This window comes from Gallinula chloropus (assembly GCF_964237585.1).
Source record: "Gallinula chloropus genome assembly, chromosome: 5".
Taxonomy (NCBI): domain Eukaryota; kingdom Metazoa; phylum Chordata; class Aves; order Gruiformes; family Rallidae; genus Gallinula; species Gallinula chloropus.
The window spans coordinates 30,586,933-30,721,628 of record NC_140090.1 but is presented as its reverse complement, the minus strand read 5'-3'; the positions used below and the strand labels follow the sequence as shown (position 1 = coordinate 30,721,628).

At 41.0% G+C, this 134,696-nt stretch overlaps 1 protein-coding gene across 1 annotated transcript; it reads right to left on the bottom strand.

The window, feature by feature from the left end:
• Positions 1-17,671: 17,671 nt before the first annotated feature.
• Positions 17,672-118,197, bottom strand: BMPR2 (bone morphogenetic protein receptor type 2; the record flags this gene model as incomplete). Its single annotated transcript, XM_084265369.1, has 13 exons — positions 17,672-17,922; positions 19,747-21,026; positions 22,137-22,309; positions 25,779-25,915; positions 26,872-27,019; positions 28,721-28,881; positions 30,472-30,586; positions 34,021-34,251; positions 36,244-36,335; positions 36,841-36,951; positions 63,492-63,671; positions 64,952-65,125; positions 118,122-118,197. The coding sequence occupies 13 exons, from the start codon at positions 118,195-118,197 to the stop codon at positions 17,672-17,674; spliced, it is 3,129 nt and encodes a 1,042-aa protein (XP_084121495.1).
• Positions 118,198-134,696: the final 16,499 nt, after the last annotated feature.

The following is a 134,696-nucleotide window of genomic DNA, read 5'->3' as shown; positions in this document are numbered from 1 at the left end:
TTAACCTGGTTCATACATTGGAGAACTGAGCACGTGCGTGCAACAGGCCTTCATTTGTATGTCTGGATTATTTAGATGCTAGATAAATACACTATAGCACCTTCAAGGCATGAAGGAATCATTAGCTCCTCTCTGTCTTTATTGCCTGTTCTGGGCTACCAGAACCTTCCCAAATTCTTTTCAGTATTGCTCTACAAGTTGCATGTTGCAATTGAATGCCATTGATATGATAAAATGGTGTGACAACAAAGTACATACTGTCTCTCTTCAGCTTGGTTGTGCTTGGGCCTGTGGGGTTTTTTTTTTCCTCTTCTCCTTTCTCCTTTGCTATTTCTGAGTGAAGCCTACTTCACTTAACCCCCACCCCAGCTTCCCCTTTGAAGAGCTCCTTCCTTGTGGCTTACAAGTTTTAACAAATCTGAAAAGCAAGATCATGTGCACATGCCCTTCTTAGGCATATCTGGACACTGGTCCACCTAAAGCCTTGAAGGTTAAAGCTCTTGTCAGAGTCAAGAGCTTTTAATGAGAAGTCAAGACTGGCAAAAGAGAACAGGATGGATGCATTTCTGGTGGTGAGGTTGCTATTATGCTTGCTCACAGGTACTTAAAATACTAGCACTGTGGCTTGCAGGATAGCCAGATGGGTCAACCAAAACTACAAGAGACTGTGTTTAGTCTTGAGAATTATCCTGGGCTACCTGTGAAAGTGGTGACATAAAGGGACAGGCACCAGAAGCCTGGCAGATCACCATCAGTTTATTGTATCCATTTCTTGAAATGTAAGATATACTTAAGTCACCTTACAAGTTACACTTCCCACTCCTTTTCTTGTACCCATCACAAGTGCTGCTAGTGCAATGTGTCAAAACATCAAAATCCCAGATTACTGAAATTTCCACTTAATTATTGGAATATCTGGGAGATAGTGCTCTCCTCACCAGGAATAGCTGAGCGGCAGAGGACGGTATGCGTGCCAGAGGTGAAGGGATCTCATAATTCCCTCTGTGACTCCATGTATGTATTGAAAAAGAGAACCTGAACTTCACAGTGCTCCATGGGTAAATGCCTGGGAGGTAGAAAACAAGCATCCTGGCACTGGAGAAGTAAGTGGAACCTGTCTGCTGCTTTCTTGGCAGCTCAGGACAGCACAGTTACCCTAAAGCGGGTTAACCTGTGCAGCATTTACTTCCCTTCTTTGTTGCAGTTTTCAGTCAAGAGCAGAAGATACCAGGCTTTCAGCTCTTGGACAGTCTCCTCCCCAGAAATTCTGGGGTTGTTTGGAAGCAGTGTGCCATAAAGATATTTGTAAAGCATAAAAGATTCTGAACACATTCTGATTCCCGTTACTGTTTTGAAGAGGCAGAAAGTGAAAGGTTTTGTTTCATATTTATTTGCATGATACGTGCTATGGAGCCAAGTCACGACTTTGAATGCAAAAGATATCTGTGACAATTATAGTACTTCCCACATTTTTGTCACACTGCAAAAATGGCACTGCTCCACACAGTTGTTAAGAGAATATAAAGCAAATCATTTATAGTATACTGCTGATAGCCAGTTGTAGTGCTTTACAGGCACTGAGTGTGGAAGTGCAACATGTAAAGACATGTACTCAGACGTAATCAAACACCGTGTACTTCATACATTAATTTGTTTAAACTGTAACAAATGTGTTACAACAGGATCTTACTCCTACACCTTATGGAAATAATGGAAACCACTAGAGCAGGATTATGAATTACTTGAAAACAGTTTTGAAAGTTTGTTTTAATTGCACAAAAACACCCAAAACAAAACCCCAGCCCCGGATAGCTTGAAATCCAGATCGCCCAGACTCTCCTTGTAATTCTCACCTCCCACTCTCCAGGTTTTGTTTCAGCTGTCACACTCCTTAGTGCCTTCAGACTTTGACAAACGCTGTCCAGGCCAACCCTGAACAACATGTTTCATACAGTTTTGTGTGGAACCTTTAGGCTGCTTTTTTTTCACATCCATGACACCCTTACTCTGGCCATAACACCTAACGTAATGGTGCCAAGAGTGATCCAAACAGTAGGAATGAAACTCATTGTCATCATGTGTCACAGTTTAGCCCTGGCTGGAGGCCCGATGCCTACCAAAGTCAATCTATTACTCCCCTTCTTAGTTGGACAGGGGAGAAAATATATATTAAGAGGCTCAGGAGTCAAAATAAGGACAGGGAGAGATCACTCTGTCACCAACGACGTGGGCAAAACAGACTCAACACAAAGTGAAGAAGAGAGAAACTACTCTACTTTATTACACTACACTACAACGAGCAGTGAAGAAACCGAAGTTGAGAGCATGAACAGATCTTAAAACACTTTCCCCCCACCATTCCCTTCTTAGCAGACTTTAGTCAGGATTATGCTCCCTTCTTCCCCCCTGCTTGCAGTACAGGGAGGGGCAGGGACTGGGAGAAAACGGGGTTCTCGGTAGCACCTTCCCCTCACCCCTCCATTCTAAGCAGACTTCCCTTTAGCCATGATCTTGCTCCCTTCTTCCTCCTGCTCGCAGCACAGGGGGGCAGGGACTGGGAAAAAATGGGGTTCTCAGTTACTTCTTCACGAGCTGTTTTCCTTTTCCAGATCTTAAAACACCTCTAACCTCCCCCCGGCTCCCTTCTTAGCAGACTTCACTCTAGTCATGATTTCACTCCCTTCTTCCCCCCGCTCGCAGCACAGGGGGGCAGGGACTGGGAGATGGGGGCTTCGGTCAGTCCCCTGCAAGTTGGTTTCCTTCTTGGCCAGGGGTGGGGGGAGGGGGCATTCATTCCACACCCTCCCCCTGCTGCACCGTGGGGTCTCACCCACAGGAGACAGTCCTCCACAAACTTCTCCAACATGAATCCTTTCCCCAGGTCTTTATCTATTCACCAGCTGCCCTGGCGTGGGTCACTGCTATGGCAGGCAGTCAGAAATCACAATGTCTCTCAGTCCCAGTCCTCTGTGGGGTCACCAGCCTCCCCCAGCAAACCTGTTCTGTTGCAAATCTCTCTCTCACTCATCTCTGTGTCTGATTCTCCTCATGGCTGCAAGTGCTGGGCAGCAGCTTGTTCCAACATAGGGTCACAGCATCTTCTCTATGTCTCCACCTGCTCCATCCAGCGTGGAGCCCCTCCACGGGCTGCAGGTGGGGTCTCGGCCTTTTCCATGGGTTTCTCCATGGGCTGCAGGGGCATCTTTCTCTCTGGCACCTGGGGCACCTCGTCCCCCGCCCTTCTCCAGACGTGGTGTCTGCACAGCTCCTTACATCTTCTCACTCCCTTCTCCAGTGGCAAAATGCAGCTGCTTCCGGGTTGTTTTCTCCTATATGTGATTCTCAGAGGTGTTCAACTATCTCTCAGGCCGTGACTTTGGCCTTGAATTGCTCGTTGTTTATAGTTTAGGCTGGCAAAAAACTAACTGCTGCTTAAAGAAACCGTCTGGGCAGCATAGCCTCACAAAACTGCAACATCATGGAAGCTTGTGAGGCTTCTACCAGTATCACTCGAACCAGCCTTTTAGTGACCTCGGTCACATCAGTGATTCCACACTCACCAGAGTCAGGTGAGATCCCACATGCACAGGAGCCATCTCTGTCTTAGCTCCTCTCTACCCAGTATTTTAATCAGCTCTGCCACCATACCTCTCTCTCTCTGCTCCCATACCACGCTGCCGTGCCACCCCGCAGGTGACCAGTGCTCCCAGCAAGGTGTTGGTTTACGCTGCGTAGTAAAAGCTACAGATACAAACAGACCAATCCGAATGTTGGAAGCATATCAAGAGTGCCCTCAAAGGCAGACTGGTAAAACACTCAGAGCTGCACATGAACAAATTTGCAACCTGCTGAAAATAGGGATGTAGAGTCAGGGAAGTGGTGAAAACAGTAACCTTGAATGAAAAGCAGAGAAACATGTCAAAGAGGTTTAAGTTTACAGGCCCAAATCTTACTCTATGGCTATCAAAACAACTAATACTTAAGAGAGTTTTGTTGTACTAAGGACTGGAAGTTTATGAGTAGAACCACTCACTGCTCATAGTAATATATATGAAAAATGTACTGTTAATAATAGCAAAGCTTATGGGAAATGACTGTGCTCCAAGTAGATTCAAATATGTTCTTGTCTTGTTCCAGAATTAAATTAATGCAAAGCAGCACACGTAAAGGAGCAATCTACTGCCTGAAATCTTTTTTTTTTAACCTACTGTTGTTGCAAGAATATTGAAGGTTGAAAGACTAAAGATTCTGGGAGTCTAATCTAAACATTAGATTATGCCCCGGGATATTTCACTGCATTTCTCAGCTCTCCCCTGCAGAGTGAGTTTGTTTTGCTTGTTTATGTGGGTGTTCAACATCAACAGGAAGACATTTTAAAAAATAGGACAAATTTAATAGAATTTGCTTCACACAAAACCTGTAAGATCCTTGTTAATATTCGAGAATATCTGGAGGGATTTGAGCAGGCAAGCAGATTGAAAAAAGGTATTAAGATTAAAACAATAAAAAACAACAGATGGGACCTTGGACATAAATCAAACTACATGCGATAAGCAAAAGACAACTTAGAGCAAAATGTGCTCCTGCCACATTTTATAAAGTACAATCTTTAAGAAAAGTTGTCATATCAATAACATCCTGAGGCTTCAGTGCCTCTTGGGCACCAGGATAACACGTTTGTGACAAACCCTCTTCCTCACTGGAACAACACTTAAGGGCATGCTTGAGACATGTTTCCACTGCAGGCTCACAGCACACGTAATTACCTACGGGGTTAATTTCTTTTGAAGCCAGCACTAAGTTCACCTACATGCAACAGCTTTTTCCACACATGCAGAACAATTTTCAGGAACACATTTAATGACACCAGCAGCAGCAAGCAATAACCTCATTGTGAGCGTCCAGCCACTGAGTGAAAGGGGCGGTTGGAGTCCAACCTGGTTCACCAACATGAGTCCTCTCTTGCCAGCTGAGAGCCAGCTGGGCTTAGGTTCTGTCCTGGGCAGAGACTGAGGAGCAGGAGGGGCATGCTATCCCCCACATTCCCGAGTCTTTGGTTTCAGTAACATTGAGAGAAGTGGCGCAGTTCATGTAAACAAGACACAATTTAATCTCCCTTAGGTATCCTGCAAGAAAGATGCTGAATGATAATTTGCACATCATTCCTCCCCTCCAACAATAAAACTCCTTCCTTTTAGGAAGCAAGTAGTTTTTCTTCAAAGTTATCTTTCCAACACTTAATACTTTTAGCACAAATCTACAGAGCTTGCAAATATAATTCAGAGTTTTGTCTGTGTAGCGTACAGAGATGTAACACATGTTTCTGTATTTCTAGTCTCAGGGCAGAAGAATGTGTATGAGGGATGGAAGGAAACTTTTGATTTATGAACATTAAATACTGATTCCTGCTACAAGCTACTGGCACAATTTCTGTCCCGTGAGAATAATGGAACTGTATCATTTAAAATCTTTATTTCAATTGTTGACATCAAAAAATAATTTGATAAATAAAAATATTTCAATAATGTAGATTTATTGCCCTACTGTAGGATGATAAACATCCTGTGTAGGTGATGAATAAGCATATAACTACAGACACTCTTCATCTAAAGAGCAGAAAGGAGAGATTGCTCTGATTCAGGCCTACAATCTTGTTTTGCTTCTGATTGTTTTTATAACATTTCTGAAAGCCAAACAGATGATTAAAAACATTTTGTCAGGGCTTATTCATGCACTGAGAGGCAGTGACAAAATGATTTTGCTTCTCCTTCCACACAGATACACTTGTCCTGCAATTAAATTAGGCTATACCCATCTCCCCCAAGGTGAGGGGAAACAGTCTCAACACACATGCCTCTTGTCTGCATGCTGAGGGAATTCTCAACATGCAAGAGGTGCTGCTCAGCTCTGCCACAGGCCAGCATGGAGCCAGAGGGGGCATCCCACCAGTGGTGGATCATGAGCCAATCTGCCCTTCCTCTGCCTGTCTCCTGCACCCCAACCTGGAGTAGATGAAGGCTTCCCAAGTCTGCAGCCGTTGGCCTCTGCTGGTTTGCAACAGGAGAACCTGTGAGTACCTCCAGTGGCTGGCTGCTGTGGTAGGGTTAACACAGCGCCCAAATCAAACCTTCTTGATACTGCTGCTTGCTTCTGTTTGGCTGCAAATGCCCTATGTTTTACTTACAGTCTCAGTACATGGCTTATGTCAGCAGATGGGAACTTCTGCTTGCCTGTGCCTTAAAAGCACATTTCTGTCCCTCATGATCACAGGGTAAAGCTCAAACAAGCTTGACCTGCATTCTAGTTTTCTAGAAGCAAACAATAAATAAAATTAGCCTGCTTAATAGTGATTTTAAGCCAGCTGTTTCTGAAACTTGATTCAGAATTTTTAATAGTGCTGCAAGAAAATTCTTGGCCTGGCAACAGAAATGCAGGTTCCCAATAAACACTTCCTACCTCAGCAGAGATCCAGCAAGGCCTCCCTCTTGCAGGAGATTCTCTGGCCACCCATACAAACCTTGGCTGCACCAGTAAACCCAGTGTATGCAGCAGCAACGCCTGCCTCATGGACTAGAGTCAGACCTACAACTTGCTACAATTATTTGTGTTCAGATCTGATTTTGGAACTGAGCTGGAGACCTAGAAGTTATTCTTTACAACCTGTCTTCAGGGCTCAATTATTACTATCTTTCCAATAAGAGGAAATGGGGAGGGGGAGACAGGGAGATAGAGATTGAGAAAATGGGTATATTTTCAATATTATGGCAGACAGGAAAAATATCTGACACTGCAAAAAAATACAGGCTGTCAGTAACAAACCCAGAGGCAGAGCACAAAGTAACCTCACTTATTATACACACAGTTCCATCTGCATAAAACCTTATGAAAACCATATTTCTGGTCATTCTGATTAGGAAATCTGATGACATGAACTTCTCGCAAACAAAAGCTGCACTAAGTGGGAGAGGGAAGTAAAAAGGCCTGTACTGTTCATAGGAGCTACTTGCAGGCCTGTTACAAGCAGTGACACTGATGATGCAAGCTGTGCAACCTCTGTACCCTCTTTATCACAATGCCTTACACTACCCTTTCCTACTAGCACTTGACAGGGACGACAAAGAAACAGAGACAAATGCCAAGTCCTACCATGTTGCTGATGCCTGAAACGAGTATCTCTACACTCCCCTCCACGTTCTTTCTCTTCCTCAAATCCAGCTCATTCACTTGAAATACTGCTCACTGGCTTTTGACCATTATCTGCCCATGCCTGCTTGATACGGGTGTACGTCCTCATTCTTAAAAGCTGCTTAAATGTGATAGAGGGTCTTGGGAATCTCCCAGCCTTCCATCAGAAATGGCAATGCATCTGGATCAGGCATTTCCAATCTCTTTTAGCATTTGCATCCTTAACGTTTTTCCAGTGCCAGTGCAAGCCCCATCTAGAAATGCCCTTTGCTCAGACGCTGCAGAGTAAAAACAGACTCACTTGCCTTAATCATCTTCCAGAGACTACTCCCCACAGACAGGGCTGCTCCAGAGTCTACCAGCTGTCCTCGGGCAGCCTTATCTGTTGCCTTTGTAAAAGAGACATGAGTGATCCCCAAAGCATGACTTCGGCTCAGATCACCATTTGTGGATTTCTCGCAGACTTTCCCTGTGGTACTGAGAGCCAGAAGAAGATGATCCTCAGACATTAAAGCAGAAGATTCAAACATGCCATTTGCGTTTTAGGAGTCAAACCATTTCAACTATTTGTTGTATAGAGAATGCCAACCTTTCAGGCTAACATGAAAAGCTGAATTTACAAGGTACAAATATTTTTGTATAGTCGAGTTTTCCTGCCTGTGGAAATTAACCTCCTTATCCAATAGAACGTGTTTTGGGTCATGGCAGTGAGCAGATGTCTATAATCTCCTGCACGTGGAGAATTTCCATAACATCAGAATTAGCAAGAAATAAATGGGTAAAAAAAAAAACCCTGAATGGAAACAAATGGAAGACTGACATGGCTACGTTCCACAAAGTACGCTCTGCAGCTGCATCACTGCTCGGGAACAAAGCGGATATAATTATTGTTGTTTTACTTTCATTTCCCATTAGCAAAGCAAAGGGCAAATAAAAGTGGTTGTTATTTCTACAGGAGAGCGCTGGCTTAGATAAGTGTATGAGGTCACACAGGGAAATCTACAAGGACACTATTTCTTAAGCTTGAGTAGCTCACACACCCAGTAAAAAAATCTATCAGTAAAATTCACAAGTAACACTTTGTTATTGCAGAGCTGGGTTGAGGATTCTCAGATGCCCTGAGGATGGTAACTCAGCCACACCTGCTGGGGCAGGGCCAGGCTCCACTGCTCTTGCTGTGGGCAAGGAGTGATTATTACTGGGGGTGTCTCTCCTCTTTTTGTCACTGCTGCCCCCACACATGCTCCCAGCCTTCCTTGGTGGCTGCAGGCCCTCTGTCCAGGGCACCAGCAAAGGTACAACTGTTGTTCCTATGTTGATCAGGTCAGTACCCCTCCCCAACTTGCTGCAGTGCTGCCACCCACTTCTCTTTACTCCAGAGGCAGAGCTGCAGCACCGGGCAGGGCAGGAGGGAACAGGCCTCTTGTGCCCCAGGGAAATGAGAGCTGCAGGTGGTTCCCAGCACTCCTGGGACCCTTGGCCCCCACTGATTCTCTCTGGATACAACCTTACAGTAAACCTGACTTTCTTGGAGCTGTTCTTGGAAGGACTTCAGAGGCCTCAGGCTCCCAATGCCTTTGAGATCTCTGGATCAAGGGGAATTGTAGGTCTGTCGTTAAGGCCCCACAGGTAGGTAACAGCTAGCTAGCCAGCCTCACTTTGCTGGGAGCTGGTGTCGCTCAGCCAACTTGAGCCCAGACCAAGCCACTGCATGTAAACACAGGGCTCTCCTTTGGGAGTGACCTTCTCCTTGTCACTAACTGTCCTGTCCTCCTAATCCTTTTCTGAGGCAGAAAGCCCCAAGGTAGCTGCAGATCAGCTTGGAACATGGATCCAGCCTGCCTCTTGCTCCCTGGGGAAACAAGGGCTGTCATGGTCCCTCCCTGTAGGCAGGAGTTTCTGGGATCATTTGCAGGGCTGAAGTGATTTGTCATACAGGCAGGTACTCAAGCCATACACTACTTGCCTCAGTTTGTTGCTTCCTCCTTATTTATGACAGCAAGAAATGAAGCTCCTCATTCTGTCTCACTCCTTTCCTTGCATTTTGGACGTAGTTCTTTGGCCATGGAAGTATAAAACTTGCACCATTTTACTTGCTTGCACTGTGAACTGAGAAAAATAAATTTAACAAGAATTCAGTAAGGAGGTGAGATACAAACAACAAAGCAACTGAGGTGCAGGATGGGTCTCACTAATCTGTGTACAATGGAAAGTGCCAGAACCGGGGAGGTCCCAGTGTTTGATGCTTTAAGGTGCAAGATGTGTCACAGCACTGGAGGTCCCAGTACTTAAGGTGCAAAATGTGTGTCACACTCGTGCTACGGAGGCTGGTGCTAACATGGAACCACATCCAAAGGACAGGGCAAGCCCAGGGACACTATAAGTGAAACCAAATAAAAGAGCAGGTCACCACTCTGGTGACATGGCACTAAATCTAGTTGTACTTTGCCTCAAAGCTGTGGTGAGCATTCCCCAAGTCAAAACTCCTTCAAAATTAAGTCCTTCCATCAGGAGCAAAGGAGACCACAGTGGAAGACAGACCTGGCTTTCCCCAGCACCTTACCTTGAGAAGGTATGGCAGGCAATCTCCTGGGCCAGGCCATTCAGCAGGGGAGGTTTGCAGGGTCCTTCTACTGACTTAATTCATCTTTTTCAAGTTCTGTTGGACAGGACACCAGCTCTGTGCTAGGAAAGTTCCTGCCTGAAAGAACGCCATGACATGGGCCCCCTCATCGGGAAGGCAGAGTGCAAGAGTTTGCGTGGGAAGGATAAGGGGTTGCTATTTTAATTCTTGATCCACATGCAAAGGTTATAACTTGCTGTATTCCTCACATGCCCGTTTGCCATCAATCCTGTGCTCTACCCAGGTGCAGACCAACCAAAAACAAAGGAGAAAAGTATTTAGTTTAAGGCCTCTTTCTCCTGTTCTTTTCCCCCTTTCGTTTTTCTGTATGTAAGCACTTAGAAGGCCGACAAGGTGTGACAAGAGGCCACGTAATGCCTACTGCTCTGAAACACCTACAGAGCTGTATTTAATTGCCAATACAAGCATCTTAACTGGCTGAGCATTGAGAGTGGGCAAAAAAGCAGGCCCCAATTACTCCACACTGTTGTGTGATAAGGGTGCAGTGTGCAGCCTGTCAGGTGCCTCAGGTGCCTGAAAATCCCACTCGGCCTGTAGCAGTGAAGTAGCTCCTTTCCCTTCAACTGACACAGCTGCAGCAGGGGTTTTCCCCTTGTTCCTGGGAGCATGCCTTAGTACTCATGGCCAAGAGCACCATGAAAAACCCACAAAAGACCATGCTTTTTTGTCATTAATATGATCTTTAATAAATGGAATAATGCACCATTTTACAGCAAGCCTTTTCTTTTAGACCTAAATAATAGCCTTTTAAATGTTCTTCTCCAACGTCTCTGTATCAATACAATCTCTTTATTTAGGTTTATATATAACAAAGCAATTCTTACAAGTATTCATAGAAAACTCTGTAGTGGCTTTAACAATGTCAGCTTTCATAGTGGCATCCACAGATGATTAAAAAACAAAAATTAGCTTTTTATTTCATACTCACACTGTTCCATGAAACACAACTTATACAGCATAGCAAGGGTATTGGGCAGCTTATACAAAAGAAATAACTGAAAGCAATTATTTATAAATTCATACATGATATTTCCTCAGCCATTTGAGAGAAAAACCAAAAATACCCGTTAACAAAAGGGTTCTGATGAGAATCCATATTCTAGAGTTTCTCCCCCTCTTCCCCAGAAAAGCTCGCTCAGAAAGTGATGCTCTCTTTGCAGTCTTTCATAAGGAAAATGGCCGCTTCACATCTCCTTATTTCAGTTTCTACAGAAGACCAAACCCTAGAAATCAGTCTTTGCCATGTTCATTTTCCTCTTAAACTGCATTTTGGGGGAAAATAATCAACAGCAATTGTAAAGTATGATTCCAGCTTATATAAATGTAAATAGAGCACACTTTCTTCAGAGACAAAAAGCAGACAAGAAACATTACATACAAACTTTTTAAATACATTTCAACAGTGTGAAAGAGAGAAGAGTCACAAATCAGAAAAGAACAACTGAAAGTCAGCTGTAAGTTGGATTTGCTTGTTTCTTTGTTCTTGTGACTTTTTACAAACTACAAAAACATTAGCTACTTTCTTTTGAATAAACAAGACGGAAGTGTGATACTTCATGATACAGTTCTGAAGCACAAAAAAAGTGAATCAAGTGCTCTAGAAATAAACCTCACACATTTTTGCTCTGTTTTAAAAACAAGTGAACAAACTAAAAAAATTGACTTTTGGGAGACCTTGAAACTAGGAAGTTATAAAGGCTCATTATTTCTGCTTTAAAATAGTTACCAGGCAAGATGCTAGCCCCTGACAGATGGATGCTCCTGTAATGTATCTGCAGAAGCCTGCCAGAATTTGGAAGAAACCCTTCCTTACTGCGACAGTTCCTGCATATGCGTTGAAGTTAACCAACTGAATGACTTGCAGATTTACACAATTGCTGATCAATAGGCTTTTAAAAATACCTGACAATTGCAGTATACATTAAACTCAGCCTAGTTCCTCCTTATTACACACATATGCATATTAAACCACAATGAAATAAACAGAAACAGCCATAAAAAGCAATTTATGTTACTAACACACCACAGCTGCCACTAAGTCAGATCTGCATGAAGCCCAGATCAACATTAAAGGGCTTTGGTGTAAATGAGGGTGTATCTTGAAACCTTCCTCTCCCACTCCCTGCAGCGTGGTTCCACTTCCTGACAATAACCGTGGTTGCCCTGGTACTGGTGAAGCTGACAGCCTGAACCGGCGCATCAGCTATCGCATCGGCAGCCAGGGTTCACCCACGCAGTCCCACGTTCCACCTTAGCTTTCCCAGGGCTAGTCCTCAGAAGACATTTTTAAACCACTGCCAGCAGAACCCAACCCTGCTTTGCTCATCATCAATGGCAGATTCCTCTTTGATTTCAACAGCATTCGGCTCAAGCGCTGACTGAGTGGATGTTGACGTCCTCAGACATGCTTGTGCCAAGCCTAATTCCCACACCAAGGCAGGAGTGCCTCAATCTGTTACCCACAGAAGTGGAAGTTCTGCGACCAGTTTTAGTCAGTACAGAAGAGACTTCGAAATGAGAAATTGGATTTGTTACTATTTCACATCAAAACTGAACCTACTGGGGGTGGTGGGGTGTGGGATCAAAAAAGGGATGTATTTCTACAGCTATAGTTTTATATGATAACACAGAAGCCTAAAATGTAATTGGATGTCATGGACTACAATACTGTTTTAATGGCAACCACACACATAACTGTAGCTACTACATAAAAAACCTTGTAAAAATGATCATGTATTAAGTATTTTGGGTTATTTTTTTGATCTTTAAGAGAGGTACCTTAAATTACCCAACTTCAGATGAAGTTTGTCAAGTGCATTCCCAGCTTTCCTTCCTTCCTTCCTCCATTCCCTTTCTCTTTCTCTCTCTCCTTCATAAATTCATTTCACCTAAAAAATCAGTAACAAGTCTGTCATGGGACATCTTGCAATACTGGACTATATGTCACAGTTTGATCCCAATTTTACTGTGATGCACTAAAGACAACTTTAAAATGGCATATGAAAAAGAACATTATACTTACTACCAGTGCTACCATCTGATGCTGCAACTCACAGAATTTAATCCTGGAATTTATGTACAACATTCACATGCATCTAAATAGATACAGAGTTTACATAAAAAAATATATATTTGGCTTCACTGCAGTATGTGTAGCTTTTTAACTGAAGAAAGGCTTGAAGTTGAACAGAAAATAAGCAGCACATTAAAAAAAAAAAGAAAGATTAAAAGGTTTAACTGTTAAAATGGATAGTGGGAGGCCAGAGAGAAAAATGCAAATAATCCAAATTTATGCAAAATACTAAGTTGTCCAGTCTATAACCCAACTTTCACAAACTGATCTGATTTCATTTTTCTTTCATACAGTGCTCCAAGTTTTCCAATTAGAGATCAGGTCACGTACATGCTGCTGTGCTTGGCAATTATTATTTTTAAGGCTTAAACTCAGCCTGTTTAAGGAATGGGAATTGTCATAATCTTTATGTAATTACACCATAATTAATTTCTCCTGTATTGGCTAAATATGTGAATTTTAAAATTCTACCTAATTAGGCTGGAACTTCCCATAATAATGCTTCAATGGCAGAATGACAGTGGTCTGAATATTTTTCATGACAGAAAATAATAATCTGAACATAGACTTAGTAATGTTGCATTAGTGGACTTTAAAAAAAATTTCAAAAAGAAATGCTAGACCAAAATGCACTGAACACTGAAACTAGGCACATACAATGTATACGTACATATTTTTAAGTAACAATTATTACAAACTTTGGCCCAATAATCTATTCCATGATCACAGAACTTCTTTATTCTCCTGAGGCAGGAAGGATTAAAGATTTCTTTCAGAGGAAGCTGACAAGTGGGTCGATACCTACTTTCTAAAGGTATTTATAAGGTGGGGGTTTTTTTTGTTGTTTTCTGAAACCTGCCAGTATCCACTTGCACCGTTTTTTTGTCCTCAGTGCACAGAAAAAATGAAACTCTCTTGCCTTTGACAGTTAGGCCATTTTCTATATGGAAACAAGACACAAATAAGGGGCAGTAAGAATGCAAAACACATACAGAGATGTTCTTTGTTTCTGAGAATATTCTAAAGGTGGCAATATCAACTGGTTTTCTTTAAAATTAAGAACTCCTTTACCTTTAGCTGTGTTATTTAAGTGCATCTTGGCGTTTGAAGAAAGGCATTTTTAACACTGTTTAGCACATGAAGCTGTAGAGCCCTGGTAGCAAATGTGGGGGAAGTGTTGCAGGTAATCTGACTTGTAAATATCAATTTTAGAAGAAAATAAATCTGACTGTGAGGCATGTCTGTTCAAATGGTTAGAATTCACATCCTAAAAACCGTGTTATGTTGGTATTTCTATTATAGGAAACAAAAAGCAACAATGCATTAACCAAAGCAACTCTTCTGGTTTCTACTAGCAAGTCATTTTCTAAAACCACTTAAGATTTTGGATTTTGGCTTATATATACAAAGATCACAAATGTTTGCTCTAACTTTTTACTTGAATTACACTTTATAAATTACCATAGCGAATACTCTACTGTTGCCTATTTGACAGTGGCACAAATCATAGGTATTTACACTATCATTCTACTTTCATTTTGCTATATTTACCTCATCTGCAATATACATGAGAAATTGATAGAAAATTATCAACTTTCATAATTATCCTTTTTTTCTTTTAAAAAAAATAATTAAAAAAAAGCTGCAAAGAACTAAAACACATTTGTCTCCCCTGATTATCATGTGTCTGATCTGTGGAATTCTCTCTCTTACATGTATTTCGTTTGGTTAAGGACGATCCCCCATGGTACGAGATACAACAATTCAGTATCATTTAATTTACAGAAAAGGATTCTGTGGAGATTGGATTATGAGCTGTGAGCAAAAAGAGAAAAAGGCATTACTAAATGAAGCATTAAAACCAAACTGCTAATCTGATCTCAGCTCGCTGTACAGAATTACAGGATTTTGGTACCTACTTAACAGTTGTTTAGAGTGGCCTTTAAAAACAGTTTTTCTCTACTTAATCTATAGGATGCTTTGTGATAAAGTACATATTTCTATCATGTTACAAATTCTATTTATCCATGGCAGCCATTGTCTTCTACTCATTGCAATTAATCCCAAATGCTTTCCAGCAAGAGATGGAAATAAAGGAAAAAAAATTTCTGATGTTTGGAGGAAAACTGCAGAATAACATTTTCCTCTGGCATTAAAATGGTTTTTGTTGCATCAAGCATAAAAAATGTTTGATTTCTCACAAAGGACTGGTCTGAAAAGGAAGGGTAGAAGACTGGTGCAAACGTGTCTTTGCAGAAAGAAGCAGCAGTCAGAGCTAGTAACTTTTTTCTCCACAGAGTGTTTCAAGTTAGGTAAGAGTGTCCTAAATACTCTTTTCAGCCCACATTCTGAAATGCTGATGGATGATACATGCAAGGCAAAGCCAAAGGCCATTGGGGAAAGAGTGAAGAACCCTCAATATGATACAGCGACCAACACAAAACAACATCCTGTACTTCAAACGGAGACTCAGAGAAGGCCAAAAGAGAAGAAAACCACTGCCAGCATCATGAACAGAATGCCAACAACTCTGATACCCAGCTGAGGAACTGGCACTTTTCAACATCTGGGATGCGAGATTGCAGCAGATGGGAAGCTGGAGAGTGAATTAAAAGTAAAGCCAGAGGAAGGCTATATTCTTGAAGAGGGGAGCTAGAACTCTGTGTATTTATGCAATAGGGTAACAGAATTATGCCTCAGAGACCAACTGCTCCCTATCGAACACAGGGAGCCCAAAATGTGTCTCATGGGTTCTAGTTCTTTAGCTACACTTAATCAAAGTCTGGATTTATTGAGTTATCTCTTGGAAATATCTAGGAGAAGCTAAGAAACATTAAGCAGCATTACAAGAGAAAACCAACACAATGAAACATAAGGGGAGTTTGGGAAGCAGCAAGAATCAGATGCAGCAAGTTCTGTCATCAGTATTGAAGAACAGTGTTGGCAAAGTTTACCTCAGGGGCAAAAATAATCTAACAGCAAGGAAACGAATGAGCTTGAATGCACAGAGCGTCTGTTTCAGTCAGCTGAAAGGAGACAGTCTGGGGGAGGCAATTGTTTGCTGCCAGTATCCTGCCACAGGAGTTTGACAGCTGAGTGAATAGATTTTCTTTCTTTGAACAGCACCAGTGTTCAGATACAGTGATAAAACTTTACTCTGTAACAAAGATTGATGCGTCATATCTTTTTATCTAAACAGTTTTTTGCTGAAGTTTTTTCAATCAGAAAGAGTATTTCTCAGGTGGAATGATATTTTTTGGTCTGAAAGAGGTCATGACCAATAAGGAAATTAATTTTCTTTCAGTAGATAGTAAAAACAATAATTCTAAAAAAAAGGTAAGATTTGAGATGCTGAAAAACCAATTAATCTCAATAGATGTTGCATTCCTGTTCACTGACACCTAAAATCAATGTGCATACAAACTGGAAAAAGGGTCTAAGGAGAGAGAAAAACACCCCAGTCCTCCCCTGCAAACACTTGTAACCAGGAATTTTAAAAGCATGCAATACATTTTAAAGAGATGAATGAGGGGCTTGAAAAACTCTAAAGGGAGGAAGAGTTTCAACTCAACACAGCAACAACACTCAATTCGGATGCACCTACCTGCATAAGTAATCAGGCTGATTTTACCCCAGGCTGTCTGTAAGGAGGTAAATCAGGAAAGATTTGTGACTTGCAACAAAACTGATTTGTGCCAAGTAAGATTAATAATTTTTCCTCTGTGTAAACAAAATAAGTTTGCAACCTATCTTCACTAGAGCTTACAAGTATGACAGCTATTAGGATTTCTGAATAAAATGTGTATCGTTTTCAATATATATAATTAGTGATCTAAACAGGGTCTTACATAAATATGGGGGGTGAAAGCACACAAAATGAAATGGTAAAAACAGCTGACATCGTTTCCTTACATTTGTTCAACATTTTGTTATTCAGAACTTCACAAGCTGGCATCTACTACTATAAAGGAAACACATTTTGATTTGGAAGGATCAAAGGAAAGGTACTGAGCTCAGATTGTTGTTGTTCCTTTTTAAAAGCCCTTTCAAGTTGGGGAAAATTCATGCATTGTCACCTCAGAGCACAATATGATATAGGCAGCTGCTTCAGGCTGGCTACGGTGTGCAAAGTTCACTGTCATGACTGGCTGACTGCTCAACTGTTGGGAGAAAAATTAACAAATACAAAAAGGGGACCGTGTGGCAGTTTCAGAAACACACTTTTCAATAAAGCATACTGTGAACTATAGACTATTGCACGTTTCAACATGACACAAGAAAAATAGGGGGTACAAAAGAGAATATACTTTGTAACATAGAAATACAGACTAGCTTGTGCACGGAAATCAAAACATGGTTACAAGACACCACTGCAGTCAAACCTGTCTTAGAGTCTGCTTACGATCTTAGTGACCTTAAGAAACTGGTCCAAACTGATTATCAGCAATACTTTTTCTGTTACTTTTTTTAAAAAAATATTTTGAGACCACATTTTTGATACACATATATATATTCCGTGGTCAAAACAGACAGACTTAACCTTAGCGATACTAAATAAAAGTGCAAAAACGTTCAAAAAATAAAACAAAAAATAAAAAAATATGGAAGCATAAGCTAAAAATTTTCTGCATAGCTGAAATCTATTTAAAGCGAGTCCTTGGTAGGGGGTGCTGACAGGAGGAAAAAGCAGTTTTTTTTTTTAAAATGTCTTCTGCGTGTTTGTTTCAAATAATGCAAAAAAAAGGTCATTTGTCGGCTTTCCGAGCGTTTCACAGGCAGTTCACCCCCGCGTCCTTAGATACCATGGTGGTGGCAGTGCCTCCCTCCGCCAGGTAAACGGCGGTGCTGGATTTGGAGTGGGCTGCCCGGTCGCCGCCGTTGTTGTTGACCTCGCAGTGCAGCGGCTCGGTGGAGATGACCCACGTGGAGGGACGCCACCGCTTCAGCGAGTAGGGAGTCTTCACGCGCTTCTTGATCTTCTCTCCCGAGCCCGATTTGCCGTCCTGTGAGGCGTCACCTACTGAAGGAAATAGGAAACAAAAACCGACCAAAAATAAAAACCAAACCAAAACAAAAACCCAAACAGCAGAAAAGAGTATTACAAGGAGGGTAAGATTAGACCGGCGAGTCCGGGGTGGTTACTCATGCAAACCAGAAAAGAACAAAATCTTGTCACACAAAAGCAACTGCGTGGCAGAGGCACGACAGGTGTATCAACTACAGCAACTGCCACTAAAACGAGAGGTGAGATTCTGTTCTGTCAGAAATTACTTCAGCGAAGTAATTTGTGTTACCTTGAATGCACATTGGCATCAAACAGCAGAATCAGCATTTGACATTTGAGAGGCTTTTGCAACCATAGTACCTTATATTACCTGTAATGGGAGGTACAAAAAAATGTCGCTACTACGGGACGGCAAAGGCTGAACTTTTAATACATAAGTAAACCATAGGTCCCCTAATCCTACTTCCCCTGGCAAAGCATTTCACCTGGAGACAAAATGGTCCATTCTCTGTTAAGGTCCTAAGTTGGGATTCGGGATGCTGGGTTGCAAGACTGGCAAATGATGATGAAATTTCAGCAGTAGAAATCTGACTGTTAAAACCTTTTCACGTCACATACCTTCAAACCCTTGCTTTTAACTCAGCCTTCAACTAAGCAAAGTTGCTACAGTAATATTTTTTTCTTTACTTCAGCAAAATTTCAACTCAAGTCAACATGTTAAGACAAAATTAAGGTTTCCTACTTAAAAGGGAGGCTTAAACATTCCACTGCTGAATATTCAACTACATTTCTTAAAAGATCTGTTCTGGTTTGTTTCTAAACCTTTTCTTTCCAAACATGCCTGGCGCCTGGGCTTATTTCACTAATATCACAGCGTCTGTCTAAACAGAGTCAGAGGTTTGCGAGCACCTTTCAAAGACTGCAGCACGTTCTGGAAATGCATTCACTTAAACAGGCATACTGGGAAGCCGCTCCAACAGCTCCAACAGGCCCAAAGACCAACTCAGAGGATGCAGCTAATTAAACTCCATGATTACATTCTTATGTAAAACGGAGCATGCAGTTGTAACCTCTTAAATCTTTGGCTGTAAAGATCTGCAAAACTCAGGCAGTTATTCCAAAGGAGTCAACTGCAATAGATTCCTTCTCTAACCACTTTGATTAATTTTTAATACAGAGGTGATAAATTGACAATGGATTGTTATAACTGTTGGAGCTGAAATAGTAGAGAAAGCCCGACCCTCTGTTTAGGCTGGGCTTACAAAGTAAAATCATTGCTTTAGAAGTAATGAAGCATGTAAGTAGTTATAATAAATTATTTTAATCAATGTATCTTCGAACCAGCTACTTTTCAGAGAATGGGGAAAAGGAAGAACGCCTGAGTGATATGTCCTAGGGAGCTGCTTTGGCAGGGGGGCTGGACCCGATGATCTCTGGAGGTCCCTTCCAACCCCTACAATTCTATGATTCTATGGTTCTACAATGTGCCCCTGAAGGAAGAAATGGGAAGCTTTCTCAACATGCTTTGCAGTTGCCAAGATAGGTCCCTTGAAAACAATAATTAAAGTTAGAAATTACTCTTCCTAGAGTAAGAGTAGACAGGTAACAAAGGGGCAGATTTATTCCATGTATGTGGAAGGACAATAGTGACCTAACGTGCTGGAGTTGATGGACTTTCAGAAGACTGAAATTGTGCTGACAGCAATTAAATTTATATGGGGTTTAGTAAGCATGCTTTGAGGAGGGACAGAAGACAGAACTATTTTCTATTCAAGCAGATATACGTGGTTGTAAGTAAAAAAATATGAGGGAAACTGTTGAGGTTCTGCAGGCACTTACACTGCATGCTACTGCTATCCAAACTATTCGTGGCTGATAGATCCAGAGAATTAGGCCTCTGTGCTCTTCTAGACTGAGTCTGCCCAGGATTTCTCACTACATTCTGGATGCTGACTGTAGCTGTGTCTTGCCCTGGACATGGATTACTGTTGTTGTTGTTGGCATTTGTTCGGCCGTTATCCAGTGGTCGCTCTCTCCTGTCTACTAGGCGGTCCAGAACACCTTCATCATGGCCAACCTGCTGCTCCCGCCTCAGCAAGGGTTCATGCTCATCAGGGCTTGAATTAATATTCAGCCGGCTATCCTCTCCACTGAATTGGTTCTGAAGCATTTCCTGGGCTCTCTGTGCTACTGAACTGGTGGTCTGCCCCGACGGCACTGTGCCATTGGCATACTGGGTTGTGCCAGTATGAGAGTTTATGCTGTGGCTTCTCCCAGCCACTCCATTCATGGTAACTGTCACGACATGAGGTTCGGCAGCATTGATAGTGTTCATCTTGGCAACGCCTGTCTCCACTTGTTTCAAGTTTGATTTGTGCTTGCCACCAAATTTTAATCGTGGCTCCTTTGTTGAATTTTTGGTGTTTAGGGGGAGGCTAGTGGGCCTCTTCGGAAGGTTCTGTTGCTTGGGTAGAGGATAGACCTGAGCAGATGGGACATCTGGAATCAAACACGCTTGACCGTTGCCAGCTTGCGTGAAGTCCTGTTGTCCTGTCACCTCTACTGCGAGTTTTATCAGTGGATAAAGCAAGCTGGAACTAGTGCTGCTGAGTGGATCTGGCCCGCTAAACTGCTTAAGCGAATGTTCCATCAGATTCTCATCAGAGCTTTCTTTCAGGTTCTTATCCACTTCTTTTGGGTCCAATTTATTTGTCTCCAAGTCCTCCTCCGTTAGCTGCAGACAAACTGGGGTGGGCCCACCTGGCTGCATCACATTTGCCGTATGTAAGTTTGTTTCATCCGAGTAAGGCATTTCGGATATGGTGGTCATGCCAGTGCTAGGAGTGAGGCCAGTTGTATTGGTGGTGGTAGTATTGGTGGATAAACTGGTGACACTTGTCTCAGGGCTAGGGATGCGAGCTTGTGCTTGCTGCCGCTCATAGTTAATGGAGTTTCTGTTCTTTTCCCCTGAAGTCAGTGGTGTAGTGGACATTGAATGCTCAGAAGAAATGTTCTTCACTATGCTGTCAGTGTGGTGGATCGAATCTTCAATGTACGAAGAGGAGGAGTAATCTGGATAGGGCCTTATTTTTGATACACGCCTGTGATGCGACAGATTCCTTTGAGAAAAAATAAGTGACATTAAGATCACATATGTAAAAATCACTTCATACTATAAAGCCTCTCCTTTAAGAGAGCTGAATGCCTGTTTCTTTTCATGCATAAACTATGGACAGGTACTGTGCAAACTGAGATCCTTCAGTAACTTCCTTGAAAAGTCCTAAGCAGCAGAAAATTGGTTTTACTAGGACAGCAATTTTGTCACAGATGTCATTTACACAGCTAAGTCAAGTTACAGTAATTTTCTTCCATTTGTCCAACATGCTCTTTGTCCAGCTGACTGCTAAAGTACTGCTTTAGATGCAGAGAAGTGATGCTGGAGGGCAACAAGAACTCAACACACAAGAATTCAACACACAAGATGTAAAAAGCAATGCTGGGAAAAAGTCACAAAGTCCCAAAACCATTAAAAATCCGTTCTTCTAACAATTCAGGTGTTCTGCGATTTGAACGTAATTCTTTTCATTACAATAAACACTGCCACATACAGCAGCATTACTCTTCTCTCAAATCCAGATTTCTAGAGAATTCTATTAAGCACTAATGTCAGTTCTGAAAATTCTCACTCTCTCTGGATTACATATAAGCAGAGAATGCACAGCATCTCTCTCACTGAGGTCAGAATAATGATGACATAAGCAGTGACCCCCACGGCTGTTTAACCAAAAAGCTACAGGTCTGAGACTCAATGATTTCCTGAACTCCTACTACCTGCAAATTCACAGTTTTTCGAAGAACATTTTAAACAGAAGTTTTATGCATCATTTAGCAAGAGTCCTTCACGACAAACCATCATCACTTCCTAGCTTTGCAAGCCTGTTTGGACAGTTTGCCTAAGTACAGTTTAAAAGGCCCTTCTGTTAGAAGTACTGCTGTACTGCACATAAATGGTGCCTGACTTCTGGGGGTGGACAGGAGATCTTAAGAACACAAGCCAGCAGGATCATGTCATACATTTACCCATATGCAGACCAGCTCCTGTAACACAGACCCACTTCATGGGTGCAGAAACCTTAAGCTAGTGCGTGTTCTAGCTTCCTACCTGGAGTGAGCTGAGCACAGCATCAGGCATTTGCCACTGATTGAAACTAAATGCTTTCCCTTCTTACCGCTCATTCTGCATGGCAGTTGACATAGGGTTGACCGTTGGACTAACTGATTTGTTTCTCTCCCAAATCATCATGAGTTCTGCCATCCTCTCCTCAGCACACTGCGCTGTTAGTCGAGCTTCAGCATCTTGATCCCAACAGTCTTCAATTGTTTCTTTAAGTGACCTCACAGCCTGCCAGGAAACAAACAAACCCCCTTTATCTTAACTTATTTTTCCTTTGTATCATGCTCTTAATTTACTGGCTTATGACATCATTCTGTATGCATGAAAATAGCCACAGGCTGGTGAGAGAGAGAAACAGAAGATACACAGTTTTGTTCAAAGCTAGTTTACTCTAAAACTAGGATTAATAATACCATAGCTCACACATACATCACTAGGAAAACAGTTATTTAGGAAATGCTACCGTTGGCCACTGCCCATAAACATTCTGCCAGCCCTCCCTCTCTGATGTGTGCAGGCTCAGCTACTCTCCCTGCCTTACGAAAGCTGTGTGCTAAGGATTGAGGATATGCTGGGAACACTGCCATTGTTATCCACACAATTCAACTAATGGTCCCCGCCTTGCTTCCCTGCACTGTGTGCAAATAACACAGCCTTGCTCATTTCATCTTACTTTTCTTCCACTGTCACTACTGTTAATATCCAAATGCCTCACAAATATCAGTGAATTTGTCTGTGCTATGGGAGGAGACTTATTGCTGCCCTTGATTTACAGATGGAGAAACAGTCACAGTTTCCTGGATCACCCTGTGGGTGAATGGTGCAGTCAGGATTAGAACTCAAGACCTCCAAAACCTGCTGCCATATGGTCAGAGACCTGGAGAGGAGACAACTGAAATTAAGAGCACAGAACACTTCTGCTTCCACTGTACCCGCAGTACAAACAACAGGCAGCCATTTATTGGCCCCTGCTGCCAATTTATGGCCCATGAATACGATATCATTTGCCAGGAGATCTCAGATCTACAGCCCTGGCTTTAGCCTCTCCAGCACCACTGAGTGTGCACGGTCCCAGCTGGTGTGCCACATTCGGTGGGCCGCTCTGACTACCTCCGTGCCAGAACTGTCCTGCTCACCTGTGGCAGCGAAGGCCAAGACCAGCTCTACAAGCTAGCCAGGGGCTCCAGGCCCACAGAGCAGGCTTATGCTTCATGATGCAGCTATGGCTGCGTAGGTGGGACAAGCTACCACACAAGCAAATCTTCTACCTCCCTTCCCAGAGATCCAAGAGGGACTGAGCAACTGCACCTCTCTTTGCTGAGGGATGTAAGTCTAAAAGCACCCTCAGGGGCAGTGACTCTCCCAAAATAAAAGGCCTTTGGCTTTAGGACTTGATGCAGCCACAATTTAGACATATCTAAGTGTCAGTGGACACGCTGATCTCCTGTCTTGCCCCTTGGTAAGGCTCTCCCCTACAGGTTTCACCAGTGATTAATATTGTCTCTCTCCTAGCAGATCCTTTGCCTTCACTGTTGTAAGGATCATGAAAGGAGCATGCTGATGACTCTATAGATACGTAACAAAACTGAAGTTCTAGAGCCTCACGTTTACCACAGTAATGCATTTTCTATTAATTTCAAGTTCAAAGAGATTTACACTAAAATGCACTATTTAGAAATTCGAGCACCCATAAAAAAGATAGAAGGGACAGGAACTCTGCATTAATCTGTTATGCTATTAATATCTTTCAGTCCTAACCACTGAAGTCAAGCCTGGGCCCTGCTTTGGCAAACGAGACAGGAATGCTGCTAACATCTCGGCTCAGTTTGTAGCCCTTGGATTATTTTATGCACATCATCTGCTCAGCTTGTTGATTTATACTGTGAAAAACAATACTGCTTGTCAAGGTCCGTACCATAGCACATATGTTCAAGGAGCAGACTGAGGCTGCATAGGCAATCATAAATTTAGGATTCTATGTCTTTTGAGTGCCTTAATTACGTGACATAAAAAATAAAACAATGCTTTTTATTTCTATTTCTCAAATGAAAAGGGCAAATACATTTCTCTAAAAGAATTTGCATCAAAGTATTATAAGCCAGCATGTCAGTCTAGCTTTAAATAACAGACAAAAGTTTTCTATCCCATGCACTAGATACAGGAGGATAGGACCTGGGTCCAGGGCAAGGTTATCTGGAGCTTAGTTTTCTACAATATCTCCTCCCTGCAGTGCTCATTCAGATATTATCCCAGGGTAGAGCAGGTTGTTTGATACCCATGTAGGAACTACAGATTGTTTATTTATTCTTCTCTTAAAGCAATGGTGTAGATCTACCCTGAGAGACAGACTTATCACCATTGTTATTATTATTTTGAATTTTTGAAAAAAATTAGCAACAACACAAAGGATGTGCTTGGCAGTTTAAACATGGGGATCATTATCAACTCAGTGTCTAATAATGCTTGTAGGAACATAATTAAATAGTAGTCTGCAAAACATAACTAAATCAGCTCAAGAAGGTTTGTTTTAACTGTCTTCAAAGCCAGCTGTCAAGCTTGGTTCTTCCAGTGCTGCATTTGCCAACACAGCTATAGTTAAAACCAGTTGGGGTGTTGATTTTTTTTTGTGTCCCCCAAAGACTGGTCAAAATTGTGTAATAAAAGAACCTCTCTACGAAGCTTTCGACTCAGTTACAACATGTTTTACAACAGTGTTAATACTGGAGGCTATGTTCCTCTCTGAAAATGGTTTCATAGATATTTACAAGTACCAGCACAGATGAAGCCTCAGGCTCCCCACTATCTGCACAGTAGCCACATACTTATCAACTAGCAAAGTCTCTGAGTATTGAAGGGTATAATTTCAGTACAGGAATAACTAGAATTATCTTTTTTAAGGAAGAGTCAAATATGTCATTTTCATACTCGCTATCAAGCTATTTTGCTTAAACAAGTTACCAGGTGTGAGGTGAAACCCAGTAACTCTTTGCATTTCACTTTGCTTGTACCAAAAGACAAGAAACCCCCCCAAGCTAAGAGGACTCACATTACCTCACCTTTGCTGCCGATGAAAGTCAGCACATAGACTTACCAGAGTGCAGCTGACTTGCTGTGACTTGTTGGCCTGCAGAGCAAGCAAGGCTCTAAGCCACAGCTCTACCAATTCAAAACAATGAACATTACTGTGTTTATAGCCTTGAATACAAAAATTGCAGCTCAAATGAAGCCATGTAAAATTTCTAATGTAGTTATAATGGAATGATTGCTGGAAGCTGTACCCTCTGCAAACTCTGAGGACTACACTTCAGAAAGAGTGTTTATAGATAATAGTTTTGGAAGAGTATGTTTACATTTTTGCCAGCTATTTTAAGGTGTTATTAGTTTATAACATGTCAAAAAGTAGAAACTGCCTTTATGTTTCATGCTGAGCATACAGAGCACACATGGGCACTTCACCCATAATACCACAGATACTAACGATTCATATATAAAAAATTATAATCGGAGTAGTTTTCTCTGGAAGAAATCTAGCTTTCATGTCAATGGCTGTTTAACAACTCAATTCAGTATTTAAGAAGTCCAGACAGAAACAGCTCCCAATCCTTGAATGTTACCAAAAATTTTAAAGAAAGAGCAAATTAAAAAGTTGCTTTTAAGAAGTGAGTACAGAGTATAGCTGGTTTCTGTTCTGTCTCACCAGGCTGTTCTCCTTCCATGCTTCTGGGAATTTTGGTCTTTGCTTCTCTCTAGACACTAAGACTTGCATATCTTCAAAAGTGGGATGGTTTCCGACTTCTGTCTGGAAAGCCATCTGGTACTCTGGCACAGATTCCCCTGTTAGCAATAGTAAGAAGGAAAGAAAAAAATCCACAGATTAAAAGGCAGAGCAAGGGCTTTCAGGTGCTGAAAGGTAGTATCAAAGTTGCTGTCTCTTGAGATGTTCCCCACTTTCCCCCAAAGTCTTCACAAAACCCCTGAATTAAGTGCAAATGAATGAAGCGTTGTTTGGCAGCCTCTCAGAGGATGGCATCTCCAGTCTTTGCTGGCTGAGTGGCACATTCAGAATGTCTCAGAGACTGAGGATGACACCTAATTTCTATGAAACGTCGCTGACTGAATATATTCATGTACTTCATTTGGGAGGAAGCCCAGCAAGATTACAAGTTTCTGCATATAAAGTGCAGCTGTGACTACAGAGAGAATGCCATGTGTCAGATTAACTCCATGTGCTCCACCCTGGGAAGAAGATGGTGGCCACAACACAACCTTACACGTTAAATTTAGGAGTCCAATTCATCTTGTTTTATATTACAGGTATTTCCCTGATTATGTTACAGGATTTTCCTGAATTTTCAATGTCATTAGCACAAGTACAACTGACTACAGGCTACATTAAATCCGCACTTTCCCACCCATTCTTCCATGGGGGAAATCTGAAAGACACTTCAGGCACTGTTATCAGTTCTAAGAACTGAAGTACTGCCTTTGCCATCAGCCCAACTCACAACGTTTGTAAATTCTGGATAACAACAACGCTCAAATTGCACATAACCATGAGGCCTGCAAACTGCTTAAACAGGTAATTTGAAGTCTCAGCATGAACCAGCTTCACACTCAAGCACACTGTACTGACAACCATCACTTGAACGCTAGATGGCACCGACTTAATGGCAAAAACAGCTGGGAAAATTACTTCCCTTCTCCACTTTAAAAAGCCATGGCTAGCGGTGAGCTTTGGTTGCTGGCACCACTTTCTACTACTAATATTTTTTCCCAGTTCTTTCAGTTACCTGGAAAGAGGTCTGTACATCTCATAAATATCTCCCAGTAGATAAGGCCTAGTGCATACATATCAACTTGTTTCAAAGCAGATTCACAGTCCCTCAAGTTCACTGCTCCTTCAAGCACTTCTGGGGCCATGTAGCGGATTGTACCGACCTGGAAAAACATAAAATCAAAGCTTCAAATCAGGAAACAATTTCCAAATTCAACTCCTTGTGTAGAATTCAACTTTTTTAGTACTATGCTTTTTTATTTTCTTCAGCTAAGGACAATGTTGTTCTCTTCTAATCAGCGTCCATGGCTTCTAGATGCTTATCAGGAGTCCAGTCATAACAAAACTCTTCCTCTACTCTGTTCACTTCTTTGAATGTACAAAAATAAAATAATTTCATCCCTTACTCCAAGTTCTTATATGCAATATATACAGCAGAAATGTTTCTTTCTCCTGAAATGACTCTACACCAAGGTAGATATCATATGGAAAATGATGCTGCTGAAGAATAAAATTGTTCTTTTTACTCCTGGACTGTCAGTGAGGAACTTCCCTACATCTTCCACAGTCAGAGGTTATTAACCACTTTGGAAGATATCTATTCATTTCCACAGGGAAATATATGAGATGGAGCAATCACTCATCAGTACCTGCAGGACAGCAGTTTGTGACAGGACTATTGCACATCCCTACATTTTAAGCAGTGGTTTCCCTATTTCTTTGTTCAGTGAGGAGAGATGTAAAAAGAGGACCTGTGCACTAGGTATTATTAATGCAGTGCTTACTAATGGAAGGTGATTGGCACTGCGAAACATGTTCTTTGAGTGAAATGCAAAGGTTTTCTGTAAATGCAGAAAGATGACATATACTGAAAGGACTTTCACTCTTTGTTTAAAACAGTCTGGTCATATTTCAGTAGCCTTTATCCAGGTGTCAGTGTATTTATGCTTATACAAACAGAAAACAACAAAAAACCCCTAACTCTCTGGATCGCAGCATCATAAAAAAGAAAGCTCAAGAAATTAGTTTCTTCTTTCTGCCAAGGATCCATTCTAACCCGCTCCTAGCAGATGTTTTCTCAATCTGTTCCTTAAATTCATTAAATGACGCAAATTCTGTACAGCCTCTCTCAGCAGCCAGACCTTCCCGGCCTTCTACACATTAGAAAGGTTTCAGCATAAGTAACCTAAATTTTCCCTGCTACAATCTAATCCCATCATCTCTTGTGCTATCCACACTGAACACAAACAGTTTATTCCTTTCTCTTTGTAGCAGCTTTTGACATATTTGAGGAGTTGTATCTGTCTTTACTTCCCTAAGAAACACTCATTTTTTCATGTGTTTCCATAAGGTGTTATTTCAAGCGTCCCCTGTTATTTGTTCCATGTCTTCCTACACTTACTCTCCCCCATATACCCCATTTAAAGTCCAGAAAAATGCAGATGACACTCAGAGAAACGGTTCTAAGATGTAAAACACGGTATATCACCATTTTGGAAATACTAAACACCAAAACGACTGAAGAATGTTTAGTCTTCAGTTAATTCTCGCAGTACAAGACCAAAGAGACCTGTATCACATAATCAGAAACAGCATGGCAAACAAACCTACCTTCCATCTTCTCATATATCACGTGGAAAACTTCAGTCTCCAGGGCTGCACACTTATCACATTTCACATTTGTTTCTGAGCACTTTGAGAATAAAACCAGTTTCTTCCTATCACAGTTTTGGACACTTCTCACCCATATTGCAGCATTTCCCTCTTACGGGAATTGTACCACCTTCACATTTACCTTCTAACAGAAACAACTGTTTCCCAGCATTACTTCCTTTATACAGCAGTTTATCCCCATTTGTACTTACCTCACTAATAGCTGCGTTATCCTCCTCACCTGGGCGTACCAGTCTGTTTCCAGTTAACTTCATGGAGAGTCCAAAATCGCTGATTACACACGTTCCATCATTCTTTACGAGTACATTGCGGCTGTTCAAGTCACGATGGGATATTGCAGGTTTGTAATGGTCTAGTTGGACATATGGAAGTGCCTGTTAATATGCGAGCAGTTCTACCCTTTGGTGAAATGAGAGAACCTCATGATGTCTGCTCAGCTATTACAAACAGAAAATCAGCTTATCTTTCAAAAAGCTAACATTTTTGTCTCTTTATAATGAGCTCCAGAGGATGCTATCTATAGAAAACTGACTGGCATTCAGAGTTTCATTGTATCTATATTAGGTTACTGCTATATACAGGCTTAGTGTTTGCCAATACACTTCTTTCCAAGGGATATTTCAGGTTTTGGCAGGGGAGATAGCATGTACTTAAGCACAAACCTGCTGCCACAGCCCTGACAGCCATTCCAAATGCGCTCTCTCATATCCACACTCCTATGTCAAGTACAGCATCAACTATTTACATTATGATTGGGATTGGCACATATTCAGAAGAGATGTAGACAATATTATTCCAGAGTCTGAACATGTTCATCTTGCAGGGGATTTGATCTTTTCTGAAGAATTATCTCAGTTGTTCCTAGTTTACATGCAATTTAGTTAGTAAAGCAGCCAGCACTATAGAACCGGTTTTACTATGGTTCCTTCCTAGCACTCATAGACCAGCCTATGGCTGTCTCTTCTTTATGCTGGAAGGTTTACATAGTTTCTGGCATGTAATGGACACATCTGTCTGCACATTTCGAAATGATGAAGTTAAGATGATGTCTGCAGTTTCAGTGGTACACAGGAATATTGATTTAGGCATCTTCAGCCTTGCACTTTTAACTGCATCTTCAGTTCTCCATCTTCACTAGAGTTGATGCTTAACACCAAGATACATAGTTTGGAATTTTAATCCAAACATTAGCACCTTAACACAGAACTAGTACCATCCTTTTATTTACTGCAAAAAGCTAGCGTGTAGCGCCAGACCATGTTCTGCAGCCTAATACGTCACAGACCTCAGAATATCTGCTTTACAATCATGACATTTCCGCTGCAGAAATGCTGGCTGAAGCACACAGGCAGATGTATAAAGATATAATCAATATGTTGTCACACCCAGTGCTCTAATAAAGCACTGAAAGTCCAGCAGTATCATTTGTACACAGTGAAGGCTAGGCTCACACCTCAGACAAAAATCAAGAGGTACGATAAATAAAGCTAATACAGTGGAGTTAAAAGATGTAATTATTTCTCTTTGTGTATACAGTTCACACACAAACTAAAAATTGCTTTGGTGATTTGTGTCTGTACTGCAAAAACAAACACAACACCCCATCTGTTTGCTCTCTGCTAGTCAGACATCCAGTGCTTCAGGTCTTCAGTAATCTGTTGCCATGATACAGCAGCACTGCACAGCTCTGCCTCCTCCTCTCACCCTTCTCTGGGGCTCTGCTGGCTTTTACTCCATGTTTTCATACAAATGTCACAGACACAGCCCACATCATGAGATTGTTCAAGAAGTAAGGAACGTATCAGAAGTTCTGAGTAATCTCTATTTGCATTCATCATTTCCGACTCACCGTACTGTCACGGAGGGAAAAGAAAGGCAGGAATCCACTACCTGACAGAAATACGAGGTAACTTGAACATCCTGGCATCCCTTCTGGCCTTACCTCCTCGAGGCAGCTCCGTGTGCAGGTACGCCAAGCCCCTAGTTATAGAGTGTGCCAAACGGCATGAGCTCACCCAGTCACTTGTGTGCAGACTCAAATATTTGCACAAAGAACCCTAAAAAAAAAAAAAAATTCATTACTGAGTTGAGTAACACAAAATCTTTAAGACAGTTTTATCCATTGCTCCTGAACAGTGTAATCCTGTGGCTGTTTCCAGGTGTTCTAAAGCACAAGACTGTACCAACGTTTCATTTATTTCTAGTGCTGCCATTTGGTTTATATAAAGAAGTGAAACAGAAAATTTACTACAAAGTAAGAGGGATTGCCTTTAGGAATAATGTCATTAATTACAAAACAAAATCAAAGCATGTACTTGATTTATTCTTCCCAAAGTCTTGTTGAACAACAGAAGAAGAAAGATGTAACAGCCTGGGTTACTAAACAGTGGCCATTAGCACTTACTGAAGAACACTCCACATCTCTCACTGGCATCTGCTATAACCTATTTGTGTAACAAAACAAAAATACCCCAAAGGCAATTCTGAACAGGAGTGAGTCCACACACACACTGAAGAAACAGGAGAAAAGAATGCAATGTTCCTCTTCACTTGAAATTAAGTTAAATGTGATAAGTGGGGAATTTTAAACTAACTTGTGGTGGAATCCCCAAGAAAATCAGAAAGAAGGAAGTGACAAGTATGACACTGAGAGTTTCTAGAAACTAAGACTGCTATCTGAAACAAGAGCTGGATCCTTTGAGAAGGTTTAATGCATAGTCACTGGTGACGTTATACTTAGTTTAAACACCCCGAATCCCAGTGCATGAAGAACAAGGCACCCAGTTACCTCTGCATGGATAGTACAATATATTCATGACGACTCTATTTAAATCTGCAATTTTAAAGATGTGCCAATGAGTTAAAGAATTTTATTCTTTTTTTTGGTTGTTGTTTCTTCTTTAAAGCTTTTTAAGAAATACAAACACTTACTAGCCTCCAACTGCCAGTAGCTTGGGTTCTGTGACAGATTTTCTTGGCTCAGTGGGTTGGGATTCCCGCTCATTCTAACAGAGGCCACAGGACCATTGTTGTGGTGTCCCTGGGAAACACTCACTGTACAGAGATCCCAAACCAACTTCAAGATCTTTCTGCTGCAGCTCTTGCTAGCCACCTGATGCTTTGTAAGCTAGCCGAGAGCTGTGCTCTTTTGCTTTTAGTGAAGTTCAATATAAATGACAAGTGGAAAAAGTTCTAGTCAAGATTTAGAGATGTGTGTTTGTAACTAAGATTATTCTTGTCAGAGTTGGGATTTACATGTTGAATTGACATTTGTTCTGATTATAACTTTAGATAAAATTGATGGTTTATCTTGTAAGAGTCCTAAGATTCTACAGTGTGTGTTATAACAATTTTTCCATTATTCTAAAATGAAGATTAATGTCTGACTACTGGGGTTGATAATTCTGTGGCTCTTAGATATTTCCTACTATGTCATCCCTTGCAACGTACTCACTGTTTATTCACTTACACACCTCAGAGTACCATCACGCTGATTGATAAAAATTTACACGTGTCCATTTATTACTTGCTGGCCTGCTTTTGTTTTCTGAAGGCATGTTTGGATAAACAACACAATTTGGGTGAAATCCACTTGTCTTACTTTCACTGTGGATCACCAAGAACAATTTTCTGGGTGACTGTTCCTATTTCCAAGAAGGAAAGTATTTTGAGGGAGAATGCTGTTTCAGATGGGGAGTATTTCACCTGTGCATCCATAAGAGTTACTCCTTATTGAAGTAAAATTTATGGCTCCTGTTTGAACAGTGCAATTTGCTTTTAGTAGAGCTCCCACAGCAGGCTTCCTTCTCTGCTGTTAGCTCCACATACAGCAGAACATCTGCTTGCTGAATTAAGGATCACACTGTGCATTAATTACACCTGCTGTGCACTTTTTCCAGTGACTTCCAAACCACCAGCGGATTGATTTTAGACAAACCTCGCTGTTCTTCTCCATTGAGAAAGAACCTGATAGAATGATCTCATAAATCTCATCTGTGCATTTAATCAGATCGTGAACAGATCCTGTTTATTTGAGCAACAAGACACAATTTTCAATCAAATTACGTTTCAGCTGAAAATCCTTTCATTCAAGAAAGCAGCAAAACCAGATCACCTTTAAGACAGTTATGCTATGCCCTCCCAGGAGCAGAACACTCCCTGGATTTCACTTAACTCAATTAACTGGCAATAGGCCTACTCCGCCAGAGCAGGCCCAAGGTGACCTGCTTTGCCACTCTCCATCTGGTAAGGGCATGACTGGGTTATTTCTATGGTCATTTGTCATCTCTGCAATCTCTCCTTAGATGCTCTTATAACCTAACATGATTATGTGTGTTCTCACTTAAAACTTTCAGTTAAGATACTCTATTTGTCAAGTGCTATGTTGCCTTAGATTTTTGTATATATTTAGAAATTTATAGACATATGCAGCACTTAACTTCCAACACAAGCCTAAGTCACCCTAAGACGGGCTGTCATTACAACTATTTATTACTGTTCTGGGGTTTTTTTGCTACTGTAATGGGCAGCTTTTGTCCTAGTGTCCCCATAACAAATCAGGCTTCAGCCATCACCTTTACACACCAGACAAAATAGGGGTTTGCTTACTTAAGAGCAAAGAACTGATTAAAAAAATATTTAGCTGAACAATTAAAGTTCACAACACAAGCCCCAAGATAAATTGTGAAACATAATTTTTAGCATTTTCATATATATAACCCCCCATATACACTGCAATTTATGCTTTTTCCTGAAAACAATTCACATTTACACTGTGTATTTTTAAAACTTCTGTTTCCATGTATGTGTGTACACACGCACAGAGCTTTAGGAACTCAAATCAATGAATTTGAGGGATGTAAGCATTCAGTTAGCTACAGAGATCTGAAGATATGGTTCTGGAAGGTAAGGCTGCCTTCTTAAGATTTGTCCTACATCATCAAGATACAGTACAGCAGAATTAAATATGGTATGCCACAAAAAGCTTTCAAGCAGATAACAGAATAAAAAGTCAACATGATTCATAGTACCACAAACTAGGTTGACAACAATATTGGCTCTACTATGCTTCATTGTAAAAAAACCCCACCATTTACAGCTACCGAGTGAGGTCATAACTACCATAACAGAGATATGATGTCTTAATACTAACAAGTTTAAAATTTATTAAATTACTTTTAAGCAAAACCAACCTTCAAATTCTGTCCTTGAATATCGCACAATTGACTAAAAAAAACCCTGCACCATAACCAAGAGCAAATACTACAGCTAAGAGTTTCTAAGACTACTTTTGATAGCACTAGATGGGAAATCTTAAAGGATATTACAGTAAACCACACTGAGGTTCTCTAAAATTGCAATTTATATAGATTTTTTTTTAATTATTACAGTGCAAGAAGCAGCAATGAAAAACTCCAGCAAAGTACATCCTTTCCATGGGGCTATTTTTAGGAATCTAAAACAACATGATTGATTTTTTTGAAGCACTTACATTGGGGTAATACTCCATCACCAATAAATACTCCATACGGCCATCTGCAGTGAACCTCTCATCCCCCACAATGAAACGGGCAATGTTGTCATGTTCCATCAGTGGAATCCTGTATATGCTCCTCTCATTGACAAAGTTCTGACGATTAGCAAATGAAAACACTTTCACAGCAACTGGACGCTCATCTAGGGAGCCTTTATATACTGCTCCGTATCGTCCCCGGCCAATCAACTGCAAAATATTTTAAATAATTAGTACAGTAAATAATAAATTAGGAGAAAATAATCCAAGTTTTCACTCTATAAAGATTGCATGCCAACTTTTATACCAACTAATACTATAAAAATTACTGAATATAGCGAACACTTTGTATTGAAAACTAGAATTGGATTACTGTCATAAAAGCTATTGGAGCTGGAAACCTCAGCGTAGGCCAACTTAGATCTTATGAAATGGATCAATAGTCTGAACATCCAGTAAAGAAATAATAAAGAATCTATTCAGCAGTTTTATGTACAAAATCAATAAAATCCATGTGTTTTGTGTGTATTAAACTTTTGCCTACTAAACATTTATAACTTTTATGTGATCGATTTTAATTAACTCCAGAGATCACAGGCATTAAGCTAAACACTTTAGGTTTAGGACAGCTTTATAAGCTGTACCTTCTAGGTTAATAATAACAATATATGCATTTGTAGTGCAAAAGAGATACCAAAAGAGGTAAACAGTTTTTAGCAGAAAGGAATAATTAATTCCTGACTACCTGTGAGTCTTTATTCTAGCCCCCACTATGTTAGACAGTTTTCACTGAACAGCCTTTCCCATCTCCATGGCAACTGAAGAAAGATGTGATCTCTGCTTTAAACCAAAACGTAGGGCCACCACCAGGAAAAGTCCTTATTTTTAAAGCTCAACAAATTTTAACTACAGAAGAATTTAAGCATCTATTAATTTTCAGGAAGACCCAGTTCCAAACTGCAAGGATTTCATGGCCCAGTATATTTTTATATTTTTAGTATTTACAAATGGAAGAGGAATGGAAAGCAGAAGTAATGATACTAAATGTTATAAAATTGTCTCAGAGGAAAGTTTTCATCAATAAGTATCCTGTAACAGACTGACTTTCAGTTTCCCAGTCCTTTCATGCCCATGGATTGCGAAGCAGCAGCAAGTCACTTCAGGGTACAAACCTGGAACGTGTTCTACCCACAGAGATGTGAAAAGACAATTTGTTCTGCAATATCCTATGATTGGGAGTGACGAGTCAACTCCTTAGGATTTAAGAAAGAGGACAGAAGTCTCCATGGCAGATCTCTCCACCAACAAAGTCACTGCTTTTCCCAAGACTACATGTCAATATGAGTAATTTCATCTGGGGCTTTTCACACTTCTACAATACACATCCTTACACTCTTACAAACTATGACTTGACTCTTTTTTATTGGCAGAAGGCACCCAAAATTCTCTGCCGATTAGTCTGCTGACATAATTGGCCCAGACCACACCGGGTGCCTGCAGTCTGCATTGCTAGGTGTGATTTCTAATGGGCAAAAAGAAGAAAGTATCACACTGAATCTCTCAGTTCCTCTACTCATTTATATCTGGCTAAAAGCTTTTAAAAATTCCATGAGGTCTATTAAGCAGACCAATTGAAAGCATAACACTTTGCAGTTTTCCAATGACACACGTAACACCAAGCTGAGCAGAAGGTTCTGGTTGGCCTCTAGTTGCCATGGAGATAGAGTGTACCCCACTGTGAAGAATGGCTATACATAAATGCACCACGGCTAAAACATACTGCTCTACCTGCAGCAAAATCTTTATTCCGATTGTGTTACTAAAGCATTTCAAATGACTATGGTAGGACACTGTACTAGAAGTGATCAAAGCAAAAAGATGGACCTTTTGATGCAATACTGGAATACAGAACATTCCAATTCCTCCCATTACTTCCCAGTGTTTTGTACTTTTTTTCTTAAGGTAGAACATGTTCTAGCTAATACCAACAATACTACTAACAAAGCCAGGCAAAACATAACTGTGACAACGCTTTTGGTTGGGTTTGGTTTTTTTCCTTCTACCTTTCAGTTCTTCTTCGTGAGTTAGAAGAAAACATTATGGGAGCCCTGTAATGAAGTTTAACTATACCTGAGAGGCTGTGTGACCATGGGTGTTACATTGAATAAAAATGAAGATTAAGTATATCAGATGAACATTTACCTCTAACAACTTCAGATTATCCAGATCCAGTGAGGGCTCCGATGCTGCTGCCTCCATCATGTTCATACTATGCAAACCTTGTTTACGGTCTCCTGTGGAAAGGGGGGTGGGAATCAGACAGTTTCCCTTTTTTGCCATGCTACCAGGGAACACAATACAACTTACCTGGGACTTGGCAGAAATACATACTGTAGGCAAGGACATAACAAGAAAAAAGCATCTTGTAAAATCTTCTTGGGAGTCGGTAAAATCAGCAGTGAAGATGCTGATAGCTATAAACCCAGGGCTATCTGCTACACAACTATTTTGACAATTGAATGTCACTGGCAATAACTATAAATCATGTTCACAATCTCACGTAAGCTGTGTCAAGCAGAGGATTTGTTGAAGAAAAGTGGGTCCCAAAACACCAGCCTGGAGAAACCATATATCTCTCCAGGCTGTTATGAAAAGGCTATCACCATAAAGTGTCAGAGAGCAGAAAGGGGAGCATTACGTACAAGCATACAGGAGGGACTGGAGACAACAAAAGGCATAAGTGTAACTATGAGGAATACTCAAAAGAAGAATTAAAAAAATAGGATCATCAAACCCTACCTGCAAGCATCCTGTATCCAAAGAACAGAGCAGCAATCAAAACAGCCAGTACAGACACAGATGCAAGGGCAATAACTATAGTCTCATCTCGATGAAAAGAATGAGAAGAATCTGAAAGAAAACAAGATGAAGACTCTTTAATTGTAAATTTGAAACAATCTGCACTGTAAACCATGTAATTGTTATTACAACAATGAGGGGGAAAAAATTGTACTCCGGATTGTAAGACATTGCACTAAACTCCTCTTCCTCTTAAAATCTAGGAATGGCAAAGAGCTGATGAGCTCACATGCAGCTGAGCACACATCCATCATCAGCTTTTCCCAGTCTTCCCTGCAACCACAGAGAGAGGCACCAACAGCAGAAAGTGAACCTTCTTTCTAGCTGGCGAAGTCCAGCCCAGCCACACAGGGCCAAGCTGACGCAGCCCTGTGCTATCTGTCCCTTAATCCAGTTTCCTGGTATGAATCAGGTTTGAAGCATTTATTTCTCCCAGAATTAAAAATCTCCAAAAAGTTTACTAATAACGCAGCAGATGTGATGGATATTGAATGCTTTGTATTCAAATATCTACAACATATATTAGAAACATTTCTGTCCGTTTGTGCAAATAGTTTCAAATGCTTTGGGGTTTTGATTTGTTTTGTGCCAGTGCTCAGTTAATTTTTAGCACAATTGCCACTCCTTAATTCACAAAACGACAGAGACGTCTCCACAGATTGCAGCAGAGTATCACGAAGCCTGATACAACAATAAAACACTAAACAAAATTAAACAGCTAGCTTTATTAACCCTTCTTAAAAACAGCTTTTTTTTTTTTTTAATGTAGTTTGTTTGTTACTAGGGGTTTTAGGTTTTTTTCTTTCACTGAGGGGGAAAAGTTTTCAGAAAAAAAAAAATCTGTATCTTGAATGGCAGCTTAGTGCTTCTCCGCAGCAGACCCCAGCCTTGCTTCTTGCAGGCATATAAAAATTCAGTCACTTTAATATAAAAATTTATTACTGCAAATATTCCTCTGATGTCAGAATCACTGGAATGTGGCACTACAAGACCTCATTTACCTTGGCTTCAAAACCAAGTTTGGGAACTATGTTTAAACTTGTCTGATGTATCGCTAAAAGTACTCCTTAAAAGACTGTAATGAGACCTAACTATGCTAAAACCACGAAGTAGAAAATGCACACAAGGCTCAAACATTGGGTAAATTTTTAGGTGAGACTGAAATTTATCCCAGTCTACACTAGCTGAATAAACTCACAAATTCACTTTGCTTGAACTGCAGTTAAAAGAAATTAAATATGATTCACTTATTCCAGTTCCCACTGTGGACAGACACAAGAGAGCCCGATGAGAAAGCAAATTTAAAAGACAGCAGCTTCCATTTTTACATAACCATAATGGTAAGAGGAAATAATAAAAACCCAGTAAAGGTAAAACAGAATACCAGAGAGAGCATTTCAGCTGTGATACAACTATGTGAAAAATCACCCACCAAAACCAACATGCAGCTCATATCTGATAAACCCTTTAAATAAGTGGCAGCTTGTGATAATCGCAACACCATCAAATTCAAATTTGTTCCATCAAAAGAAATACCATCACTACCGGTTTTGGTGAAACAAGTTTCACTAAGAAAATAAACTACTGCCACAGAGCACAGTGCTGTGGAATAGGAGTTCCATTGCAAGGAGATAGAAAGATACACGTCACTGTTCTCAGCTGAATTCAAAACGTACACATACGTATGTATCAAAAAACACATCATCATAAAGGAAACTGTTACATCATACAAAGCTATAGAAAATATTACACAGGTATATAAAGTTGAATAATGGCTGGCAGGGAAAACAAACTTTTCATATTTTTGTGAGTGGAATTTACATTTTATTGGCTTTTCTTCTAAAATACACAGTAGTTGTGGTGGGGTTTGCACCAGTTCAAGAGGGTGCCTGGCACGTACTGAGGAAATGCAGGTCTGCAATATTCTTTGGCCACAAAACTGGGGCACAGTCATTTAAGACCTCCCCATTCCTAAACATAGAGCAATCTTCCACCCTTTGCCAAAGGCTACCTAATGCCTACGTTTGATTGCTGTACTTTAGCTCTTCTTACAACCAAAGGGTTAGCAACATGCCTCCATCCTCAGGGCTCCTCTCTACCCAGGAATAGGATTTCGCTGTTCCTCCCCTCCTAGCAAGGCCCAGGGCAAGAGCATCTTGAGTACCCGGGTTATCTGGGTTGTTTCACAGCCCTGGCTGCATTGGCACACTCGCTCTTTTTCCTGTTAGAAGCTTGTGAATGGTGGCATTATGCAGGCTGGAGAGCTACTATAAAATCTCCAAATAACAGCGTTTTTTTGCCAATCAGCAGCAGAAAAACATGCAGAGAAAACGGATCAGTGCTTTCTCGTTCCTTGATGGACCATCATCCCCTCTGGGGCCTTTTCTCTACAGCAGGTAGCTGTGCAGCCTGATCTAACCTCAAAGAACTTCCCTGGCCTCCAACAGCAAAGAATCTTTTCATTTTTTCTAAGCAGAGCTGTTTCTTAGCAAATCTCAGCTTGGCTTATCGTGAACTAATTTTTAATTCTTATAAACATTTTAAAATAATGTCAACTTTCCAACAGCCAAGTCAGTCCTACAGCGTGAGTTACTTCTGTCAGGCGGTTCAGCAACAGTTACAAATCTAAGAAGAAATACAAGATTCTTAATAAGGGTAACTGAGCATCTCAATGGAGTGGTAACAGGCAGCAAATATGAGTGGGCAAAACACTGCACGTGAAGGCCACTCATTTCCCAGCAAGGACAGTTTTATGATCTTTTACTTGTAAATCTATACAAAAAGAAAAGCACAAAGCAAACACAATGAAAAAAAAGCCTAGGTGGACCCCAACCCCCCCCAAATCTCCCAAAATGTTTTTTCTATCTGCTTTGTATGACAAATAACTTCTGATGCCAGATTATCAGTCTTTTTTAAATAGAACTGAAGTGATATATCAACTGTTGACCCAGATTTAAAACCTTCCAAAGCTTAACAAGACTCTTATTAATATATTAATTTGTTCAATCCATCTCTTTCTTTGGATCTATTTCATCTTTAGCCTTTTACACCAGACTTGCCTTTAAAAGTGCAGATGAGAAACTCTAGCAAAGTCAAAACCAAACACAATCTCTGAAGGCATTTGCAGAAGTTCACATTTTTGCTTTCATCTGCTTTTAAGTAAAATAATACATCTTTTATACATACATACACACACAAGCCATACTTCCTTTGATATTATTTGGAGATGCATTTTAACTAGCTCTCCAAACGTCACAACTACATTGGTCAATAAAAGTATTTACTGACCTTTAAGCAAGGCAGTTTAATAAGAATGCAAAATACACAGGTATACAAATTTATTTTCATTTTCATGAATTAGTAGTCCTGTGTGAAACAACCACAACTCCTTAACATTAGGAAATTCAATATGAAAGTTGATGTGACACTTCCTATCAGTAGCTCTAGATGCAATACAGAGCACCTGGAAAAATTTCTGAAGCAAGGCTTTGTTGGTCTGAAACTGCTAAGAACCCCATCCCCAAATCAGCAGACTCTGCTTTTAAGGTTTATTTGCAACGACAAGACACCTGTCCTACTGCTTCAGGTTTTTTTGTCATGTCATAGTACTAACTGACTTGAAACAAACCTAACTACTATTCCACAATCTCACTTGAGTTTTTGGGATCATTGCCAATATTTGCAGCATTTCTTTAGTGAGAAATACAAACTGGATGAAAACCAAACTGCCTGACACTGGTTTCAAATTTTGGTTCAGGAACACTGATTTCTCACTATTATTCCCAAGCCAATGTATAACAGAAAAAAACCAATAGCATATGCTGAGCAGAATTAGCTGCAGACTCTAGAAATTCCAATGATTAAGGAGTTTACTGCTGAGCCAGATTCTACCTACGCTTTATGCAGAAGGTATCAGCAAACCTTCCTCTTACTGTAACTCAAAGCAGAGGTTAGCATAGTTGCTTGTTTTGCTGCTATTTATATGTGAAGTTTTTATTTCCAGCTTCCACTCGGGCTCCCAGATCTAAGACAAAATCTGCCAAAACAGAAACTAAACAGAATTAAACAGAAACTTCTGTAATGCCCCAAATATCTTAAGAGCCAACTTTGTATCCCACTTGTACAGGGAAGGGAGAGCACTGCTCACATGGGTACCGACTCTTAAAGCAGCAGTGTGAAGACACCATTCAGAAGGCACCCCAGCATGTGCACACTTCTGTCTTGAAACACTTCTGCCAGCAAGTCTGATACTCGCCAACATTTTTCTGAAGTCCGTCAATACAATCACAAAGGAATATCACAGTAAATAGACCAACAGGTTTTTGGTTTGGGTTTTGTTTTTAAATGAGAAAAAGAAACAAAGCATGACTCATTAAAACAGGGACAACCTCCTTCTGGCTGGGGAGCAGCTGGTAACCAGCAAGCCACCGTTCCCAGAAGCGTCCTGACCTCACCATCAATAAAGAGCTTGTTTTCAAGTTCCAAAATCCCGAGTACAACAGCTCCTGTGTGCAGAGAGAATTTTGTCAAAGGTGCACACAAATAACCAAGACTGTATTTCAGAGTAAACTGTGGAGGGCAATGCTTTTAGTCCTAGGTTAGAAGTGACTCATCTGGCTGAACCCAGCCCTGCACTTTGGATACTCCCTGCAGGCACTTCTACCACATCAGGGATTTCTCTCTTCTCTCAGGCATCGCTGCCATAAGAATACCCAAACACTTAGACAGTATCTTTGGTAATTTTAAATTTTTTTTAGTTAATCTTGCATATTGCCACACATGGATGTTGTTGCCTACTGCTGCCTTCCTAATGTTCCACAGGAATGACACAATAAAGAACGCCAACAGCGCTAATGGCATCAGGAAGAATATTACTTTTCCTTCAAATTAACTTTTTTACTACAAACATAAGCTTGCAAGATTAATTAATGCAAAAGTATCCTAATCTGTGCCTACGCTTGAAAAAACTTCTTTTATTTCTTTGTAATTTAACTTTGCCAAATGAAAGCCTTATTTGTATGCTTCCTGTTTCTGTGCTTTGAAATTAACATTTATTCTATTACCAAAGAACATTTTGAGAAATCAGAGAAAATTGAGACAAAACCAGGTAACAACAGCCAACAGCAAAAGAGTCTGTAAACATACCGAACTCTACCCCGGGGGGGGCAGAAAGAGGATGCTCGATTCCTGTATCTTCCCATCAGCAAGTACTGTGAATCCCGCATACAGCTATCCCTGTAGTTCCTCTCACCCCAATATACCTTCCCTCTGTGCCCGCTCCAGATAAAGTACCAACTTACCCACCACTCCCAACATTATTGTGTCAGTTCAAGCACCAAAGTCTGTGCTAAGAAGGTAAAATATTCCAGCCTGGTTGATGAACTGCGAGGAACTCGTTCAGAGTTTTCACATTGCTTATGTCACCATTCAGTAGGTTGTTGTCCCTGATACTTTTGCTAAAATTACAAGTTTTGAAGTGAACAGAATGCAAAATGAGGAGAACAATCCTCCTTGTACCAGCTGAAAACTCCTCTCTACCACTTAACCAACAGTACTACAACACGATGGCCTAAAAGCTCCCTGGGGCATTGTAGAGATCACTGTGAAGATGAGACATCTTAAGGCAACCGTGAGAAGAGGCACTGTTAGTCATGTTGAAAAACCAGCGATCCCATGGGGCAAGATTTTATTGTATAATTAAAGCCTGATCATAACACAAACATGCACAATGAGATGGCCTTAAAACTGTGCAAGCAATGACATTGTTTCCTTCTCATCTTGAAATGTTTGAATATGAAGCCTTAGGCTTTGAAATGTTGTTTCAGGACTATGTATTTGTATGAGGGTGATCCTATAACAAAGGACATTTGCACACAAATTTCCACTAGATCTCTATGTTGCCATTAAAGCTTCTCCTTTCATTTTTAGAAATCTGCCTGCTCTTCATGTAAATGACTCACAGCTGTGTATCTGTCACACAGGAGTAAATAATTTTAGAAAATATATATGTGTATTTAAGCCTAAATAATCATTGTATAAAAATGTTTTAAAGAAACATACAATTATTTTATATAATGAAAATCAGTTTTAAAAAGAATTAACTTTGTTGCCACAGAATTTCTGGTATCAATCTATCAGGAGCCAAGTGGTCTGACAGCCAATATGTCCCAAAATATTAGTATTTACTTCAACTGCTGTATCACAAATAGCAATGTTCGTCTCCAGCAAATAAGGAAACCACCACACTGTATGGTTACTTGAACCTTCACAGCACAACAGTAACATCTGATTCTTCAAAATCACTACAGCTGTATGGACTCTGATCAAAGTCAGTAAAATTACACAGGGACTCAAAGATCTGCCCATACAAATCGCTTTAAAAAGAAGTTGAGTCTTCACGCCATCCTACAACTATTTCTTTGATGTGATAGATTCAATATGTTCATTGCCAATCTGTTGCAGAAGTTGCTTTTCCATTAAGGAATCTTAATGATACTGAGGATGAGAGGAGAAGCATGAGGGAAACCTTACGGTTCAGTCACCAACGCAGCGCGAGATGGAAGGCTGAAGTGTGGGGGCAATATGGCCTTCAGCTGCAGATGATTGCAAATATGGTCTGCAGATTGGAAAAGAGACTTTTCAAGCATAATTAATTCTACTCGCTTTTAAAGTCGCGTTTCTTTTCACAGTGGCTCCGCACAACTTTCATGACAGCAATAAGATCTCGGTCCTTTGAAAAAAACATACAATTAGCAATCTTTTCCAAGGGCCCACAGATCTCAGTCACAATCTGTTTATCTGATTTGTCTACACATAGCTTACATCAAACACATCCTAGGAATCTTCCACCAAGTGTAAAATAAGCCCTCATCCCTCACTGAGTTCTAGCACGGCATTCCAACCAAACCAAAACACCTCATCAGGTCTCTTTTCGCCTCTTTTCTGGACAGTAAGCAACATTTCTTTCCAACCAACTGACCACTACCTCATTCCTGATCCCCTGTCCTGCAGCAAGAGAGCTCACCACACAAGAGCAAATGACAAAAAGCCTCCAGTATAAACACTACACCCAAATGACTCAAACTATTTTAAGTACCTCTTAAATGCATTCAGCGCAGGGAAGACAATACAAAAGAAAAAAAAAACCCTAAGCAGAGAACTTGGAATAAAGAAATATGTTAGTAGCCTCTCACATACCACTTTCATATATGCTAGCAAGAATCCGAATTGCACAGCCTTCCACACCCATTTTACTGAAATGCACTGAAACCCACATTCTTAGTTAAGCTGGAACTAACTACAAGGTTGGACTACCTTAAAGTTAGATTCTGCAGGCTTTTACAATGAACTCCTGCAGGAGCTACTGCCAGTTTTCCATTAAACCTACGCATCGCCAAGAACGATGAAGGGAAATACAAGGCATTTCCTAAACCATTTTTGCTGTTCACCTAAGTTTTACAGGTGTGTGTTTTAAACAAACTATTATCCTAATTCTAATTTATGACCCTGTATGTTTATAATGAGGCTGCATCCTTCTCTAAGCTCTTGACAAATTATTAATAAAATTCCAACCCATGTCCAAATTTTGTAATAAGATATTATAAGATGCAGTATCTCATACCTATCAACGTACCGCCTTCAATACTTTGACCACAGTTAAAGTAAGGAACACTATTTCCCATACAATTGTTGGAAGCACCTGAATGCGTAATGTAGTTAGCAAGAAAAATTCTGTAGAAGAGGACTCAGATAAAAAATACAACAGGAACTGTACTTTCTGTAGGAAATGGTGCAACACTTTAACAAAATAATCCTGCTAACCAGTAACCCTAAGGCAATTTTCTTTCATAACCGAAAACGGATGTTTTTCCTGGGCTTCAGAGCAAGTACCTGGTTCCTTGTCTATTGCCTTAGACAAAATAGAAAATTTGGACTTAGTTCCAATCATTCCGGTATTGGAAGAAAAAAATCTCTACAGTCACCAGTTTCCACTTTGCATCATCATATTTAACAGATTTTAACTTTTCATATAGTCTTATCTACTGCTTATCCTGAAGCGTCCTTTATGATGAGTCTTTTTGTGGTTTTGTTCACATCAGGAAAGTTAAAATTTTAATTAATTTTTCACCTAATCACATTGCTGCGTGGAACCTGGGCTGCAAGCAGGAGACTTGCAGTAACATCATGACCTGGCAACGCTGCATCACTGATTGCGCCTGCCTCCCTCAGAGAATGCCTCAAAACATCACACAGCTTGGGCTGTAAAATTTATTTTCCACAACATGCTCCAGAGAAATCCTGCTACAGCTACAAGTCAGTCATTTGTGATGGCAGAGTTTCAGTCTGCAGATCTCTCTTTACAAATCTGTCAGAAAACACAGTTTGGATTTGAGCTTTCTGGTTGGGCTCCCTCGCTCGCTGCTTCTGAGGACAGGCAGCGCAAGGGGTGGAATCCCTTCACGCGCCTCCATCCTCCTCCGGGCGCACTGGCTGCCACCAAGGCCTGACCCGGAGCTAGGCTGTGGATATAAGATTCCCCTTTTTTGTTTGTTTTGAAAATTGAAGGCTGCACCAACACACAAAACTTAAAAATAAAGCCTATGTGGTAAGTTCTTTGGCAGAGAAGTGGGTTACGCAATCCCTAACAGCTCGCTCTCTGATGATTAGATAGGCAGAGGTGAATTAGCTGCTTGTCACATTTGTACAGAAGTAATTCCGGTGCTGATAAAAATCTGACAACTTCTCTTGCTGCCTTTTCTTCTGTGAGTTCAGGCATCTTCAGTGTAATTGCTAACACTACTGAATAGATCCTTAGAATCATGATGGACGTAAAAGGAATAGCAATTTAAAAAGAACCCCAAATTTAGATTATTGTTCTGAAGTTCCCTAAATATTAATAAATACTCAGGGAAGAAAGAAATATATTGAATTTCATAGCCAAACTGGTTTTGAGTACACCTCAACTTTGGCTTCAATCTTAATGGGAAACTAATTTAGGCACTCAACCACATATTGGGGATATCTTCTACAGTGAAATAAAATAAAAAGTCTTTTTTAATAAAAAGACTGAAAAAAAAAAACATTTACATTATCCCTTTCTATTGATCTTGAACCAACAGGACTACTTCTTTATCAGGCCAAATGGTAATACGAGCTTTAACATGATGGCACTCTTCCAACCTTTGGAAAAGCAGCGATTCAAAAAATGCATGTGCTGCAATGGAAACTAAATAAATAAATAAACAGCTACTTCAGAAAGCCTCTTTAAAGCTATTTAAATTTATTTGAAATCCAATCGGCTCAACAGCTAAACTTTTCATGTTTGTAATGTTCCCAGGCACTAAAAATAGAGCCCAGTTACATCAAAACACTACAATGCCTGTATCTTCTAGAAAAGGCAGCTCTGATCCCACATGCCTGCATTTTTGCTGTCTTCGAGAGCTCAGGAATGCTGCCTACCAATCAGTCAGGCTCCCCTCGTTCCTACAAACCCACGTCCCCCTCTTGCCAGCAATTTCCTCGTGGGAAGGCTGAGCCAAGCCCAAGCAGCGTGGGGTGGTTGGGCCTGTCCCAGCAGGCGCTTGCTGGGTGCAACCCAGAGGAGTGCCGGAGCAGCCGGTGGCTTTCTGCAGAGCCAGCCGTGGTACAGAGACAGGACGCAGCTCCCACCCGCGCACTGCCAGCTCTCTGCTGCCTGCTCCTGTGCAGGCAGGTATGTGGAGGATCAGCATCCTCCCAGTGAATCTGCACGCCTCTGGATGAGCTTCCAGAGTATTTTTTATCTATCGACCTTAGTTACAGGCAATGAAAAACGAACTGATTTAATGGACATGATTGTATGGAGTGTTTATACCAAAATCATTTCCCTAAACGTGCAATGAAACCTCAACTACAGCACAATTTTAGGCAACGAACCTGTTCAAGTAAAAATGCAGTATCAATGCAAACAGACAGGGTGAGAACAAGTTCTAATAAAACCTTCCATTACAACTCTGGTTCATGTCCTAGTATTTCAGATCTAGTGTCCTGAATCAGTATTACTGTAATCCACTGTAAGCCACAAATGTAGCCAGTATTTCCATACAAAAACTGAGCTCTTCCTACTTTCTTTAACTGAAGAATGTCTTTCTGTGCTTTCATTATACTCTGTACAGCGTATGTTCTTGTAGGTAAAAGGGTTTGGAATTTCAAATCTGAAGGCAGGTGCTACAGACCTGTGAGCTAAACCCGTCTGACATTTCAGAAACATTCACGGTTACTAAAGATTACGTATGTCTGGCTAATGCCAATTCAAATAACACCCATGGTATTCCAAAAGGTATGCATCTGCCCAGCTCTTTCTACCATCATTTAGAAGGATAAAGTCTAACATGAAAGGACATGTACTATTTTTCCCCCTAATCTTCCCTCATACTTTTCTGTTTTTCCCAGTCATCTTCTCTACACAGCCATCTATGTTCTAACTTCTGACAGATTCTCTTTTTAGGACTTCAAAATAAATATCTTTGAAGTGTTTTGTAAGTGCAAGGTAACAGTAACTATTAGATTTCTCAACCTTCTAGCATCGCACTGGTTGGTTTTACCAAATGTTTCCCAGGTGAATTATTGTTAGAAGGAACTGAGTCATGAAGCAGAAAAGCGGAAAGTCGGGGCTCGCCAAAATTCCCCTTCCTACCTCACTCCAGGGTCCCAAGGAGCACTGTGAACAGTATCTTTCCTTCTTTACCTCAAAACTCATCCAGTCAGCACCAGTGTCTCCCATCCCTCGTTCAGTTCCCATCCGGCACAGCACCCATCACTGATGACACTGCTCTCTGCCACTTTGCCCTGTGCCCACATCAGTGAGTGGAGATAGCCAGTAGAGCAGCTGAACCTCTCCTGGTTCCTGCTGTTCATCTCTCCTCCCCAGCTGAGGCCTCAGCAAGGACTGTCTTCCTCTATCTCCTTGCTTACACAGATTCAGCTGGCCCCTGGGCAGGAGGAACCTCCTTCTCAAGGATACTTCACAGATCCAAGATGCAGCTATTTGGGGACATCCTGAAGCAGAAACAAAGGACACAAGAGGCTGTGGAAACCTGACAAGCTCAGCTGAGCAGTCAGGAGGAGACAGTGGCATGGCCAGCGCTCAGTGGGGTGGAAGCTGAAACAGTGAGAACAGCCCAGTGAGGAGAAAGACTTTAATCTCAGGAGGACCCCAACAAGCAACAGTAGTCTTCACACTGACATGCAGCTTCTGTTTCCAAGGCATCAGCTGGAGTGAGAGTGACCTTCTTCAAACAGATCTTGTATGAGGGCACACCAGTGCATATATTAGATATGTGTAAATGTTTGGGTTTTTTTTTCCTAAAGGAAAGGAAAATTTCCAGAACTTGAAACATAAAGCAAAGAGGAACTTGGGTTGTGCTCCTGGAGCCTGATCTTAGATAGGTTACTTTGTTTCTTTGTGCTTTATGTTAGCCAGTTATATAATGGGAAAACAGCACCTTCCCTAACTTCAAAGGTTATTCTTATTATTTTAAAATAGCACAAAGATGAAAAAGGCAATAATGATAAATAGCAATCCTTGGCTTGCACTTATGCAAAAGCCTTCTACAGATCTAAGCACTTGATTTCAGATGAAATACAGACATCGTTTGATGTTCTTTTCTCGCAGCACAAGTGCCAGCCCAAGCATCCCTTGCCTCCTACTCCCAGGTGCCTATTCCAGCCCAGCGGTGCCCTGACAGACATGCTGTACCACTGTGGTTATGCTGAGTGTACAAAAGCCAACGGGGAAGACCACAGAACAGGAGGAAGGATGGTAGCTACAGCAACACTCCTGCAAAAACAAATACACATCAATCGAGTATGAAGGCTGGTATCAAAGCTATCAATTTGTGCTACACCCTGGGTATGAGAGAAATACAGCTGACTTCACTTGTATAACATGTTCTGTCTGCCCTACAGTAACAAACTTGTTTCAAACCAGGAATAAATATTTCAACACAAATAGGAACAGGTCACGGGGAGGCATTGCATAATCCTATGGAACTGATTTGCTAACGATGTTGGAATCGAGTGATTGTTAGGTTAATTCCACAGCTTGGATCAAACTTTTAAATATTTAATGATACAGCTCCTGCAACTGTTCTAAGTTAAACATATTTTCAATGTAATTAAATTTTTTCTTACATCAGTCCCTGAAGTTGTCACAGCCCTGAGTATTGGTTTCAGCTGCTTTAATGATGCTGTACAATTAAACTCTAAGGCTGTGATTGATATCTTCACAAGACGCTTATTTACACATATACTGCAGAAATTAGAATAGGAAAAGCAGCCTTTTAAGCAGTGAATACAAAGAAGGCTTCTGTCAATCTGATTTACTCAAATCCTGAGTGTACCATGAAATCCTGTTAAATGAATGGCAAAAACCTCAAGTCCCATTAAACAAATAGAAACCTTTTTTGTGAAACAACAAAGTAAATTTAACTCGAGACTGACTCCTTCCTGACAGGTGCTCCTGCTTTAACACCCCACAAAATACAGGCAGTCATAGCCAACGTTTTCAAATTACTCTTCTGGTTCCCAACTGGACACTATCAAAAAGCACTTGTAGAATTCATTGAAGACACAGTGAAATTTACTGACTTAATACAGACCTACCTAAATTTAAGACATTCCAATCACTGGTCTTCTAAAATGTTTTGCCTGTCATTCTCACGCTACTTATAGAAGAAATCAGATTTGGGAACATGCATTTCTCTAAGATCCATTAAAGTAAAAAAGCATAGCCAAGACAAAAATGAGGATTTATGATTGCCAATCAAAAGGAAAGACCTCAATCACCTTCGCACTTCCAGCCTGCACTAGGGTTTGGTGCTTGGGTTTTTTGGTTTGTTTTCCTTCTTTATCCCTTCTAACAATTTGCAGGTAATACACTAGTTATGCCTCTGAGCAGGTACCGTGCTGTTATTGTTTTAACAAGAGCTCTGTTTCCCCATCTATCCTTTCAAAAAAGAAATCCAAGCGTTCTATGGTTTCTATAATGCTTACAAACCCCACTTTTTTTTCTTCCTAAACTTCCCTTTGCTTTAAGATTTAAATTCAAATCCAGGAAAAGTCTGTCAGGAGCCCAGTTCACTGCAGTAACATAGCAAAAGTTGTCAAGTACTTGAGCACATTTCTACGAAGCAAATAAAATATAGCCACATTACTACTCTAAGCTGATATTCAAACTTCAAAAGGCATTTTCAAGTACATAGTTGGGTGTCCAGAAGAAAAAAAATGCAGCTAACAGCACCTACTGCTATACTTTGTAATAATAGAGAATGACTAGAAAAACCTGCCTTCCAATCTCATTCCAAGGGCTCCATCATAGCGCAGGCGAGCATCATGCCAACAGCACTTTTGGGAATAAGACACTGCTTGTGCCATAGCCCATGACAACGATTACAAATACATTAACACGCTGAAGAAATTAATGACATGCTTCTGGCACCACTGTGGCATGGAATATGGAAGGCTATTCGTCAGGTCCTGCTTAAGCAGAAGCTGTGAATGACTACAAACGACTATTCCATTTCTTATACAGGCTGCTAGAAAAATCTCCCAATTTACCTATCAACTTACCTGTAGTAAGTGTGCAAGCCTGCAGGCATAAAATGAACATGTCCGATGAGCAATGAGGTGACAAAAGATCTCAGCTAGTTACTTAGAGCAACACTGCCCCATGCTACAGGAAACTTCTACACCACAGCAAACGTAACTCGATGACCATGCAGCCAGACTCTTACTGAATGCAGGACTGTGCTCACCTCTGCTCCCTGCTCTGTGTACTCTGCTATAGATTATAATACTATGCACTGTAATACTACATACTAGCTCAGTGTAGGATCAGCTTCAACAAGTCGGGAGAAGCTGTTCAGACTGGTATCACTGCTACCTTGTTTCACTTGGTCTATTCTGGACTATTCAATAAAATCAGGGATTTACAATTTATGAGCTTTCACCATAAGCAAAATTTAATTATCATTGTCTTTCTAACAGATATCTAACAGCCCAAGACTATGACAAAAACTTTCTCCCAACACTTGAGCTTGATGTTTTCTATTTTAATTAAAATATTAATAATAATAATTTTTTTAAAAAATCCCATTTAACAAATCTGTATAAAACCCCCAAAAAACATTAGCATGCCTGAGCTATACACCTGAAACCTCAGATTACTTTAACACCTTTCCCTTCGTGCACTCCCTCCCACTGGTATCACACACTAATGATTCTCTTACTGCTGCACAGAAGTCTCCTATTTAACCCTCCAAAGCTGAGCAGGGTTAGCCCACATCCTCCTCAGCACTCTCTCATTGCGAGTGTGCCGGTACAAGTACAGTGTGCAGTCAGGAGTTGGGAGGCCTGAGGACAGCATCCCTCCCAGAGCTCCTGGCACAGCGCTCAGGAGATGTGTAATGTGTTTGGTTTACAGTCTGTATTTATTTCACCCACACACATTTTTCGTTTGCTCCAAAGATGCCATGAATGGCTCCGCAGCTGGGAGCGTCTCTGCTCACCCAAACCTACAAGTGAACGCTGAGCTGCTGACAGCGCTGGTGAAGGCAGGGAAGCTCAAATTACTCTTCAGGGTCATTAAAACACTTTTTAAAGAAACCCTTCTTTAGGTTCATGTATCACTGACTGCTGGTGCTTTTCCATGCTTTACTTCGCAGGCAGTTTTGACGGAGTTTCTCTGCTCTCCCTCAGCACCGTGGAGCAGCAGTGCCCAGACCTGCATTCAGAGGAAGAACGCTGCTACGTGCAATTCATTGTGGCTCAGTTCGCATCATCCATTTTGCCTTAGTCACTGCAATTATATCCTCAGAGAATAGAAATGGAGGAAAACACAACAGCAGTTAGATATAAGCGATTTGTATTTGCTGCAGTTTAGACCTCTGCCTTCCAGGAGTTCATGTTGGTGTGAATGTGGGTATTTTCTCCACCCTCGGGGTTTATTTTGTCTGGGGTTTTTTTTGTTGGGGGGTGGTTTGAGGTTTTGCATCGTTTTGGGTTTTTTTTGTGTGTGTGTGTGTGTGTTTTGATTTTCTTTTTTTAAACAGTGAAACCTCCCACGTCAAAGGGACACTGTCATGGTTTTGCAGACACACATATAAAAACCGTACTCATGTTTTATAATCTTTGTACTAATTCACTGGGGTTTAAAGTTCTATTTCTGCATCCCACATCACTACTTTTAGAGTAAGTTAATGCCTTAATGGGAAAAACAGAACTATGACCAAGCAACCATGATCTTAGTGGCTCCACATAGGTGGCCCAGCTGTCTAGAGCACGCATCAGTCACACAAATACACCCATCCAGTTTGTGAAGGTATGGATAGCCAGGCCACTGGACCATCACTCAAATGGAAATATTTTGATTTGGCATAGGGAAAAAAAAAGTATAACTTTCACTGCTAGAGATCTGAGAATCCTATTTCTCATCCAAGTGTTACAAAAGTGGGAAGTGCTTTCATACTGGATGCAAGGATCTCTCACCCTTCTTCAAAGTATATATAGTTCTGAAGGCAGTAGGAATGTCTGGAACAAGTAATTTTTTGCTAGTCTAAGAAAATATTTACAGGTCTGAAAGTTTCTACATGAGCCTCAGGCTGCCAGTCTCAGGGAAGGCAAAAATCCAGGCCAAAGTCAAAAGCTGTCTAATGTCATCCACAGATACTTCATTAACTTGTAGGAAATCATTGGCCTAATGCCAAGAAACATATATGCCATACTTTGTAGGCTCAACCCTTAAAACAAATGCATAAAGCCGTACTGCTGAAACACTGAATCCACCTCACTGGGACATTTGAAGGAATTTAAAAGAACTGGATCATGAACTATGATTCAGTTTCAATGTAATATGGTATTGGATGTCTTAGAAAAAAAGTCCTTCCTCAGACCTCTCAGAAAATGTTGAATGTGAAACAAGGAAAAAAAAAATTAAGGCAATAGAAAGCCTTCACACATTCTTCTTTCAATACCTTTCCTCACCCTTAGGAGACTGAATTTCTAACTTCACCCCTTTAGAAATACAGTAAATGTTCTTTCATTAATCAATTTTGTATGAAGTATATTATACAAATTAACTGAAATAAGGTAAAACTTGTATAAGTTAGATGAGTATATTGGGTTGGGGTTTTTTTAAGTTATCAAATGTGTTACAGAATAAATATTTTAATATCCCAAAATAAAGTATTGATAATTTAAAAACAGACTTCTGAGAAAGAAACGTGTGGACTGTCTACATAAATTTGATGCCCTTCAATACCTATTCTGATATTGAAAGCAAATATGTAAAAAAAAGCCCAACCCAAAATCTGAAAATTTCCACCAGCTGGCATTACATGTCAGATTTCCTATCACAAATTCAGCCCTAATGAGAACTGCAACAAGGGAAAGCCTCTGTCACACACAAAAATAGACACAACACTCAGTCTCCTAACTCCAGTACTTAGGTATTAGTGGCCATAGCAACACAGCACTGTTCATTCTCTTTATTAAATACAAGCCAGCAAAAATAATAATAATAATAATGAATAATAATTGTATACATCAACAACAGCTATTTCAATGAAAAAAAGGAACATTCCCAAACCTACCATGGCAAGAGAAAACTGCAACACGACGGGGTAGAGAACACAACAAAAATTTAGCATTAAAATAAAAGACACAAAGAAGGATTCAGGATGGTATAACAGACATAGTTATGGACTGAGGAACTCTACTCTTTATATTTCATATATGTCTCCTTAAAGATTTTCAGGAATTGCCCTTACCCTAATCTGGCTTTCTTGATTATATAAACAGCATAAACATAAATAGACTATTGGCATCAACTTGAATCTGTTTGTATTACTGAAAGGCCTTCAAGCAATTACATACATTGGAATCAAGATTTTAGTGAGTACACTGTTCCTCATGTCCTGTTCAGGCAGCAACAACAGGAGTTACTTGGCCTTGGAAACAAGACCTTTGAAAAAACCTGCACTTAGTGTATCAACAGGAGTAACAGCACCAGGAGCACAGTGACATGATGCTCTCCTGCCTCTGTTGGTTTCCCTGGACACTCTATGAACTCTGTTTTGCAGGCACGTGGTTTCTGCTAGCCAGAAAGCCAAAAGATCACCTCACAACTCTGCAACTCCAAAAGAGCCCCGACAGCTCAATTCCTCAGAAATCATGGAGACACCTATAGCCAGTATGACACACATCAAGAGCTAGGTGCCCAGTTATGAAACTTCACATTCAGAATTACATTAGTCACAGGTTCACAATTCAAACACCTGAGGCAGTTCCCTGAATTTGCTCTCCACTTTATTAATAAAAAGGACATAAGTCTTTCTTGGTAAGGAAAACAAATATAAAACCCTGATCCCCAGTATCCATCCACGGGGAGAGATTTTGTGTGATACAGTGAAGGGAAAGTGACCATCTATAGGTTTTATCAAGCACAACTCCTTATCTTTTTTATATTTCCAGTAGAAGATGTTCCAGCAGCGCAGTTGTGAAAGCAATAAAAATAAATTAATTCACATAAAGTGAAAACATTTAGTGCATAAATACAAAGATAAGCACAGGCAGTCCCCAGTTTTGAGTACGGTGCCTGCAAGCCAGACCTAACCCAGAAGCCAAGTCTGCATGGTGCTGCCCTGCAGCTTTTGCTCCCTGGCTTGGGGGGAACGTGGCTGTGTCTGCCCACAGCCTGCTCTGCACCCACCTCCACAGGAGCCGCCTGACACCTAACTGACATCGTTCCAGCTTGCTTAAATGCTTTGTCTAAAAGTAATTCATGTGTTCTTAGAAACAACTTACCACATTGTTAAAAAACAATTGTGTTATTTACTTACAGCTCCTAAGATTGTGCCAGATTGAAACAACATTAGTGTTTTACCTCCAGACAGTGTACTCTCTCTGAAGATGCTCTATATGCTATATCATAACATTGATTTCTGGCTCCTTTCGTTAAGTGGATTCATTGGATTTTCAGGATCACAATATTTTCCAGATAAAGAAAAAGAATTCACCAAAAAAGGATTAAAAAGAAACTGTGATTAATGACCAGCTCTGAAGAGCCAACATCTTTTCACTGTCTGTATGGACTTCAGTCTCCTCTGAGAAAGCAGAGTCCCATCATGCTGAGCTATGGACGCACCTCACGTAACACAGCACAGCAGCTGGGCTAACAGGGTTATTCTAAGTGTATATCAAATGCCAAGAATCTAAACCTTTCTTTCTAAATTCTATCAGTTTCCAAATCAAAGGGGTAAAATATACTGGACAAAACCGTGACACAGGATCAGATTTTTGTCTAACTAAGCACACAGGACAGAAACAAGTGAGGGTAGTTGAAGATGTCTCATTAAGGAATGAGAAAAACTATATATGGTTTTCTATGATCTAAATTCTATTCTGCACAGATGAGCTTAATAGTACTGAACAGACAATAACAGCTTCAATACTTACACGTGATCCTCTGGTTTGTGCTTAACAGTTCTGGTTCTAGATTTGCCTCTTATACCAGTAATCTGCAAAGTCCCTTCTCACCATCACTGTACTGGGGACAGACAAAACTGGCGATGGGGTGGGAATTTAGTAGTAGTAGCTAACAGTGCTTCATAGAATTATAGAATGCTTTGGGGTTTTGTAACTGAACTCTGCAGAGTTCTTGTCCTTTTAATCTTAACTTCATTCATTTCAACATTGTTCAAGAAAACCAGAGAAGAGCCATGCTAAAAATCAAATATGATTACCGCTACTAGGGAGGGTAACATCATAGAAGAAAGGGAATTATGAGGAACAGTGTTCTGAGCAAGCCTGGCAGCTACAGCCTGCCCAGGGAGATACAGCTGTAGCATTTTGAGGCTAATGCTCTCTGTCAGGAGCTGCAGCAGCAGAGAAGCCTGCGAACAGCAATTTCTGCCACTCCTGCTCACTGCAAGAAGCCTTTCGCATGACAAGACAGGGAGAGAGGGATATCAACAAAGCCTACATGAAAATAAATGTTTCTTGAAAAAGCACAGGGATACAGAGAAGTAAAATATTCACAAAACATAAAGAGTGTTGTAATTTTGCTTGGTAATATCCAAGATACCATACCCTGTACGTAACTCAGACAGTGTACTTTGTTGAGGAGTTACCTAACCACGTGCACTAGTCTTCAAAGGAGAAATGCCTCCATGCTGGTGTAGTCTTAACTCACTCTGAAGCACCCACTTTTAAAAGTTTTGAGATGGGTGGAATAGTTATTAGAATTATTACCACTACCTCATCAGAAAGCCTGTCAATCTCAAATGTTCCCAAAAAGCATACTGGTATACCAACCTGCCTTCCATAGAGTTCCTACCTACTACTTACATTATCTGTGTTGTTAAATTTCAGTAGAGGATTTGCTTAGAATAATGTTGATATTGTTTATGTGCATTACACTGGATATTGCAGCATCTGAATTAAGATGTAAAAAGTATAGTATCCTTGTCTGTTCTCCATTTTGCCTTGAGATGAGGCAAAACAATTCCTTATCTACTTTTTATTTACAGTGGGATTTTCCACTAATGCATTCTGAGACAGTTCCATTCTTATGAGCCTTATCTACTCTTGCTTTGTGTCTTTAAAGGCATTCCCAATAAACCCCCAATGTCTATTGTCACAACAGACATCTGCTAATTATGATGTTGAATTTATGAAAGTCAGACAGTACTTAGGATTCCCAGTAAATGGAAAAATAAATTTACTCTGTTTGTATTACCCAAAGGTATCTGCAGATCTTTAAACTCTTAGAAATGCACAAAACACAGCAACCATATGCAACTGATTTCCAGCAGAGATGCAAATTAGTGTCTCAAGAACTGTGTGCATGATGCAAGAACTGTGAATTACCTATTCACAGATACTAGTAGACTTACAATGTACATTTTCACTATTATTGAAGGCAACCGAAGTCACTGATTATATTTCAGGAAATGAGTGTTTCCTCTCTTCATTCTAGACAAACAGAATATTTGCTGTGTAGTGCTGTAAGTATTCAGGGTACTTCAAAGATGACAAAGATGCAGATCAGACAATTTTACCAAACGAGTAAGCTGAAAGTTATGTTCACATCCATTTGAAGAATTGATATCTCTAAGGACTGTAAAGTAAAATATTTTTAGCACAAAAAAAAGCAGCGCGATTTTAGGTCAAGCACTTCACAAATGCACTATTACACTGTCAATACAAAGATAAAATCCCACCTTGCAACCAAAAGGCCAAAATTTTTTAGATTCCAACAGATTTTTTACAGAACTTAGCAAAGGTCCTTGCTCTTGGATTTCCAGATCATAGCACAGTACTCATTCCTGCTGGCTCAGCTCTGCAGTTCATACGTGTAGCTCTCCTATCCAGTGCGCTCCAAACAGCAATTTGACAAAGCAATTTTTTTTTCTGGTAAAATTAATATTTGAAATATTTCTCCTCTTTTAAATCAATGTGTCTCTTCTTATTAAACACACTTTTTAGCATTTTGTGGGTTTGGCGAATAACAGAGATTTAAAAACATTTTGAAACCATCTCAATCTCAGTGCAAGTAAAACGCTCCCATTTCATCTTCCTGATTAAGTGTTTCTGTTAGAGAAAAAAATTTACATGTGCAGTTTTCAGTCTAAGCAGGCTTTGCCTTCACAGCTAACATTTCATATTCAGGCTCCAATTGCACATCAAAGGTTTACTTTTAAGTTCAGTAAAGATGCAAGTTTAATCTCAGGAGACTACCATGTCTTAGAAGTTAAAACATTAAGTGCTGCATCCAACAATCATTAGGAGATTCTGCTTTTGATATGTCCATTTCTAATGAGAATCACTCAACTGAAATTACTCAACAAGCATTACCAGTTATCTTCAGTGACTTGCAAAACCTGCCATTGATTCTACAAAACCTAAGGCTTCCACTTGAATTTCTATATAACCTTCTATACTAATTGCTTTAATACTTTGTTTGCTCCCTGCAACAACTTTCTCTTTTACTTTTTCTCTTTTACATTAATCCACAATATTATCACCTTTCCCTCAGCTGCCACAAGAAATAGCCTTAATTAGCACAGGTTTCAAAAATGTTATCACTAAGTCTTTGTAGCAATGTGCACCCTGTGTCACAACCCCCTCCACAGTTAATTAATTTCCTGTAACCAAATAAACAGAAGAAAAAAAAAGAAAAAAAAAAAGAATTGATTTTAAACATACATTAACTTTCAGACAGAAAAACAATTGGAAGTTCAAGAAAACACACATGATCAATAGCTGGCCAAAATCCAAAATGTTTTGTTGTTATGTCAAGATATCAGAACTATTCCCAAGAAAATGCCACTTTCTGTTTTTCCCCTCTATTAGCTGCTCCACATATAATCTCTTCTAAGAGAAATTCATACTTAGAAATCTTCACCTGTCTCTCCTTCAGCAACTTCAGCAGAAAATCTTCATTTTCTGTAGTACCCTAAAATAACTTCCTGGGAGGCACAGTGTCGTTCTCTTGCACCAATTACTTAGCTGTCTCAAAGTAAACTTTTTTCAGAAGTTATATTGAGGACCTTAATTACTGGTCTTAATATTTCTTCCTCTGCCTTATAATATAGTGAAGGTGCATTTAATGACATATAATTCATTGAAGAGAAGTTGTGTCTGACTGATTCCCTATCATTTTAGAGGCCGGTGTTTTAATCCTCACGTGGATTGTTCCTCCCTCCGTCTTTCAAGAGGGATCTGACACCTTGCAAAGGTTTGTAATTTACCCTTTGCTATACCTCCAAATTTCCTGAAAAAAAATATATATACACTGCAAGTAAGGGATAATGTTTATTTACAGAGTGCTTTCTAAGATTAGGCTTATGAGAAATGAAAGACCAAACACTGGGTACAAATGCAGCTGATTGGGTACTGCAGGCAGACCCCAGCTGAAACAAATGCATTTCAATTAGAAATTAGTATCGGATGCTGCTTTCCAGAAAAAAACCCGAACAACCAAACTAGTTCAATATAACAACTGAGAGTAAGCAGGGTTCAAATTACCAAAATTAGCCTGACATGATCTAATTCAACTTCAGTTAAAGTTAGACTGGGCCATGTGCCCACAGCAAAATGAGTCTCAAAAATTATTGCTTCTCAAAAGCAATAGTTAAATGAAAACTGTCTATTACCACGTTAATTAATGTGACCCAGCCACATACATTAATAATTACTTTTAATAGCAGCTTTCCTTTAAGTTTCCACAGAATTCTGTGAGCACCTGAAGACAGTCGTTTATATACATATTTTGTACATGTACACAGCAGGAAGGCCAGCCAAGAAAGGCCAGGTGATACACAGAAAAGATAAACCTGGTGATCAGTGGTTTAGAATAAAGAAATACCAACTTCAGTCACTGTGTGAGGCAGTTTCTTTGATCCAAATCTCAATGCTCTTACTTAATGTAAGTTTCTAAATCTAAAATTGCAGTCACCATTTGTTGCTATGAGGAAAAAGCCCTAGACCACTTCTGCAATAACATGTACGAGTAATGCTCAACTGTTGCTGCCAGGGATTTTTTCCATATATCATGCAAATATATCACCTGTCATACAAAAATATATTCTTAACACTCAGTTGCTGTAAGATTAATTTACTTGCAGAGCCAGGAATACAACCTTGAGGAAAACAAATAATTAAAAAGGGCTTCATTGCTTTCATCTTGATGTTATTTTAACGTGAATGTTTCATTATAGCAATACGACCAATGAGAGAGATAATTTACATCTCTAGATACTTAAATTCTATTTAAATGGTCATTATGAATGATTGTAGAACTAATGGATTTGTCTTCAGAACAGTCTCAGAATTTAGGAAGTATTTTGTAGATGTTAGAAGCAGATATGTAACAAGTCTCAAATATTTGTAACAACCAACAGCACAAACTCACATCTCCAAATACCCTTTTTAGGTTGGGTTAAGGGGTATATACACATACTGTCTGAAGTCAAGATGGATTTTTTTGCGGGCATGGGGGGCAGGGGAGTGGGGTTTTTTAAATTAGAAGATGGAAGCATAACAAATGTATCCATGAGTGATTTCACAAAGCGGAAGAAAGTACCCTTTTCCCCAAATGCACAAGCTTAGGTTGAAGGTGAGAGGTTGGTTTTAAACTTCTGTATTTCAGTAGCTCTCAACTACACAGACAGATCTTCAGATCTGAAAATAAACATTATTCTCCAACCTCTGCTTCTCTTGGCATCAGGAAACAGCTATCTGAATCTTTGCATTTTTAGTACCTCCAGACTGCGGGCTCTAGACTGCACGTCATCCCAGAGTATTTGTAAAAATCTGGCTGGAGGGACCAGCAAACAGCAACTACTCAGATCTGATGGGATTATCTTTAAGATGGAACTGAAGAATATTATGATTACTCAGATGTATGATTGTTTTAAATTACCAGCTGCACATTAAGAAGCAGCAGGGATTAAATTTAAGGTTTCAAGAACCTGTTCGTCCCTAATGTTGTTTTTCATTTAATTTTGATAAAAGTTTTGTCAGAAGGTAGAACGAATTTCTTATATTTATGCCCTTACCACATATGAACTAAAAAACACCAACATAGGTATTCAATTCTACACAGATATGATTGCAAGATAAACATGCTTTGACATCCTAAAAGGCAACAATTATGTAAAAATTCAATGGAATATCTAAGAGAACTGCTATATTTTATGGCAGCAACAAGTTATTGTATCTAACATGTATTAAGGTCTTAATTAACTTACTTTTAGTGATCTTGAATAATTTATAGTCTCACTACATTTTTCAATACATCATTGTTAAAAATTCTACAAAAAACTGCAACCAAAATATTGTATAATTTTTTTATTCTTCTGGATGGATTTATCTCAAGAGCCTAACAGTATGCTGTTTCCACACATCCTTCATACAGCTGCAAGGAAACATTTTTACAAGAACACCTACAATTTTCCTTAATGATGAGTTTTTTAATTGACTATGTTCATCAGTAGTGTTCTCAGGTTCTGTTACTTTGTGAACTATAGCTGAATTTCCACTTGTCATTCTAGGACTTTTTTATTCTGTACAATTTTACTGGAACCCAGCAGAAAAACATTTACAAACACATAGTTAATTGATGGCTGCATTCATCAGGCTTCACATAATTAACCATACATTAGTCATGTCTGCTTTGAAATGCACAGGATCATAAATACAGCTCTAAGAGGCCACAGACCTTACTTTCTCTCATTCAAGAACTATTCCGTGTACCACATTTTGAACTCCCTTAGCCAAAAATACAGATGAAATAGTGCTTTTACAGTTCACAGGCCACACTGAAATAACCTTCTGCAGAGCTCCCATGTGATCTGTTCAACTTAATCTAAAAGCTATGGTAATACAGATTGCCCCAGCCCGTGCAGCTAAGCTTACTGATGTCCTTATAGCACACTGACAACTTTGACAGAAAGGCAGGAAGAGTGCCCAAGTAAGGTATCTGGTAGGTAATTCAAAGCTGCTCAACAATTCCATAAAAACTGAACTTTGCCCAAGCAAGAATTCTGCCCTCAGTGTTAAGCTGGCAAAACTAAAATTTACAGCACAAAAATGGGGTCTAAAAAGAGTCAAGAGTGCTGAGAAAGGGACCATGGAAACACTGATGCCTGGAACCAGGGTCAGTAATGTTGCAAGGGTCTGTGTGCCACAGCTTCCTTCTTTTTTTCATCCTTCCAGCTTCCTAGAATATCCTCTACCTCCACAGTGTTGCGGTGTAGTGTATTCATACTGCCATGTGCAGCCCCATCTCTGTCAGATGCAGGAGTAGTAGAGTTTTACAAAAAAAACCCCCACAAAACCAACCCAAAATGCACCAGAGTGGCAAATGGGGCCATCCTTGCCGCTGGAATGGCCAATTTACATCTCTTAACCCAGTCAAAGCAGACAGACAACTGTGCTATGCAGCAACCTACTTTACTTATGCTTATGCCTAAAGCCAAATGTGTGTATTATGAAAATGGAAGGTGACACAGTAACAGAGAACAGTTTGAGTCAGTAGAAATGTACACTGCAGCAGTCAATTACAGCTCAGTGAATTAAGGACTGTGTTACAAATTCAATTCACATGCACACACTTTGCAGGTCAAGCCAGATCTGTCAGTATTAAGAATTCCACTCAAGAATTATTTGAAGACCTTATTACCCAATAACTGAATTATTTCAGCTTGCAATTTCTACCCTTGGAGAAGCACAAGCACAAGTCATTTTGTAGGAACCTTGATTCCTACTTTGGGGGGAACAGAAAGGGACAAAGGAATTACCTTTACACCAGAGCCAACTAGTCTGTCCTGCATTGCATAAAGCTGAGCTCAGACACTCATTCCAAATGGCAATTGCTTACTGGTTCTACAGATAGTATTATCAGCCAAAAGGCACCATGTCTTATCAACTCTCTTTACCCATTTATACCATATACACATTCCCAGTTGCTTTTTTTCCTGAGCATGCTAAGCCCTCATTTTGACCAAAACTGCTCACAAGGACTCCATCCTACAGCTACATTTCAAAGCATAAGTATCTTCATTAACTTAAGAGTTTAGTTAATTCAAATAATATCATACCTCAACACAAACTATTCTTTTTGCATTCTATAGCTGTAAATACTATCCAATTAACAGCTTCTTCATTTCACAAAACACTTTTCATTGATAAAGAACTCTTGATATACAGGAAGAAATTGTACCTCCACTTACATACCTGCCTCTATATTCAGTACCTCTTTCACAGTCCTTATTCAGAAAAGGCTATCCAAATACTTAGATTAGGCCACTAACTCAGCTTCTTTATGGGTTCTTAATTCTTGGAACATAGCATAAGAGCGTGTGCTAGTCACGATCTTGCTTCTGTAACAGGATATTACAGGCTCTGATCCCTTCATTTGGATTTGTGTGTTATGTTGATTTTTTCTAATAAATAAGAGATAATTTAATCTGGAAGAAAATTACATCACTTAAACTACTACTCTTTGAACTTTATGCCAAAATTAATCTCTACCAGAGATATGCAAAAGAAGGAAGTCAGATTTCAAAGCACCGTAAGACTGTTGGAAAGAATCTCAACAGCCTGATATAAGACCAGTTCTATGTCTCAAAGCTATCTGTGAACCATGATGGAGTAGACAGGCCAGACTTTTTAAAGGTACTGTGAGGTTAAGGAACTTACAGGCCTGTTTTTAACAGAAGTCTGAATCCTTTTGAATACACCCCCAGGCTTCTGAAGTTGAGCACCCAAAAACCAAAGCACCCAAGATTAGAGACCGTTTTGGAAAAGGTAATCTCCATTCAGCAGTTGCTTATACAAACAATTCTCTTGTAAGCATTTAACTCATTCTTTGCAGAGCACTGTGGAATACATTAATGTGATAAATTTCAAGTGAAAAGCCCTGTTTTGCTTGCTGTTTCTGCTGCATTAAATAGAAAGGTCATGGGTTTCACATTTTACGATATGATGAAAGAAGGATCTTTACATTTTTTTAAACCTTGAAATGGCAGAGATGGTAATGTCTGACTTACTGTAAGGTGTTGTATCAGTAGGATCAGGAGGTGGAAAATTTTCTGTGAAGTTGACATTACACAAGTCCGTGCTACAGCAGCAGAAGCGATATGTTCCATTCTGAATCAAGGAAGGGGTGGTTGTAACTATACACTCCTCAAAGTGACACTCTTGTGGGTCTCCTATATGAGACCAGCAGCCTGTAAAAGGAGATGAATTCTTTTTAAAGGAGGCATAAAATTAATTCTATTGCACAGACAATAAAACACACCTATAGAAAGCTATACATTACCTAAGTAAATGTTACAGGGTGGGTGAACAAATTATGGTAACTGTTGTCATCTGACTTCACTACCAAAAGCTGAAGAATTTCATTCAGAATTTATCACAGCCAAGGAGAAGAAATACTGGCAGCAAGGAAGGCCACTGTCCAGCTATCAGCCTCAGTATGACAAAACCCAGTTTCTTTAGCCTTCTAAGCAGAAGTATGTCCCCATTCCTCTGATACCACTGACAGGATTACCATCCTCTGGCCCACGGCCCAGATAAAATTGTGACCTAGTCCCCCCTTTAGGGCTAGGCTGTAAGACTGTATCTACAGCTTGGTGCTTCTTCCCTAATTTCTAAAAATTCTGTTCTTCCTCCCTGTCAACATGACTGGATTGTTCTAGGGGTTCACAACTTATTTCTTGGTTAATGCTGGCCCTTTCTCCCCACACAACTGTTCTTTCCCAAGTACTGGCAACGGCAGTTAGACGTGTCTTACGCACAAATGCCTGGAAGGGAAAGAGGCAGTGCGGGGGCAGAGGTGAACAGTCAGACTGCTGCTTTCAGCACGCTACCAGATCAAACATGAAACAACAACACTGAGTACAACCACACAGGATGTTTGTAATAACCAGTTTTCATTCAGCCTTATACTATATTAACTTGTATCCAAGTAACCAAAAGCGGAGTCTCTGAGAATGGTAATCAAAACACATCTCCAGCAGCCGACAGATCCTTCACCCTTCCCTGCTATTGCCCTCCCCACAGAGTAACAGCAAATCGACAGTTAGCAATATGTCACAGTTTGGTGCTGCAGTGGCAATTTCCTTTGTACACAAATATCCAATCAATTTGAATATACATTATTCCTCAATGAGACACTTGTTTTTAAATTTATCATTACATCAATACATATACTAAGACATATTCAGGAAAGCCACCTTCCTCCAGGCAGCCTAAGTAATGGCTAGTTTGACTGGTTTTTTCTTTTAACTGTGCATTGATCTCCAAGATCTCCTTTAAAGGTAATTTATTTCAACCAAATCTTCTGTTCATATTTAAAATTGCGAAATAGGAAAACTATGCACTAATACAACGTAAACTAAAATGTCCAGTTTTGCAGTGGTGTATCTTTGTACCAGCTTGCTAGATCAAAAACAAATAAATGAGAAGGGTAGCAGAAGTACTGCCCTGCCATTGAAATGCTACATACCTTGTTTTACAAGATGTATGTCTCCTTCCCGAGTTTTTTCCCAAAGTCCGTAGCAGGTGCTACCTTTCATGCACAAAATTGTGCCATTCTCCTGGGAGATTCGGCTCTCACTGATGCCATGGTCCTGCTGATACGGGTCCTTAAATGCACACAGCCGCTCCTCACTCTGCGCAGCTTTAGACGAAGACAGGAAAATAATTTGTCAGTGATTTTGTGCATAAAATATTAATTTTGACAAAAGGATAGTTAAGGTCTTCCAGCAACCTATGTTCAAAACCATCCTGAATTATACCTATCCCATTCTTTAAACTGTACTCCCAACAGTCAGAAACAAATGTGGTCTATCCCGAACTTACTTTCATAAAAGAGGACAAAAAAAAACCCCTCAGTAGATGTTTCCAAATGAACATGCAAATGTTTGAGCTTCACAGGTGGAGAATAAAAATTTCATTGCATAGTCTGCATCATCTGCATCAGCACAAGTTACACAACTGCTGGCTGGTTTCTTCAGCTACCACACACATTACTTGTTTCCAGATCTTAAACCGAGATGATCTATTTGAGACTGCCATCCAACCCACTGCCTACCTAATTCAGAGGGTTATTTCCACTCTCTTTCTGTTGATCTCCTTTTTTCTACGTGTTATCCAGCTATTGCATTGACATTTATTTCTATTTTGTTCAGCAGCCTATCAGCTTGGGCTCTCTCACCCAACTTCTTCATTACTGATCACCAACAGAAATACTGACAGCAGAGGAAAACCCACATGATTGACCAGCAGTTCTGGGAAACAGGAGCAACGCTGTGTGTAAAGTCTCCCTGTGCAGTGTCGCATGGGAACATTATAAAACATATGAGAGCACAAAAATAAATGCGTATTATTACCTGAAAATCTTTGGGGTTTTTTTATTAAAACTAAACCAAAATAACTCAAAAAAGGCATATTGATGTTTACAAGACTATTTAATCAAACTTCAAAAATGCAGTATCTTAACTCACATGTTTTACCCATATAATTACTGCTTTTTTGTTTAGATCACCTCAATGAAAGGACTCAACAATGCTGATATGCCTCTTCTTTCGGAAGAGGAAAGTAAACACATTCAAACAATAAATTCTTTGGGAAGGCCTCAAGTCCAAGATAAATAAATACTACATTTGTAGCAAATATGATATTTAGAGTATTTTATTTCTTCCGTTGAATTATTTTATAAAATGCATGGAAAGCTAGGTGTGTAATTCCAAGGCACTTAAGTATCACCAAGTAGTACAGCTCAGCAAACATCCAATTGCAGTAAGAATTTGTACTATGTATCTCCACAACTGGATTTCATCCAGATCTTTAACTCCCACGAAAACACTGGTACAAAAAGATGCAAGGTGGAGTTGATTGGTCACTTGGGAAAACAGATTTTGCACTTAAAATAAAATTATAGCATACATAATTGTAAATTATTAAAGGTACTGTGTATGTAAAAAATAATCTCCTCACTGAGATTTTATTTACTTGCTCATTCTGCAGCAGTGACCCCAAAGAAGCCATGTTTTAGCAAGGCAGACTTAGTACAAAAATGCTGTTCCATTGTGACACCACTGCAGATGACTGGGTAATAGAAGACAAACCATGAGTCTCGGATACGTCTCACTTCTACAGACATTACTATTCATTAAGAGTCAAAATTCAAAATTCTCTTATGCTGAGACAACCATAAATGGCCACACCATCCAGAAAAGCACTCTGCCAGTGACTCCCAGTTTACTCTGTGGCAGCAGTTAAAATAGCACAACTTAGCTTATTTTTTAGTGGTCTGGTAGGGCATGTACAATCAGTGGAGCTGCAGGTCACCTCAGTGGCAGTAAAACTCAGCTGAGGAGACAGGAACTTCTTAAGCCACTGTAACTCTATCACTCAGAGCTCCACGTAAACTGGCCAGCAGCCCATGCTAATCATCCACCTCTCTGTATACTGGTCAGCATACAATTAACACTTTACATCTGCAATTAGGGTTTTGAAGTGATAAAGTAATTTTTACAAAGCCATGTCTTGGTATTCAGAAACTCGGTTGCCTAAATATCATATCTGATTTTTTTTCTTCCTAAATGAGTAGTCAGTGGAGCTACAGAGGACAAAAAGGTCACACATTAACAGCTAGCATATGCTGCCTCAAGCAGTACTTGCCAGTCGCACGTAGTAGTTTTATTCTCAGGAACAGCTGAGTATGTCAGGCGTGAAGCATCTGTCCTGCATTCTCTGCTCCATGACATGGGACTGGCCAAGAAACAATATATGAAAGAACAGTACCCCACTGCCATAAGAGAACTGGACCTGATTAACTTTTAGAAAATCAAAAAGGAGAAATTTTCATGAGAACAGGGCAAAATTATAAGGCTTGGTGAAATACAATATATCTGCTCCTAGGGACACTATGAAGGTTTTAAAGTGAGTTGCCTGTGATAGCTGAGTGGGACTAAGGTCATCTGAGATGTTGCTTGTTTACAGAATGCTCAAATTGCTGCAAGATAAGGCCTTTCATAACTTCCCTTTATTGTGAAAAATAAATTTAAAAGGACAGAATCTATAAAACAGCCACACAGATTTGGCTTCCTTATCAAAAACCTGTGGGTTTAAAAAAAAAGTAATTCCAGGAAAGTTCACTTTCATAATACCTCAATAGTTTTAAAAAAAAAAAAGCATACATATCTTTAACCTCTGAACTAATGGAAGAAAAAAACCCTTTTGTTTTTGCTTTCTGCTCAGAAATACAACTACATTTATCATGCCTGTGTTCTAGAGACACAGCCTGAAATGATGACTTCTCTGGTCTCTTCTCCTTTCTGGTAATCTCTTAGGATGAAAGTTGAGAGGCAAGAACGTGCAGAAGATACTTGAAAAAAGTTGTTAACCGTTATGCTAGATGCTGTCCAATCATACAGAAAATAACAGTTGCTACCAAACACTTTTCTGATTTAAAAAAAAATGCATTGTCCTGTAAGAATACTTGCAGAGGGAAGGAAAAGGGAAGCATGAGAAAGTACAACACCCACTGCTAGCAACCTAAGTGTCTATCTTCATCAGTTTTCTACCAACTAATAAAAAAAGTAAGTTAACGTGCCACAATTTAATGTCAGATGATCTCAGTGGGAAACTTTCCCAACAAAAAATAAAGGTTACTCACCCAACAACCTAGTTTTCATGCTGATCACTGCACATTCCTGCTTCGATTATAATTTAGAGTAGTACAGCCCCTGTGGGAGCAGTACCCACTGCAATACTCTGCTGACCCCTGCCCCTTCCCTGATGGCATGGAACATCTGGAGAACAGGGGACACATAACAAAAGCTACTTTATTTTTCTCTGTGGCCTCTGTAAGGTTCATTGTTGAAGCTGTAATGCCGAAGAAAATTGGGTAGGGCATTCAGATGTCCAGCAACTGTCTTGAAGAACAACAGAATAGATGAGCCGATTCAGTTTGTTTGCATGATTTCTGCATTCCTATTCTGGGAATTTGGCAGTAAAGTTTCCTTCCTCCAGCAGTGGAAACTAGTCAGCTCTCAAACCTTTTAGTATTTCAATACTCTGAATACTCTCAAACAGGCATTGAAAGCAGCCTCCAGCTCAGATGAGTATACCTTAAGCCTTGTCCAAAAGAAACGGAGATACTACTACAAAAAACACAGAGAAGTGTTGGGGTGCCTGTTCTGAACTTAACCTGTTTCAACAGAAATCTTACCCTTCACAGTAAAATACTGTTGCTCATTTGGATTTACATGTGTTCCTCATGGATGATCTTTTATGCCTGTTTTCAGACCCTATGGGAGCCAACAGCTATGCACAGTGCTTTCAGACATCTACCTGTCCTCCTGGGGAGCTTTGCAATACAAAGGGCAGCCACTACTGCTGTCTATAGCAGCTTAGCTAGAAACTATTTCAAAGCTGCTTCTTCCAAAACTCCATCCTTGGAGACATTCAAAAGCCATATGGACGTGGTCCTGGCCAACTGACCCTGCCTGGGTTGGACAAGATGACCTCCAGCGCTCCCTTCCAACCTCAACTATTCTGTGATTCTTGCAGGACTGATCTCAAGGTACTCACCACCCTGCAGTAACCAGACAGAAAATTTGTATTCCTCAGCTAGGCTACCTGCTAGTTTTTGTTTCCAAAGGAGGCACAATGGTAAGGTAACACTAGAACTACTAGATTCTCTTGTCTTCTGTTCAAATAGATCCAAACCCAAGGAAATACCTTAATGTTCAGATCTTTATTAAACAGCAAGAGGAATGAAAATAAAACAACTACCTTATCTTATGAAGAGTGAGCTCTTGAACTGACCCATTTGATATATCCAGTTCAATTGCTACCTGTATCAGAAAGATGAAAGGCAAAGCCCCTGCAGACAGATGTGTTCACCAGATATTGGGGACCAATGAACCATTCACTGTGCAGCACTCCCTTTCTTACAGATTTCACAGACCCAAGATGCCCCAGCAGTGCATCCTCAAACCAGCAAAATGCTGAAGATATACAGTACATTTGCCCAGACATGAAATGTCCCAACAAAGAAAGAACCCAAGATGTAGCACAAAAAGAGGTGGCAGCACAAGTTTTGCAGAACATGTGCCACATTCCAGAGCCCTCCTCCTACTAAAGGAAATAATCTTGTTTCAACTCTCTCACAAGTTCTTTCAAGCCATCCATCTCATTACTCCTGCACAAGTTAAGCATCACAAAAATAACTACAGTCAAATAATTAAAATTATTTTGGATTGCAGTTTCTCTGTAAATGTGTAAGTCTATAAATACTCATCATTTTGTCCAAAGCACAGCAAAATGAAAAAAAATGCCCAAGATGCACATATTCCCCCAGAGTATAAATCCCACTGAATCAAATGAGCAACTTCTTTTTTTGGGGTGGGGGTGGATGGCTCTGGAGAGCTTTCGGTACTAAAATGCAATTATCTTGTTAAATCAGTATGTGACAGAAATGCAGTTTTAGGAATAGGAATATTTTGAGAAAGTCACATAAAAAAGCTACCTCCCAAAGTAGAAAACATCTATTTATTATTTCCTTCAAAATAGACAAGAAATAAGAGAAAGAATCTTGATACTTTTTTATCTTTATAAGGTAAATTTCATAGTAAATTATATTCATTCATCACATAGAGTTCATTATACATTCAGGTCTTTTCTAATTTCCCTTTAATGAAAGACTATGAGAGATATTTTGAAAGGAACAAATGGCAATTGAATGTTTACATTGCTACTACTGACAAGTGTAATAACAACAGATAGGCTGACATTGAAAATGACAAAAAAAACCCCAAACAACCCTGAACAAGAAATCTGGAAGGATTTATAATGAAATGTCTGTTTTCCATTCCTCTTGAACTTGTATACCAGACAAACTGTGTCAAAATAATTTAATAAAAACAATAAAATGAACTCAAACTTCTGCTCTCTCATCCAACAGATATTTCCAACAAAGACAAGAAGGGAATACATCATTCCCAGAAGTTCTACCAAGGGAAAAACCAGCAAGAGGCAGCAAACTCTTCACTTCCCTGTCATAAACCAGAAAAAAAAACCCCAAACAAGTGCTGTCACTTTCCAGCCCATTTTACACTGATATTTATCTAAATACACTTTACTGTCCAGTTTCAAAAATATGCTTAAAACATGAGCAGCATTACAATTGAGTATGGGTGCTTCAAGAAGTAATCTAAGAAACATTAAAAGTTCTTTGCTTTCCTGCTTGGCCGCCGTTACTGGTATGTCTGATCACCACATGCACATCAAGAGCCAGACTTAACTTGAAACAGATTGTGAAACCTTATTGTCACAGTCCAAAAGGAGAACAGTGAAACAGGCTATGTTAAATGACTTCCCTGAAATCATACAGGAACTGGGAATTGCCCATAGCTTCCCAAGTCCATCCTGTGGCTCACTCTTGCTTCCACAGTGTGCTAGGAACATGGAGATCATCCCTGTGCCACTACACAGCATCAAGAAAAAGCACTAGGACTTCAGGAATTTCCTTTTGGAAAAATATAGCTCAGCTTTTGATACCATTACAAACTTAGCACTAATCAGTTTTACCATCAACACAACAAACAAGCTGAAAAACAAATAATTATAGGAAAAATACTAGATTGATGTTTTCAGTATTTTCTCCCGGTAATCATACCCCTACTTCCAACTGCTCAGGAACAGAGAAGCGACTCACACAAATATGTGAATTTTTGAATGCTTGTAGTGCTTTGCTACAAAACCACCCTAGACAAGTTTACTATTTGCCTTTATTCCCTATTTCTGGGCAGTAAAGATAAAAAAAAAATCAAAAGTGGGTCTACTGTCTGTGTCAGAAATGTTGTGTGCTGTGAAGATATCAGTCATGTGTACTAGGCTGGATTTAAACAAATGAATACACTGTTACTGCTCTCAATATACTTATTCTTTCCCGATCATTTAGTGTTCTAGGAAAACATAATTAGTGAAAACAATTACAACAGAAATACCAAAAGTTACCGGAATTCAACTGCAAATCCTTAGAACATGAGTCATGTTTTCATTAATAGCACAGGAAGTCAGTTCCATTAGTACTTAATCGACACTTCCTGACCTTACATCTATTCAGTGCAGTCCATGGAATTTGCATCAAGTGCTAAGGGAGGGGAGAAGGAAGGAAAAAGGACTCAAATGTTAAATTTTTATTCTATTCCATGTTCTAATTGTTGGGATTAAAGATAAACAGATAGTAAACTTTTGCCACTTTACAATTAATGTCAGGCAATATATTTTGTGATGTGTCATAAATAAAAGAGTCTGAGATAACAGAAGAAAAACTTGCATGCAAACCTACAAGAACAGACTTGCCAGCATCACAGACCACATACACAGGTATCATGTTGGTAATTACATGCAACTGCCTTCATGACCACATAGGTCAAGACTTGAAAAAAGACCAAAACCAAGAAAAGTATTTCTGAGGATTTGTTTGCCTGTAATGGCATTTCTTTAAATACAGGACACCATACATTCAACTGGGAACCTCAGGCTGCAGCAGATTTTTTTGAAAGATTGTCCTTTGAATTAGTGAGATTTTCATCAGAACAGCCACAGACACAAAACCTGTTTTCTTTTGGCCCTGTCAGCTCTCTATGGAGTTCTTTTTATTTACACAATATGGGGAAACATCACCACCCTCAAGGCAAAGTTATGAGATAGCACATGTCTTCATAATGCAAACTATTAAGAGGAAGGTGATTGAAGTCATGTACATCAGGAGCCTCCTTTGACTGCACCCTTTCAACTACCAGTAGCTGATGTACAGAGAAACAGAATCTTGAAGAAATCACTTAGCAAGCACTCTACTGCTGCTCTTTTTCAATTTTCTTCTCTTCAGAGGTTTTAATTACAAATATTTCTAAATGTCTGTACACTTATATAAAAATATATTACAAGCAGATGTCTTTTGAAAGAAGTCATTCTTGTATTGACAGACCACCCTTAATACTAACTTAGGAAGGAAAAAGCTAAACTGCTGGTGATCTTCCATGTCTTTACACTTTCAATACTCTCTAGCACTTTTGACCAATTGTACAGCAGAGATCTGCACTGAGTGGCAGGAAGAAATTAAATTGCCTGCTTAAGGATTGGGGATGACAGCATGAAGGTCTGAACCAACCTGAAACAGCCCAGGGACTTTTTGAGCAAGAGATCAGGAGCAGCACAGGGCAACATAGAGCCAGAGAGTGCTTCCCTTCTCCTCAATCTTTAGGCAAGTGAGTAAATTTGAAATCTTACACTCTTTGTTACACAGTGCTGTCTGCTGATAAACACTACCAGCAGTGACAGAGATGCCAACCTTTTCCTGGCTTGTGTTCTTCAACAGCACTTGGGCATATTGGTGTTTCAGCTTCATTCTGAAGTACCACTGGTCTGTTAATACAAGATAAATAACCCAGAACCAGATTATGTGGCAGCTGTGTTGCATCTCACGTGCTGTGCACGAGGTTCACACTCCCCACCCAGGCACTGCGGCCTTGCACCACAGGGGCTTCCCCTCCATTAGGGTGTGCTGACCCTCCTAGCACAGCCTCACTGCCGCAGTGCCACTGACACATGCCCACCTTGCTGCCCGCCAGTGTTACAGGCCTCTCCCCACATCTATCCACCATACCAGGAATTTCACAAATTGGAATTAATGTAAATAGAGAGGCACAGAATTCCAAAAAGTAAATAAGTCAGCTCCAATTCTTTAGTGAAGGCTTTGCTCTCCTTTCCCCAAATTTGCACTCAAAGGAAACGTTACCTTAGAAGAACCCTGTTTAAGTGAGAGGAGTCATGCAAGAGACCAACAGGATGGCCAAGATTTATTGCCTGCAGCTGACAAATTATGTTGTCCCCAAACACTGCCAGATTTTATTCAAAAAATACCTGAGTTTACTGCCCATAAACTGGGCTACTGCCTTATTTCCACAACCTTCCACATGTTTCTGAGGACAACCAGACCACCTCACTATGCAAACCTCATCCAAATCAGGCATTACCACAGAATCAAAATTTTATCTATCTAGTAAGAGCACAAAATATAGTGCCAAGAAAGCCACCAACATCTGTGCTCTGGCATAAAATCTGCTGGGACAAAAATAAAGAATTTCAAGCAAATCTGAACCAGAGTTAATACCAGTTTACAGTTTACATCAAGAGACTGATGCATTTTGCACTTGATACAGAAAGAGATTCAAGCTGCATCTGTAATGAGGATATTTATCTCATTGACTCAGCCAGGGTCAGAGAAGGACAAACTACAGAATAAAAACCAAGTGTCCTGAAGCCTTAACTAGAACCCTAACTAGAGACCTTTGACTACCTCTACTTTGGCCACCAATCAGAGCTGCCCTTTCATCACAGGATTTCCTCCAGAATGTATACATCTAAACCAGAAGAACAATCTACCTCCCTCAATGATTCAGCATTTTCCTTAACATTGTTTTGCATCTGTATTCAGCTGGTACACAGGACGTTTGTGTTTACTGTATAAGTCTAGTTCAGCAGGTTTCTTCCTTCCACCACTTGCCCTTACATTAAATTACCACTGATTTTTAAAAAGACAAAATAAAAATGAAATGTATGGAACAAGCAGGTAGTGTAGGAAGGTTATCAATCTGTCCAACATGAAATTTCTAAATATATCACCTGCTAGCAGTGAAAAAGCTCACTCTGGTATGTTAAAAAATGATAACATTATCTTAGTTAATGATGATATTTTATCACACAACTTTTCACTTAAGAACTGTAAAAGGCTCTGCAGCCACAGATTACAGCAGGTTTGAGGGTTTTTTAATGTAAAAACAGTAAAATACCATGGCATTTAAGCATTCGCTTTGTTAGCCTAAAAGGACTCGTCTCTCATCCAAGTCCAATTTTAGCCAGCTTGGAACCACCTCCAAAAACTTCACATACCATAAAGCAAAAACCAGCCAGCATGTGAAAATGCAAGGGTCCCAACATACTCAGAAAGCCTTCTGAAAAAGGTGTCAAGCTCAAATATTGGAATGCAGAAGTAAATTAGCATAAACCTTGCATGATTAAGCCATTAAATACCATAGAAATGTCAAATCATGGAGGATGTTTAAGACTCGCTTAAGGGAAAATCTAATCTAAACACACTAGTGGAATACTGAGCATAAAAACATTTACTCTCAACTCCAAATGCTTGGTTTTTGCAAGTCTTAGAGATTCCACAGTTTTAATAATTTTCTGTGGATGTTCACATGGCAGAAACCATCTCTGTGGCTTTAAATCACATTGTCTGGTTTGCACCATCTCAAGAAGCAATGATTGCTTATTGTACCCCATGAGTAAACAGGAATTCTAGTCCTTACACATAGTTGAATCAGCTCAGAAAGAATCTACTCAGAGACTCCTGATGATGGGCAGAAGAAAATGTTGCATTTTCAACAAAAGTATTTTGTAAGCTGCTTTGATATATACCTTCCACTTCTTTAAGTACTACTCCAACCCAAGATAAAGGTCATTTAAGCCCAGATTTCCGGAACACAGGGAAGGAAGTAGCTGGCTTTCACTGACTTGAAGGGATTTTTGACAGTCAACCTCTCCTAGTCTCCTGAAATATCCCAGCCTGCATTTAAATCTTCTGAAAGCATAAATAGATTACAGGATTTAAACAAACCTGGCATTTTTCCAATTTTTTTTATAATATTATTCACTTCCTAAATGACTACGACTCCATTCAGAGAAAAAAGTATGTCCATGTTACCGTTCAGCAATTATGTCAGAACAGAAATCATCACAGCCTTAGTCACACATAATCTGTTCCAGTGGCCAGTGTTTATTCACAGAACTGAAACCGCCTGAATTCTTTATCTTTGCCCTAGACTGGAGTTCAGGGATTTTTTTTTTTTCTGGGTATGAGCGTCTGGCTTTTGTTTATCTGGGCTGTCAAAGTGAAGTATCTGCATGGAATAACACAGGAAACTCTGCAGCAAAAGCAACAGAAAAGCAAACTAACAGTGTGGTATATCTCCCCAAAACTCAGATGTAACAAACTTCCCAGAGCAAAATCAAATATTTCGGAGTCTGTTTGAGATTCCCTTGGAAAAAAAAAAAAAAACCAACCCAATAACCCTCTGTTACCCTACCACCTGTAATATACTCACTCACACTTCTAGCAAGCTGGGATGCCATTTCTACTGTGTATATTACTAAAACGTTTTCTTGAAAACATTTTAGTAGCTTAAATTTGGAGAAAGCACCCACACAGCCTGTCTTTTACAGTCTATTTCAAAAATTCTTCCTATAAACATTTATAGGAAGCTTACGCTACTGGCAATATGCTGAAATATCTGAAAACTGGCAAACAATCTGTGATCTGAAGCTACAAGAAAATTAAGTTCCAAAATCATAATCATATTTTGCCCTCAGTAACTTAGATTATATTATATTTTGACTGACCACAGAAGCATAATCTATTTGGGTCTGAAATCTTAAACTCATAAAAAAAATGACAAGAGCAATAGGCAGAAACGAGCTTCCACCCTGCCATGCTCCACGAGGTATCAAGCCCCTCAGATTTTCAGAAGTCCTAAAATAATACATGTTTTAAGTTCAAAAACACCTCAAGTCTTTATCTTCAAGGCGTTTAATGGCATGCCACAGAATATTCCACAAACCATCATCATCTTGAGTCAAGAGCACAGTCAACATGACAGCTCCCTAGGCACCTCCATTTAGCCAACGCAAGGTGAAAGCCAATTCATGCAGAGGACAGAGTATTACCAAGGACTAGTAAGAGATTGGTCCTGCTGCTGCAGGAACTCAAGACCTACTTCAAACACTCCTATTCTGTGTTCCTTAACTTAGAGAAGGTATGGAAAGAATCGTGAACTAAAGGTATTTATGGGTGTTTGTTGAACTGGGCAAAACCGAAAAATATTGACTTTTGCTTCTGCTAGTCTTCAAGGTTATCAGCCCGTTGAACAGAGGTCACTGTTCATTAATTTCTTGGTGTTACAGTGCTTTCCTTGTTAGAAATTTATGGGCACAGCACTGAACTATTTAAAATCAAGTCCTACATTTTCTTTATGCATTTATTCTTTGCCATTTAAATCTTGTAGCAGTAACAACTCCATCAGCTAAAGCTGTGATATAAGCCAACTTTTGCGAACTTTGTACAGCGAGAAAAATCAATGTCTAGTCAGGAAAAGCTCTTCATTAACTTCTGGTTTCTGAACTTAGTTTAAAAGGGTATGGCTGGTACATGCAGGAAAGCCAAGATTACTGAACACAATTTGTTTTAAGGACTGGATTTCATGTACTGAAGTACAGTACATCACACCAAAGAAACTAGCTTCTGGGGACAAGGAAACAAAACAACAAACCACCAAAAATAAAAACCAAACCCAAAAAAACCCTAACAAAACAAAAAAAAAAAAAAGAGAGAGAGATTGTAAAAAGTAGAAGATTGTTTTTAATTATATTTGTTGATGCTAATGACAGGAAACATGGAGAAGGGCACTCCCAAAATACAGAGACTCAAAGACAAGTCTCTAATCAACATTTAACATTTTGCATTACACACCTACAGTTATGCTCAAAAGACCATCCTAACTCCCCACCCTGTATATACACCCCAGTAGCACGGGTTACAGCATCTCCACAGGTAGTGTGAGCAGAAAACATCGGGTTGCTGAGGTCATGGGTGAGCCTAGCCCACAACCAGCTGTTCCCTGGTGAGCAAGCACCACGCCATGTGGCATGGGGGCTCCCCTGTGCACACTGCAGCTCTGCTGCAGGCGCAGATATGGTGAGCTCTTCTGCCCATGATTTTCTGAGTTCACACTTCTGAACCAGACATGCTGCAAGGGCAGGAAATAAGCACAAATAGCATCTTGGCATTTGGGACTAATACGGAAGGAACAAGGACAAACCTCATCTAACAAAGGAAAAAAAATGAGAAGCTTCACAATGGCAGAATTTATGAGCAAGACAGCTTTTTCCTTTACATTTCACATTTCTGAAAGACTTCAGTCTTTCAAAAGCACAAAGTTTATATATTTATTATATGAACACTGGACAAATATTAGTTTAGGTGTCTCTAGGAAAAAAAAAAACAACCTATGACCAAGCACTATGTCAGCCACTACTGAGAATGGTAACATTTACAAACTGAAGCTTTAAAACTATAAACATTAGAAAGCAATCTAACTTGCAGTAAACATTTCAATAGCAGCTTTAAAGAAATTCAGATCAGGTTTATTAATTCAGGTCTTATTTTGTAGCAAAATTTCTGTCTCTAACTTATAAAAATTCTAAGACAGAAAAACACTCATGTTTGCACATGCATTACTGAAGTTATGTTTCTTTATAAAAAACACTATGTTATCTGGAATACTGGATATTTTAAATAACCCATACATACATACAAAGTAGGTTTCCCTGGATTTGTATAATGGAAATCCTATTTGCAATCTCCCTCTAAGTAAGAGGTCCTGATCCGAGTGCGAATGACTTAACATGGTGATAAGCCAGATAAGAACAATTTCTGGTGATTAAAATAGAAATCCTTCCAACGTTAAATGAATTTAAGTCCAATTTTTTTTCTTTTCCCTAAACAGTTTTAGAACAGACATGTCTTTTTTTTTTTTTCTTTTAACATAAACACAGCTATCAGAAAGGGAAATCCCAGAAGCATAGTGAAAACACACAACTCATAACATGAATATGTGTTGTAGAGACTTAAGGCAAGATATAATTTATTCTACAATATTCACTAAACATGTTTACAGGATCAGACAGGTTTTTTAGAATCTCGGAGACTAACTAATACTGCAATCAAAGGATTAACAAACCAGCTGCCAATGTGCCATTACAGCTGATTATCATAGACTGCAGACAGCTAGCTTACTTGGAAAATGCTTTCAGGAATACTCCATTGTTGCCAGAAAGAGGGGTATAGCAGGATGTGATATTAAGTCATTGTTTTGCTTATTATACACCAAAAAATGGAACTCGTGGAATATAAATTGCATGTGGGTTTAGAAAATCTTAAGTTATAATTTATATTTACTGTAAAACCTGACAGAACTAAGAGAACTACAGAACACCACCACTCAGTGCTAAGGGTGCTGTGCAGTGAACGGTTGACTTTTCAATCTTTTCCCCAAATCTTACTGAAAACTAAACTGATGCCAAAATTCATGTCTTATCAGATGCTAGGATAAAATCATGGAAAGAGAAAAATTAAACCTTTTAACTGCCAAATTGTTCATCTTCAAAACATTTTCAAAATAGCTTTTCAGTTCATGTGGAGACAAAAATTGGAAAATACAAACTTGCAATAGCCCTCAATAAAAGAAGTCTCTTCACTACCAATATTTTTTATGCCTAAACACTTTCCTCCTTAAGGCTAAGAGAAAGAATTACTGTTTTGACTGGAGACTGAGCTACTACCAAACAGGACAGCGGCAGAACCCAGCATTTAACAAGATACTGAGGTCTTTACAGCATTGTTTACCAAAAAAAACCAGTAAGTATCTTTAGTTTTCTATTAACATCTCACTAACACATCAGCACTGTGCTCTTTCGACATATTTGAGTTGTACTTCTGGTAATGGGAGAACATTTGCATCACTCCAACTTCATACAACTATAAAGGAAATTCAAAATTTAGATAGGGAAGGAAGTTTTCCTAGTGATTCATTCATCTGGTAAAACCACTCCTCTCTGAAGAAGACAGTGAAGACGACCCAAGACCAGTAATCAACTGAGTTCAACCCTCTGGTAGTTGTTAAAAAGTAGTTTTAGCAGAGTAAAGCTGTATCTCTTTATCGGAAGTATGGACATGGCATTTTTTTGCTGCATATGGTTTGCCTGGACTAACATCACTTGGTCTATGTCATTTGGAATTACATATTGAATCCCAGAATTCCTGTACAGAGAGAAAAACAGGATTATCTCAAATCAGAGATGCTAGCTATTTATGTGGCCTCTATATCTCAGAGAAGGAAGTCAAAGTCAAAATTTCACAGCCAGTCGAGAGAGGACTGACTGTCCAGGGTTAACTTCAGAAGTATAAATATGCACAAGTTATTCAAAGCATGATTTTCCAAAAATCTTTTGCATTAGACTGATTATTCCTCCCTGACTTGCTTCTTCGCTAGTTTGTCTTCTTTTCCTCACCTTCTGGGGATTTAGAGGTCTTTGAACATCCTCTGCAGGAGATGAAACAACTGTCATTCACTGTTTTCAAATGAATGAGACAGTAGTTAAAGAAGCTTACCACAGCTTTATCCTCAGCTACTTTGTTTACAACCTGGTTACTCTGTGAATCTTGCTTGCTGACTCTATCCCGTAATATCAAAAAGTAAACCTCTCAGGTTTGCAAGCTTTATTCACCCTTACATAAAAGCTCTTGAAATCCTCCTCCCTATCCATCCACCCAAGTAAAGATTGCTAAGAGGGTCCACACACAAGTTCCTTCCCACCTTCTTTGGCTTTGTTATTTTTAAAAACTGCGTTTTAGAAAAAACCAAGATGTAATGGAAATCATTACTTGCACATCACCAAGGAAAATGAGGATGAGAAAACAGGAAATGCTTTGATTGATGTGGGTTTTAACATTACCCAGTCACCGTATTATTCAGGGACCAGAAAACAGTACCAGGAATTAAAGTGAAGAAGGTCCCAACAGAATCAGTTGATTTCAGAGGAGAAAAAAGCAGCTCGTGCTCAGCTTCATTAATCCTGTCCCACTCCCCCCTTCAATTAGCATGACATAAGTGCTCTCTGAATACACTGGACCATAAGGATGTATGACACTTGTATCAATGCAAAATTGGTAGAAAAATAATTAAAATGTTGGCAAACATACGAGTCTCTTCTCTGTAAAGAGAAAAACAGAGCACAAAACATGAAAACAAAAATCCAGGCCAGGTTATCTTTTGTAGGCTAATGGCAAAGGAAATGAAGTCCACAGAGAAAACGTGCAACTGTTCCATCCGTGACAGCAAGCCAGTGACTGCCAGTTGTGGAGGGAAAAAAGCATTTCGCAGATAAAAACTGAGGAATTTGATTCAGTCATGACTAAGGTTTCTCTACTCAACAAATCAGTACATAAACTACAGAAGGTCTTTCAGCAGAAAGCCACTATTCCCTTCAAATGAAGCTTTTACCATTCAATACAAAGCCAAATAAGGAAGCAATGAAAAAATGTAAATAAATTCTTAAATAAAGAAAAAAGGCTTCTCTATAAGAAAATCAAGTTTCAGGGTATTTTCAACACTACAGAAAGACATGACAGTTAGCAGGCTTTGCAAAATTATTATCTTGTAACTGAAAAATACAGACAATAAAAGTTCGGTGAAACTCGGCACTCTGCATACACCAAATAAGAGTTTACTCATGAAATACCATAATTGAAATAGCAGCATTTGGACTCTAAAAGCTACTGAAACAATGAGTGCAGAATTAGTCCCACGACATTTGAAGTCACAGGTAGGTTTTTCCCAGCACAGAGATCACTGTTACATTCCCTTCAGTTTCCCTTTCACACCCGTCAAGCAGGAAGGTTCCCTCTATGGCACTTGCTGTTTCTCCCCTTAGTGCTTAGCTTCATTGTACCTCACATCTTTCCTTTCAAAGTCCCATGGCATTCAGTGTCCCACTGACTCTTTTTTCGTTCTGTTTATCAATCTCCTTGCTGCTTCTCCCATGATACATTTGAGAGCAGATGCCAGTTTCTCCGGTAAGCACTGACACACCTTTTCTAGGTCACTCTCTATACATACAGCATGGCTCCCACCAGCAGCTGCCGAGTCACAAAGTCACTCTCTTAATTTCTTCCTCAATCCATGTCCACAGTGAAGAAATGAGTTCCCCTTTTCTAATCATTAGAAAACTCTCAAGCAACCCCCCACACTAACACAGGCATTAAGCTGAGGCACGACGCGACTCCATTGTGACTGTCTCCGCCGTTCTTCAGCCTGTGACCTGACCCCCAGACTTTGGCATTTTTTGCCCTGAGTCACTATACTGTGTCTCTGTTGTGACTATAAACAAACCAGGACAGGAACCAACTCATCCTTTCATCCAAGGATGTATCAAAAACATTAAAATAAGAAAGATCAAAACTGTCTAGTTACTGTCACATTGCCCATTGCTACAAAAGCACTTACAAAGTCCCTACTCAGGGGCAGTCTTTCATTCTCATTTCATGGGGTAACACTTGTGTAACTCCAGAATTCGGGGGACAGAAGGAGAGGACACTCCAGAGATCTCTCATGGCTACAGTAAGAATAACAGCAGCTAAGGTTTCTCCCATATTGGTTTGTTCCTACCTGCACAAAATATTGTTAGGCCTCTCCTTAACCAGGTCTGTTCCATAAGCCACAGACATCAGATGGTGAGAGAGTAAAAGTTCCTTTTTTAGACTCTGTCCTTCTCTCCCACCTGTCATAAAACACTGCTCTCTTGCTATTTTCAGCTAAATTTGACAGGAAAACAAAGACCTCATGGGTAGTAATTTCTGAAGAGTTCAATGAAAGCATGGCTGGGGAGAGGTGAGAGGCCCCGAACTGCTCCAACTGAAAGAAAATGTGCTTATTCGATACAAGAGAATTTACAGCTGCAAGAAAGATAAATGGGAGACATGTTTAAGTAAACACCAGCACAGCAGCTCTCAGAGGAGCTCTGGCAAGTAGCACACTCCCAATTCTGCCAGACCTCATCCCATCATCAGATCAAATCCACAATTCTCACTTCTACAACTGTTTATTACACACACGTAGCCATCTGCACTTTACTTAAATTGTACTGAAGTTGTTAAATTCCAGTCGAGTGCCAAATAGCAATGTTAGAGATGATGTCAGAGTAGAAGTTGAAAATCGCTGCGGAGGTGTCTCTGCTCCTCTTCAGCACAGACGGACCAGCTTCCCAACCAAGACCAGTTGCAGTGGAACAGGGAAGGAAATGGAGAAGTGTAATGCACAATGTCTTGCTGTGTTTTAATCTAAAATCAGACATAAGCTCCTCACAGCAGTGTCTGTTCATAAAGCATTACAAACAATTGAATCCTAGGGATCTACACATGCACACCCCCATCACCTTCTGCTGAAGCATATACTAATGCTAATCCTACGCTGACACAAGCAGTACCTTAAAAGAATCAAGTATTTTGTCTATTAAAAACCAAAACTTACTCTTTTTGGCAGTAGAATTAACAGACTTTCATTTTGTACAGTTTTCTTGATATGCATGAATTGATTTAAAAGATTCCACACCAGTCACCATTTAAAGCTAAATAAGTCTGAGGCTGTCGATTTTTATTTTCTTAAGCTTTACTTTTTATATGTGTTCAAAGAAAATAAGTACTGAAAAACATCACTGCAAGCATCACTATAGCAACTGCAGCTCTTGAAGCTTCCTTGATGCAAAACACTCAGATTCCAGATGGAACAAAATGCCATGTCTATCTTGCTTTTTATAAGGTACCTCTCTCTCCTACAAAGCCTCCAAAGACTAGCGGGGACATCTGCTGCAGAATTTGCTCTTGCAGAGACCACAGACTTGGATAAAATCACCTATTTTCACAGTTCCAAAAACAAATAAAACACTATCATGACATCTGCACTCAAATGCCTGTGTGAAATGTTACTAGAACGAGAAAAAAATTACACAAGGTATTTATCCAAGTCCCTTTACAACCCAAGGGTTGACCTCATTAAAGTCAGCAGCAGTTTTACCACATATTTCAGCAGAGTCAGAATTCCACCCTTCACTGGGGATTTCTCTGGTACTCCAGCTCTTTGATTCACTACACTGCATCCAGAGCATGAGTATTTTATAATGTTTCACTATACCTGCTGCTTATCAGTTCTACACAACTACCTGGATGCAATTTGTAGAAATGGCTGTGTATTCTTGAATCAAAAGCTTCAAAAATAACATCAATAATAACAAACTACAATGGAGGTTACAAACTAATCCAGGGCTGGTTTATCCCTCGGAAAAGACAGAAGACTGGAGTAAAGGTACCATTGGCTTATATTTTTTATACAGCCATCCAGGCATGAATAACAATGAATTTTGTTCATTTGTCCACTGTTCTGCATGACATTCAGCATTATGGAAAGAAGAACAACCAAACAGATTGTTTCAGGTATCACCATGAACTGTAACTGTCATTATAATACCCAAGTAAAAAAATAATACTCCATCAAGATGCACCAGTTCTCCACTGTATTCCCATTTGCAAAAACCCCATGAAAATTCCTGATAGTTCTCTGGCTTAAGTCCCACTCTGAAAAACAATCAGGATGACATTCATCCAGTTCTTGACTAACCCCTTTTTGAGTTTGCAGAAGGCATCCCCCAGTTCCTAGGTCAACTTCTGCAATTCATTGCACCTTCGCTTTTTGACCTTCCTGGCCTGAACAAAGCAGCAGAAGTAGTGGGCAAGGAAAGACAAACGCTTTACCATTGCTTGCAGCAGACACACATTTACAGGATTCCTGCAAGCCTTGATTTCCAATAGCAATATGGTTATACACCAGTAACTCTGGTATGGCCTGGAGATTCAGCCTTTTGTCCTCCATCCAGTTCACATAAATAAAAAGCAATACATCAAAGAATACTCTAGCTCCAATCACAAGTTTCTCCTACAACTGACAGATGGCTCAGTTCTTACAAGTGGAAGAAAAACCATTTCCTAGTTGACCCCAAATATCTTGGCTTCCTCAGCACACCTCTCAAAGAATTAAAAAATAGGAAGATGGGCACTGTATGCATTTTCTCTCTGAAAAACAAATACATAATGGAGGGAAACATACAGGGCAAGTAATCAGTTAGTATTGTCCACTCCATATTTAAAAATACTAGATAGAATGAACATCTGTATTTCCCCTCTAGAGCCCTGAGCCTTAAAATTCAAAATAACCTCAGGTGCCAACTATCTGGAGACCCTATAAAGCCCACCTATTGCAACAAGGAATCCGCCAGTCAAAAGCAGAGAAAGTGCAATGAGAAGGTTTAAGTTGCTGTTGCCATTTGACAAATGTCTAAGTAGTAACTTGAATTCTTTTTCTCAGATACTAATTTTTCATTTTTAAAGATAGGTGAGTCTGCAGTTTCTGATGGATGTCCTATGATATGAAGTTCAGATCTGAGAAAAAAAGTTCAAGTGGTACCAATATGCAAACTGCAAGCAATTAAGAGAGACTGGCATCAACCGCAGTAACTGGAAACATTTCTTAAGTTGTTGTCCAAATTATTCAATGAAATATCTAAACAAAAATTATTTTCTAAATTATATGCATGGAGGTTTAGTTACTAATGCAAATCCAGACATGCAAATCTGATTTTATTTCTGGCATGCCATCAAGTTACAGAAAAATGCCACATGTACTTGTCTGCCTAACTTCAACTAGCAATGATTCAGATCAGAATTATTCAGAATCTTCAAATCTTTTTTTTCCCTCCCTTGGTGATCCAAAGAAGTTCAGGGAAATCACTTCTCACTTGTGGAGTGACTGATTATGTGAAGAAAAAAAAAATTCATGAAAGTACTTCCTTCTAACTGTCTCTGCTACTTTTTGGTATGAAGATGGCATGCAGGACCTATGGCTGTAGAGTTCTCAGGTCACCAGAAAAAAAAAAATAAACCCAAAAAAAACCCACTCTAACGCCTGTGGCAGGATTTACTTTAGCAGGTTTTAGCTAAAAATCTATCAAAGAGATAGTTTAAGATAAACTTGAAAGATATATATGTCATTTTCAAAAACAAACAAAAGCTTCTTCAATGATTTTGTTTTGTACTTCTAGCATTGCTACACAAATAAACTGCACTGGTCAGTTATACTTTTCATACATGCTATTAGCAACAACTGTTGAATATCTGTAGTATTAACATACTAAATATTCAAAGCAACTTACCTTTTTAGACTGGAGAGGGAAATCTGAGGGTTTCAGCTTGGTCAGCAGTATTTCCAGTTTTTAGTTTTAGATTATTTTTTTAAATAGCTGCAGAGCTACCCTTTCTTGCAAAAGAAATCTAGAGAGGATAATAGCCATCAGTGCATGCTCCCCTCTCTGAGGCTAGCACCCTCTCAAATCAAACCAATATTCTACAAGAAATTGTAATCAACTCCCTCTAGCTCGAGTATCAGCTATATGTTGATGTACCAGCTGACAGCTCATCATTCATCCTTTGCTCTTCTTTCCCCTTGTATTCCTAAGACTTACTAGCAAAAGACCGTTCCATTGCATTGACTCAGCATTGGTTTGTGCAATCCTTACAACAACTCTAAATCCCTTTGAAAAAGCAAACGACCAGCACAATACAGACAATTTATCTGTAAAAAAAAAAAAAATCTTGTAAAAGAAATGTTATTTTAAAAGCTAACTGTAACCACTCAGCCACTTGCTTTGCCCCACTCCCAGGAAATGATTAACACCACAGTATGGGACAGGCTGCTTCCCTCCTTCAACCCAGCTAACTATGGATGCGTGGTTTTCAGACTGTATGGATCCCCGTTTTGACCTGCTTCTTTATGTCCCTATTAACTAACTGATCTGCAGCTGTACAAACAGCAGCGTTTCACCAGCACACAGTCTCCTTCACTGACTTTATCTTATTCAATACCACTTCCACAGGCCCCACGTCTGAAAAACAGTAACAAATGCCTTCAAGCCATGCTCCCTGGTATACAAAAAGATAACTGCACATCTCAAACAGCAAACTGCATGACAGTCTGTCTGCTGCATTTCCACAAAGGGAATCACAAATACTGGGGAGTCTGAGAGGCCATGTGTCAGTTTTATGAATATTCTGGGCTCGTTATCCAGGTTCTGTTCTCGAAACAGAACACAGCACTGTGTATATTTTGCCATATATCCTGCACAACCATCAACAAAAGCCACCATTTATTTCTTCATGTAGAAGAGATTTCCCCAGCTGTGCAAAGAATGCCATCATTTTCCTGGATAACCTGTTAAACTGAGGAGGAGACTGTAACTTCTAAAGAAAAGTCTGGGAGAGACTTGTTTTTCCAAATCTGAAAAACAAGTCAGCTAACATGAGCAAATAGTACTTCTCACAGCTGACAGCCCTGGTTGGCAGCAAGTTGTAACTCATTTTCATGCTTGCCCCTGCAATCTTTTTGGGTACGTTTGGGTAAAAAGACAAGAGAAAAACCGGAGATTGATTGAGATGCATCCAAGTAACATTCCCATACCAATCCATCACCACAACCAATTCAGATTACAATGCCTCAGCTAAACTAAATCATCCTGAGTTGTCTTTGCACAGGTATCTCCAGAGTTTTGCATCTTAGTTGTTCAAAACATTCAGCAGGGTAGCACTTCAATGGAAATCTTTTTACATTACTGCTGCTCAGAACTAATGCATTTTTTTAAAAGCATTAAATCTTAACCAGATCAAAATCATAGGTTAAATACAGAAGGAAAAAAGTGGCATCAAAGTCAAAAATTCTTCTGTCTAACAGAACTTCGTTTCAGAAAATGTCCTTTTTTGATCTCTTAAAACACAGTTGCCTCAGCTTCTGAATATATCAGAAAAGTTAGATTACTTGTTTGCCCCATAAATGACATAAAGTACATACATTTAATATTAGGAAAAAACCTGCCATGTATAAATTATTCTTTTAATCTTTTATAGGTTTAAGAAATAATTTTTAGGAAATAATTTACAGCTTGCAAAGAACAGGAAAAGTGAAAACTAGACTTTATTTTTCTAAGGTGGTGACGTAACATTCTTTAAAATATATTATTTCTCGTTTGATTTAGAATAGCACAAGAGAAGTCAATCTTGCCGTCCTGCCACAGCTCTCGTGTCCCACTGATGTAAAGGAAACAGGCGGGGGACAGGAGGGAACACCTCCAACTTTTAAAGCAGAGAGCAGAAGTTACAGCCGAAGTTTATTTACAAGAACCGAACTAACCCCTTTAACACAATAAAACACAGCAGTTGATGGGTGAAGGAGTCTTGTCTTTCTTCCCCTCCCTTTCTGAACTGCTTCCCTTCGCCGGGAGAGCAAGCGCTGAGGCTCCCCTGCCCTGAATGCCTGGCCCTGCTCCAGGCTGCGCTTAATGAGGTCCTGGCAGCTCCCCGGCACTGCAGACGCCTCTCCAGCACCGCAACCAGCCTCCATCAAACATACAAGGACCGCGGGCAAGGCTGAGCCTGACAGCAGGGCTTTTACTTCCAAAATAAAGAGACAAACAGACATTCTAGAATATCATACACAGCAGACTTTATCCCAGCTAATCCAATGTCACGTCAGCTCCTCTCCGAGAAAAGCCAGCGCCAGTATGGTGTAACAAGGTTTGCACGGGGTGCATTCAGGTCAGCTAGCATGCAGTGCAAAAGAAACCCTTCTCGTTCAACTTGCTAGAAATCCAGCAACCTAATTAATAATTGTAACAAAAGATTATGAAATTGGTAGTAGTCAAGTAGTGCTGATTTCTTCCCTAAGCACCACTGATAGCGCAAATCACCACAGCAGACCCCAAGTTCTTCAGGACAGAAGGTGATTCTTCCTTCAAACAAGTATCAAAATTCTCACCTAAAGAAACTGCACGATGATAAAGCAAGGTTGTAATGCCTATTCATACGTCCACATTTTTTAAATTACAATAAATGTTCATGCTTCATATCCATATTTTAGATAATTTCCTTTTCTGACTGACTACAAGCTTGTTCTAAAAATAAAAGAAAAAATTACAGTACAACCCAACTATAGGCAGCAGTTGCTCTGCTTCCAAACTATTCTACATTTAGTTTCAAGAAAAAAGAAAACAAGAATTGCCAAAATATAATTAATAGTTCAGAGAAAGTGCTCTCTCTTATCTAGTTATGGAGTGGAATTTTCCTGTTTGGGTCAGGGGTTTATTTATTTGCAAAGAAACATCACTTTTCTCTAAAATAATCTGAAAGCTTTGTTAAAATTGTAATTTAAGTTTGACCTACTATCATACTACAGAGCATAACCCAAACCCTTGCTAACAAGGCCCAAAACACTTCCTTTCAAAAAGATCACTCACACAGGAGACACGTTGCACAAAACCATACATTCAGATCCCACGGGTAGCCAAGTCCCATCATTCAGCGATGAACAACAACGAATCCCCTCGGGCTCAACCCCAACACTGTCCGAGCTCAAAATTAACATGTAGGAAGTTTACTCCCTTTACCGCTGATACTTCCCTTTACCATCTCACGCTTAAAGCAGTTCTCAGCCCAAGCCTTTTGTTTTACGGACATAAATTATATATACATATTAAGTATACAGTATTTAGCAAAGGCACTTGCTCTTCAAAGCTTATATTAAAAGACACGGTCACATTCTGTTTGTAATATCTAATGAATATACCGAGTAAATCCTAGGTTAGGACTGGAATTTGCTCTCTCCATCCAGGCAAGCCTTGTCCAAACAGAGCAAGCTTGTCCCAAAGGTAAGGGAGAAGGTTACTGCTTGATTCTGTACAACTGAACAGGGGAACTAGATCCACATGTCACATTGTTATTACATAAATACAGCAAGAGACTGTACCTAACAAAAGATGTGGACGAGCTTTAGCAAGTACAAAGTGGAGTCATAGTAAACATTATGGATAACACCTAACATGTTCCCCACTGGGAAAGACGGAATGGGGTGCAGGTCTCTCCAGATGATACTTGGCAAGAAGACCTTGCTTCCTATGAAAGGCATTTCATAGCATGTTGTTCAGTGAAGCGCTGCATTTGGATAATTCTGCAAAGGCAAAACACTTAAATACAGTAGCAACAACACAAACGGTGTGGGAAATCTGAACAGCAAACAAAGGGGCATGGACAAGAATACATGAAGAAAGGGCAAAGGGTTCAAGAGAAAGGGTGTCATACGGCGACAGAGAAGACATCCATCTGCCCAAAAGTGGTAAAGCACTGTTTATGTTACCATTGCTGTGACAATCCATTCCTACATTAACCACAAATTATTTCTCAATTTGTGCATAACTCTACTATGAGCTGAAAAGCAAAACCGCGTTTATACCTAAATAATGATTTTGCATATTGGATATTACCAATTTAAAATTGCATTAGCAACCCACCATATGGTATCAAAGAAAAGGTTTGCACTAACATCATCGGCTCACTTTAATTTCAGACTATGAAATATACACAAATTAACACCTGTGAAATGCAAAAATAAGGATTTCTATGTAAGGATATTTGAGAAGAGACACCAATTCTGCATAATTAACAGCATGGAAAAGATGGAAATGTTTGCTCTTCTCAATATCCAGCAACCTGTAATTTAACAAGCTGCTATCATGAAAAACCTGTTATTCCATTTATCATTTTCTCACCAAACTGGACTAAAACTTTAGTCTGGATTTCATTTAAATCTGCCTTGGTAACAGAGCAGCTGAACATAGTTCGATAATCACACCACTGAATATTTGCCATGCAGGCCGTATTTTGAGCCAGAAGGAGGTGAAAGACCTTTTTCCTTTAGATACACTAAAGTAGCCTTCGAATCAGACTGAGGGACTGAGAGCAGAAAGGCATCAACAATGCCCACATCAGGGTAATGAAGCAGAAAAGCAGCAGGATCAGCAGCAGCAGAGGAAAGGAGCAGCAAGCAAGCTGGGCTCCCTCCCCGCCCCCCGCAGGCAGGATGGCACTCAGTGCCTATGTGACAACACGGCTAAAAACGGGTAAGGCTTCAGGTTAAGGCCATTCACCTTCCACATCTTCCTTCTTCATGAGACAACGGTGTGTTTTTGAGAACTGCATGTCTTATTTATCTTTTCTACCCGTCAAATCCTTTGTGTCCTGTTTCACGTGAAGTAGACACGGAAAACGCACAACACTGACCTCTCAGCATTCTTAATGTACGGGCAAAATGATCAGAAGACCTTTATTTTCAGTATGAGACAAAAGGTTTTTCCCAATGACCCAACACACATCATTTACAAGGATTATCCTGCTGGTTAAAAGGCATTTCAGCTAGCTGACTGCTCAGGGTATGAAAAGGTTTCAGGCTGTTACATTAGTTTCCCTCCAGCTATTCACTTGGTGCCAGTAACGGAGTTTAGTATTTTTGAAACCCTACACTTAGATTGCATATGTTTTTTGGATGATTTCCAATACTGACCAGTTTCAAATGTTAAACACACAAACACATAATATTTTCCAGTACAAATTTCTGGCTTCTAAGCATCAGCAGTTTAGGACTTCCCAAATCAGAGCTTACAGCATTTTGTGTTTAAAAAAAACCCCAAAAACTCCAAACCAACACTCTAGAAATTTTTCTTCCACAGACATATATTGAGTATTTCTCCTTTTCATCATCCTATTCTATCCTACAGACATGTATCAACCAGCTTCAAAAAAAACCCCAACTCTATCAAATCATCTTCCACAGAAGACCAATAATGTTGAAAATTTTAAATTTTAAGTGCATTTTAACACCCTTTAATGTCATTAACCAATATGCCTTTCTGGAAGGTAATGGCATGAAATAGCTTGCATTAAAAACAACAGCAACCAAACATTTTGCCAGCAGTGAAGTCCTTCAATCTTGAAAAGATTGACATCTTTCTCTAGAGGTGGAATAGACAATTACAGCCTTAGTACATGTAAGCTCCTGTTAAAATTGTCCATAATTCATTGCCAAACCCATTTGTGTACCAGGTCATGTTAAAAAAAAAAAATCCAACTGCATAAAAGTTTATTATAAAGCATTGTTTTCTACAAATGCAATAAAGTGCCAAGAAAAATTAGGCTTTATGCAAATCCAAGCCATTTATTATGAACACAAACTCAATGTCTTGGTTTGGCTTAACATTTAAGTCCACCATTCATAAGCGTATCCTTAACTTTGTGCTTAACATCAAGGATCTGTTAATTTTCCACTGTATGTGCTCCAAGGAATTATGATTTTGAACCCAATAATTAGCAAGTCTGCAATAGAAATACAGTGATAAAGCCACTACAAACAAAGCAAGTGAAATAAAATCTCTCTCACACCAATGTCTATAAAAATCAGAGGTGTCCAGCATCAGTTTGTATCAGTCCCTTATTTTCTTCCTAAATAACTTACTGAAAATCTCAAGTTTTTAATGTATCATCTGCACATTCTTCTATATGCAATGCCTACAGCTTATCCAAACATGATGCAAAACCACAGAGTAACAGCTTCATAAGGTCCATAACGCAGGTATCACTTCACCAAATAATCCAAAAAGGAGCAACACAAGAAATGGGGGGGGGGGGGGGGGAGTAGATCACAATCAGCTCTTCCAACAGAAAATCTTTAAATTATAAATAGGTCAAGTACAAGCTTATATAAAATTGTACTGACCATTTGTTACTTTTGCTGTTATTAAAAGCTACTTGTTCAACTTTTTTCATCGCTTATCATTCTAACAAACGATTCAGTAGTAGAGCTAGAAAAAGTTTGTCAGAGCTCTGCAAATTTGCTCTTTAAAAGTCTTCTATCTCTCCCACTTTATTCTACAAGTCTTTCAAAACAATCTAAGTCTGCAGTATACTTTTTAGCAAATAATTATGCACATCATTAACATATATTTATTATTTACATTTTCTTATTATCTTCGGTAACCAAAAGCTCACAAAACCAAAAAGTTTTAAAAGCCTTTACCCTCCTGCTGCCAGGGATTAGCATATTTAAGCATTCTAGGGAGGCCCGCATGAAACAAAAGAGAAGGGCTGGAAAGCACCACAAAGCAATGCTTCTCAATTAGAAATGGGTCCTTTAAAATAAAACAAAAGGGGGCGGGGGGGGGGGGGGGGGGGGGGGAAGAAAAGAAACCCCAACATTTATGCATTCACACCACTTGCTAGTTACCTAGTGACAAAAACAGAGTTTAAAAAAAAAACACTGCCGAAATTCAAAAGATGATAACGAAAGTCAGTGTATCTCACACACTAGTTCAAACCTTTTCAGTTCCCTTCTCCTCGCAGAAAAGGTCTGCCCCAAAGCTCACTAAATGCACAATATAGTCAAGCCATAAATAAACCAAGGAAACTACCAAGGGAAACAGAGGAGGAAAAAAAAGAAGTTTCTCTCTTTAGACAAGAAGTTCCCAAAACATCAACCCTTAAGCCAAGTTTCTAACTGAGGCAATGCAGTTTTAAATTGTTGAGTATGTTTTTTACACATCAGTTGTGAGCCACCGACTGACTCTCTTGTGCTCCACGGACCACTTGTGGTTAGACAAAGATTTTTTCCTAATCAGCTGCTCAATAACTCTAGACAACCCTGTTATTCGGTAATCCAGGAATAATTCTCTCTTTCTCTCCCAGGGCCATTACACTGCCTCTTAAACCAAACTGAAGTAGGATTAGCACAATTTTGCCTTTTCCCCTCCCCTACTTATCGCTGTTTCTCTTGAGCCAGAGCTGACACTCCTGACACAGTGAACCGATTCAGAGGCGATGTGGGGAATAAGCAAAGTGGGGGAGCAGGCGGCAGTCAGAGGGTCTCGCTGCACACTGAAGCGCCGGTGCCAGCAGGGAGACAAGGCCAACTGGCTACCGGGCAGATGGGAGACAGGTGGAAGTCAAGAAAGGTGGTCCCTGACAGCTCAAGGTTTAGATTAACTGCCACAGAACTGCACCCTAGGCTTCACTGCTTCCTTCAAAAGCAAGTCTGAACGTGTAAGGATTGTACAAACGCAAAGAAATCAGTACTTTGGAGTCAACGGTCAGACCATTGAGAAAGAAATCTGTGCTTACCAAATGCTGGCTGGAGGAGTGTTAGAAAACAGTGAATCACCATTGACAGCCGACTGTTTCGGTATCTGCTGTGCCATCCACTGCACCACCCACATTTTCAAGAATTAAAATCAAGAACTTTCTAATGGGGAAATTATTCTTAAAATCATTGACTTGTCACAGGGCTTTTATGGGAATTTTATAGAAGTTTATAGAAGTTTAAGCTGTAACCTTGTCCTATACTGAGTAATTACAGTATAGAATTGTACAAAGAAACTAAACCTTCCCAGAGTAATTTCCATAGCACTTCATTGGGCAGCCTCTGTGAAGCTAAAAGGCAACACCACAGATTTCACAGCAACCCATTACCAAGTACATCCACCAACAAAGAAATTCCAAGTTTCCTCTTCAAGAAACGAGAAATAGGAAGAATTTGCTATGTTCTTGATATCACTTCAGGACACAACATCTTCACTTGGCTCAATTCTTTTGAAGTGTGTTAATGCATTTTTGATAGCTCAGTGAATGGACTTGTGGGTAGTCGATTTGCATATATTTTGATAGAATATGCAAAGAGGTTCTCTGAAGATCCCTTTAAATAAACTACAGAGAAAACATTCATTATTTCAGTAACTATGAATGATAGAAGCTGTCCCAGAGAAATTAGACATCCATACACTCTCTGCATTAAAATTTAATTGGATTATTTACTAGGAATGTGATTTCCTTCCTGAAAACCATTTTGCACTCGTATCTGCCAAGCCTCTAGAAACCCCTAGAAACCAAGCAAAAAGTAGAAAAATTTACTGTAATTATATGTTTGAAAACAGAAATTTATTTGTGGAGGGAAAAGAAACCCCAAACCCACACAACATCACATAACCAAAAAAACTCCACCAAAATACCAAAAAAGAGATCTGAATTGCTGGGCAACCGTCACACAAGTTGAAGAGAAAAATCAGCAATGGGCTTGCTAGTCACAGGTGCCTGGGCTCTCCACGAATCTTACAACTCACCAGTTTTGGCCTTTTCAAACTTCCTATTCCCATACAGCTTCCTGTGTGTAATTACTTTGCACAGATATTTCCAAGCCAATTCTTAGCAGTAAATCTGTTACTTCCTCCTCTGTGCTGACCCTGAGTTACTTCACTCCTAATGACCTGGACAAATACCAGGGCTTTGGAATTTCAAGTGTTGCCAATAATCAGACTTGTCTTTCCTTATACACAAGCATCCATGAAATTCAAGACTACTTGTGCTGTAGTCCAATGCAAACACCTCAGGTCTTCCTCTAAGATAAGGTGCACTGTGATGAGGGAGGGTTTCACATAGAGCTGTTCTATAAAGACAGATTACAAAGCAAGACAATTGCACTGTATCACAACCAAATGACCTTGAATTAGTTCTATGAGAATGAACTTTGACAATAATGTAAGATAAAAAGGTGTTTGATCACTCAGAACATCTTTTCAATCTACTTAATGGAAATGGTTACTAAAATATGAAAGAAATAAGCAGGCAAATATTCCAGCTTGGAAGGCAGGATGATATCTTTGTAGTTGAAGGAAATTACGATTTGAAGATTAGGGAAAATACACAGCAACTGTTGTACTTTTTTTCTGCAAGTCTTACAAATGTGTATCTTATGAACTTAGCCAGTTAATCACCCGGATCTTGCATTATTAAGCATTTATTTTATCTGCTTATACCTTGTAAACCACTCTGGATATCACATACATACTAAATTATTCTACAAAGCTCTACAATAAATCTCGTATTTGAAACATTCAGTAAAGCATAACATACGATGTTGTTACAATCATTCATCTAATTCAGAAGAATCATGCTTTACAAACAGGCATAAATTATGTCCAGTCTGATGCATGTTGTAAAGGATGAGTTTAGATAGCCAGCTATGAAACTTTGGTCCAAAAACATAAAAGAAGAAATAGAGCCCATTCTGCAGCAGAGGGAAGTGTCCCAGGCTATTTTAAAACCAGGTTTTAATGGCAGAGTGTTATTAAGGAACCTAGCTGCTCACAGAATAGAAGTACGTGCACAGATACTGTTTCAACATCTCACAGCCCTGAAGTTCCTGAATACATACAGTGAGCGGGCAAAGCCACATTTGCTTCTCAGAATAATTGCCAGTAACACTGAAAATTTTGAAGCACAGCACAAAAGCACTGCACACTCTCACTGTTTAACAAGTGTTGGAGCTGACCCACAGCAGGAGCCCCATGAGCTGCTGTAACTCATCAGTCTGGCAGAAAACTAGGTCAGTAGTCCCACAAGCACACTACTCAAATTTTTGCCAGGTTGGTGACTTAAACCTGCTTAATGAAGGGTTTCAGATGAGTACAAGGTGAGAAAGGAATACATAGCTAGGAGCAGGAGAAAAGCTGGAAGAGAAAGATGACCCCAGGAACTGCAGTCTCCTGCCTGGTTCCTGAAGACCCTTTACAGCATATGACAAATAACTGAGGACAAGTAAGAAAGGAATTGTAAGTACTTTTCTGCCTCTCTCTACCTCAAAGGGCACCTACTGGCCAAACCTCAGCTACCATTACTTGCAGACATTTCCTAAAAAGCAGCTCTGTGCAAAAAACAAATTTTGTGTACACAGCTACATATTTATATGGCATCTTTAAAACCATATTAAATATCATGTCCATAGAGAAATCATTTCCATTGCCCTGAAAAAAAAATAGGGGGGTGGGGGGTGTGAAGAAGAAACGCAGAGATTCTGTCCCACCAGACAACTACCTGTATCTGAGAGGATTTAAAGAATCTTCTAGCTATGATGCACTATTTTTGTATATATTCTAGGATGCTGCTCAGTTGCAGCTGTTAGGTAATTCATTCATGAAAGGCTAAGTGACACAGAACTGCCCAAAGATTTACTATGTAGTCTCATCTAAAACATGAATCTTCACAATTCAGAAAAAAAAAAAATATTATTTCAGTGGTATATATGAGCTCTGAAGCCAAATGTTTTCTGCAGGACAATGGTTTGCTTTTGATTAAATCATACAGAAATTACAGTAAATAGTTATGGATTAGAAAAATGAGGCAAGATATCTATTCCTGTTTATAAAGAATATTTAGAGAGGTCCAGAAGAGTTTGTCTGCATGCTTCAGTAGCCACTGTAGCCACTGGGACAGAAGGGGGGTGTGTGTGAAATCGATCTTCAAACTTATTTATCTCAGCTTCACAAACTTTTGAAAATACATCATAATCACAGTAATTCCCTATAAAACCAGGCGAATTATATTAAGAAATACTGTTAAATATTTGATCTTGAAGTTAACTTCAACTGCACACCTACAAACGTCCACAGACTGTTTTTAAAGATAAACTGACATACCCTAAAGCCAGTAAGGATAATGCTCAGTAATAAATAGAAGTTTGTGGTAGCTGAATATTTGAAAGCACCAGGACCACACAAGATATTAAAATTTAAGTTCTTCTGAAATTTCCTTTAAAATACAGATGTTTGTTTCTGCTAAGTTTCTCCCTTACACCTACATTCAAGACAGCTAGCTACCTACCCACTTTCTGATCAGACGAGGATACACGCTACACAAACCACACGAGTGTCACAGCAGAACTTTTTAACTTGCTAACAAGTCCGTTCTCAGTCAGGTTTTTGCCTGGGGTGTGAAGGATGGGAGCAGGTTTGGAGGCAGAGAGGGAGGACTGCAGTACTGTTGCTGCTGTTGTTTAAATACAGTATTTCAGCCACACCAAGAGTGGTAGGCAGACCTAGTTTCTAACGAGCTTGAACTAAAGTGACCTTCCCTCTTCAGCCTTGAAAAGAGGATCTGTGAAACTCTTCCAAATTCTTACTAAACAAAAGCATAGTAGCAATTATTAGAAGATGCTATAACAATCACAGATTTTAGTCACCTTATAGACAAAACCAGAAAGCTCTCTAAGAGCTGCAGTATCAGATTATGAAGACGAACCCAGACAGTACTTCAGAAAACCCGATCTGGCCTTCTGGCTAGCTGCCACAAAATCTTTACTTCATTTAAATTCTGCTCAAATTCTACTCTCTATTGTTTCATTGCTTTAGGGAGCTTTCACTTCACAATGAGGGCACCTCTGCCAATCTAGCCCTGCGCCTGTAAATAATTTACTGGTTACATGATTTCATCACCAGCAGTGACTAGAACTGCAGCACTGAGGAATTTAAACCTGAGTGTTAAAACGTTCGCCTACCAGAGTCCCCCTGTAACTGCCAGAGTCCTATCAGTGGCCCTTAGGCAATGTCTGGCAGACCTAGAGCAGGTCTGTGCTTGCTGCAGGAACCACCAAATTGCATTTCATCAAGATGGGGATGAAACTCCCCTCCCAGAAGGGCAACTACTTCAACATGGCCACTGTAAGCTTCCCATGGGAGTACGCTGATAAAGCAAGGGGCACTTGACACCAATTCCCCCACAGTGTGTCTTTGAGCCAGCCTCTCATATTTCTTTTAAGATTCATCATGTCTCACACTCAGAGAAAACAGCCTCAAGTCAATTAAGAAACATCAAACCTCTTTCTGTCTCCCTTGGAAAACTAAACTGTCTCATGCAGGCTCTTAAAAATATGGGGGGGGAGGGAGGGGGTGGGGAGCGCCATGGAGGTACCTCATGCACACCAGCCAGTTGCAGCCCTTCACCTGCCTAAGCCGTGGAAAACTGTACAATTGTCTTCACAAGAGGAATGATAGCAAGAATACTGTTATTCCTGCTGTAAAGGCCTTTAGAACAATCTTTCATATGTAAAACTAGCCGTCAGACACACAGTTTGTGTCAACGGGGCAGTCCCAGAGAGAGAACCCAGAAATCTCTCTCCACAGGGATGTAAGGTTTTGTTATTTGAAAGCACGACTGTAAAACGCAGAGCACGTGCAGCTCTGAAGAAGTTAATGCTCTGCATGAAGACATATAACTTGTGAATGAATCCATTAAAAACACTCATTTCCAGAGCAGATGCTAAAATACCATCCTCCACAGACAACAGCTTCTTTGAAAAGCATTAGGTCTGGGGAAAACTGCAGAACAGCAGGGATCTGCATCTTCATTGTTAGATAAGGGAATGCTTGCTTATCTTCTTCCAAAAAAAATTTGGTAGGAGTTACAGATTTCTTCTGACAAACCCTGTGAAATTATTTTACCGAGTACTGTTTTGGTTTCGTTAATTTATTAAGTGTTACAAAACAAACTCAAGCAGAAGTGAAGTTTTCATCAAAATTGCAAAACAGTGGAAGACACGATGGCAATTCAGGTCAAAGAGGTTATAAATATTTGCATTAACACACTCAGCCTGATTTGTCATTGGCTTTTTTATCATGACTGGGTTTTGTTGAACTGACCACCGCCACAAGCGTTCCTATTCCAGTTTATCTCCACAGTACTTCAGCTCAGTACGTTCATATACATAACCTGAAATTCAGGTTTAAGGACTTCTTCTAAATTAATTGCAGTTAACCATCTTTTCAATGTTAGCCAATTAAGGACAGCATTGAGGGACAGTTGGGTTGACATTATTTATATTTACTTACTTTTAATTTAAATTGAAAGGGGAGGGAATAATTACATTTATTATAACTCAGGATGGAACTCTGCCTCTAATTAAGGATCTGACACATCTCACAAGAACTCTATTTTTGGTTGCTTAAGACATTTGCCAACCTATCAGCGTGGTCACAGACTTCATACAAGTGTTTTTCTACTATTTTACTTAGAAGTGAAAAGCAGATTCTGTTAAAATGATGTTATCACGCCTGAGAGTAAGACTAGAAACAACTAGCTCATGAAGTCTATATTAAAGCACTTTTTGAAAGCATTCTATTGACGAATTCTAAAACTGGAAGAAGCTGAATTTAAGATGTGGCAGACGGGCTGCCTCATACCAAGGGTGTGGCTTTTGGTTGGTTTGCGGCTAGCTCATTTTTTCTTTTGGGGAAGTGGAAGGGGAATAGAGGGAGGATTGCTCATTTTCTTGACAAAGTACCAAAATTAAAGGCCTCTGAAAAACTTCAGAAGAGGCTGTTAGTTTGGAAACTCCATTTTTCACAGACCAGCAGCACTGGACATGTTCTACATTCTGTCCAGGATGTTGGATTGTTGCATGCACTGCTTCCATAGGCAGGTAAAAATGTGCTCAGCTGCTTTATGAACAAGCTGAGGTAAATTTACTTTCAGTTCATCTTCCTGCAGTCAGGCTGGTAAACTTTCCTCTGGTAAAACTGGAACTAAAAGCACAACTCTTTCCTAAGCTCCTCACTCTTGCCAGGAAAGCACACAAAACAGGAGGAAAACAAAATACTAACAATGGGAATATGTGAAAAGCAGAGAGAAGACAGAACACGGGCCAGTGGGGAAAGCAGGAGTGGTGCAAAAGCAAAGGTCAAAACCAAACAAAGAGATCAGAAGATGGAGAGAAGATGCAACTGAAACAGAGAAAAGAGACATTTGAAATGCCTGCAGTCTGCAATAAAAGAGCAACTCTGCTTTGTAGAAGCAACCTGCTCCCCCACTCCACCCCCCCTTTGCTTTTTTTTTACTCACCCTCTAGGTACCTGTCATTTATTCTCTGTTTCTGGTCACAATGCTGTGCTTAGGAAAAAATATTACTGTAGTGAGAAAAAGCAGGAAATAAACTGCTACATCCAATAGCATACAGCAAGAGATTTTTTTAAATGACATCTTGCTTTCAATATACGAAGTTTTGAGTTTAGGGTTGGGTTTTTTTGGGGGAGGAGTTGTTGGTTTGGGGGGGGGGGGGGGATGTTCTAAATTAATTGCTTCCATATCCTTATTGCAGGCAGCTCCCACTCCAGGGTACCTGGTCCGTAAGACTGATTTTTCAATCTTTTCTCTCTTCTTCCTTAGGACTCTCTGCAGTCTCTTTCCTGGTAATCGGTGGAGTTAAATCTCAAAATTTTAAGAACAGGATTAAATGTTCATCAAATAATTACTCATAAGATATGGTATGTGATACAAGGAGAATCAGCATTACAGAAGAATGTGCAAGGGAGAAAGCCTTTGCAAATTAATAGACTTCAAAGATTCTAGCAGTACTCATTTATGGAACCAAACAATCTCCCAACAAGACAAGGAACAATGTCCAAATTGAAACTAAAATCAATTCTTATCCCACAGGATGGGCAGCACTGAGAATACAAGTATTTTTCAGTGGCTACAGGACAAGCCTACAAGTGCAGACTACTACTCAAGCAGTATTCTGCCAAAGAAAACCGAAAATTATTTGTGGCAAGCTGCTCTTTGTGCCTCAATTCCTCCTCAGAAAGATGAGTAGGTAACACAGCCCTGTCTTACCCAGATATATTCCCTGCTTGTTAGCTGGTAGAATAACACAGAGTAGGATTTGTATTATTCTTTAGTAGTTGTGAGGATATATAGCAGGGAATATCTGTTCTAAAGAAAACAAAAGCTTACAGATGTTTTATTAAAGAAAGCACCCATCCCTGACAAGGCTTCATCTTTCACATAAGAAAGGGCTACATGAGGTTCTAATATTTAACAGAGAGGTTCAATGCTTCAAAGTCTGATTTTAAAAAACAGTTCAGCCACTCCAACAGCTAGCTTGTATTTGTATTCAGAGAATTGCATCAATAAACAGAAATGGTAAGATAAAATGTATTTTTAGTTAATGGCTTCTACATAGCAGGGAATCAGACCTGAAAGATGGAAGGTGTACATACTGTGGCCTAGACCAGTAATTATGTGCCAACTGTGCCCATGTGTCAGGCTAACATCTAAAGTCAACTACTTAGATTTACCAAGAAATTTACAAAGACTTCAAACTGAAAATAATTCTTCTCTCTGCAACCTCTTCCACAGACTAACACAAGTTTTACTCCCTCCCCGCCACCAAGAGGTCTTTATTACACAGCTCTTGTGAGGGTGACTTGTTCTTTACACCAGTCCAGTGCCTAGAGCCTCAGTCATTCAGCCACAGAGAAGAAACGGGAAGTAAAAAAAGATTATCTCCAATTGTATCAGCAGCACTCTGAGACCTCACTTGTGCACATTTCTTGTGCTTCCAAGTAGCAAATATTGAAATAACCTTTTCTGTTACAGATCTCTTATGTTTTCATCTATGAACCAATATTATATCATACATTCTTCTATTTTCATCCACTATTCATCTGTATGCCAGAACAGATTTTGATACTTTTAATTCTACTGTACATTTTATTAATGCAGTTTGGAATCTGCACCTTGTTATCACATTTCTCCCACAGGAAAGAAACTATAGTTCCATGACCCATTCATAATGGTTTTAAATGGCAATAGTGTAAGGTTTGGAAACTAGCACATTTTAATTCAGGAATGTAATAACACTACATTCTCCTTTTTGGGGCTCAGATGCTAAAAGTTCCAACTGTCCAAAGAGGGCTTAAAAAGTTGTTTCCTAATTCCAAATTCACTAATTGTAAAACCATAATCTTAGCAAGCCTTAGGAAAACTTACAAGCTATTGACAAAAATAATGGCTGTTACAAATAGGGAGTGCAAGTCAGTTAATACAACAAAAAATAGCCACAGCTACCCTAAGGTTTCATCATAGTACATATAGCTTAAATTTCACTTAACTGAGCTAAGAAACTGTCAATATCTGAGTAAGCACACATAACCCACTTCTACTGACTCTCAGATTGTAACCCACTGGATTCCCTCACACTAAACTCACTGCTTGAGACAAGAAAAGCAAAACTTTGAAGTTAACAGAAAATGCTTTTAGGGTTTCATATGCTTGTCTGAATGTCCTTTGTGTCTAGGAGTTTCTTGAAATCTCCTAGGTAGGCAGGGCTTGGAGTAAATTTTACATATACTAGTATTAGACACCAAAACACTGCAGCAACATAATTGGATAGTGCTGAGGCTCAAATTACCTCTTCTCCCTCCTACACAGGCAGAACAGGCACTTGGAGAACATCTGACAGAAGAGAGAATAAAAGGAAAAAAAACACAAAGGAAATACACAAGGATTAAAAAAAGGAAATAAGAGTAATGAGATTTCAGCAATGGGCTCATGGCCCTACACTGTTTGTACTTCAATAACAACCATACAATGGTTAGGGCTGGAAAGAACCTTAAAAATCATCAAGTTCCAACCCCCCACTATTGAAAAAAAAATGGTAACAGGGAATGTTCTAGTTTACTGCCACATCTAAGAAATGTGGTGAAAGCGTCTCAGAGTACAGACACTTGGATTTGCTAATTTAGAAATAGATACAGTTTGAGATTAGCAATTCACTTTCATCTAAAATAAGGAACACTCACCACATGCCTACCAAACAAGCACGTTTTTGCTGCATCATTAAAATATATTCACATAGTTGGGCAAAACAATCTATCAAAAAAAAAAATCTATTTAGTCATTTGTTCAGCTGTCTTAGCTGCTTATTAAACTTCACAGGAGCAGCTCAATCAAACAGACAAAGAGGATGAGTGGATGAGACAAAACAACAAGTATTTGGAATCTGTAGCCCAATTGAGGTAACAAGTTAAAGAAATTGAGAGGTCAGGAACAATTATGAAGAATTCAGTTTAAACAGAATTCAAAGGGCAGTAAGGTAGAATGCAAGGTAAAGAACTACTACAGAATATATTGTAAATGAGAATATATTTCTTTTGAACTATTTGCATAGAACTGAAACAGAGTAGTTAATGGTGGTAAGAAATTGATAAACACATTTCTGAACCTTCTAAAAAACATAAGTTTCATTTAAAAAATGGTACTTCTGATTACTGCAAAACATACAATTAAATCACCGCTTTTCACAACTTTTCTCTGTAAGCAAAGTAACTACAATGCTTTCACAGCAGCCTCCAATTATCAGATGCTCAAAAAACTCACTAGTTCGGGATCACAATGAAACCCAAACCGGTGAAGTGGACAACAACGGACCAGGAGCCAGTAAACCAGAGATCTGTTCCTCTTTGCTGGTGGCATGTTACGCAACAGCTAGATATTTCATTTCACCACGGTCCTCCTTCCATCTACTGTCTATATAATTTCTATGTACCCTGATGCTTTTCCTCATTACAATAACAGTATTGCCTCAATGTTTTTTTAATCTTTTTGTGTTTTAAGTATCTGTACTACAATAATCAGCGATGTATACTGCACATTCTCAAAACACAACTGATGTTTCAGAACAGAAAATCCAGGGAATGAGACTTGTCTCCAGCTCCCAAGGAAAAAACCCTCTCCAGCTCCCAAGGAAAAAACCCAACATCTATGCAACTTAGACAATTGCTTGGAGGAGAAAAGCAGCTATTTTTAAGTATCTTGCTTAGTGGCTGCACTTGAGGGAGGCTCCCATTTCCTTTCTGTGTCTTATGTAGCTGCCTTAAGTACTATTTCCTTTTCCTTCAGCTACTTTTACAACGTATCTGGCCTCGCAGCTTGCAACAATACGCTGTCTTCACTGTCGCAGGTTCAAAGCAAAAGCCAAATGCTGCTTCCATACCAACTTCTGTCCTAAAGGGCAGCAGACAACTTTACCTTCGAATGCATCTATTCCCCTTCCTCACAGCAATAGCAAGTCAGAATTTGGTAAAGGCACTGAACATGGAACTTCTGAGCCAGCCCGGGGTCCCTATTTAAGCTGCTGATGCTCCCACTATTAAGCGCAAAGGGGCTGCAGCTCTCACACAAACGTATTTTGGTTGTGCTGCTGAAGTGCTGCTACTTGGTGGGATCATTTGCACTTGAAACGATTTAACTCAAGCACAGGAATCTGTAGAGACAGACAGACAGCACTGTATGGTTCGTCAGCTGCTGATAACCAAAAGCAAATATTTGGTGGATCATTAAAGAGGAATTTAAGAGCTTCTCTTTAGGAGTATCATTGCTAAAAATCTAGTTAACTGACTCTAGTTTAATTCTTTTTATTTAAAAGCTATGAGATGTTTATTATCGTATGCTAAAACAAGTCTTCTGCACTCCTCAACAGAACTGGATAAATACTACCATATGCCAGGTATGGGACAGGAGAGAGGAACTCTCTTTTTCCTCAAACGGAGACATTCGAGATAAGGACAGCCTTTGTGTTCACATTTGTATATGTTTTGTGAATAAAAAACGGAAGGATAGGAAGGGCAGAGCAAGGAAAAGACTACAGTAGTTCTAAGCTAACTTCCAAAGCCTGATCTCATCAGTCATGCACAATAGAACTCTAAACAGAAAGATGAGAATTCAAAGTAATTCTAGCAGGATGACAAGGAAAGGTATCTGCTGTCACACTAATGACTAGATACAGATCTCCAAGTGAGCATGATGATTTTCATTTTGAACTGTCACACCCTCCCTCCCCACATACAATAGCTGACCACACTGAGAATAATTTTGGTGTTCTACACAGAGTGAAATATATATATATATATATATATATATATATATATATATTACTAGCTTGTCTTTCAAAGTCCTCAAACCCTGTAATAGAATGCACTACAGGAGAAGTAGTTTGGAAATCCGTGGCATAGAACCTGTATATTCCCCAAGGACTGGAATAGCCCTTCACACAATTTTACCCTAACTGCCCCCCCCCCCCAAACCCTAACCAAAGCTTCATATGATTCTTCCAAAAGCATTATTTAAATGTATATCTAAAATCACTTCCTTAATTACTTAGTCAAGCTCATGCCTGTCTAAAAAGTTTGGTAGATGAGCCACCTCTCATGGGCTATACCGAGCCAAGTATATGCAGGCAGTGACTGTCCTATACTGCCTCTAATCTCACACCTCACTGCATTTCATAGAACAAATTATACATTCAGGGAGGATCTGTCAATCAAGATTCCCAGAATTTGTGTTCTACAAGATAACAGAATTAGGAAAATACAAGACTCCCACTTTTAGAAAACATACCAGAAGAGCTGGGGAAAATAGGCATTCCTTTAGGGAATATTAAACTTCAGTCTTTTGCACTTCCTTTACACATCCCATCTGATCTGAGGATTTATCAAAAATCTCTTTTTAGTAACATGATACAACTTGTTTCTTTTCATTAAAGTGAAGAAATGCATAAAACAACAATGTTCAAGTTTAAATAAAACCATCTTTTTACAATAACTGAAATTAGGGTTGTAAGTGAAAATGAAGGCGAGAATACCAAGAAAGAAGCAGGCATGAATAACCACCTCCAGATTGGAGCATAGGGTATCCACAGGGGAGAAGCAGGAAGGTCTGCAACTGCAAAAGTCTATGCTCTGTGAATTCTTGAAAGTACCCATTTTCCACCAAATGAGGCAGAGATCCTAAAGAGAGGGATACTTCATAAAAACTGTCACAATTACACACAAACCAGCTGAATTAAGGTCAACAGATTAATAATTACTTCTTTTGTGTTGTATGACTGATTTCGTGTTTGTTTTTAAAGCTCTGCTTTTAGGTAATTCTGCTGCTGCTAATGAAAACAAAACTATATAATTATGTTCATCCTCTGCTAATTGCAACATCTGCAGTTTTCATTCTTTAAATGCTCCACTTGGATCTCCAACTGCAGAGAGATTTTTGTTTCCTGATCAAGCAAAACACAAAACCACAGCCAGGTAAGTTAAAATATAAAATTTTTAACATGTACAGTGGGAATTACTGTACAGCAAATATTTTGCAGCAACTTTGCATGTGCACACTCGCAACTTCTTTCCAGGAGCTATCTTACACTTACTGCAGGTTAGGAGCATGCACACAGGCAATCAAGGCAAAGAAGTTGGCAAAAGTTGGCAAACTATTCAGTTCCCATCTGAACTGACCCCATTCCTTTACTTGCCTGTTCCTTTTATTCACGATTTCTTAACATTTATCGTCAAGTTGCCATGAAGCACCTCACTGCTTGTATGTCCTATGCTATCAGGGGCACCTGCTACTCACTGTCTGTCCTCATATCACCAAGAGAACTTGAAAATACTTTCCCACACTTTCCTCAGTAGCTCCACCATTTCTCCCCTCATCAGTCCCCAAGCGATTCCAGTAGTATCTACACAGAAATCAAGCTAACAAAATCAGTGGAACTAAGTAAGCTGGGCTCCGTTTGTGTTACTCCACACTTTACCTTTGCATCCTGATTTGCCTTAGAAGTAGACACATGGGCTTAAAAAAAAGGTCTACCCCTTTGTTGGAAATCTTGTTAGAAAAGTCAAAAGCTCACTCTACTACTCTTCAGTTAAAGGAAGGTGATGAGCCTTACAAGTGTTTCCTAATCTTTTTTCCTATAAAAGTGCACTTTAAACTTCCACCTCAACTAGATAACAAGCTTTCCTTCAATCAAATATATTAACTGTAAAGCACTTAATTATGCACTTTCTTACAAAACACACCACTCCCATGAAACATTCTGCAACCCAGATAGCATCCTTTCAAGTACAGATCCTTAATTCCAGGAAGAGTATTGCTGGTGACCACTCTGAGCTCTTGCCTTGCCTCTCTCTGGCCCACCACAGCACATTCTTTAGCTGCAAGGTCACTTCTAAGAAGGTGATTAGCCTTCCTTGTTTGGAAGGGGAAGAATGATGTGCTCCTGCCTGTCTAGACTGAAACTTGATGGAATGCAGTTACCTCTGCACCTTGGATTCCCACACCTCACGGAAGTGAAGCAAGCCCCAGCGTTATCAATTAAGTACTGAACCTAACCGCTTCATGTAATTGCCACAAAGGAATTTACTATCAGATTCTACCACAGACATCAGCCTCATTTGTTATTATATATTTCAGCTAAAAGCAATAACTGTTTGTGTGTGGCATTTCTAGATTATATAGAACTATTTAGCTGCAATTATGTGATGAAAGCACATGTCAGTAACATAAAGGTAAATTCATTACATGCTTGTTCTAACCATTCGAGAAAGAACAACAAAATCAAGGGTGGAGAAGGGTGGGCAAATCTAGGAAACGAATCAAGACACAAATACCTTGTCCTGTAACAACACTGGTAAACATCCAGCCAGGATGTCCAGTTTTATCTGCAGAAGCAAGGATATTGTCTCTCAGTGTTTCCTGATAGTCTCACCAAAACCCCTGATCTCCAAAATCTATGTTAATGTTATAGAAATAACTGTAAATAACTAAATTAATAAAGTTTTTACAGCACTGGAACACTAAAAAACTTCTAGTATTATACCATCATCTTGTATAATAAGCATTTGAAAGTAGAATATAACTGAACTTAATTATCACAAAGTGACTTTGGATTTACACTTGTAGCATGAACACAAAAATATGTGGAAAAGCAGCATTGACAGGCTGGCATCACTTTGGCACAGAAAGGAAAAAGTGGGAAAAACTTATTTAAATTTTCACTGAAATACAGAACATTCACATAAAGCTTCATTCTTCCCTCAGCAGTCAGATACAGAAGACAAGTTAGCTGATGCAGTATGAAGTTCAGAAGTTCAGAATGATCTTGATTAACTTCAATTAGAAACCTGGCTAAAGGCTGTTGACGTATTTTGTTTGTTTTTTATTTTGCATTACATGCACGAACATATTGCAGGAAGATTGGAAGTGATATATAACAGCGTCGTTAAACGTACATCAAATCCCGGTGTCTGAAAACTATGGATTTAACTACATTTTAACATTTGAAATTGGCAGAAAATATACCATATGCACAACAAATACATGAAACCTGCCACCAAAGAAGAGCCATGTCTTTTCTTGTTAGTGGTAAAGCAAGTTAAAACACCAGTACTATCTGTAAAACTCTACAGCCATTCAATCACTTAAATCCAACCTTACCTAAGACACTACACCAATTTTCACAGATACTTAACAGTAACTTTATGGAAGATTAATCCTAACCAAACCCAAGGGGACAGAGTCATAATAGGGATTGCGATTCTATTCAAATTCTTATTCCTGTTAGTATAAATGTGGATTACTCAAATTATTTCTGCAAAAATAATCTCAATAAAGTTCCGCATTATTTGCCACAAAGTTTTTTCAGAAGTTAAAAATATGAGTATTTGTCTGTTTCTTTACACTCCTAGCAGTTCAAACAAAAACCTGCTGCTGCTATTTTGACGGGTACTAGCTACACACACTAATTCGGACACAATTCGGGGGGACATATTCAGGGTTTACTGGCAATTCCAGGTGCTTTCTCACTCTGCTGGTGCAAGCTTCTTTCTGTATCGGGTCATACAGAAGGAATAAGAGTGTAACAAAGATTGCCCTGTGTTCTATACACAGTTCACCACTCTTCTCAATTGGTCCCCCAGTTTTTCTTAAGAATCTTAATTAACTGTGGAGCTTTCTGACTTTTCCGCCTATCATCTTCTTTAGTTATTGGATCACCAGCTCAGTTCACACTTTTGTTTACACCATGTTAAAAGTCTATTCTTTATTTTTCTGCATGCCTCATTATGTTCTCAGCTCAGGTCTTTTGTTAACAACTCTTCTCCCACCCTTCCAAAACCAGTTGAGAAAATCAAGTTGTTGTCCATGATATCACTTTGACAGTATCTGCCTCCTCCTGCAGACCTTCGCTTGCTTCAAGATGAAGGGCTTTGTTTTGCTTCAGAGTACATGACATCTGAAGTGACATGCGACAGCTTTCACATTTAACTCTTCCATTCCTCAGTAGGATCCAATTCGACATCCCTTTTACTGCATTCCCTCTCAAACACTTTGAGATTTCCTTAGTGAAATGACTTCTGCTCGGAATATGCTTGCCTGTCTCATATATTATGGCATTACTTATTATTCAAATGTCTTAGGACCTCGCTGCTTTTTTTCCCCTGTACACCGGAATATGAGAAGAAAATATTCTTGCATTCTCAAAGTGAAACTGTGAAGTTGTTAGAGTTATATTATTCTTGTGCCACTAGCCACCCCATTTTTGAAATCAGTTTACTACCTTGTGTCACATTTAGACTACGCATTCCTGTGCCTAAAGGACACATCTTCAAGTAGCTTTAAATAGTCTGCACACAGATTAGTAAAATAAGAATTAGGTTCTTACTTGTTTTGCTCACAAACATTCTATTCCACTACTTCTTCAAATAAGGTAAGCTAAATTTGCTGACAGCTTCATCAGTGCTACTACTTCTCTGACAGGAAACAATAAAGTCTCTCTGTCTTTTAGGATATTTCTAAGCTTGTACTGAAAAATTAAGAAAAAAATATTTACTAGATTTTAAATTCTTAGCTAAAACCATGTGAAACAACTGTGGCTAAATAATTGTGTTCTGCTGCAACAATATTAACTACTACAGACTAAATTTAACTAAAATTTAATTAGGGCAGATTCATTTCAGTATAACTAAAAGAGAAATTATTTAACAGGTCCTGATAGAATCTGGATGTAATTAATAAGCGTAAAGTTTACCAGTCACACAAAATAAGCTGTTTATGAGGACTTTTTGGAAATTAAGAACACCAAGCAAACAGCTAATCTGCTAATACTAAAATACAAGGTTTTAGCAGTGAAGGAGATTAGTATGCTCAAATTCTGGTCGCATACTGAGCACATATGGATATATATGCAGACATGTACACACATATATATATATATATGTATCACAAGTCATCTTCACTATCTGCGTAACACACTAAAAATGGGGATTTGCCTATGTTCTATATAAAGAAGTTTACAGAGATCTAAATACTGCTGCAGTGGGCACAAGAAATTATTTACCTTAGTTTAAGAAGAAATAAACTGTTTTCACATTTATTTCCCCCCACACACACTCATTTAGATTCACGGAGTCATTCATCCCAGGCTGCAAAGCAGAGTAAAGAATAGCACAGAACGCTGGAACAAGTTCTTCCACTTCTCAGCCGAGTCCTACTCGGATACCAGCAGCAAGCCCTTCGAGACAGGAGCGTGCGCCCTGACCCAGCACTTGTCTCCTGTTACAGCTGGCGGAGCCCAGGCCTGTGTGGCTATTTCAATCATGGCAGCTGCTCCCACCACGGGTCCCTGGCCTAGGCCACTACCGCTAGAAATAAAGGAAAAGAACTTCAAACATGCAAACACAAGAAACCAAGACCATGATGGCATCCAGACAGACTTCATTACAAGGTTCCTTTTATCCTTCTCTGATCACAACCGCAATTATTTTAATACAGAAAGACTGTTCTTGGGCTAAGTACCTGCTTTGGGTGTATATGGCACTACCACAATCTAACCAAAAAGATAGGTGCTGCCATTTTCCTATGGCAACCCTAACTTTTCTTCAGCTTACTTTATTGGCTCTACAGATCCATCACATCTCAGACAGCCAAATAGAATGAAAAATTGTATTTCAGAACTGGTAATCATTAAAAAACTACAGCTACGAAGGTCCCTTGTCTGCAAGTAAATACAGAAACATATTTTCTAGGGTTTAGTGTTTAAACAAATAAAAGGACTGGTAAAGTTCATGGGATATAGCACATATCTACAGTGTATAGTATGTCAACAGTGAGATTTTTCCAACTGACAAGGTATAGGGACACAAAGCTCCCCATCTAAATCAGCTTTATTGACATCTCTCTGAAGGACAGCACCAGAAGGAAGGATTAATTTTCAAGTAGGTTCAGCAACAAACTAACTGTAACAGAACCACTCCATCACTAACAAAACGAAACATTTTTTAGCAGTGGACAGAAAACACAGCCCTAGAAGATTATTTAATACAATCATTACTATGGAAAATAACTTCAACAGTAACAAGACCCATTATTTTTCCTGGTTTATGTTTGTCAAGTCCAACAAATTTCAGAATAACAAAGAGTTTAAATTACTGGAAAACCTAATTAAGGTTCTCTAATATGGATGGTCTAGAATTTTGTTCCAAGTATCTGTACTCATGCTACTTTGATTGCAGAAATAAAATGGCTTATTTTTAATGGAAACCAGGACAAACTGAGTACATTTGATAAGGCAAAAGCAAGAGCAGTAGAGCATGTTTAGTCAGTCCTTCTTGTCACTGAACTGTTAAAGCTTCTCACACCAGATGGACCTGACCGTTGTGATTTACGCAGAGGGAAACGTACTTCTCACTAAGAACGATGGGCTAAGAGATGACACTGCCAACACCCAATTCTTAGATATTAATTAGGTGCTGCATTCTCTAATGTATAAATTAAGGAGTTCAATTAACATACATGACCCATGAATATACTTTTGGTCATCTTAGAAAAAAAAAAAAAAAAGAAGCCTCTTGCCCATATTTCCTTACACCCATGCTGCTTACAACTCAAAATAGAAGAAGTATATATAGTAGAAGCAGGAGCATAAATGTTGCATCAGCTTTTGGCTAAATGTAATAGTAATAGCTGCTGTGCACCACTGCTGGCATTACCTAGCCCACTTGCTGGTAGCAGTCAGTACAGCAACTCAGCCTCTCTACCCCTAGCCATGCCATTGTCTGCCATTTACTTCAGTCCAGAAGGTGACAGCACGAGCCTTTCCATTACTCCTGCTTAATGCAAATAATAAAATTATTTTCCATGCACTTTACAGGTTCAAGGAAGTATAATATGTAACAAACACATTCAAAGGAACCACAGGAAAAGCCTAAGTTACAGTACCACTGAAAAAGATGATCATAAGGAAATTTAATGCATGGGATATCTGAACTAAAGCTAAGCAAATACAGGGTAGTCAATTAAATCCAGTTTTGAAAGCAGGAAAAACAATGCACACCATAAACTGCAAGTTACTCATACACAGAGTGAAGTCATAAATGGAAAACAGCCATTCAGTAAACTGATTTGGCCATTGTTTTGGAAGTTTAGCTAAAAAAAAAAAACCCACTGCCTATGACATGGTCTCAGAAACACATGCTTTCCACAAGCAGCAGACTAATTGCCTACAAAGATGCCCTTTCTCCCACACTTCTTACCCAACTCCCATCCCTCCCACAAAAGGGATCCCAAATCCTCCCCCAGATCTCCAATGACAGTACGAGTGAATAGAAGACAAAATATACCGTGCTTAGTCTAAAACTGCGTATGCAGCATCAGGCTTGCCAGCATCTGTGCGTCAGCTGGGCAGCCAGCTCTAAGCAGAATTACCTGGGCTGAGTTCTGTTCTCCCTCCCCCCTTAGGAAACCTCTGCTGTGGAACTGACTCCACTACTCAATTTCTGATTTTCACAAAAACAGTAGAAAACTAATCTCTTGCGACTTTTAGCATCTTTCACATATGGTTGGAATTGGGCAGCAGACCAAGAAGTTAATGGTGTAGATGTAAGGGTTTGCAGATAGCAACGACAGTCTTCTGTGTCCATAGTACCTATTTCCCCCTCCACCCCCCATGGAAAAATGAAACAAGCAATCAAAAATAAAATTACAAAGTACTGAGAGATGCAGAAGGCAGACACCTTTAGAGTTCAAAACAAAGTGATTTGATGCAAACCCAAGAAGGCAATCAACAAAACCAACACAACTCAATGACTTGAAATAAAATGCCATCATCTTGTGGTTTCCAAACTTAAGACTGAGGGAAGGGGAGGAGGTTAAAGGCATTATCTAAATGACATGGTCTTGCATTCATTTGCACAAAAGAGGAGAGAAATCTTCAAACCTGCTACCTACAACAACACTTCCTTTCTCTTCCCCAACACAAACACTTCATTCCACTCCACAACTGCAGGCACTCATTCTCCAAACAAGTCTGACACGTAAGACACTATCTCTGTGTGACTGTCTAATACACCTTGGTTCTCATCCCACTGGAAACCAGATTAAATCCTTCACCTTTCAAACCTCTCCTGTCCTGCCAGCCTTTCCTCCTCCTGGCCACACACCCAGACTGACCTCTCCTATCAGATTCCACTCCTGCTGCTCAGCCCAGCTCTGCACTTAACAGTCCTTGAGTCCAGAGGGCACCATCAGAAATCAAAATTTTAGAAAGAACGTAAGTTTTCAAAAACTGTTTTTAAAAATGGCAAAAAATTTAAAACATTAATCAAGTCAAGCTTCCCCTTCAGAATTACTGTAGCCAAGTTTGAGACACTAGGCTTCAACATAAGAATTTACCAAGACTGATGTTCCAGAGCAATTGCATTTGCCCATACTCCATGCTGTATGGTCAGATGGATTGCAGTGTATTAACCAAGGCATATCTTAACCTTGCATTAGAATACAAGGGGGAAAAAAAACTACCACTGTTGCATTATGAAAAACATGATAATTAAGCACCATAACAGGACGGACTACCTAGACAGGCTGTGAAATTCCTCTTCACTGGAGATTTTAGAGATGTTAGACAAACATTCTTATCTGTACTTATGCAACCAGACCATGGAGGAAACAGAAGAGGAGTCACTTCCAGCCTTACACTTCTGTGAACTTACATTGCAGAGAACGAGGGAAAAAAAAGGGGGGAGATAAAATCCACCCACACAAGAAAAAAACCTCCCAACATTTCAGTACTCAAACTGATTTTCTGTTTTGGAGAACAGTTTTTCTATTTAACTTATTTTTGAATTCACAGTCAAGCAGTGAGCAGCTCCACTAAATCTAGAAGCTTAATAAAATTAATACTTAGAACCACATGCAAGCTATGCCAAGATTCCTGTCCTACCCAACATAAAGCATCACCAAGATTGTTTTATTCAAGGCATAAACATTTTGTTCCAAATAAAACTTTACACACTGTTTGCACGCAGGCCTGGCTGGGAAAGTTAGAATCTGCTCAGAAAATGACAGCACATGCTCATGCCACAGCCAGACTGAGTTCAAACACAATACAGCTCCAGTGACAGTGAGCCATGCACTCGCTCTATGTTAAGAATAAAACATTTCTGAAGAACCCAACATGTCGACTTTCTCATCCCTCTGGTGAGTAAGGCAGAGAAAGGTGGTATCTGCCAAGGAAACAATGCCACTGACTGTACAGAGTGCAGAGAAAATACTTTATGAAAAACAAAAAGCCAAGGTGGACAACAATGCAAGAGCCAACAATTTTTTTTTATAGGTTTGTAATAGGTGCTAGAGAGGTGTAATCAAAACACTTATACCAAGTTCACAACAAGAATCTCTTAAGAAACACTGCTATGCTTCCCTCTTTGTTCAGGGTGAAGTCTGCCTGCCTTCCTCAGAGAGGAATAAGCAATTTACCCAACCTTTTACACGTGGTTCCTTTGAAGGTAAAGCCATTCATACCAAAGCAAGGTATCTGTGTAATGTCTCAGGGCTTGAAATTTGGGCTCCTTGGCAATCAGATGAGCGCAGCCTCCATTTCCTCACAGGCTACACCTACACCACGTAGTGCAGTACAGAAGTACTGAATTTTGCTTGGGAACTGGAAGCAGCTTAGCTGAAATATCACAGAGGTTCCTACAGGCTCATTTACCTAATGGAAAAAAAGGCTCTTCTCAGCAGGGCGAATGGCTCTATACAGAACTCAGCACTTTCACAGCTACACGATGTCTTTACACAACCAGAGAGTTAACCAAGCCCTAGTCTGACATACAGGCTGCACTTGAATGTGTGGTTATCCATCCAGCATACCAGTTGTGCCTCTCAAGCAAAGTCTGTTTCCATCTGCTAGGTTAGTATTTCTGAGACAGCTCCCGAGTCAAGCCGAAAAATACATTTAATTTTTATATTACATCTGAATGAGCCATAAACAATAGCTATAGCTCTTGTAAAGGATAGCTGCATTGGGATGCAGATAGGTTTAAAAAACCCTGCTTAATATGCAAAATACATAGAGTCAGTTACTAATTCGAAACACTGAGATGAACAGCCAAAGGAGGCTTTTCCTCATGCCACACAATTCATATTTCAAACAAAGTATGTTGAGACACTATACTAACTCTTTAACTGGAAAGACAGGATTGGAGAAAGATGCTTCAAATCACTCCATTAATAATTAAAATGACCATTAAAAAATACTTCAATCTCTATCCAGTTCCATCCAGGCTGAAAATCTTGTGGCCTTGCTGATCCAGACAGATACAGACTTACAGAAAGAACCCAAAGATAAAAGGGTATTTCATTTGCTTTAATTTTCACTTCATACTTTCCACAAATAATTTACACATTAGACAATGAAATCCTGCCTACCCTGGATACGTATAAAGAAGGAAAAGTGGTTTAGTACAGCGTATCACAGAAGGCAAGCAAGTGAAAAAAGGCAAGATTCTATCTTTAATATCAGGCCCATATGAACACACAAACAAAATTCTTTGGCAGCAATGGGGAACAGCCCAAAGGTTCACCAACCACCTCTTCGGGCACAACCCTCACAATTAATGAATCCGAATCCTCTAAAACTAAAGGGCGTATACATGTGTCTCATAGTTCTAAACAAAAGATTTAGAAATAGGTATTTAGAGTCATTTGAGAAATAAGGAACAAAGCGGCACAAACCATTTTTTCCCCCAACATAACTTTTTAACCCCTCAAATTTTTACCTAAGACTGGTATTAGTAAAATGTCCTTACTGTAGCATTGCTCTCTACAAGGACTAATATATGATTTAAATACAGAGTTACCAGATACCTGTTAAGATCTGGATTTTACAGAGTAAGCCAATGATATTTTCCTCCTAATAATCACCAAATAATTCTGATTCTGGAGCTGGTTCTTTTTTGTATCTTCAGTTACAAAGGTGAAAGAAGAACTACCTTCTTTCTTCATTCATATTCCAGATTATGAGCTAAACTGTCACCTACAGCCCCACTGTCAGATCTTGTTTTTGTCACCATCTCTCTGCATCTTTATCTCTTTCCTCTGCTGCCTGCAGTAAGCCCAGGTCTTTGTGGAGCTTTCCCCAAGGAGGTCCAGCTAGCTATTCTCCTCCAGACAGAAATTTAAAAACCTGTTATGAAAATACTTTCCCTCTGATGTCATGATTTTGCATTTATAAACACTCAATTCTATACACTGCGGAGATATGGTATCCAATCACTAACCAGGAGTAAGAATTAGTAAGAGTTTTCAAAGCTACAAAGGCAGCGTTTTCACTCAGATGGGAGCGTACAATTCATACTTTGGGGGAGGGGAAGAGAAGAAAGAGTGTTGGCTCTTTCATGAACATAAAAGGGCAGAATTACACATTAGTGTAGCTTCCCCATGTATAGGCTTTTTTTTTTCTGAAATGCAGTGTAAACTTAAAATCAACCATTAGTTACTTTAACTAAAGCTTAATCAGCGGTGTGATTATTTTTACAGAAAATTATGACCAAAGTTTTTTAAAATGTGGATTGTTAAAATTTCATAATTATGAAAAAAAATCACGATGGGAAAACAGGTTCCTATTCACAAACAACCAAACAAGCTGGCAGCATTAATACCCTTTTAAGGAGGCAAAACCAGAACTGAAATACTGGGAATGCTGTTGCCAGGTCAGGGTTGAGGCGAATTGGGAAAACCGTGCAAATGGGCTTGTACTGCACCTGCCCAGCCCTTGTCCTGGTTCAAATCCATACTCACTCCTTCCATAACCCTTTTCCCTCACCAGGGCAGACAAACTGCCAACTTGCTCACGTTGTCACCAAGGGGGAAAAAAAAGCCTACACTTTTAAAAAAAATTATATCTGAAGGAAAAGTTGAGATGCTGAGCATTCTTAATTCATAATACCAAGGGCTTTTGACCTTCAGAAGTCCCATCTTCCAGGGGGAAAAAAAAAAAAAAAGAAAAAATGAAAACCACTCCTCAGACACCACCACAGAGAGACGCTGCAGACATCAGCCTGAAAAAACGTCAGTCAAAGGTCAGGGTGATACAGGCAACATCAATCTTTTCATTTAAATATCTTCCTGAAAAAGAGCTCTTAAAATGCAGAAGCTAGAAAATCAGGGACTATCCAGTCAGAGTGAAGAAGAAACTGCCTAAACGTGTATATTTTAGAGGATTTTCCTAACAGCAACACCAAGTACCTTCAACTTGGGCAAATAATTCAATTTTAAGAGCACACTGAAATGTAATACGGTAACTACCATCATCTTGTTGGGTCATCTCAGCAGGACACAGCAGTTTTCCTACTAGGATTCACTTATGAATTATACACATCAGATTGGCAAATAGCACTGAAGAACATCCCCATTAGTAAAAAGACACAAAAGTCCTAAGAAATGTCCAGAACTGCTGGGAAATGCACACGAGAAGAATTGGTACTAGCGCCTAACAAAGCTGGGTAACACTCATAAACCTCCAACATGGTAATTTGTCACCATGACAGAAAACCAAAGGATGCCAAACCAACACACATCTCGCTTCCAGTATCACGGCCAAACATCCTACATATCTGACACTGAGCTTCCGAGTAAAATTAAAAATAGGTCTATAGTGTCAATGAACAAGGATGCTCTTAGCATATATCTTTCCAACTTCTTGTTAAAAAGAAAAAAAGAGAGAGTACTCTTCAGGATCTTTCAGCATTCCTCAACAATGTTTTGCGTTACTGTTCTATAATCACAAGTGACAACAGAAATAGCTACATTTTTGCTTCAAGAAAAAAAGAAAAGTCCATTACAGTAAGTCTGTTATAAAAGTGCAGCACACGTGTAAGGCCCGAAAAGCACCGATGCTGATAAAATTAAAAATGGCTGTGCCCAAAGATCCCACAGCAAAACAGGCACAGCTCCACCGACGATTAAAATATATATTAAAGATCCCTGCACTACCTTAGAAAGGGCGAGGTATGCAAAACAAAAAGACTACGTATTTTTCTAAAACTGAAGCAGTAAGTTATTAGACAAGAGAAGCAGATCTAGGCAAAACGTGTATCTTGAACGCAGGTCGAGCTCATTTACACAATAAAGCAGATTTTATCCTCCAGTATCGGGATTCCAAAACTTTTATCAGGCTTCGCCGCTGAAATAGATGCACATCACTTTTTAAGGAGACACAGATGTGCCCGAATACCAGCGGACCCCACCCCCCTTTCCCTCCGCCAAAATGGCTAGTTTGTTACACCCACTGGCTACTTACCAGCCGCAGTGCTGAGCAGCAGGGTGGCACTGGAGAGCAGGAGCACCAGCACAAGGTGCTGCAGTGAGGCAGTCATACCTGGGGAAGCCAACGATCGAGGCACAAGGAGGAAAAAAAAAAAAGAGGAAAAGAAAAAAAAAAAAGGGGGGGGATGCAAAAAAAAAAAAAAAAATCGCGACGAGAGGAATTTCCTCCTCCTGTCGCACAGCCTTCCTCGACTCTCTCGGTTTACAATCCCGTCTGGAAGGGCAAACAGCAGATGAGAGGAGCCGTCTTCGCTCTTACTCCATTACACCCGCCTGCCTTCATGCCTCGGGAGTCGGCACCGCTCCGCGGACACTGGGGAAGCGCCTGCCTCTGCCTCCCAGCCCCGAGGCATCTCCCCCCGCCGAGGAACGGCGGCGCGGTCCCGACCGAGCTGGGAACCGAGCTTATTTCCCACGCAGCTTCACGATATCGAAGAAAAAGCCCGGCGGAGAAGGAAACATATCCAGACGCGAGCCCGCGTCTACAGCAATGTCAGTCCGAGCGGCCCCGGCAGGCCGAGCGGGGCACAGGTAACAAGCTCTACAGGCTCACGGCAGAGCCGCGTCCCATCCCGTTAAAGGTCTCTGTCTTCTCGCCGCCCCTCCTCGCTGCCTCACGCTCCCGGGAAGGCGGCGCCGATCCCCTCAGTTCCTCCGCGGCGAGGCGCGACCCCCTCCGCTCTCAGGGCGAGGGCTGCGGCTGCATCTCGGCCCATCTGTCTCCCCCGCCGGGCGGGCTCCACGGTGAACCCCCGGCCCCCCGCCCCCCGCCCCACCACAGAAACGATGCCACCCCCGGCCACCCCGACAAAGGTGGGGCCCGGAGCGCGGGGCGGCAGGAGGCGAGGCGAGGCCCCTCCTCGGCGGCTCCAGCTGCGGAGGCACCCGGCTTCCCCTCCGCGGGCGAGAGCGCGGTGGAGGCCCTTCCCCGCGCCTGGGGAAGGCGCTCCCCTTCCTCCTCCTGCCTTCCTCCCTCCCCGGCTTTCCACAGCGCCAGGCAGGCAGCTCCCGGCCCGGCTCGGCCTCCTCCTCCCTTTCCCCACCCCCCAGGTCTCCCCTCGCCGCCGGGGGCCGAACGAAGCGCAGCTCGCCCGGGGAAACGGCTCAGCCCCTACGCGCCGCCAGCGCCTCCCCTCCCCGCTCGCCGGCGAGAGGCAGCTCCGCGCCGCTCCGCCTCCTTCCCGTGCCCGCCGCCGGCTGCAGGCGGGAGCCGAGGGCCGGAGGTCCGCCGCCACCGCCCCGCCGCGGCTCGCGCCCCCTCCCGCCCGCCGGCACCAACGGCTCCCCGCTCCAGACACAAAGGGGAGTCGCTCCCGCTGCCAGGCTGGGCGCCCCAGCCCCGCGCCGCGTCCCGCCCCGCGCCGGCCAGGCCCCGCCCCGCCCCGCGCCCGCCGTCAATGGCGGGGGCGCCGCCACGCCCCTGACCATAGAGGTGGGCCTCCAGGCAGGTAGAGAAGGGCCCTCTCGGGCAGGGGGCGGGGCAGCATTGAGGGGGGCCCGCCCGGCCATGTTGCGGGGCAGCGGCCTGGTGCCCCGGTCTCGGCTGGGCCTGCGGAAACGGCGGAGGGCACCTTCACGTACTCGTGAGCGCCGCAAGCAAGGGCTGGCGGTGTGAGCTAGGCCCGGGCCGCGCCCCGCCTGGCACGGGCGAAGGCTCTCGGCGGACCTTCCCGGGAAGGCCGCGGGCGCCGAGGGGCCTCCCCCAGGGCCCCTGCGGGGAGAGCGCCTGAGAGCCCGGCAGCAGGGACGCCTGGACTCGAGAGTCACCCAGCCGCGCTTCACTAAACAGGCTCTCTGGCAGAGAGACTGCGTGAGCTGTGAACTCCGCCGTCTGCCTTCCGCCCTCCCCGGGCGCCAGCCTTCTCCGCTTCAGGCCGCTGTCCCGCTCTGCTGCAAGCCCGGGCGCTGGTGCCCACTCTGCACCGGCACTGAGCCAGCCCGGTGGCACACGACCTTCCCGGGCAAGTCCAGCCAGCCCACACGGCTTCAGCCGCCTGACTCTCCCAAGCAAAACTATTACCCGCCTCTTAAATTAAAGAGGTTTATGATTTAAAAACAAAGATAAAGTCACCCCACGGAGCTGTTTGTGTGCTTTAACCTTTGCTGCATTGCACAGGACCAAAGAGATAATTAAAGCTAGCAACTGATGGGAGAGCTGGGACTGGAATGATGTTCTGGCCTAGCAAGGCTCTTCCAAACAAGTTTTACTGGGCGTAGCGTAGAAAAAAACGTTCTTAAAAACATCTTGCACACAGAAGGCTCTTTCATATCTGGGAAACTGTGGGAAATGCTTCCCTGTGCCTTAATTGATACCCCCAGTTCAAGAATGGAGTACAAGGAATACAAATTTTAAAATCCAATTCCAAACCTCAAAATACGTAACTGCTAGTACATAAAATGCTGTAGCTGCAAATCAGAGTTGCTGCTATAATGATGATAAAATGCTTCTGCATAACTCTTTTCCCTTCACAAGCTGTAACAGGTGAAATAGGTGTAATCCAATGCTTGCATCATCAAGAGAATTATTCAATTCTAATAGGATTTTTATCATTATGACGCTTTGGCCAGAGACACAGTTTAACATTCCTAGGGTGTACTTGGCTAATAGTTACAAAAATCTGTTAACAGTATCTTTACTTCCAATCTATGCCAATATAAGATGGGTGTTGCTGAGAGACAATAATACAGAATCCCAGATTGTCATTTGTATCGCCACTTTCCAGAACTGCAACCGCACGTTAACCACAGTATCCTTCCTGTTATTTGTGGAATTTGAATGTCAAGAAATAAACTTTAGAAGTAAAACCAAACCAAAACGCACTCCTCCAACAACCAGCAGAACTGTTTCAACTCCACGGGGTGGCAACAGGGGGAAGCCAACGCTGAGTATTTTTTGTGGGTCCAAAATCCAGTTGTCTTTTCTGGTTCAGCAAAGACACTGAACTATGCAGCATACTTTCTGCCCTGCTGTATCTACCAATACAAGCAGTGAGATTGACTTTGTTCATGGAAAACAAGAACTGAACTGCGTGGGTTGCACAGCACTTTCGCTGTTTAGATGGTAAAAGAAAATTACTATAATTGTTCATGACGTGTATCAAAACCTGCTCAGCCTGAAGTAAATGACAGAAGTCTTGCTTCTGTTCTAATGGTTCTAGGTTTTGTCTCATTCATAGGGGTAGTTCTTGTCCACGAGAAATTGCACAGTACAGATACTCTGCCTTAAAATACTTACTTTCGTTTTTTTCTCCCCACAAAATGGGTTGGGTTTTTGTTCTGTGTTTTCCTAGAAAGAAGGAACAAGACATGCCATTTTAAATACAATTACTTCCTCTCAGTTTCACAAAAACCCAGATCCCAATCAAGAAAACACCCCCATGAAGGCCACTGGGCTGCGGATCTGCTTCTCCTGAGCTTACGTCAGGTCCTTGGATTGATCTTCCAGATTTGCAATCCCAGAAGTTAGCAAGACTTCCTCCCCCTTCCCTACCTTACTTTGAATTTTGCAAAAGGCCACCTTCTCCTCAAGGGCCAGGTCCCTGCCTGCCCCATGTGACTGCGCAGGCTGTGAGGTACCCCTGGCCGTGCTCCAGTGCAGGACCCCTGCACCCCCGTGTCCCTGGAGCTGGCAGGGCTGAGGAGGGACTCACCCCCTTTCACCACACAGATGTAGGAAGTAATCACTGCTGTCTAAGCACAGAAGCAGCTTCCTTTTCCCACGGTGGTGGGAGGAAACTGGAGATCAGAACTGTCACACTCAGACTCACCCATTGTTATATGCTTGGACAAGAACATGTAATTCTTTCTATGATTGTTTTATCTGTAGGCTAGGATTCCACTAGCCCAATACTCAGCAGTGTCAAGTAAGTCTCACTCAGGATAATACAAATGTGTGGAGCTGCAGCACAGTAAATCTGTGGTGCAAGTTCAGGCAAGGGTAGGGGAGAGACGAGAAAACCTGTAAAACCTACTGTGATTTAAAAGGAAATATTCTGGCTGAACCTCTGTTCTTCCCACCAGGAAGAACTTCACCCATTAAAACAGCAACATCAAACTTAACAGAGATGAGACTGTTAGAAACTAGAACAAGGTGAAAAGACCGTCCAGAGTAGATGCTCTTTTGCTACTGCGTTTGCCGTTCTCACAGTCAGGTGGGGGCCAGGCTGTGCCCGCAGGCAGCCATGGGGCTGGGGGCAAGGAGGACGGCAGCAGAGGAGACAGCATTTGGTGGTCCCAAACTCCCCGAGATGTCAGTCTGATGAGTGCCAAGTCCATGTCAGGGCATAGAAGTCTTGCCCTTGGGCAAGGGAGCACAGAAGGACAGAGCCCCACGCAGCCCCCCGGGGGCTGCCCCTACGCTTAACTCAGGCACTGAGAGGAGGATGAGGCTGAGCCGCATCCCGGGTGTTTCCCGCTGTCACTCAGATTGATGCAGACGTGCAAATTCAACACTGTACAGAGGTGAAATGAAACACATCCTTGTTAGCAGCATCTCCTGTAAGCAACACGAGCTTATTTTTAGCGACCTGGAGTATGGAAAACTATGGAAAGCTTTCTTGGAAGCATGAAAAACCAGTGGAAAATAAAGTGGGCAAAGCATGAAGAAAACCAAAGAAAACCACTGAACGATAGCTCGAGCCCTGTTTCTATTTTAGGAAGTGCAATTTTCAGGCACTTTCAAAAGATTTCTCAGGATAGATTCACTGTTATCCAAGAGTTTTTCAGCACTGACGCAACATAACTGTTATCATTGTTAGGACTCAGGGGACAGTTCTCTTTGACAGGGCCTTTCAAGAAGTCAACAAATCAGTTTAAAACAAGCCATAAATTATATTTGGCTGCCTGTCAGCTTGGCCAGAGTGTTCTCTCAGTGCTGTCGTAAGCGTTGGGGAAAGAGGACAATACCATGGCCCAATGTTTAGCTTTTAGGGCATATTTTGTTCCTAATTTAAAAACAAAGCATCCTCATAGCACTGACTCTGATGCATAAACATATGTTAAAACAGCAGTCAAGATTTTCACAGGCTTTCCTACAAACACACCACCCCCCCATTCTATCCTAAGTAATAGCTTAATAAATAATGGATTTGGTGCAGGTCTCCTCCACGGATGCCTGCCACTCATCGCTAAATTAGGGATCTGTCAGCAAGATCACCTCCCCAGTCTCGCCTCCTTGAACAGTATGTGGGTGGAGAGGTGGTTTCTGATCGCCGGGATCCAAGCCTTGTATATCTCTCTAGATTATTATTAACATCCTGAACGGCAGCCAGGACGAGCAGAAAAGACAATACGCTCTCCTTACAGTCTGCTGAGTTAGCAGCTAAAGCTTCAGCCGCTGCAGCCAAACAAGTAATCGCACGCAGACGCCGTTACCCTGGGAAGTGTTCAGTTACTTCTTTTATACACATTTTCCCATGGGTGTCGAACCTGGGGTGTCGCACAGAGGCGCTAACGCAGCCCCCTCAGGTCGGGATTGCCAGGGCGCCTGGGCTTTAAAAGCAACCTGTACCCAAAAGTACCTTTCTCCAACATGGGCACGTTTCCTTGGGAACAGGGAAGGGCACCCTGCCCTTCAGAGCCTCCCCACAAACGACCAGCATCACTTCCACCTTGTCTGACTTCCTGTCAGTTTCTGCTCATTTACCAGGGATCAGCTTCGTCTTGGAAAAAGGATTCCACAAAAGGGGAACAGAGAGACATCAAGCTATGACTGAAGCCCTGGAAAAGCCCTTTCTGGGGAAAGTCAATTCCATTCTGTTCTGAGAGGCAGGAAAAGCACTATCCATGATGATCTGTCTGCCCTGCCAAGGTGCAAGATTGGCAAAACCTCCTGTGGCATCACATACCAGAGCAGGCTCTCACGCTGGCTTGCAGTTCTACCAGCAGCCTCAAGGAAACGGTAAATCAAAATCCCTGCCCCAGAGGGAATTCGTTTCCCCTTTAGTCCAGTTAAATAATCTGTGCCAGCCATTACTTTTGGCCTTTAGACTCATAAAAGTCTGTCTGAAGGCTGTTACGACTTCATTCGGCTTTGTCTCTGAAGCACACAAAAAAGCACCGACTATCAGACCTTTGGGGAAAAAAAATAAGCATTTGTGAGTATAGGCTGATGTTTTCAGACCTGGGTTTTTCTAACTCCACTGTGTTGCTGTGCAAGCTCCTGCAAAGTGAACCATACCCCGCAATGGGATCACAACAGTCTTTGACATCATCATCCAGTATCTGACAAAAAATTTTGTGGAATCTTTGCTTAGCTTTTGACAGGAGGCTTTTAATTAATTTAAGGCAAAAATTAATTGCGCCACCTTTGTGGCAACCCCTGGAAAGATTTATTTTGGTATTAAACTTCTGTACGCTGGTCTCACGTTCCCTGGTTTTGGTATAGTGCGTGGTTTCCTATGGGGAGCCCATAATTGCATGATCAAAGATGCAAGGGTCAAGCCTAGAAAAGGAAAGACGTGGGTGTGGGACAGGTAAACCTTAGGTAAACCTTAGGAGAAGGGAGAGGAAGGTGCGTTGTGGGGTAGGCACACAAAGGGAATATTTTGTATCTAAAAGAATTAGCAGTGAAATGCTTAAGAGACATTTTTACCTTTCATAATTCAGGATACTTCCCTGTGATAATGAACTGCCAACTACGTTCCTAGCAGTTGCTGTCTTGTTTTAGAAATAACACTGCTTAATCTGTGGAACCTCTATCTCCATTTTGGGGGTGGAGGCATGAGAAACTTTCAAGTGAGCTTTGGGAAGCACCTCCCACTTTGAATTAAGCCTGAAATCGCATATTAAAGACCCTTTACAGCTTGCCCATATCTTTGGCTTGTTCATTGCCACATAGAATGGGAAATTTGTTGCCCGGTGTTTATCAGTTAAAAACGTCACTTATTTGTTAAATCCAACAATGGACTTAAGTCAGAAACAGAGATGTAAGGAGTTCTGTCAGAATCCTCTCCCAGTCTGGAGCAGAGGGGCACGTCATTACCACAGACCTGCAGGGTTTCATTGTTGAGAGCTGCCTGAGCCTTCTCACACTCACGACAGGTGGCTAGGAACAGAACTTGTAGCATCTCCAACATACTGTCCTACTGTTACCTTCCTTTTTCCATCTGGTTTTCTCATGTTTTAGGGTTTTTAAATCACTCGCTACACAAACTATTCGGCAGTGCAAGCCAGGTTGGGCTTTCAAAAGCCACCTTTTGCCTTTTTGTTCTTTAATTTCTCGCAGGTGATTAGACCTAAAAACATTTCTCTCATCAGCACAACACTTTCCTAGAAGAAAGCTAATGAAAATGTCCTTTGAGAGCCAAAGAAACCCTCTGATAAAGCCTTAGTGGACCAGTGCTCAATTCACCACGGCAGATGTCTGGAGGAAGCAGCCTGTGTGAGTGCTCTTTGCTGCCCATCCTTGAACCCCACACCAGCCTGACAAGTGTCAGACATTCATCTCAAGGAGAGCAGCAGTGTGTACAAAACACAGTCCTCACTTCTTATTTTAAATGACAGGTTTTAATGACAAACCAGCCATGCATGTAAGCGCTCCCCAAACACCCTGAGTGGTGGCACCATTTGCCCACAGACAATTCCAGGCATCAGAGGTGCGAAGCCCTGATGTTCCTCTGCTCCCAGGAAAACACATCGTATCCCTTGAATCGCTCTGACATGCTCCTTTGCTGCGTAACAAGCCTGGATGGCTGGTGGGGACAGCAGCACAGTCAGGGCTGCATTCATCCCCTGCTTTTTTTCATCCTTTCTTTGGCAGCTCCAACCCCTGTGGTCACCCTCTAAGGCTGCTGTGGGCAGTGACTTGGCGTAACAAGGCACACATCCCCTTCTCTCTGGATCTCCCAGCAGCTGCAGCTCAGCCCTTGGCCTCTGCTGTTACCCACCTCCTTGGCCTCTTCCTATTTCCTTGTCAAGGAGTCAGCAGCAGTGTCGAGGGAGCAGCTTTTGCTCAGGCTTCTTACAACAGTTCACAGTGAGAAAGGATACATCAAACATGAACCCAACAGCATAGCTTCTTCAGCTTTTGTCTTCTCTAGCAAAAGCAAAACACAGTGGAGACAGAGTTGGCACTGAAGTGTTTTTAACAGGGGGCTTCCTGCCACTGCAGGCAGGATGGCAGAGGGCTGACGCTCCTGCAGCCATGGTGTCCAGGCGAAGGCACATGCCTGCTCCTTGTTCCTCTCCTGAATGTGGCCAGCTTCAGCAACGTCACCTAGAGAAAGACAAAAGTAAAATTATTAGTTTCTACTACATCAAACAGGAGATTTCTGTCCCTCATGCTTCTCCCTGTAACATGACATCTGTTGCCTGACAATTTTGAAACTTATTTTTATCTGTGAAGTATGTTCCTTCAGATCAAGAAATGAGTCACTATCTCTGTATGGCCTGCTTGCCTCTCACAGATCTATTCGGAAAAACATACCCAACTGGCTTCTTCCCCAAAGCTTCCATCAGGAATCCCCTCTCTGCAGTGACACAGCCCAGACCACCGACTCCAGCCACTGGCACCAGTCCGGAGCCACTTGTTTGCGCAGCCAGCATTGAGGGCACAGTCACACGTTCCCCCTACGCTATCTTCTGCCATTTGAAATTGCAGAGGTCTCAAGATCTTTGGCTCAGCAATGAGATCCAGGCCTCCAGAGGCCATCTCTGGACTTGCCCTCAGCTCTCCATCATCTTCCCACCCATGGTCACATCCATGGAGGTGCACCCAGGGAGAGGTGTGCGCACGCAGGGCACACGCTCCCCTAGCCACCCCGGCACACAGAAGACACAAGCATGTTGCAAGCCCTCCCAGCCATTTGGCCTTACCCTACATGTCACTGCCAGGCTGAAGCTCCCCCCTGCCAGGTAGGATGGGGTAGAGTTGAACAAAGGGCTGCCAATCACTAAGCCCTACATCAAACACCAGCCCTTCACCCCCCCAAGTCTGGATAGCCGTGTGCAGGCATCTGCAACTGTTGCAGAGCCAGAGCTGGTCTTCACTTCTCTCCATCCCACTGCTGCCCTGCTCCTCTGGCCTGGCCCCAACAGACACAGGCTTGGCGATGGCACAGGGGCACGGCAGTGATGTTTTGTGGGGGGTAGAAGACTTCATGGCCAGTTGTGCTGACACTACTGTGCTTGGATACAACAGGAAAAGGCTCTAAAGTTTCTCTGTGACTGCCCAGAGGAGCCAGTCCCTGGGGCAGGCCAGCAGATAATCCTCTGCTCAGAAGGAAACTGCAAGTCCTGTGTTTCGCTCAGTTTAGCCAAAAGCTGTAAAGCAGATTTCTCCTGCCCTCTGCTAGTATTCAGACCTCCCCTGCATGTATTGTTGATGAAATCTTTCACCCCAATTCCGGAGATAACACTGTTTGCTAAATACGCTCTGCCTTGCTACCAGAAGAGCTTCTGACCTTGTCCCGTCTTCTTGGCATTTGGCAAATACTTATCAGTGCTCACAGTGACCTCCAGCTAGCTGAGCAGAAAGCTTTGGAGCCAAACGTGCACAAATAATTCCAGGGACAGCTGTTACTACTGCATTATCTCCTGCCGGGGTTCCTGCAGGCACAAATAGTTAATACGTGGTGCAGTTCACAGCCCCTCTCTCTTTAGCACACCAAGGAGCATCTTCCTTCAACTCAGGGCCGTTAAACCCATCTCAACAGTGGGGGCCTTCAGTCTGGCATTAACCTGCATCACCAAAGGTATCCCACCCTCGGATGAAACGGCGGCCAAAACAGCCAAAGCCACAGGTCCCAGACCTGCCATCTTCAGCTGAGAAGGTCACTGTTTCATCACCCTTCCCAATATAAACGCAACAGAGGCTGCTCTGTGCGTATCCAGAATAGCACCCCCCTCTCCAGCTCCTGCAGCCTCCCGCAGCTCAGACCCAAGGTGTTTTTTCACCCTGACACGCAGAGGTCCAAGCCTGATCAGAGTTCATTCAACCAAAGAGCAGCAATGACTCGGTTCCAGAAAATGAGACTATTATGGCTAGAGACTGTTATGAAAGCCTGTGCGAAGCCGAGACCAGATGTGCGCTCTGCTCACTCCAACTGTTGCTTAGAGCAAAGCCCTGGTTTGTTTTGTTTAGAAAACAAAACAACAGAGAGGGCTGGCAGAAATTAGGCCTCCTCTATAACAAGGAAGATTTTTCTGATGTCTTTCTGCACTGCCGTTTACAGCTGTGTGGCTGGGCTGGGAGCACAAACCCTCTGGCAGTGCCGCAGGGGCCGCCGACCTCCTGGCAGGGCACAGCAGCTCTCAGAGGGTGGATGAAAACAGAGAAGGAGCCCTTACATGATAGGATGGAAGCGAATGAAGATGCCATCCCATTGAAGTTCAGCCCCACAAACCAGCTTGCTGTCATCAGGACTTTCTGTTATCGTTTCAGTAGGATGCTCTGTGCCATCCATCCCCTGGAAATCAGAGCGATTGCACAGCTACGATAATTTTTTGCCTTTTCGGTAAACCTTTCATCAGAAGATCTCAAAGCGACTTGCCAGCAAGAACAGGCACAGCCTCACACTGTGCCTGTGAGATAAGCGAAGGATGGAATAGATTAACTGCTTAAAAGCACACAGCAGCTCTGTGGGATGAAGGGAAAATAAGAAAAATATATATCCGTTTGAAACCATGCAGGGTGTTATGGAGAGGCAGCCTGGAAGGCTGCCAGGAAGCTGAAATTGCCACCCCTGCACAACCACAAATACCATGGAAACCGGCAGGGCACTGGCAGGCAGGAAAGCAGGACAGAAAAATGTCTTTCCACAAAATGTAGCCAGGCCAGGACGCTCCTGCTCTCCTGACCGAGGGAGAACTACGTGCCCAGCCACCAGCGCCGCTGCTGCAAGGAGCAGGGCTGCAAGAGGAACTTTTTCCAGCCTGGGGTAACGTGGCTTTCCCAGGGGCAGCTGGCGGATGACAGCAGAAGGTGGGGTGGCAGAAGACCGCTGCATCACGGTCGGCTGTGGTAATGGAGATCCTGAGTGCCAGGTAAAGCTTCAACACGTGCTGGGAGGTGTAGGAAGATGAAAGTAAGTTGACACCTGAATGAGGACAGGGAAGGAACATGTGCATGCAAGCTCCAGCATGCCCTGTCTGGTGAGGCACAATAAAGAGGCACGAAGCACTCAGCAGTAAAAATAGTCCCGTTCCCCCCCACCAAATACCAAGAAGGTTCAAAAAAAGATTCCTTTAAACTGAGCGAAAGTAAGGGGAGGAAAGTGGCCTGCAAAACAAAACAGAATATAACAAAAATAAACAAACCCAGACAAATGGGGCCGGGGGGAGGGCGGGGGGGAAGGAACAAACATACTGTTAATCTGTCAGGTACACTGTGCACACATTAGACTATGGGGTAGACTCAGAGAAATATCCATCCTCCCAACTGAGCATGGACACCTGCTTGTTACCAAAGAGCACGCATCCCTCACAAAGTCATAGTCTTGGTAAGGCAAGTTTGGAGGTGTCTGAACAACAAACAGCTGTGCTGGTTCAAAATGCTGCTAAGGGGAACAGCAACGTCCCGTGACTGAGCGGGGTAGGGAGAGACGCGTGTCCCAGAGCCAGGTTTGGGAAAGACCAAAGCCTGGTCAGTGGAGATGAGAGAGATGCTCTCCCTCCGTCTCTCAGCAGCTGAAGGGTTCAGAGGAGATCTGCTAGACATCCTATCTGGGGTGGAGATCAGGGGAGAGGGGAGTGCCTTGCAGGGCAGCAAAGAGGACTGAAAAACCAGTGGAGCACCGTTTGTGCCGGGGTAAAATGCACCGAGCTGACGCTGACGGGGCTTCCAGTAACCACAGGAGAGGTCAGCTGGTGGTGGATGGGAGCGCTGCCCTGATAAGGCTCTATCTAGGAACAGTCAAGGGCTGCACAGCCAGCGTAGGACCACGCTCACAGCCCAGCCCGAGAACCAGGTCTGGAGGAGTGCGAGAACACCAGGATAACACCAGGCGTTTCTCACGCAGCTGAAGGACCGTCGCTGGTCATCGGGAGACAAGTGCAGACCGGAGACTTTAAAGTGGTGCCAGAAAAAACAAGCTACAGCCAGGGTCGAGGAACATGGGATCTGACTCCTCGTTGTCAGCAGTTGTGGTGTATACATTGCTGAAAACAGATGTGGTGCCAGGAAAATCCAACTCCCAGCATGAAAAAAATAACTTCAGAGTGATAAGGAGAGCAGCCGCAGTAACTGCAACTGCGTGTCAGCGATTACATAAAAACCTTTTATCTTAAAGTTGTGTTAGGCCAAATTCTGCAATAATTTTTTCAGCCAGAACACTCCCTTGAGACCCTGTGATTTGGTCACAAATTGCTACATCTTAAAAGGAAAGCAGATTTGCTTTTTGAGCCAGCTGATTACTAAACCAGCAAGCAGCAGCCTTGACTTCGCACCAGACACTTCTCATGGAGGTCACTGAAGTTCTCCGCTCTGTGTCACTGTCTGTCTGTATGGTGTGACCGCGGGGCACAGGGCAATTTTTGGGATTTGCTCCTTATGTGGCTGCTGTTGATGGAGGTGGGAGTTGGGCTGTTACACAGGGAAGCACACATTAGGCAAACGCTCCCTGAAACAAGAAAGATGCGATCCAAACTGCAGTCCCTTTTACTTCGATGTATTAAAGCAACTCCTGAAAAACAGAATGCCCAGTGATTAGGTACTGCCTCAAAGCAGCACAGTGATCATCACTCCCAACCCCCTTCCTTTCCTTGGCTGAGCTGCAATATACGTCTGGGCTGAACAATGAAAAACGTTTTCAAAACAACCGATGTGGATTAAAAACACAAGAGCAGTGTAAGGATCCTTTCTCCTGCAGCAGGAGCTTCATCCCAGCCAGTCTCTTGGCAGTACTAAGCCCAGCGGCAGCTCTAGGCTTCACACTTGGGTCCTCCGTGCAGTTTCAAATGGAGCATCTGCAAATCCCAGGAGACGCAGCTGCTGCTGGCAAAGCAGCTGCACTGAGACATTGCTCACTTCCCAGCACCTCTCCCCCTTTGAGTCCAAGACCTACTGAGCACAGGAACCCTCCCTGCTTGTGCTTTGGGCTTGGCTTACCATAAGTAACATGCCGCCAGCCTGCAACTTCTGAAGAGGTGTCAAAAATAAGATGAGGAAACTATGACTGTTTTGAGGAGGAAACATACCTTTCCTATGAAAGGTGACCGACTGGCTGCAATCACCCTGACAAAACCAAGGGACTGTGCAAAAATACCTGTTGTAAAATCCGCAGCTAGAACGCTCCCCAGCCCAAAATGCTGGAAATGGCTCTTCCAAGTCATGCAAACATTTTGGAGTTTCTGAAAGGAGGAATAGCTGGAAATAGTTTCAGATAAAAGAACCTTTCATGCCAGCTGGCAAAAGGCAAACAGATGGATCAGATATAGGGATAGACAGGGCTTAAAGCCACTTTTGTCTCAACGGTGGGCAGGGCTTGTGTATGCAACGTCTGAAAGCACCATATCACATCATCTGACCCTTAAATGTTAGCTTTATGAAATCATATCAGATGAAACCGCCGCGTTCAAAAGCATCTCTTAACCTGGCAGAGCTCTCGCCATCCTCCCCCTCTGCCCAGCAACACCTTCACCGTCCCTGGGCTGGCGCATGCTTGCACAGACCTTTGCCCCTCAGGTTCCCCCCCGTCAGCTCAGCAGCCCAGCCTCTGTCAAAGCTCAAGACTGTTTGCCATAGCACAAGGAGTTTCACAAATATTAAGGGAAAGCACTTTCTTCTGCGCAGTGCACCGGCAGCAGGGTGACTGCAGGCGGAGAGAAAGGGAAGGGAAATCCCCCCTAAACCATGTTTGAGATGCTTTAGCAGAAACTTACTGAGAGCAGGATGCAATGCAAACAAAACGAGCCAGGGTATTTTTGGCAGCCTGCGCAGCATGAGAATGGTGACACTTTCAGCTGTGATTCTGGTGACTGAACCAAAAGAGGCCAAACTACCACTCCAGGATGAGAGTTACACCTTGATTGACAAGGCCAGGTCTGAGCCACTGGTGTGCCTGAACCCTCACCATCTGCTTACAGCCAGGCACCCCCTCCTCACCATTTGCATTCCTTATGACTATAGTGGGGGTTTGGGACGTCCCCAGTGCTGGCAGCTCATTTCACCTGAAGTTTGTCACAAATGGCAAGGGCCGTGGTCCCCCATCGTCTCCCTCTAGTAGTTTGTGCCCAGGAACTTCAGTGGATCGCTGCCAATGTGACATCCCAGCTCTGCTGGAGGACTAGCCAAAGCAAACAAACAAAAAAAAGGTCTCTGCAGTGCCTCAACTAGTGCAAAGGAGTTAAAGTTTGGAAAGATGAAGGTATGTTCATTGAACACAACTGGGAGTACTTTCCCTTACTTTTAGAAATGGCAAGGGGAGGGGGTGTTACTGCATTAAGACTGTGCTTCCCTGGAAATTTACGTCAAAATGGGATTGCATAATTAATGTGTTTATTAAGAAAGTCATTGCAAGTGGTCTGCAATGACAGATCAAAAAAGAAAATCACCTCTGCAGCGCTTCTTTTCTTGCTTCTTTACAACACACAAATTTATCCCGAAGGACTCTAATACTCACCTTTAGAGATGTGGCTGCTTTTCACATCACACATCATTAAGCTCTTCCCTGTCTTGTCCGGGAAGACTCTGAGTTACAAAAGACATGGCAGGATTACACCATCCAAGTTACAACATCCGAGCACTGTCCTGTCGTGACTAATCCCCACGTAAATGGGAAGGACCAAGATGCGCAGTGGGTAAGTGCAGAGCCAGACGGCCTCCTCCAACCCATGGGTGTGTGGGAAGCACATCCCCTCCACGCAGGGATGGCCTGGGGTGGCCAAGGGTCTCTGGCACCTTCTTCCTCAGGTCCCTGAATTGGGATGGTGGTGTGGGTCCTGTGGGCACACTGGGGTTCTCCCTGGTCCTCCTCTCACACCAGGGCAGCGTGGCTCACAGGAAGGGAATTACTCCCAGCAGGAACACTGGATTCTTTGTTTTATTTGCTTTCATAACCATGTTCCTGGAGAAAAATCCTCCATTGTGTATCACTTCCTACCTGTGACCTTTGAAAGACAAGTACAGCTGCTGCCTTGGTGTAAACCACGCAGCCAAGAATACCTTAGAGAGCAGCCGGACTTCTCTGTCCGTTTTAGAGACGTAGTTGTCAGAAGACACGTTGCCAAGCACGCTTCTCCTCCTGCAGGCATCACCCTGTGATGATTCACACAGCTCGGCTGAAGGGCACTTCTAAAGCCTGTCTGTATGATGCAATGACGGAGCCGCGTCAGATCCGGCACCCGAGTACTCCTTTTCAGGGTAAGGACACTCACCTGTCCTGGGCAGAACCAGCCTAGCCAAAGACACACGTGAAGCTGGCCCAAACCCTACCCGAGAGAGGTGGCTGATGTGGGCTCCTATGGGGGTTGTTGGCACAGGACCTGCCTGCTCCCCAGCTGCAAAGACCCCAGGAATAGTTGGTGTGTGTCTGGCAAGGGGAAAGGTAGCACTCAGCTCCACACTCCCTCCCTCCTTCCAAGCCACCTCCATAGTGCAGGGACCTTGGCCTTAAATTCTGTTCCCAGTGGTTTTGGTGGCTCAGAGCATCTCTGCATTTGAAAGCAGGATCTCATACACCCTCTACAATGAGGCAGAGGCACCACTCTTCACCCGGCTTCATTAATTTAGGGGAAAGTGGTGGTGGGGAGCTGCTCTTTCGAGGGACTTAGCCAGCAGGAGGGCAGCAGTCCCTGTGCTCTCTGCCACTGAGATGACAGCCAGGAGACCTGAGAAGTGTAAAAAAAGAACCAAACCAAAAAAAAAAACCCAAGCCCAGCATCTTTTACAGGCATGAAACACAATGACAGGCAGGCAAAACAGCTCGTTGCAGTGATTTCCAAAGGTCGGGGTTTCACAAGGGGGTGGCAATCAGCAGCTGACAGCCAAAGGAAGCCCAGATGTTTAAGTTGCATATTGAGCAAATTTGACTGAGAAACCAGAGAAACATAACAAGCACAGATTCTGTTATTCTGCATTCAGACTCCTATTTTTTAGGTTAAAGATCCACTCAGGGCTCTCTTTTTGTAGTTCCGACCTCAGCAAATGGAAGTTGTTCCACTGTCAGCATCAGAGTTGTGAGTTCAAATGATTTATTGCAAACTTCATGCAACGTGATATTTTTGACAGCCCCTAGACTTGCACGATTAATCAATGTTTCAGCTTTTATCAGCCTAAGTTTTTAAGCTTTATCCTAAAATATGGGAAAATAAACCCTGAAAATCTACACACCAGGAGCTAGCTGAAACCCCAGAAACTGCTAGGTGTAAAACTGCCATCCTTTTTTAGTTCAAACAGTATAGGATGTAACACTCCATTTTTCCTTAATGCCCAGAGCTACTTTTAGTTACGCTTTCAGATGACACAGGTATGTCTGTACTGGGCTATTTTACTGTCACAGGCCTCAGTGCCTGTGGTGATCTCTATTGGCTCCTTTCATTGGTAAAATGCTGCACATCAGTTGGGCTTTGGAAACAAAAGGTACAGAATCTGATACAACAGATGGCTGGTCCC